The following is a 144,179-nucleotide window of genomic DNA, read 5'->3' on the forward strand; positions in this document are numbered from 1 at the left end:
TTCTATGGAAGAAAAGGTATGCACTGGTTCATTCAACTCAAATTTGGAGAAACTTCTGACCAGCTTACGCCACCAATCTATAATTCATTGCTACTCATTAAACTTTAGCAAATCTTTCTTTGAATTTCCAATTTCTAATAAACTCTTTCACTACCGTATGCGAGTCATCACCATTCTTAAAGAATGTGCGCCCAATAATTGTTTCATTGAGCAAAACAGGATCTAGTCGGAATGAGCTTCATTAGAACTGAACGGCGGATAGGGAAGAACTGACATCTGCAGCTCTGTTATATATTCTTAGGTCACCAAAGGAACTTTTGTTGACAGTACTGTGGACGACTAGTGGCATTATCATCATCAATGGCACAACAACCGATATCCGGTCTAGGCCTGCCTTAATGAGGAATTCCAGACATCCCGGTTTTGGGCCGAGGTTCACCAATTCGACATCCCTGAAAGCTGTCTAGCGTGCTGGCGTACGCCATCACCCCATCTAGGGTGGAGTCTGCCTCTGCCAAGTCTAGGTTTGCCCCCCTATATGTTCTGACATTCATCAAGGCGGGAGGTGGCGACGTTCAATCAACGTGCGGCACTGCTAATTGAATAATCCGCAGTCTGTTATCATTGGTATGCTTATGTAAGCTATGGGAGCCAACGTATCGCCTGAATACTGGCTCCGTCCCTACTTGGATTTTAAACTCTACAAGTATGATTATGACATCATACTTAGAACAAGCTTCGATAGTTCGTTCCACTGCCTCGTAGAAGGTATCCTCCGACTCTGCAGGAGCGTGAAAGTTAGTGAGGCTTATATTTCGAAATTTGCCTCGCAAGCGTAGAATGCATAGCATTTTGCCTGTTTTCCAAACTGATAGCATCAGGTTTCACTTTTTGGCTAACTAAGAAATTTAGTGCGATCACATAGTTTACTGGATGGCCCCCGACACCCGACTAGCCAATAGCCCATTTTGGTTGGCGGACCGCGAGCGAGTTCGGGACCTACCACCCGAACGCAAAGCTCCAACTGTTGCCGCTAGTTTAAAGACGGTAGCCGCGAGGGTTGCCACCGTCAGCTGCAGCTCAACAATTTGGCCTGAGGCTTCCCGCAACACTTCATTGGCCACGGCGTGCGCGTGCACCTCGTGTATTTGCTAACAAGTCTGGGACTTCGACGAACGTTCTCATGGCGTTTCGTAGTAGTGGATATCAGTAGTCTCATATTAGGCGCAGATTTTCTAGGCCACTATGGGTTGCTAGTGGATCTGCAGAATAGGTCTCTTATAGATCCCGTAACTTCGCTCAGGTTTTCAGGAAAACTTGCCACCTGCTCTACTGTCAGTCTTTCGATCAGAAAGAAGAAGAGGTACTCGACCCTCGCATTCGTGCGTTTCTTTAAAAAAACAGGAACATAACTACCGAAAGTAGTCTCTTGCAACCAGTTAAGCATAATGTACAGCATCACATCTGCACTACTGGCTCTCATATTTTCTCGAAGGGGCGTCCATTGCCATCCCAGAAACTCGCTGTTGCTAAAAAAATGTGACAGTTTTAAAGCAGGGTATTTGCAAACCATGAAATAGCAGCTGGTCTTCTCCACTATACATGATTCCAACGTCCAACGGCGATTGGAGACCGTGTGGCAATTACAGACGTATGAGTGCTCAGACCATTCCAGACCGCTATCCTATACTTCTCATCCACGACTTTGCGCATAACCTCGCTAATTGTCGTGTTTTCACGACCTTGAACTTAGCCAAGGCGTACCATCAAATCACTGTAGCTCCAGAAAATATTCCGAAAACGGCAATATGCACACCCTTCGGACTTTTCGAATTCACACGGATACCTTTTGGTTTGTGCAATGCGGTGCAAACTTTTCAGAGGTTCATCCACTCTATCCAGAGAAACCTCAACTTTTGTTCCGTGTCCTTGGATGATGTTTTAGTCGCCTCTTCTTCTGAGACTAAGCATTTGGAACATCTCGAATGCATTTTCCAACGTCTCCTAGAGGCCGGTCTTATACTTAACATTGAAAAGTGCAAATTCCTTCAATAGCAGGTAAAGTTTTAGGCCACCTGATTTTCCTTGATGGAATCCAACCGGATCCAGACAAGGTTCAGACCACTATAGACTTCTCACAACCCAAGACGGTTAAGGATCTGCGAAGGTTTTTGAGAACACAACACCAAGCGATCCTCAATGTCTACTTGTCTGGACCCACGACTAAAGAATCATGCGACCGTCCAGGCTTTTAAGCTAACCAAACGATAGTTGGCTGACGCTACACTCCTGTCGGTAGGTTCTGCCCTTCACCAAAAGGTGAATTTGAATACAGCTCAACAGAACTGAACGTGAGCTATTAGCCGCCGGCATGGCAATAAAGTACTTCCGATATTCCCTAGGTAGGCCGTTCACAGTGTTCACGGAGCACAAGCCTTTTACCTTCGCGTTTAAGCAGAAGCCCGGCAAAGTGTCTCTTCGCCAACTCCGGCATCTGAGTTTTATAATCCAGTTTACTTCGGACATCCAACATGTGCCCGGCAAGGATAGTCTAGTTATACATGCTTTGTCACACGTTTCAGAGGTTAAAATCCCTGCCACGGTCAATTTTTCGGCAATCACCGAGGTACAAAAGGATGACCCAGGGCTTCAGAGCCTCAGGAACAACTCGAAATATAAATTTCGAGAGTGTCCTTTTTTCGGCTCAACATCCGAAATAGACTGCAAAACCTCTGGAAAGCGACCTAGGCCATATATTCTGGCCGCTTTTCGTAAGGAAGTATTCCATGCAATACACGATCTTGCGCATCCAGGCATTCGGACAACGAATCAGTTTGTCAGTAGTAGCCAGATTCGCATGGCTTCAAGTATTGCCTCACAATCATTAATAGATTCATGCGGTGGCCTGAAGCAAGACCTCTGGCCGATATTTCCACACAATCACCACATAAGGCCAGACGGGAAAAGGAGGACAGGTCATTCCTCTTGGGCCCTGAAATTTGAATGAAATAAAGAAATAATAGGGAGCTCCATAGCTTTCATCCAGGAAATTCTGCAAATCTTTTTCTGGCCCTTGTATCTGCGCACATATTTGAAGAACAGTTTCAGCAAAACTATCTACGTTGACTTTTCCAATGCTCCAGGTACACTGTACATATCGGGGCGCCGGGAATATTTAGCTATCCCCAAATGCAGTGTATTGATGGTCACCGGCTATTTTGCAAGAACTTTTTGATCTTGTCTGATTGCCACTAGCAACTCTGATGCGCTATTGATTGAAAGCTAGACTGAGGTATGTTACATTTGAAGGCTCATTTTAAAGGTTTTGTGTAAAACAAAACCTTAGTAAAATCGATTCGCTCTCTGTTTGTCTGTCACGCACTTTCCTCCAAAACGTCTAAACTGATCCGAACGAAATTTGGTGGACATATGGGAACTATCAAATCCCACGCATACAGTGAGCGACATATATTTACGTGCAGTTTAAAGGAGGGCTCCCTATACATGTAAAGGGGGGATGTAAAATTTTTTTTCTTCGAATATAGTCATGTGGGGTATCAAATAAAAGGTACTTTTCGAAGCTGATATGAATTTTGACGTGAATGGCAAAGTCTACGAGTAAGGTGTCAAAATATACATACTTAAAGTGAGACAAGAAACTATTCAGCGCAAAAATCCGAAAAAAAGTCAGGAAGGTACGCTTAGATGAAATCTAGGGCTCAAAATATGTCCCATTCCGATATCTGCTCAAATAAACTTACTAATAGTATTACCTGCTTTTGGTTGGTCAGCTTCGTTTTGTATGTCTTACAACGCAGCGGTTGGAGGTGAAATGAATTCATGACTTCGATCTGATAGCGTGATATCATTCAATATCTTCTATTCTCTATGAAGAACCGCCATGTCAGGGTGTCAGGGAATGACATCCCCCATCGATGAAATCTCGCCTGACGGCATCGAAGAACGTGGGCTGATTACTCATGTTCTGCAATTTTGCTCCTACTAGATATACTAATAGTTTCAATCCTCTCGTTTTAATGTTAAATCTCCAAGCGCAGATGTGGTGGGCGTTAACATTACACCCTGCTATTACCCCCATACCTTTACCTTTGGCATATCGGAAAACTAAAACGAACGTTCCACTAAGAATTTCTTCCTCGTCATAGGTCATAGAGCACCGAAAATCTCCCTATTTTCCTGTTAACGACCATTTCTACTGACCCTGCTAGTTGAATAACCCACAGACCATTATCACTAGTAAGAAAGAACTTTCGATTACTACGTGAACCTGGAGATGAATTTAATAGCAGTTGGTTCAACAGAGGTTTCTAGGTTTTGTGCTCCATTGTGGGTAGAAATAAACGCTTTCACCACTACCTACACTATCGTTTAACTCCGTATTCGGTGTGGCTTTCAATAGATTATCATCATCAACGGTCTAGGCCTGCTTTAATAAGGAACTCCAGACACCCCGGTTTTGCGTCAAGGTCCACCAATTCGACATCCCTAAAAGCTATCTGGCGTCCTGACCTACGTCATCGCTCCATGTCAGGCAGGGTCTGCCTCGTCTTCTTTTTCTACCATAGATATTGCCCTTATAGATTGTCCGGGCGGGATCATCCTTATCCATACGGATTAAGTGATCCGCCCAATGCAAACTGTTGAGCCGGATTCCATCCACGACCAGCCGGTAGGGTTTCAAAAACTCTTCGGAGGATTCTTTTCTTGAACGCGGCCTTTTTACTAAGAAACTGAGTCTCCGAGGAATACATGAGGATTGGCAAGATCATAGTCTTGTAAAGTAAGAACTTTGACCTTGTGGTGAGATATTTCGAACGGAACAGTTTTTGTAAGCTGAAATAGGCTCTGTTGGCTGCCTCCCCCATTTACATCGGTATCGCGAATCACTTTCTTCAGGGCCAGGTTAAAAAGGAAGCATGATAGGGCATCCTTAGTCTTAGATCGTTGTTGATGTTGAATGGTCTCGAGAGTGATCCTGCTGCTTTTATCTGGCCTCGCACATTGGTCAGGGTCAGCCTAGTCAGTCTTATCAATTTCGTTGGAACACCGAACTCTCTCATGGCCGTGTATAGTTTTACCCTGGTTATGATATCATAGGCGGCCTTAAAGTCGATGAATAGATGGCGCAACTAATATCCATATCCCAACAGTTTTTTCATCACTTGCGGCAGAGAGAAAATCTGATTTGCTGCTAATTTTCCTGGAGCGAAACCTCTTTGGCCTAGTAAGATACCGGAGATTATCTTACAGATGGTACTTAGTAACGTAATAACTCTATGATTGCTGTACTGCGTGATATCCCTCTTTTTATATATGGGACAGATAATGCCCAGTTGCCAGTCGTCAGGCATTGATTCGTAGTCCCACACTTTGAGCATCAGTTGATGAATCGCTTTGTGTAATTGGTCGCCTCCATATTTAACCGATTCGGCTGTAATTCCATCTGCTGCTAGCGACTTATGGTTTTTAAGCCGACGAATTGCGCGGACTATACTTCTATACTTGGTGGTGGCAGTATTTGTCCGTCGTTTTCAGTTGGCGGGACCTCCAACTCGCTGAAATTCTGGTTGTTCAGTAGTTCATCAAAATACTCAACCCATCGCTCCAATATGCCCATTCTGTCGGAAATCGGCAGGATGGGCATCGAGGTGTATAGGGCTTGACTGCTGCTGACTTGTTGACAGATTTGTTTGTTCTCTCAGGCTTGTTTTTTCCATCTGTGAACTTTCTTCAGGTGGCTGTAAAGATCATTTATTGATGCTTCCAAGACATCTGTTGTTAACTGCGGTTATTGCGGCATCCATTTCCCACTTATAGGTGGAAAAGGAGGGCTGTGTCGTGAATGGCTTCAGTATTCACTCTCACCGCCCACAACCCTTTTTTCAATTAGGATTACCAAAACTATGAAATTAGATTTTTGTCTGCTATTGACGTTGGATACCAGCCGACTGAGCTGTGAAAGAGTATCTGAGTCAAATCAGGGTAATAATTTTGGGCGAGCGCAATGCTGACCACTTTGCCTGACAGTGTACTGTTGTATAAAGTTACGGTCTTGAATGAAGCGCTCTAACACACTTCAAGACCCTGGTCCAATTGGATTGTTGCGCCAGAGATTATTATAATATTATTATTATTTGTGGTCTAGCCCAAAATTGATAGACACGGGGTAGCTTCCTCCGAACAACAGTTTTTAGTTTTCAATGCAAATATATATTTCCGAAATACCCCGTGTCTACCAAAACTATCTTAATCACACACCCATATCTCAGTCATAAATTTTATGTTGACCTTTATTATCTTTATTGGATTTTAACTCCATTTTGCAGTCTGCATATCATAAATTTCTGATTATCTTCTCTGATTATTTACATAAAATTGGCTTATCATATCAATCCATCGATCACTTGTAACTTTAAAAATGAAGAATATGCGTATACATAGGGGGATTTTATTGTTAAAAAGAATTATTTGACAAGTAGCCATTGGTAAATGCTTATCAGCCGTTAACAAATCGTAAGTGGGCTGATAAGCTCTGACTAATTGAATTTATAGAAACTCGCTATGTATTTATATCAGTGGGTGCAGGGTAGATATTTCTTGAGTTTGATTTCTCAAGTTTGATATATTATCACATTAAATCCCGCCTTATTAGCGATAGCAAAGCACATATTATTGAGGTGATTGATGATGTTCGATAAGTGATCAGATCAGATTTATGTGAATATGTAAAATAGTTCAAATATTGACGGTTTTTTAGGAGATAAATGATTTTTTTTATTGAATTGAACATAGCTTATTGATTGATGAGATGCATACGTACACAATGTGTTATTTATTTCATTAGAGACACTTTTGGTTCTTTTATCATTTCAAATACGCCAAACTTACAACAAAACTCAATCTTAATTTCCCATAAATTGGGTAATTTGACGCGGCAACTCACTGGCAACCCTGTATGCCATGTGTTTACTTGCACCTGTCATTTTCGGCGATTTTTTTTTGTTAAAATGGTTGAGTGAATAACGGCCGGTCCATCCCCAGCTGATGAAAAGTGTCATGTAACTTTTGGCTTGCGGTTTGTAATTAACACTTAAGTGAAAAGTCAATTAGCAAGTGCCGGAGAAAGATGCATGCCTAATGTCACACCGTAAACGACATATTGCTCTTTTCGAGATTCGCTGGCCACGTACGGTCGAGAAAATGTTGATGCTCAACACGACCATTGTGACGATTTCCGTGTTCACGGCGTTGTTGCTTTTTTGCATTTGGCCGACGCGTTTCGCGAAACATTATGATTTTATCGATGGCGACAGAATATACAGTGCCTTAGTGACAGAGACTACGTTGAATATATCAAAGTTGCAGCTGGACGAATGTGAATATGAGGATATTCTTGAGGAGAACCCGTTCATGTACAAGGACGTGTACACGCAGCGAATTCACGATACGCAGGAGATCCGCCTTGGGGGCGAGTACTACCCCGGTGACTGCAAGCCACGCTATAGTGCTGCAATCATCATCCCGTATCGACAGCGCGAACAGCAGCTGAACAAATTCCTTACGTACATGCACAACTACTTACGTAAACAACGGATCCATTATCGGATTTTCCTGATTGAACAGTTTGACCGGAAACCTTTCAATCGGGCCAAGTTATTCAACATAGGATCAGTAGTTGCGGCGGAATACGGCTTCCCGTGTCTGATCCTTCACGATGTTGACCTCATGCCTCTCAATTTGGGGCAAATGTACGCCTGCACAGAGTGCCCGCGACATATGTGCTCCAGTTTGGATGAGTTCCGATTCAATTTGCCTTACGAAGGATTATTCGGTGGAGCAGTGGCGATCCGAGCTCAACAGTTTCGTTTCATCAATGGAATGTCGAACATGTTCCACGGGTGGGGCGGTGAAGACGACGATCTTTACGGGCGTATCATTGCGAAAAACCTCCAGATATGTCGCTTTGCTCCTGACTACAGTGAATACACCATGCTCAAACATACCAAAGAGGTGCCGAACGCTGACCGCCTCGCCTTCTTACGATCCGGCCCACTACGCTACCACACGGACGGACTCAATTCCCTGATATACGCTCAGAAGGACTTCAAACTGCACAACCTTTTCACGCATGTTCTAGTCGAAACTTAATGTACACAGCAAGGCCAGCGAATGGAATTCGAGGCACGCAGTCTGGAGGGACGGAGACGCAGCACGAGGTGATATTTTTTTATCTACAAACTCGAAGACGAGGTTTTTAATCTTAGGTAGGTGATAATTGCTAGACAGTAGGTGAATAAGTATAGAAGCGACCTGGTGTCGTTTGACGGCGTTGTTATCATTAGTGTTGTAAGCAAATATTTGTGTTACGGGGCTCGTTCTATGATATTGGAATGGCTCTGTCGATGCGGTACTAAGATTGCGGGCAGAATGTCCGTTGTTTACCTAATTCGTTAACAGATCATGGCAAAACAGTTCGTTAAGATAGTAAAGCACATTGGGCACAATCTTATTGTTTAGAGGTCCACATTCCTTCTCTTGCCAAGAATACAATTGGGAAATGTATTAGCAATCAGATGTATTTGAAGGTCTTACATGTTAATTGGACCAAATTTAAACGTAGTGGAGTGTTGTGATTATTGAAAAGGGGGTGATAGAGTTAAAGAAACGAAGAAGAAACTTTGATTTATATATATGCACTTTATTAGGAACTTTTCTTTATATGTACATCTATCGTGGGCAACGGTCACGGATCAACTAACATGAAAATTATTGGGAACGCAAGCAATGCGCTCCGGTGCGTGAGACAAAAGAATGAGACGCACGATATCTGTATTTCTCAACACTTCCGCCGTTTGAGTGCGTCGAGGATCCTATGCCTAAGCGGTTACATAGATGTTGGAGCTGTGTCTTTGGAAGTGTTTTGGTAAATATATCTGCTAGCTGCTGATCAGTAGGAACATATTCTACCGATATTTCCCCACTCTCCACAGTTTCGCGAAAGTAGTGATGCTTGATGTCTCTATGCGACGTGTGGAAAGTATGGAGGTCATTTGTAAGATGGTTTTTCTACTCTGGTAGTATGAATCAGGGCGTTGTCTTGTTAGTATATTTTAAGTGTAGAATTACACATCGACAACCGAACTCTGCAATTCAAATTGGCTATTCTATACGACTCGACTGCATATTTCTCCTTGGTGATTGAGAGAAGAGACCGGCTTATTTCCATGCGGTCTTTTCTGTCCCAAACAACGGCACTTTCTCACCGCTAATCCTCCACTCCCGTGGCGAGTTCTAAAAGTGGAGAGTTCCGCGCCATCTACTTGTTCGCATTCGCAACATTCGAAATAAATTTCGAATGCCGCGAATCCTGCTGCGCCACATATTCACGTAAGTGGCCCAACAATAAAAAGGTTTCCTCTATTCTGGACCTCTGAGGAAAGTACTTGATAAACAAAGAGTCGTTAGTTTTTCTCGTGAAAAATTTGTTTTTAATTTATTTTGATTGTGTTTTTCGCGTCCCATTACTTGCGTTGAATATTTTAGCGGAAATAATGGGTTTCATACCTATCTAATTATCAAACGCACCTTCGGGTTACTGAGCAAATCTGACACTTCACGTCTTTTGGAGCGTCCGCCGGCTCATCGAAGGCCTTTAGTCTCAACAAAGAGACCCACTTGGGTCCGCCCCGAAAGTCGAGCTTGAAGGAGTGCTCCCCTTGCTCCAGAACTCTAAAGGGGCCCTTGTAGGGTGGTTGGTTCATTCGACAGAATTTTAAGGAATCGAATGGTGTGCAGATTGTAGTTTTTGCAACTACTACACGGTGTCCATTTCCCGTCCCTTTTGAGCATCAAATGAAGTGGGCTGGACCACGAGCTATCTGATGGTCTGCAAATGTCTTTTCGTTTTGCACCATATAAAGAAATTCCGCTTTGGTTATTGCATATTTTTCGGGCGGTAGGCTACAAGGACGCTTCGAGATTGGATTGCCTTTAGTAGCGATTCTATGTACTATGTTGTGAGGCTGAGTCTGCGCGAAATTTGCAGAGGCCGTCAATTGTGGAAACTGTAAGAGTAGTTGGCGAGATTTGCATACAATTGGTTTGTTCAGTCTATCAAACATTTTCCTTAATGTCGACAAGCAAATTAAATTTCTGAAGAAAATATGCTCCTGTTATGGGTAGTGATACCCACGACATATTTCTGCGTAAATCAAAGTCTAAATTTATTAATTGTTCGCCGTATGCATTTATGACAAGATAGGATGCGCGCGATAATATAGTTAGCGATTATAAACATGTTACTCAGACCATGTCTTTGCTAACAGCATCTGCCGACTCCAGCGAAGAGAATCCGAACACAAAGAAGTGGCCTTGCAGTTCAAAAAAAATGCTGCGCGGCGTAAGCTGGAAATGGCTGACTGTTGCGACGCCAGGATGCCTGCCTAGTGCGACGCTAACATGATCGTAAAATGGGCCTGTGGCTGCTTGTTGCTTCGGCCCAACTCCCAGAACATAAGCGCGTTACGATGGACAAACAAATTCACTGCACGCATTGTGCGGGATATCGTTGTTGTAAGCTTATAAAAATGTCCTTTGGCATATGTGAATGAAGTTTCATTACGCCCGTGGTCCACCATGGGCCTCACGCGCGTGCTCGCAATAAAAAAGAGAAAGCAAACGTACAAAGTACAATTTATTGTAAATATCTGTGTGTGTGATTTTTGGACATTGCCCAACTCGGGTTACAAGAATATTGGCGGAGCGTCTGCTCAGGACGACTGATGAAACGAAAATAATAAATGCTCGAGCTAGAAGAGGACACGCGGCAACAACATTTGCTTGCATGCGCGACGTGAAGTTCGCAACAGTCCTGTTGATGAATTTGTGCGGTTCGGCAGGAGTGCCACAAACTCATCTCGGGTTCACCAATTTGTAGTGTTCTAGGTTTTATTATTATTCTGGGCATGAAAAATATTTCGAATTTCGTTTTTCGCTCGCTGCAAACTAAAAATAAAAAAAATCTAAACCGTTTGCTTTACTAAATATTTTTATTATTTGAAAGTATGCATATTTCGGCGACTATTTGTCGCTTTCATCAATGCATTGAGCTTTACTAAAACCCTCTAAACTCAGGTTTTTTTAAAAATCTTTCTGCAAAGTTTTTTTTCGAATTTGAGCTGCCTAGATGGAAAACAGCCTCCTGGTTCCGCCGTCAAGATGGTGACACTTTTACTGCCACGTTGGGACACTTCTTTACAATGCAAATAAATAAATTTGAGTAGAACGCTTCGGCAAAACAAAAACTTCTGCTAATGTTTTCCTTAAACTTAGAGAGGACAAAGAAAACCGGACTTAAAAACTCTTACGAAGCCGGCAAGAAGAAAGTCTATGCAGATTCTTGAGGCCTATCTGTCTTATTTTTAGCTCTTCCCAAAGATTGACAATACAGTTTATTTCGGAACTCTGAGACGACCATAATTTTTGGTTATTTTTTGGTTTCAATTGAATGCTTAACCAAAGTAGATGAATGCTTTGGACCATGATCATCTTGAACGGTCTAACGCTCCGTTAATTGTTGATGAGCACAGGGGAGCAGATTTTATCCAAAAATATGACAGTGAGGCTTGCGGTTTCGTTCAGGGCAGAGGCAACTCATCAGACACTGCCTCACCTCTGCCCTGGGAGCAGCGTGGGTCACAACCGTGAAAGCATGTTGCTTTCCAACTGGTCCGGTCTGCCATTAAGTGGATAGCGGACTTAGAAATCCCTCAATTCCTAAACAAAATTTTATGACAGTGAGTTTGGACTGTTATGACGCCCATAACTTGCATTAGGGAACTAACTTTTGGGCTTGTATATTATATTGTAATATTGTTATGTAATTACTGTACGTAGATGTTCACTTGGGTACCGAGAGTTCCGTGCTCGGACTGGGTTACGTAAAAATCTGGGACTTCCAAAGCCCCCCGATTCACACACACTAGCCCCCTGGATCCCGTATCACTTGATTGCGTAGCGCTCAACGAAAACCCGTTCTATTTTAGAGTAAATACTCTTTTCTGGGTAAATTCTCTACCTTTGCTATAGGCCGATAACGACATAAATAAGTAAATTGGGACTTTGCGTTCCACAGAGTTTCCCTGGACCGGTAGAATATTTTTGGGTCAGCGATTCTTATTTTTCTTTGCATGGAAACAAAATGTATGAAATTCCTTTAAAAAGTAAGAAACGTCGAATTTGATATGCTCAGAATTGGTTGAAGGTTTTTCTTTTGAAAAGCTGGTTTCAGGGTGCACTTTCTTTCTTATCAAGAACAGCAAAATACAGTTTGTTTATTCGTTATTACTTAAAATATTTTTATATATATTTATCAGACAAGTAAAAAATTGAAAATTCTTGATTCTTAAAGCAGAGGCGACTGCCTTCACAGTTCACTTCATATAAACTTTACTACGCGAGAGTGCGTGTGATCACACCGGCAGTTGGAGCAGTAGAGAGATGCGGTCCCTCTGTCTCCAGACAACGGGACTCCATCACCGCTGGCTCTACACTCTCGTGGCGAGTTCTAGAAAAGCCGCGGAGAGCAGCGGCGGCGTCATCCATCCGCTCGTATCAACAACACTCGAAATAAATTTCGAACATTCGAAATAAATTATTGTTAATGCTGCTGCGCCACACTATTACTTTAATGGAAACACTAACACACTAAATTATACAACTATACTGGACAAATAATTATAACTATATTGATTCAACTCGAGGCATGTTTATAACCGACGCGTTTAAGTCTACTTCAGAAACTTGATTGACTTCACAGCAGAACGCATGTTGTTGCACAATAATTTGAAAATGTGTAGGCGTGTCTGATGCGTTACGCAAATGTTTCTGAGTTCTAAACATGCGCAACGGAAAAGTTGTGTGTTGCGCTTCGTTCCGCAATATTTTTCAGTTGACGGCTGAATTATAATTTTTCCTATTGTTTGGGATCAAATTTTAAAGCTTCGTATATAAATCCAGATACCAGATATCCTAAGGTAGTAAATTACCATTGCTTAGGAGGTATCACAACTTTTAATTGTGTGTGTTGTTTATATATATGCGGTGATATCATTTGCAAAAGTTCTCCGAAAGTATTTGGGTCCATCCTCGTACAATTTTTGTAATCAAGATGGCAAGACAAATGTGATTCTTCAATTAGACTGGCTATGAGAGGCCCTTGTCTTTAGCCATGCATTTACTTAAATTTTCTGTTTTCTTTTGGTTTTCTGGTAACATCACCATCAACAAGGGCGCACACCGTAACGCTCGTTTCAGCCATATATACGGTCCCATTTGATTCAGTTTGTTTTCGGTCGAAGCCTAAAACAAAACGAATTGAATGAAGCGCTTTCACAGATATAATCCATTCGGCAAACCGCTCATTTCACCCAAATAAAACCCGACAACTTTTAACAACTCATCATTAAAGTTCACTCACTTCATTTATTTGAGCTTCATTTATCTAACCAATACATCAATTATCACAATTTGATCACCGCTCTCTATAACGAATTCTAATACAGAAATACTGATTGGAATTTGACGAGATAAAATTAACTTGGCTTTCTCTGACCGGCGGACTAGACTTGAATTTTGTGAGACAGTTGACAAAATGTCGTTATTGACATTTGTTCCCCAGTTTCATGTCAGGCCGTTAGCTTTTCTCTGCGGTCATTGAATGCAGCGGTGGAGGCGACTCCACTATGGCGCCCACGTTCACACCTCCGATGTGCTGCCTTGATTGCTTTTTGTTCCCTGCACACGAATTCATGTCATATATTGTCATCGTCTTTCCAGGATTTCTTAACATCCAATCATAACAACAATGAGTGTACAATTTTTTCAATGTACTGAAAGCACTCCGATCCGTGTGTGGCGGCAAAGACTAAACTGTTATATGATTGTGTTGACAAAACGGGAGAGCTTCAATAGAGATATGAGATTGATGATTGTCCAAAATGAGAAGCACTGGCTCTGTTGCTGCAGCCTGAGAGTGGTCAAGAAAATGTCTCAAAAAAACAAAAAATGAGAAGTAATCATCCAGCCACTCTTGCTTATCTTGCTGGTCCTTATCGAATTGGTAAAAGTTCTTGATAGTTTCCCAGATCATGAAGTTCTAATCTCTGGCTGATTAATATTGTGATGTGGATTAATATGTGGCCACTGTCAGGATTACGCTTTTCATATTGTGTTTTTTCTCTTCGATCACTTTGGCGGACACTGAATAAGGTTCGCACTGATATTCTTTCAGTACCTTCAGTTCACAGGTCACTCAGTTCCTTTCATTACATTTCCTAGCTATTCGCTGATATTCCTTCAGCGGTAAAATGAATTTTCGCTGATATTTCTTCAGCGATAACTTTATTTTCGCTGATACTTCCTCAGCGGTAAATTAAATTTTCCCTGATATTCCTTCAGCGCTAAACTAACTTTTCACTGATATTCTTTTTGCACTTCCTTTGTCTCTAAAGTCACTTAAAAAAATGTCGATGTCGATTTCACACTGATATTTCAGATTCGCGGATGATTGATTGATTTCTCTTCAAACAAAAATAACCGGAAGAATACCGACTGCGGTAGTTAACTATTCTATACTTTGGAATGCTAAACAACAACTTCCGGGATATCGGAAGCCGGGCGCTTCGGGTATAAAGGTTTTGTGTTCACCTTATGTGAGAAACTCTCTATGGACGATTTTCTATTCATACATAGCTAAGAATACAAAATAACTCGTCATATTTTGCTAAACTTCAAGATATACGTGTGTACATGGAAATCGACGCCATAGATACTGTTTTCATCCTAAATAAACAAACACTGTCTATTACCGCATGACGATGCATGCATATATTATGTGCTTATCATCTTCACGCATTTCCACTTTACTCCGTGCACAAAAGCATAGATATAAGTTAATAAAAATATCGGGTGGTTATATTAAAAAAAACAATTTATTACTTCATGCCTAACTACAATTTTTTGAAATATAAAAGAAATTAATATGATTTTGCCTAATGTGCAATCATGCGATTTCATCGATTGCACCGATGACCCCAATAGTTGCAGACGTCGCTTTTGGATGTGGTGCTGACACAGGTGTGTTTGCGCGTGCAGCATTTCCGTTCGGGTTAACTCGCCCGGCTTTAAATGCGATAGTCCCCAATCGCTAAAAGAATCGTATGTCGTTGAACCTGACCTTGGTAGTTGCTGATCGTGGATCTGATGTTGGAATTGATGTTGGCGGTTCTGGATCGGATTTCGAAGACGACGATGATGTCGGAACCGGTGATGGTAGTTCCGTCGATTGCTTAACCTTCATACGACCCTCTTTTCAACTAGCGTTGAAGGTCCTATGGTCATTTTTGACCATATGAAGAAAATGTAAAGAAATCATGAAAAAAATTCAAGAAACGATAATAATTTTTATTAGTATTCAAAACATTATATTGTTTTAACAGTCTTTGCACTTTACAATAAAGTGTCGCTTGCACACACAATTGTTACAAGTAAATGAGGTTTTTATGTCTTTAGGGCAAAATTTGCATCGTCCTCTTTTGGCAGATTCCTCTTTTGTTGTTGTAGTGTTATTGGTGTCATCAGTTAAATTTCTGCTTTTCAATACAATGTCTGCAGACGCTAAGGCTCTAGGAAGAGACTTCCTCATCTGCATATATGGATTCACCAGTGCGCGACCGAGCTGCTCCAAAAAAAGTCGCCGCCTGTAGAGTTTACTTTTGTTCCAATCCGGTTCTACCTGAGTAAACAATATAAATGCATTATAACACGATATATCAATAATGTTGCAAAAAACTGCTACTGGCCATCTTTTAGTTTTTCTTTTCGTTGAGTAGCAAGCGACAAGTTTATCCAAAGTATCTACCGCACCTTTCGACGCATTATAATCTTCGATGATAAGCGGTTTTTTATTCTCCTTATTATTTATAGAATTAGTAGTATGTAGTGTGCTCTGTAAAATAACGCTTCGATTTTTCTTTGGTACATACGTAACCAACGTCGTATCTTTGGTAAATGCGAATTTCGAACTTTGTGCAGGCCACTTCTTTGATTCCAAAAGAACTCTCGGAATCGAAGGTTTATTTTTTCGAATTGTTCCAACTGATGTAATCCCTCGTTTCAAGAGCTTTTGTGCAAGTTCATAGGATGTAAAAAAATTATCTACCGTAATGTTGTAACCTTTCAATCCAGCAGTCAGGTCTTGAACGACTTGCATTCCTTGATTTCTTTCTGGTGTATTGTTTATTCTTCCGGTGTAAGGTTGTATATTCCAGACGTAGCTTGTACCGCTGTCGCAAGCTACCCAATTCTTCATTCCATATTTAGCAGGTTTCATTGGCATATATTGCCTGAAAGGACATCTGCCCCTAAAGGGAACCAGCTGCTCGTCAATGGTAATATTCTTTTGCGGATTGTAGAGTTTTGGTAAAATATCTACCCACGAGTCCCACAGCTCGCGGATGGGTGCAAACTTGTCTGTTTCCCGGCGGCTACTCCTCGTGGACCGATCATCAAAACGAATGAATCGTGAGATCTTCTTGAACGTTTTGTTCGACATGACGGCTCGAAAAATTGGACGTCCTATTTCAGCATCCCACAAACTTTCAGTTGCTTCATTGTTAGATCGGTACACTCCTGCAAGAATCAAAAGTCCGATGTAAGCTCGCAAAGTTGGCGTATCGATATCTTCAAAAGTGGCTCCTAAGACTCTACGTCCTTCCCGATTCGTATTTCGCAAAATTATCGTTTCCAACTGCGGTGGTAGAAATAGATCGAATGATGACTGAATATCAGAGATCCTTGAAGCGGCGTAGCGTGTTATTCCGGGTTGTAGTGATGAGTTTGTACTTCTTCGTGAATGTCGGAAAGGATGTTCGTACCATTGTATAGTTTTGTCTCTAGATAAATATTCGGGTAGGTCTTCCAGAATAATTTCTTCAAGGTCGTCGTCCGAAACTTCAATTTCTTCATCGCCCGATTCATAATCTTCAATTTCGGATACTTCCTCGTCCTCGTCACTAAAACTCTCCGCTACTTCGATAAAGTCCATGCTTTTATGCAACTAAACTATACGGCAACGATTTACCAAATGATACACTTGTTCAATGACCTCGCGCTTTTATAGCCCTTCGAGGATGATGCAATACATTGCACGCTATGTGCAATAAGATGATGAAATACATTGCAACACATATAGGATGCTATACAATACAAGAAAACAATTTTCCTATTGGAATTTATCCCCAGAATTCGCAAAATTCATTCGATTGGTCGTTTTTGACCCAAGGAACTTAAACGTAACATTTTTTACTGTGCAAGAACGGAGCATTTTTTAAAAATACTCTGGTGTCTAACATGTTTAGGAAGAAAATAAATTATCAGTTACCATATTTAAAGTTCATTGAATAACAAACAGCTAATACAGAGTCAACGAAAAATCAATTTTGGTCAGAAATGACCAGAAGAACGTATGAAGGTTAACCTTTATTTCTGAAACGATATTCTTAGTTTTGAATTTTAAGCATAACTGGAAGGAAATGATGAAAGCCATAAAAACGCCAATTGTGGTAAGTGTTGAGTATGTTGTTATTCGATGGATGCTAGTTTCGGTACGCATAAGTTGAATCTCGCTGGTGTTGTTTATATGGAGATTTTTCATCATTTGTAGTGAGAGTACTTCCTGGTAAGTGTTAACTTCTGGAGATGGTTGTAATATGGCAGGTAGCACATTCATCGTTGTTATATCTCGATTGACAAAGGTCCTTCCATTTACCGTTAAGCTCGTGTTATGGATTTTAACTAAATAGGTACCGTTTAGTTTATGGGCTATCTGCTCAGCTTCGATTGTACCAGTAAATTGGTTCAGCAAAATGGTACCGGATGCAATCTCTTCAATGGTTGGTATGTGCGCATTGCTGGTTGTCTTGCATGTGGCTGTAAGGCTTTTCATCAGGTTTGGTATGCAAGAGGTGTTTGAGATATCCAAAATTTCATCCGATTTACAAATGGTTAAAGAATTTACATTTTTACAGTTTTCAATTACGCCAAATATTTGTTCATCATTTTTCAAAATTTTACTAAATTCGATGAAATTGATAATATGTTTTTTCTTTACAGCTTTAATTAATAATGTTTCATAGATAGGCTTAGTCGTCAAAGGAATATTTATAATGTACAGTAAACATGACAAATTTGTTATTATTTTTACTTCCGCGAAATCTAAAGCTTCTTCTATTGTGGAGTACGGTACAAATTCTTTATCTAAAATGTCAGTAGCTAATTTCATTTCTATTTTTGATAAAATAATTGAGTTAACGACGCCTAATTTTGCCCAATGAATTGCTAGGTTTATATTTTTCAATTCTTCTTTAATTATTGACAATCTGAATTTAACATCTAATATCATATCATAATTTGTTTTGTTGCTTTCCTTAAATAATTTCTGAATTTCGTTTGCAATTTGTGTAATATTATTGATTCTTTCAGTGTACATTTGATTGATTAGAACCTGTCTATTATTGTTTTCTAACATATTGTTAATTTTTGCTTTTATAGTGACAAAGTCCTCGTGATCTGGATTACCTGCAATCCATTTCCAAGTACTGCCGATAAAATCAAGTGACCTTTTAATTTTTCGTGGTTTTAAATTTCGAATAAATTCCTGAATTTGTTTGAGCTCGTAAGATAAATGAGATGAGAAAGAATAGTGTCTGACTTCTGGGAGATTAAGAACAGGTTCAATATCTGTTACGAAGCGCTCGTATTGATCGATGTTGATAGTGTGGATCAATTTAAAATTTCCGTCTTGTATTTTTGCTCTTCCTGTGTGAAACAAGACGATTTGGGAGTTCGAGAAGTCCAAAATCTCAATTTTGGCGTTTACCAAGTAGGGTAAGATCCTGAAAAGGGAAGACTAGTTACGTATGTGGCTTTTATGTATGATTTTTCCAGATTCAGTTAAAACGGTTGTATTATTGTTTTCTTTAACAATTTCTTGTTTGTATCGTGCTGTCAATTTTGATCCTTTTCTTTTGTTTTGTTTTACGTAGATAGTTTCTCCAGTTTCGTATTGCTTAGTGGGCTGTCTCGTCTTATTGTGGTTTTTTATGTCCGTCTGTTGTTTCTGTCTTAATTTCTCAATATTTGATAGCCGAATTCGTTCTAATTCGTCTGGGTCTATTCTTGGAGTTCGGCCGAAATGTAGCTCAACTGGTTTTTTTCCCGTAGTGGAGTGAATAGTAAGGTTGTATTCGTAAACAGCACGCTGCAAGAGATTTTCGAAGGATCTAGGTGGTCCTTCTTCCTTTAGGCATCGCATAATCTCAGTAAGCGTATTGTGCCAGCGTTCAACTTGGCCATTTATCTCACTTTTATAAGGGGGAGTCTTATAGATTCGGATTTTAAGGTCATCTTCTAATAAGGAGGTTATGGAGGCGGACCTAAGCGCTCCTTCATTGTCGATGACAACGATTTCTGGCACACAGTAAAAGAAAAGTAAGTCTGTAAGGGGTTGTTTAATATCCTCGATGGATTTTGAAGCAATTATTTTAGCCTGGGCAAATTTAGAAAATTTATCGACGGCAGTTAGAACTCTATGTCCCTCAGTGCTAAAGAGATCGATATGAATTGTATGACCTGCGTATGCGGGGATAGGAGTAGCGTTTAGTAAGGGTTTATTAGGGTGTCGGTCGTATTTATTTACTTTGCAAGTACAACATCGTTTTACTATGCTTTTTATTTTTGCCGACATTCTCGGAAAATAGAAATGCTCTAATAGCTGTAACCGATTTTCCTCGGCATTGCGGTGCGCTCGTTTATGTACCTGTAGTATTCTCTCTTCTTGCTCGGCCTCGTTAGAGACGTCCTCGACAAATTTCTGCGTATAGCGTATTCGGTAGCTACTGAAATGTTCAGGGTAAATTTCTTGGATGCGGCCCATATTCTCTTCGGCAGTTAGAAGACCATTTATGGTGTTAGGATTGAGGTAACGCTTGAAGATACTTATTAATTCATTATTTGAATATTGCGCCTTGATAAATATGTGTCTCGAATAATTTGGAAAAGGGTTTTGTAGCTGGTAGCTGTCTTCATTGCCGAATTTTAAAATAATTTGATTCCTGAATGCATTAATGGGTGACTCGACAGTAGGGATGAGGTTGTGTGACGAGCTCTCAACACTATGTTCTGTAGGGGTAAGGGAATTGATTAGGGTTGATTTAGGAGGCCGCGAAAGCGAGTCTGCGACAACGTTAGCTCTACCCGGCTTGTACTCTAGCTCGTAGTTGTATTCCTCTAGGATGGCTTTCCATCTTTTCATCTTACTGTTAGTGTTCTTATTGCTAAGAGCATAGGTAAGTGGTTGATGGTCAGTGTATATTTTAATCTTTCGAGAACCATAAAGGTAGCTTCGCAATGAGGTCAGTGCCCATATAATGGCAAGCATCTCTTTCTCATTGGTAGCATAGTTTTCTTCGGTGTTTGTTAATGTTCTGGAAAGGAAGACGATGGGTTTTTTATCCTGAGAGAGTACTGCACCAATGGCGTAGTCAGAAGCGTCTGTTGTTAAATGAAATTCCTTTTCAAAATTCGGATGAGTCAGTACTACTTCTTTAGACACAAGACAATTTTTTAGATTATTAAAAGCATTTTAGGCTTTCGAGTCGAGGTGAACGATTTTGTTTTTGGATTGATTTTTGGACACTCGTCCGTCTACCCCTCTTAAAAGAGACGTTAGGGGTTTTGCAATTTTTGCATAATCCTGAATAAAACGTCGATAATATCCTTACATTCCTAAAAATGATCGAAGATCTTTCAATGTTTTAGGTACTGCCATATTCCCAATTGCCTGGACCTTTTGAGGGTTAGTTTTGATACCATCCTTACTTACTACGAATCCTAAGAATTCTATGTCCGTTTTCATAAATTCGCATTTATCCGACTGGATTTTCATGTTGGAGGCTTCTAAGGTTTTCAACACTTTTTCAAGATTACTAAAGTGTTCTTCCTCGTTTCTTCCAAAGATGATAATATCATCAATGTAAACGTAACAGCACACCCCTATGTGCTCTAGAAGAATATCATCGAGGGTTCTCTGAAAAATGGACGGAGCATTCTTCAACCCAAACGGAAGACGGGTAAACTCGAATTTACCGTTGTTAATGGAAAAAGCCGTTTTTGGTATGTCGCGCTCCTTGAGTGGGATTTGGTGGAATCCACTCTTCAGGTCGATTATAGAGAAAAATTTGTTTTTGCCCAAATTCGCTAAAATTTCACTTATTTCGGGAATGGGGTATCTCTCTGGGATAGTAACCGTGTTGAGCTTGCGATAATCTATTACCATTCGATACTTTTTCTCACCCGATGCGTCTTGCTTTTTAGGAACGATCCAAACTGGTGAATTATAAGCGGATTTGGAGGGTCTTATTATTCCATCTTTGAGAAGCTTGTTTACTTCTTTCTCAACTTCTCCTTTCAAGGCCATTGGGTAGGGATATGACCTGGAGTATACAGGGTCGTCGGTCTTCGTACGTATCTCTCCCTTTACTGTGCTAGTATACGTTAACTTTTCGTCGGGTTCTGTGAGTAGTTTCGAGCAATTCTTAAGGATTAACTTTAACCTACTCGATTGCTCCTGGCTTAGATGTGTTGTTCTGATGTTAATGCTGTTAACAGTCTCTGAGATATGCTGTTTCAAAGGAATGTGTAAGTCAGGGTGAAGTGTCATATAGTTTTCGTCTGTGTGAATGATAGCTTTCATTTGTTTAAGGGTGTCGTTACCAATTATACCATCGAATGAAATCAAACTTGGAAGGATAAAAAATTGAATTTTCGTTGCATCAGGGCCAAATAAGTTTACAAATGCATGATGCGTAATTTCGATGCTACCTCCTACGGAGTTAGCGTAGAAAGCTCTGTTGTTTGGTATATGGTTTCGGATGTGTCTAGGCTGTATATAATTTTTGTTAGACCCTGTGTCCACAAGAAATCTGAGACGCTCTCCACTTCGTACTACATGCTCGAAATATGGGAGTGAAGAGCGTGTTAATCTAAAAAATAGATATCGTCCAGCTGTTCGGATTGGTCGATACTTGGTTCGTCACTAGTGTCCACATAGTCAGTTAGGGTCTGGTCATAATTAAGGTCCTCTTGGTTCATGTCTTGTTCGTATTGTTCCTCTGTAACATCATTGGTTTCATCAGGTTCTGTGTAGTACACTCTTTGTATCTTAGGTGGAGGGTGATGCCTCTGGGAGGTTTGTTGGGGACGTTTTGGTAGCCAACGTTGGTTTTGGGGTCTATTGGCATAATTTATGGCGTGAGACCTGATGGATTGGTCAACATCCATAGGTACTGGTCCTCGTGGTGGTTGAGGAGGAGGTAACTTATTTTGGGGAGTCTCATGTTGGGGTTGTTGGTAACCTTGTGAGTAGAATCGTGGTCTCTGTGGCACTTGAGGATTATGGACCAATTGTGGATGAAAATCGCGCCTAGGGGCTGGTATTGGTGCCTGTCTAGAAGGAATAGACATCATTCTACGTGGTGGAACAAGAGGTGGAGTATTATGGAGAACCTTCCGTGGATTGGTGCTGGAATTATTCGCGTATTGGGCACGATAATCCATGTTTTGAAGTTTGAAACACAAATGTAAGGCCTGCGGTAGGTCTGCCGGTTCGCGAATGCTAAGCAACCGTGGCAAATCACCTTTTAGTCCTCTGATAAACGTATCAAGTGCTTTTTCGCGGTACGATTGAGTCATGATATTCATCGCGTCCTGACTCATTTCAATCGACCCTAATTTGTTAAGTATAAGAGATAGGTGATTATACACTTCTTGATAGAATTGGGAAACGGTATTCGCACCTTGGACTAAGGTTGTCATCTGGTACTCTAAGGTACCAAGATCTCTTTTATCCGCGTAATGCAGATTTAAACATTTGGAGATTTTAGTCCAATTCAGAGGGGTATTGTACGATTCTAATGCTATATCTGCGTTACCTACAATTTTGTTTCTTATAACCGATAGTATACCGTAATATTTCGGCGTGCCTCTTAGATGGTCATAAATATGAAGGATTCTATCAACGCTCTTTCGCCATGAGCTGAATTCACCTGGTTCCCCAGAAAATGTCCTCAAGCTCTTAACGACGTCAGGAATTCTATCCATTTCGGACAGATTCTCATTATTACTGATATTAACTGGTACGTCTACTTCATCTCCAATGTCAGATGCGGGATTCAATAATGCACTAAACATTTGTCTCCCTTGAGTACGGAGAGTTTCCTCAACTACTCGGGAAATAGTTTGGAGCAGTTCGTAGTTCGGAGCATTATTAGACTCATTATGATTGCCATTAACCGGTGGTTCTAAAGTGGGCAAAGCATCAGCAAGGCCATCGAGATTTAATCGCGGTGGTTGAATCAAATTATGAGGATTCGACATTTTTGAATAACTAAAAGATCACCTTTCCCGATAAATTCAAAAAGATTGCAGATATTCACTATTCACTTCCTGAATTCAATCACTTTTAATTATTTCACTTTTGATTATGTCAATTCAAACGATTCGCTTTTCGAGTATTTTTCTTTTGAATTAAAATAAATTAAATATTTTTGTATATAAAAGACAATTTAGTGACAATAATGCAATAGCTTTAATAAATGAATATAAGGTAAAACAAAACATACAATTCTTAATTGAACCTTTAAAACTTTGAATTTATTCTAATTGAATCTGGTTAGCTTTTTTAGAGAAATCAATTTGGCGTAATTTTACAATAATAATTTGTAATTACTTACATTAAGAACGCTCTTGCTTTCATATCGGATGAAATTTTGTTTTGTTCGAATTTTATGGTGAACTGCTTCGGATCCTTAATCAGCGATTGTCCTTTTTGCCTCCTTTGGTTATTCAAAGGCTACTTGGGGCTAAATCAGGAAAAACACGCGTGCTTCGAAATTTTGGTTAATTCCGGTTTTATCTTTTCCACTCCGAAACTTTTCATTCGCGTTTACACGAAAACGATTACTTGGTTATCGCGTATCGTTTTAAAATTCGCGGAAACTTTGCGATAATGTAACGAAGTTACTAGAGATTCTAAGGATAAGACTGATCAAAAAAAAAATCACACGTGCGAAGCGGTCCCTGCTCGGGCGCCAGTTAATAAAAATATCGGGTAGTTATATTAAAAAAAAAACAATTTATTACTTCATGCCTGTTTGGCATTCTAATTACAACTAACTACAATTTTTTGAAATATAAAAGAAATTAATATGATTTTGCCTAATGTGCAATCATGCGATTTCATCGATTGCACCGATGACCCCAATAGTTGCAGACGTCGCTTTTGGATGTGGTGCTGACACAGGTGTGTTTGCGCGTGCAGCATTTCTGTTCGGGTTAACTTATATATACTATCTTTGCGTATCAAAATAGATCTAACGCATCTTCACGCATTTCCACTTTACTCCGTGCACAAAAGCATAGATATATATGTTACGTACGTAAATAAAAACCGCTGGTAACCAGGTACACACATGTCTTTTCTAATGTTTACTAACCGCAAGCATTATTAGCATATACATATGTTACGTGGAAGTCGAGGTCACGGTTTCCCGAATAATGTTTGCTTTCAGTTTTCTGGAGAAGTTGAGTTACTTCATAAGAGTTGTTGTGAGTGTGTACCTCGTAAGAGCTGCTATTGCGTGTACCTCGTAAGGGCTACTATTGCGTATAGATATGTGAAAAATCAATCGTAAACTGTTTTGGTTAGCGTATGTGATGAAATACAAATAACTAAAAAAAGGCCAAAAAAGAGAAACAAAAACGTCCCTATCCACTCCGCCGTTCATATAAGTTCTCTTTATATGATGATGATGCCATGCATGCCTTGGGTGCCATACATTTACCTGAAATTTTGATCTTCTATAATTTTGCTAATAATAGTCGGATTGCCTTCAAACTTTCCAAAATGAGGTCCTATATTATTGCCTATGCTGATGACATGTGATTTTGTACTCATTGGGGATCCGGTAAATTTCTAAAACATGGTAATATACTATTATTAATTTATTCGTGAAGATATCAGAATGGGATTGTATTTTGAGGCTTAGATTTCATATAGTTGAATCACTGTGATTTTTTTCAGATTTTTCGGTTGGGTAGGTTCTGAGAACGCGACCTTGTTCAAATCCACTTTTTCTCCTCCTGTCTATGCCAGGCTGTGAACAGCTGACAGTTAATGCTACGGTGGATGCAAATCCATAATGGCGCCCAGGTTCGCGCCTCCGATGCCCCGCCACAAATAAATAGTTAGCTGCGCAGGATTTCACTATATTCCATTGCAGTAATTCTGTGTATTGTCCGTGTATAATAATAATGAATGAAAATAACCCACATAGCCCTCATAGATGCACTGAGCACCTCATAACTTTCCCAAATTTCGCAGTAGCGAAAGTAATTTTTGTTCGGGTTTAGTGGTTACCAAAATGTCAGATAATAACACGATGTAAATTAAGTCAACCTAAATGTGAGTTGATACATGGAAGCAAGCAAACATTTGAATTTTTGAATTTCTTGGTGTTAACGTTCATTATGACTAACTTGGTGTTCCTGCCCTTGAATTAGAGCACTTCGAAAGTAACTTAGTATTTTAGGCACTTGGAAAAAAAACCAATTAAAAAACAAGATAAAGTAATCCATCTGGATATCAACAACTGATTTCTTTATTTTGCAAATCAACCTTAAATACTAATTTTCAAGACTAAGTATTGAGTGATCAAATAATCACGATACTGGAAGAATTTCGAAATAAAACAATACCGGTTCCAGCGTTTTCTCCTTGATCTCCTCTATTGTCTGAAACCGCTGTCCTTTCATTGGGTACTTAACTTTTGGGAAGAGCCAGAAGTCGCACGGAGCCAGGTCAGGAGAATAGGGGGATGGGAAAACTCATCAATAAGGTGTGCGGTATGACAAGGCGCGAGTTTTGGTGTTGAGCGGAGAGGAGTATTAAAAAAAATAAACACAAAAGGATCACTTTCAAATCGAACTTTATTACACACAACAGAACTTAGGACATATAATTCAACTTTACAGATTAATACTTTAACGGGCAGCGTTACCGCGTCGGTGGCGAATATAGAACAACTGGGCACGGGAAGCTACATGTACACCACATTTATGGAAACTGCAATTTTGCTGATTAAGTGATTTACCGGAAACAAATGAAAAAGATGCTGACGCAATGTCTGCACTTTGGAATGTTAATATTGACCCTTTGTTTGGTCTAGGTATAGTTTTACATCTTGAAGTATTTTCGCGTGTTTATTCGTGTTGTTGGTATATGTAATTTCCCTCTCCTCTAGATTAGAATTCTCCTGAATTCGTTGACCTATCTTAATATTATATTATAATTTTTTTCTGTCTTTATGTATACAATTATTCCAAAGGTCAAAAGTACGATAAATATGATGAAAATCGTGTTCAATCCATATGACACTGTTTTGTGGAATTCTAATTCTTGAATTTTTTCAATATTATTAAAATTATCTAATATTATTTCATCAAAAGTGATTTTGTTTGAAAAATTATAAGAATTTTCGTTTACAGGATAATAGAAACGTTGTTGGAATTTCTGTTTTCTATTTGAAAATTGATGATCTAGAATTTTAATTGAACAATTATTGAAATGAATGAGATCATTTTCTCTCAATGTTAGTTTTCGATTGTCACAGGTCTGATTAATAAGTATATCATTTGCATTTTTTATTACAATTGTTTCTTCATCGATCTGGATAATTTCAGTAAGTTCATTGGTTGTTAATTTACAATCTTGCTTGTAAATACAATGTTTACTCAGACTCAATTCGTTCAAAAATTTTGATTTTTCATATTTGTATATTTGTTCATTGTATTTAAATATGATTTCTCTGGGTGAGTCTATTTCTTTCTTGAATTTATTTGGCAAAGGTAAAATTATTCTCAAATCAACTGTAATATATTCTGTAGGTACTTTAATAACAAAAATCAGTAAATTCTTTTCGAATTGTATAATTCCCAATTTTAAATTTTCGATTTTGGTTAAATCTACTTTGTAGGTTTGTATTTCTTCATCAGTTAGGATGTTAGGGTGCATAATACCATATTTTGCGGAGGCGATGTTATCTAGTATATGATCTATTTTGTTTTTTAGTAATTGAATTTTGAAAAACTGATCATAATATAAACTATTACTTGCAACATTTTTATTTAAACTATTTATTTCTCCCAAAAATATTTTTCCGTCTTTTTCAACAATCGTCTTAAGTTTCATTAAAATGATTATTTATAGTTATCTGTTGATTTAGATTTGAAATTACATTGTGGTTATTAGTGTCAATTGTCTTCAAATGGTTTTCTAAGTCTTGTTTGGCTTGGTCGTCCATCGTACCAAAAAGCCATTTTTGTGTACTACCTACTAAGTTTATTAAACCTCTCCTTTTTCGTTTTTCATTAGGGATCATAGTTTTGACTTTATTATTTAGATGAGATAACTCATTTTGAAGAAAGTTCCTATGCTCTTCATCTAAATGAGCTATATTTTTCGAAAAGTTGTTAATCAAATCTAGAATTTCTTGAGTATTTATAATATGAGCTATTAAGCTGGTTTTGCTAACAATATCAGCCTGATTTAATTTAATATCGGCGAACCCTGACTGTTCCGTTATCGAGTAAATGTCAAGCTGTCCTTTAACTGAAGTTGTTATCAGTAGGAATGTTAACAAAATCATGATCATCTGTAGATTTAAAAAAATATTTTCTTTTTTTATAAGATATATATTTATATTAAATTGAGTTGATTGGAAACGCGGATATATTATTAGAATATTAATTTGCCCTGGACTACTTCTAATATTATTCTTTGACGAAGATAAGGCATTTGGCGTTGTGTAAATGTTGGTTGGCAATTTCGTGAAACATTTTCTGCAAAAATGCAACTAAATACTCCACAATCGCTTCCATTTTCTTGGAGTGGGGCATTTGAGATGTTTTCTTTAATGAATACCGAAGTATCGAATAGTACTTGTCGTTTGTCAAGGGATTCTTCCCTCAAGTATTCCTCTAGTTTGTATAAAATATTAGGATTTTCCTTTCTCATTGGATCATAATATTGAATTTTATTATTTCTAAAATCAATAACTGCCATACACCAGTGGACTTCATTCACATGAACTAGGATCATTATAAGATCGTAGGAAAAAATATTTATTTTTCTGGTCTATCTGCGAACTGCATTATATCCTGAACGAAAGAAACATGGAATAAAGAATGTGTTCATTACGTGAACTTTTGGCAATACTCCTGTTCCGTTTTGTTCACTACGTTCTTTCAAGAGATTTAAGTAGAAATTTATAATTTGGTCATTCAACCATTCTTCTCCGATTAATGTTTTAATATCTCTTCTTGATAAGCTGATGTTAAATTTTGATATTAGGATCACACTAAGTGGTCCGTTATTAATTGCTTTATCAATAATTGATTTTTCTTCTTCCGTGAAAGGGATTTCGAGCTCTTTAGCTTGGTCTGTAAACTTTAATTTACGTTTTATGTTCACTGGATGAACATTATGAAGTTTCACTTTTCGAAATTTGGGTAAATGTTTCTGCCTTGTAGCCTTATAATTCTTTACTAAACCTGTTGATCTGGTTTCAATGTAATCTTCCCTAGTTTGATTTCGCTTTTCAATCACTTTCTCTTTGGTAATTTGTAGATTTTTTCTGATTTTATCAAAATTTACTTTACGGTTTTGAACATCTATTGGCGTAGCTTTAATTGTTGAGTGAAATCGTTGGTTATAGTTGATGACGGCCTTTTGTATTATTCGCCTAGTCGAAATTTTAACTTTTTGATATATGAGAGTTCTAAACTTTTCTGCTAAGGTTCTATGTAAGCTTTTTACATCTGCAATACCTGTATGGCTGTGAGCTTTCGTCAAATGTAAGGAAACGTTTTCTTCTTGTAAGAAATCTTTTATCTGGACACTGTTGAATTCGTTTCCAGCGACTACTTTTTCAGGTTTGCCAATTTTTGCGAAATGATCTTCTGTTCAATGATAGTGACATGATTTCTATCAGGTAAATAACAAGCAGCGGCAAATTTAGAGAATTTGTCTATGACGGTGAGAAACGAATGTTTCATTATTATATAGATATCAATATGAACGATTTGGTTTATGTCTGTTGCCGTTTCAGTTAAATAGAATTTAGGTTTAATGGGTTTGCGGTCGTATTTGACCTCTTGACATACTTCACATTAGTTTATTACAATGTTTATTAATTCCAACAATTTAGGGTAGTAAATTTTGTTTTTGATTGCTGCAAAAGTTTCTTGAATCCCTGAGTGCAGACTTTCCCTTACATGATAAAGAGAGATTTGTTTAACAGCTTCGACTTCTGTTCGTAAATCTTGTGCTCGAAAAGAACATCTAATGAATTTGATTGTTTTATCGTTAGAAAACATTTCCCTTAGTTTTTCTTGAACAAAATTATATTTGTGATCTGAAATTTCTGAGTAGATGCCAGTTATGCCTTTTCTGATATATCGTTTGAGAATATCTTCTAACATTTCGAAGTCATATTCAGCAATATATATTATTCTTTTCTTGTGTATTACCTCCATTTCTTTTACTTTGTTATTCGTTAAAATGATTTGCGTTTTGTATTTATTGACGATTTCTTCCTTGATCGGAATATGGTCCAACAATTCCTCTTCTGCCGAGTGAACTGTGGCCATTGTAGCGTCATTATCTTCTTCGATATTAAACAAAATTCCAAAATCAGAATACGAATTGGTTTTATCAGGTAATTCACTTGAATTCTCATTAGTTTCTTTCATAAGGTCGATTCTACTTAGAAAATCAGCAACCTTGTTTTCTTTTCCTTTTAAATATTCAATTTCAAACTGATATTCCCCAAGTTTTAAGAGCCAACGTTGATGACGTGGTGATAAATCTTTGCCTTTATATTTAGCATGTAAATATTTGATAGGTTGATGGTCGGTAAAAATTTTGAATTTGTTACCATAAAGATATGGTCTGAAGTAATTTACAGACCATATTATGGCTAGAAATTCTTTGTCGGTCGCTGAATAGTTTCGCTCATGCGAATTCAGCGTCCTTGATGCATAGCAAATAGGGTGTCCCTCTTGCGACAAGGCGGCACCTATTGCGTAATTTGATGCATCGGTGGTTAAATGAAATTGTTTATTAAAGTTTGGAAAGCGTAAAATAGGATGGGAACTAATGAGTGTTTTTAATTTTTCAAATGCCTCTATATAATTCGGATCCTTAGGATTGACTTTTTTAAGAAATTTGGTAAGGGTCTAGGTCTATTAGAGCGTCTAGATTAGTGAGCAGATCTATACCTATGATGAATTCATAATTTCTTTTATTGAGTCTTTGAGCTTTCCTGCGGATCAAGGCTCCTTTTGGTAGCTTCAGTTCCTTTGGAGCTGATGTATGTACTTCATACTTTATGAAATCTTCACCTGTAATTGTGCTAAAATTCAAAGGAATTTTCTGAAAGGAAGTAAGATTTTCATTTATAATGCTAAATGACGACCCGGTATCTATTAGTGCTGTGTATTTGGTATTGTTGATTGTAATAAGAATAGTTGGAAGATCGTCCGAGGCTAGTTTATAAAAAATTTGGGGTTATTGTTATCGATATTATTATTTTGACCAGTGTTAGTGGATTGAGTTCGGGTTACGAAATTTTGTTGATGTTCGTGCGAAACCTCATTATTATTGGTTTGGCTCTGAACATTGTCAACTTCCATTGGTTCTTCTCGTTGTCTCCTAGAATCTGAATTTTGTCTAGTTTGTCTCGATGAGAAATTTCTCCTTCTAGATTGTGTGGAATTATTATTTCGAAAATTATTATTCTGATTATTGGATTGGCCAGATTGGTTAGAATTTATATTAAATGTGTAAGAGTTTCGTCTCGTCCTATGATTATTATCAGAATGTCTTCTGTATTGTTCTGTATTGTCTGTGTCATTTGTCTGTTGGTTTGTTGTAAAATTTCGTTCATTTTTCTGATAACCACTTTGTTTCCTATTTGATTTTGCATTATATTTATTAACTCTGTCAAATTTTTTGAATTCTTTCCTAATACACAAATCTTCAAAGTTTCTGCTTTGCATTATTTTAATAATTTCATCTATATCGCTTTCCTGTGAAATTTTATCGAGAAGTACACTCTGTGTAATTTCTTTCACTTTGTTAGCTAATATAATTTCAAATGTGCTTAAATCTATATGATTTTCTCCTGAATAGTACGTTAATAATTCGTCTCCTTTGATTTTTAATTTCTGAATTTCCAAAATAAGTTCGCCTACGGTGTTTGCTCTTATTGTGTGGATCCTTCGAAATATTTCTGCCGGTTCCATTTCTGGTCGGAATCGAAGTTTTAGTTTGTCCTTGATGAGGTCCCAATTGTCTGTCTCTCTAATATTGATGATGGATTCTTTTGCTTCGCCAGTTATTTTCTCGAAGAAAATTGTCCTTATTGCGGTTCTACGGGTTTCAAAGTCAGAGATTCCGTTTAGGTAATGTTCCATGGTATTGATGAATGCATTTATTTTGATTTCGCCGTTCCCCGAAAAATTGGACATATATTTTAATTCTTTTAGAACTTTTGTCCGTCCATTATAAATCTGTGCTTGATTTTGTGCATTCTGTTGTTGGCGTAACTGCTCAAACGCTGCTGCTAACTGCTCTACCTGTTCATCTTTCTGTTGCAGTTGCTGCTGTAATACCGCGATTTGTTGGTCCATATTTTCTGATTCTATTCGTCTTTCGTTATGGACACTCCTCCTTTGTAATTTCCTTCGTAGTTGCTCCACGTCTAGTAAGTTTTCAGCAAAAAATTTTATTTCTATTCAGCTTACCCCTTTTTTTTTTGGTTTTCTGCTGCTTTTAATTCGATTCGCTTTCAGCTTCTATTCACTTTCACTTAAACGTGTATTGTTTGAGTCACTCACTTTTGTTTGTTTATTGATTTATTATTATTTTTTTTTTTAATATTTTGGGTTTCTGGCAGCCTCACCAGTCATTTGAAGAACTTAAGGCCTTACTTTCGTTCTCCCAAAATTTATAATTTGAGTTAAAAAAGGATTTCGGTAATCCTTCGCGGCGTCCCGAATACGATTTATTAACTTTGGTTTAATTACCATTAACCTTCGCGATTAATAGTTTAGTTTTTTATATTCACGTTTTTCCTTCGCGGCGTTACGTGAAGTTTACCGACTGCGCCAGTTTTGGTGTTGAGCGGAGGGGAGTATTAAAAAAAATAAACACAAAAGGATCACTTTCAAATCGAACTTTATTACACACAACAGAACTTAGGACATATAATTCAACTTTACAGATTAATACTTTAACGGGCAGCGTTACCGCGTCGGTGGCGAATATAGAACAACTGGGCACGGGAAGCTACATGTACACCACATTTATGGAAACTGCAATTTTGCTGATTAAGTGATTTACCGGAAACAAATGAAAAAGATGCTGACGCAATGTCTGCACTTTGGAATGTTAATATTGACCCTTTGTTTGGTCTAGGTATAGTTTGACATCTTGAAGTATTTTCGCGTGTTTATTCGTGTTGTTGGTATATGTAACTCGCGTTGTGTGGGGTAATTATATAGTTCATCTACACTACATTTTCACTAGATACTTTTTTTTTTTTAAAAAAAGTCGTTAAATCACATATAATCGATTCAAGGTGTTTACGAACGGTTGATTGATGAAGCTCAGATCTTAGAATAAACATCAATTAAATTGATGTAACAATGAGATCCAATTTGAGAGTAGTACCACAGTTCGCAACAACTTCGCGTTATAATCAAATTACAATTCTTGCAACGTATGCACTCAAAGGGAGGAAGAGTAAATCCAGTTGGCAGAATTTGATAAGTAACCATTACCAATAAATAATTATTGTACTGTCACTTTTGAATTAACACAGTACAGGGTTGATCCACAACAGCGCCGCAGCGAGAAAAAAACGAGAAAACGTTTGAAAGGGGTATTTTGGTCTTCCGTGGATACAGTGATCCAAAAAGGCTGCGATAACAGATCATCAATCATACAAAAATGAATACCTTCACCTTCCATTGATTCAATAAAGGCATCACTTTCGATTCAACACTACTTAAAACTTCTAATCAACACTACTTTTAACTTTACATCACATGCAATCACTTGCAAATTTGTAACGTGCAAAAAACACTACTAGTTTATATTACTCTACTCTACTAATCAATGCACTACAACTCACATGCGACAGCAAATTAAATTGAAAACTTAAGCATTCATTGTTCATTTTGATCGGATTAATATACCACAACTAATTATATTGCTCCGATCGCAAATCATCGCATTGGCTCCATACAATTTATGAATTCGCGATGATTGCTCGACAATTTAATCAATTTTCTAATTTACCGTCATACAGGCAGATTTTAAAATCTGCAAAGCAAGCACGGTTCTTGTCCACGACGTTGAATTTATATCCCTGGATTTCAATCATCAACAGTCTCATGCACGGCTTCGATATTGACATCTGTACGGCTTGTTTTTGGTTGACCAGAGTGTTAGTCTCTCCAACTGATCCAGTCTCTCTGAATTTTTCAATTAATCTCTTCACAGTTGATGAAGTCACAACACTCTTCCCACCATATTTTGTATAAAACTTTCGAATTATGGCCATCAAATTTTCATTATTTTTTAGATAATGTTCAATAATAAAGACACGTTATTCTATCGTGTAGCGCTCCATTTTTACTAACCCTAAACTTTTATCTGTCAAATGTTCTTTTTAGGGTTACCAGCACTTTTTGCGTTAATTCTGGTACCATATATTCCATATACAGTCGAACCTGGATATAAGGAATTGCAAGGGAAACTCACTTAAATTCCTTATAAACAAGTTTTCCATTTATCCAGTTTTCCTTATACAGAGGCTTTCAGCAAAAAATTCCTTTTATCCAGGTTTTTAAAATCACCTGGTGTATTTAGTATTACAGCAACTTTGAGTTTTCATTTAAATACAAATAAATAATCCGCATGATAAATAAAATTAAAAAGAGTATATCAATATCAAAGATTCTTTATTTCATAAGTCGTCACTGTAATCAGTCGAATACATAAATGGAATGAGTGTCTATCTCATAGATATTAAGTTTTGAAAAAATCAAATATTTTTGTTTGTTTATCAGTGACCACATTTTCAACGTTTCTTTCAAGAGCGATAATATTTTCGAATATCTTTGGTTCGGTTTCACGCTGTTCAAAAAATTTTGTTAAAGTATGCAGTGCCTCTAACGCTTCCCTCTTCTTTACAAGTTTTATTTCAAGAGTATCGCCGTGATCTTCATCACTATCGTTTTCATTGGTGTCACACATTTGGAGGGTGCTCACAATGTCGTCGACTGTTTGCTCTCCTGTAACCTCGATATTTTCATCGACGTTTACATAATCTTCGAAGCTAGGTACCCTCTCACCGGCATTGGAAGTTAATTCAGACCACTCTTGGAATGAAGGCCGTAACTCCTCATGTGAAGAGTCCCATTCGGAATATTGGGGCTCTTGTAAACCATTTATCCTGAACCCTGCTTTCCTAAAACAGTTAGCTATAGTGGTCTGGGTTACAGATAACCATGCTTTTTTCACAAATCTCATTGCGATGAGAACGTTTATTTCCAAGCTACCGTTGCTTTCGAGATTTGTTAAAATATGGCGAACAACCTCCCGACGATAATTAATTTTAAAATTTTGAATCACTCCCTGATCTAGGGGCTGCAGCTTGCTGGTGGAGTTTGGAGGTAGGTAGACAACTTTTATGTGTTGTAGTTCATCTGAGCTGTAATGGGCAGTACAATTATCGATAAAAAGTAAAATTTTCCTATTTTCGAGGCGCATCTGAATATCGATTTTCTTAAGCCATTCCGAAAAAAGTGCTGCAGTCATCCATGCTTTGCTATTGTTTTTGTATTCAACAGGAAGAGTTATCACGCCTAAAACAGAAAAAAATCTATAGTATTTTAACTATCGACTCATAACCTTTATTCTGTTAATGTCATTTATACAGTAACAGCGAACGAAGAATCTTTTACTCACCTGCAAAACATCTGGGTTTCCTTGACTTGCCGATAAGAAAAACGGGTAATTTCTCAGTGCCAGTCATGTTCGCACATAAAAGAATAGTGACACGTTCCTTGCTGTACTTCCCACCATGACACGAAATTCCCTTAAAGGTAAAGGTCTTATCTGGCAAGCATTTAAAAAAGAGCCCTGTTTCGTCTGCATTGAAAATGTCGTTAGGAGAATAATCTCCCAGCAAAGCGGGAAGATCGTTTATCCACTGGCTACATGCGTTGATGTCTACAGCACCACTTTCACCAGAAATTTTTTTAAAAATAAGATCATTTCTTTTTTTAAAGCCATCCAACCAACCGTTGCTGGCGCAAAAACCTCCAATCGTCAACTTCCTAGCAAATTCTTCAGCTTTTTCTTTCAAAATCGGTCCATTTACAGGTACATTCTTGCTTTGGCACTGTTTCAACCACTCCACTAAACACTGTTCCAGATTCGGATATTCCGAATTACGATTTCTTTTTATTTTGCCATGTCCTTCAGAACACTCTTGTTTGATTTTGTCGCTTTCTTTTAAAATACGACACAATGTCGACAGCGGCACGAAATATTCCGCGGATATTGCATTCCGAGTTTTTCCGTTTTCAAACTCCTTTATCAATTTCAATTTCTCACTTAAACTTAAATTTTTTCTCTTGTTTTCGGACATGACAGCCTTTTATTATTAAAAGAAACAAAAGTTATAGCGGCAAAGGAACAGTAAAAGGTTTAATTTGCAAGTGAAAGAATCGTCACCACTATCACCGAGTTTCAAATTAAACTTTGAATAAACAAAAAATTTCAAAACGTGTCACAATAGAAAATTGCACGATTCTAAGAAAAAAAAAAGACCTTCCCTTTTTGTCGTTCAGGGGAAAATTCCATATATAGAGGTCATGACAACTGAATAACATAAAAATTTCCATTTATAGAGGCTCCGGAAAAAAAATGAATTCCTTATAAAGAGGTTTTCTATTCCATATATAGAAGTTCGAAAAATTGAAAAATGTTATTTTTTCTTTGAAAATTGAAGGTGCACGAAAAAATGTTCCATTTAAAGAAGTTTTCCTTATATCCAAGTTCCTTATATCCAGGTTCGACTGTACTTTCTTCTCTAAAACGCCTCCAGTTTATGTGTAATTATCAATTACCCACATAGCCTGCAGAAGATTGTCAAATATTGCAAACAATTCGACGGCATGGTTGGAAAAAGTGAATCTTCGGGGTTAAGCGTTTTTTGCGAATTGTCGGTATTTAGATGGGATCCAGATGAAACTTCTACTTAGCACTTTCGTGTTTTTATTCAATCGTTTTTATATAAGAAACGAAACTGAAAAGTTTCGCGCAATTTCTACCATTATTAACAAAGTTATAGTAGGTCAAAGTTGTCTTTTTCATTTCCACTCCCAATTAGCGCTGAATGTTACACGCAACTTTGTACCCATTTTCTTGATTAAAAGAAGCGCGTTAAAAATTTTTTTCCGCTGAAAATTGAGGTCCCTGCGATAGATAAACGATGTGTAAGTTTGCAGGGGAAATTTGAAGCTAATCAGGCCAGTGTTTTTCGAGATAGATTTTACAAAGTTGCTATCAAGATCAGAACTCCCGTCTGTAGAACGTATTTTCAGCTACAGGGCACAATTACAGGCTGAAGAGATGCAGGGAGCTGCCTATGCTTTACTGCACAATTTCGCCTTATACAGCGAGCTGTTTTTTCAGTTTCCTGCTCTTAACCCACACGGCAGCCATTTTGGTGGCTTCATTCTGGAACTGCTTTTTTTTCGGACTTTCTTATCCGACGGTAAATTTTTTACTACGGGATCGGCATTGTTAGGCCAAGTTAGTAGCAGTAAAAATAGTTAAAAAATCATTGATAATTAATTTAACATCAGAAAACGTGGACACGCTGGCGTAGAAGGCTGCGGATTATCGGGCGAATCAATTTCCGATCTGGATATAAAATTAATAATTAAAAATTGTAGAAAGGACATACGAGGAAAAATGATGTCAAAAAAGTATATAAAAAAATTTATAAACCTAATCGAAGAGATATTTTGTGGATCATTCGGTTGTTCAGAGGATCCGAACGTCTTTTTTCCTTCTCTGGTCCGAACCATGGCCTAAAAAATTCACGGCAAAGATTTTACATTAATATAAATTACGAATTAATATTATAGAAAAAGGTTAAATAATTAAATAATAATTAAATAATAAACAGCCTATTAAAACTTACCACAAACGGAAATTTCTCTAAAAAATATTGTGCTGCACGGATTTCGAAACGGCCAACGGCACAAGGTCACCCAAGAACTTCTCTAACCACTGGCATGAAACTGAAAGCTTTCGTCAAACCCTGTTCACTCTACAAACGTTTAAACGAAACTAAAGGAGGACGCGTTTGTGAGCGCTCCGTGGCTGAGTAAGGGAGGGGATCCGCACGAGCGCGCTCTCAGTGTCTCGAAATGGACTCCATGACGCGTCAGTGCGCTCGCCGTGTGGAATGGGTTAAATGACTTTATTTTTAACAGTATTGTTTACCACTTCACTGATTGATTGATTGATATTGACAGTTTCGAAAGAAGGAACTTAATTTGTGATCACTGGTGTAGAGGAGAATTAGACCTTTGCAATTATATGTGATTTGGGGGGTCTGGTTTTGGGAAAATGGCCGTAAAGTGGGGGAATCTTTTGGAACATTTTAAACGCTCGTATCTCTGTTAATATTGAGAATTTCGAAAAGGGAGTTTCATACGAGATCACTTGTGTCAGAGGAGAATTAGATCTTTGCAATTGTATACGGGCTGGGGGTCTAGGTGCTGCCAAAGTGGCCGTAAAGTGGAGGAATCTGTTAATATTGGGAATTTCGAGAAAAGGAGCTTCATTCGTGATAACTCGTGTTGAGAAGAATTAGCCTTTTGGACCCTTCATTCCAAAATGAATCTGTTATGGTGATTTTTGTCTCTTTTATCTCACGAAGGGGGGTTTGGTAAACACTTCACTTATTGAAACGGGGATATTAAACCTTCGCTCCGACCAACGGTACTAGTGGAGAAAATGAACAGTGCCTTTGTGGAAGCTGTTATGGGTGATGGGGACCCAACAGCGATTTGTCGCTCTGCTCCAACATAAACATCTTCGTTGAAAAGCTAATTTCTCATTTCGACACTATACTTTTGTCGTAGCTCGAATTGTTTATCACCTATTTTTTTTTAGAATTACGGGGTCCTAAGTCCGAATCAACTTAATACCAGTCCGGACCAAATGGGGAGCAACTTACTCCCTCTTTTTTGGTCCACCTCTGCCCTGGGAGCAGTGTGACCGAAGTGGCTGGCAGATGTTAAATGCTTCTTTATATAATACGCAGAACACAATATGACTACGAATTATATTAAGCGCAAATCTACTATATACTATACTATTGACCGAAGCTTGGCCAGAGCTGAAAATATTTTTTTTGAGAACTGCGGAGTCCTAAGTCCGCATCAACTTGATGCTAGACCGGACCAAATGGGGAGTATGTATGGGCGGATTTGCGCTTAATATATAATATTTATAGGAATTTGAGCCGAAGATAGGAAACTCCTTGAATTTATATTTGGAATTTTCCTTCAGGCTCTGAAGGGCTGCGACGTCTTTTTGTGCCTCGGCAATTGCCGTATAATCGATCTAGGCCTTTAGGTATCTAGGTATCTTTACCAGATACATGTTGAATATCAAAAGTAAACTGGCTAATGTAACTGAAGTGCCTAAGTTGGCGAAGGGACGCTTCGTCGGGCTTTTGTCTAAGCGCGAATGTAAGGGGCTTGTGGTCCTTGAGCATAGTGAACGGCCTGCCCTCAAGGAAGAAAGTATTTTATAGCGAGGTACATGTCGAGGAGTTCACGATCGTAGGCGCTATAGTTGCGTTGAGCAGGCTTGAGCTGTTTTGAAAAGAAGCTCAACGGTTGCCAAATTTGTTTCACCCGTTGGTGGAGAGCGGCACCTACCGCAGTATCTGAGGTATCGACGAACACAGCTAGGGGAGCATTTGCCTGAGGAAATGACAGCAGTGTTGCCTCAACAAGCTGTTGTTTGGTTGTCTCAAACGCATGGACGGCATCAGCAGACCACGGAACCTCGTGGGAGTCTTTAGTTTTGGGCCCAGACAAGGAGGCGTTCAGGATCGCTTAAGGATGAGCGGCTCTGGGCAAGAAACTACCATAGAAATTTAACATGCGCAAGAACCTTCGCGGATTCTTCACCCTGGGGTCTGTCTGGGTCAGGTTGGATATCGTCAGGGGCAACTAAGTGCCCGAGAAATTTCCCCTGCTTCTGTAGAAATCTGCATTTTTGAACGTTTAAGGCAAGTCCGGCCTCAAGGAGACGTTGAAAAATGCACTCGAGATGCTCTAAGTGTTCAGATTCGGAAGCGGAAGCGACGAAAACATCATCCACGTATACGAAACAAAAGTTTAAGTTTCGTAAAACAGAGTGGAAAGTCTGCGCAGCGTTACACAAGCCGAAAGTCACCCTAGTGAACTCGAAGAGTCCGAAAGATGTGCAAATAGCCGTCTTCGGATTGTCTTCGGGGGCTACAGGGATTCGGTGGTATGCCTTGGTTAGTCGTAAAAACACGGGAATTCGTTAATGAGTGCGCGAAATCATGGATGAGTGGTATGGGATATCAGTCTAGAACTATCTGAGCATTTAGATGCCTATAATCTCCGCATGGCCTTCATTCGCCGTTTGGCTTAGGGACCATATGTAGCGGAGAGGACCAACAGCTATTGGATAGTCTGTAGATACCCTGTTTCTTCAAGTCTTCTAACTCTTTCTTCGCAACAGCAAGCTCCTGGGTTGAAAGAGGACGCACCGACCAGAAAATTGGAGAGCCGGCAGTATTGATATGGTGCTGCACATCGTGCTTCGCCGGCTTGGAGAAACTACTTTCCGTAATGATGTTGCGAATCCTTCGGAGGAGTGCACGAATGCGATGATCGGCAACCTTCTCGGAAATTATTGAGATAGTGTCATCTTGACAGGTAGAAATCTTCCCTGCCGTCTGTAACGAGGCTGCGGAGTCTATTAATGTCCTGTTCTGCAAGTTAACGAGTAGCCCATAGTGACACAGGAAGTCTGCGCCTAATATGGGGAAGGTGATGTCCGCTAAATTGAAGTGTCACAACAACATTTGGCGGAGTTCGAGACTCACGTCCACCTGCCTATAGTCATAGGTGCTGGTGGGAGATGAGTTCGCGGCCGCTAAACGCAGGTTTTGCGGAATAAGGGTGTTCGGATGGGGTACAGGGAGAACCGACATCTCAGCGCCTGTGTCGACTCGGAAGCAACGCCTCCTTTCGTGGTCGAAGAGTGTAAGGCGGCGTGGTACTGCGCTTCGGGTAATCGTCGCCGAGGCCCCCAGCGAGCCTAGTTTCTTACTGCGCTAAACGTACATCTGATGGTATATTAAGTCGCTTGAGCTCCATATTTCCGAGGTTACCAGCAAACGGTCGAGGCTGATGACGGTCTCGGCGTACAACTACGCGAACTTTAGCGACATCGAAATTTTTATCGAAAATGTGACATTCCAGCTAAAGGCCATTTCGTTAAAACACACGAAAATCGTTAAATCAATCCACCACATTGAATAGAAATCATAATCCGAAACGGAAGACGAAAAAATATATTTATTCAGTTTCTATAACAATATTCTCTACAAGAAAATTTAAGCTTTATGATGACAAACGATTACAGCCAAATTTATGACAAAAACATGAATTAAGATACATTTCATTGGGGCGCAAAAATTGTTGTTTATTGCACGGTACTTTTCTTTTTCGTATGCAATTGTCTCTTTTGGAAAAAAGACTGTTCTGATCGAACGTCGGGGTCATCACTTTAGCGACATCGAAATTTGAACACTTCTCTTATTGTTACAAAACTGTCACTATAATATATTCAACAAATTCTCAACTACATTCTTATGTTAGCGATTTCGTTTTTACTGGGGTCGGCGGACGTGACTCCACTTTTTCGTTGTTGACACAAAAACTGTCATTTTATTCGTCCCAGTCTCATGTCAAATCGTCAGCTGTTTCTGCGGCCATTGGATGCAGTGGTGGAGTCGAATTCATGTTGGCGCCTAGGTTCGCGCTTCCGATGTGCCGCCAAAGAAGTTTAACATGCCCAAGAACTTTCGCAGATACTTCACTGTGGTTGGTAGGGGAAAGTTCCGGCAGCCGGTAGCAGGTGCCATCTGGCTCAGCACGTGCTACTACGGACGTTCAGGTATAACTGCTGTAATTTCGTTAATTTTTTGAATTTCGATCTAAAATTTTTACAGTATACTTTGAATATGTAATAAATCGATTTTTAAACTCAAGTTACTAGACTACTACTACGTTATACGCTTTTGCACCGTCTCCACTGTGTAAAACAAAACCTTATTCGGTCAGTTATCTGCCTCTGTTGGCCATATGCGCTTTTGGGAAACTATTTTCCCCCTACAATGAGAAACGCGTCGTTCCTACTATATAAATTTTATTAGTGTCAAATTTATTACGTTTGGTTACTTTCTTTCATTCTTTGGAAATTTATTAGAGATGGTTCTTAGTTGGCCGATGGACAAGATTAGAGTGTCCGGAAATGAGAAAAATCTCCACACCCACCTCTTTTATATTTTATTCGTTTATTTCTAATCTATATAGGTTAGACACAGTTTTTACAAAACACAACTTCCTTTTCTTTTTATCTGCTTGCGATGGCGGTCTAGACGAGAGCGAGCGTCAGGTTGACATTTCTTGGCCTCGGTCTCTTGCCAGGCCGTCAGCTGTTTCCACGACTGATCAATGCATCGGCAGGAATCGTCCCATCACTAATAAAGTTATAACAGGTCAAAAGTGTCATTTTCATGTGAATTTACTGCACTCTAAGAGATCGTAGGACGTCAGTATCAAATTAAAGAGAGATTCTGGCGTACAGGCACGATAATGCATATATGATGAGAATATTTTTGCTATCTGTAAACTGTTGGACGATGATTTTACGTAGGGCCGACTCCAGTAAAAATTCATTTATTAAGCAATTTGGAAATTATCAATTACAATTTCACTCATGACATTATACTATGGGGGGCGACATTTTAGACTTGCTTACATTTTTTGTGAACGTTACTTCTCGAGAGATTCCGCTTAACTGGCAGAGTCCCGCTTCTTCATCTATCTCATGACCGCTCGTGTCCTTTTCCGATTGTCGGCTCGCCGGACGAGCATGGTTACTTCATTAAAAATTACTAAAGGAGCCTAGTTAGCTGGCTTATATTAATAAATTGATTTTCAGATTTGAAACTTGTAACTCTAATTAACCAAGTTGGACGACTGGTTAAGCGTTCAAAGGAGTGATTCGTTTTTGAATGGGGAATGCGAGGAAATTCCACTTTATTTGTTATCTTCTTTAGTTCATTGTAAAACAGATTCATAATATAGGACCCGACACTTCAAGGAAATCCTGCGGTTATTTTAAATTTGTTGCATCCAAAACCATCATAGAATGTCAATATCACATTAAAGTGAAATTTAATTATAAAATTATTGCTAGTTGTAAGTTACTGGACATGCACAATAGCAGTATTTTACTTCTGAGATAACATTTCTTCAGGATTTTAACGAAATATTTTAGAAAATAGTATTCGAAAGTGCACCATATCAACATTTTCTAGCCTTTACATGGAAAATACCAAAATGCCTGCACCGTGCTTGCTCGCATCATTTCGTGTGGTGCAATTAACTTTTAGTTGATTTGATTATCGTGTGCAGGCGCCCTTAAAAATTGTGAACTTTTAGCTTTAGCTGTCTCTGATCCCTTTATCCAGCGTCAGCTGTTTTGGTTCTGGACGGAGCCCAATGCGAATTGTCCTGTACACGGAGCAACTCCCAAACATCCGCAGGCGAAGCACTCAACTTTTTCAGTTGCACACTTCCGAGGGTGAAAAAACTAAGCTAATCTTTTCACTTTTAATTTCTGCTGAATTCTGTGCGCGAAACTCTTTCAATAGTCTCCCTCAAATCACATCGAATGTTCCCCAATCACCAGAGTTCAACCTCACGATTCGGTGATCCACAATTTGCTTTACTCCCTCTAAAGGCAACTTCATTGTCTGATAATCGCAATTTTCTAAAAGACGCACACTCTTTCTTTAAAGAAACTACTTTAATGTGAATTTACTATATATTTTAATTTAATAATTTATTTAATACAGTTGAGCCCGTGTGCGCTCGCCGATGGCTGGAACAGAAGAGACCGGTTCTTCTCCATGCGGTCCTCCTGTTCCCAACCAACGGCATATTCTCACCGCTAGCTCTCCACTCCCGTGGCGAGTTCTAAAAAAACGTGGAGAGTTCCGGTGCGCCATCTATCCGCTCGTATTCGCAACATTCGAAATAAACTTCGAATGCCGCGAATCCTGTCGCGCCACATCACTCCGCCCCCAGATGAAACCTAGGGGGTTTCAGCGACCGAACCCGGAACTGCGTCCTCTATCAGTCCGCGAAGCTTCGGGGCGCACACGGGTTTCAGCCTGGACAGGGAGACCGCCTTTTTGCGTTCCTCGATCTCGATAGAAATGTCCTTTAACATGTGCGAATGAAGTTTCATTACGCCCGAGGTCCTCCATGAGCCTCGCGCGCGTGCTCACAAGAGAAAAAGTAAACGTTTTCTAGAAAGTACAATTTATTGTAAATATCTGTGTGTGTGATTTTTGGAGATTGTCCGGCTCGGGCTACAAGAATATAAGCGGGGCGTCCGCTCAGGACGACTGATGAAACGAGAAGAAGAAATGCTCGAGTTAGAAGACGGCACATGGCAACAACATTTTCTTGTTTGCGCGATGTGAAGTTCGCTGCATATCTGTTGACGCGTGTGTGTGGTTCGGGAGCCACAGCCAGTCTTCCTCTAGAAGTTGCCTGATCTGAAGGCAACCCAAGAACATTATCATCTGGTTGGATATTTATAATATTCGGCTCTTGCAGGTCGAAATGGGTCACACACGTATGCTTACCGTTGGCCTCCTGCTGTTGTGAAAGGGTTTCGGCCGCGACATAACCTGCTATTGGCAAACTTGTTGGTTTGCCGTCGATGTTGATGATATACCGACTATCGTCTAGCCTCCGAATCACATTATGTGGTCCTGTATATGGAGGAGTTAATGGCGATTTGACAGCTACAACGAGTTTGAAGACATATGTGCAGATGCGCAGATTTTGATGCAGGAGGATCTTCGATTTAATGTAGTGCGAGTTTTGGTCTTGAGCGGAGGGGAGTATTTACAAAAATAAAACACAAAAGGTTCACTTTCAAATCGAACTTTATTACACACTACAGAACTTAGGAAATATAACTTAACTTTACCGATTAATATTTCAACGGGCAGCGTTACCGCGTCGGTGGCGAATATAGAAAAACTGGGCGCGGGAAGCTGCATGTACACCACATTTATGGAAACTGCAATTTTGCTGATTAAGTGATTTACCGGAAACAAATGAAAAAGATGCTGACGCAATGTCTGCACTTTGGAATGTTAATGTTGACCCTTTGTTTGGTCTAGGTATAGTTTTACATGTTGAAATATTTTCGCGTGTTTATTCGTGTTGTTGGTATATATAACTTGCGTTGTAGGTCATTGTTGTAGGGCTCGAAAGTGGCTTCACAGATGATCTAGAAGAGAAACGGGCGAAGTCGGTAAGTCCTCTGAACCGGAAAATTTTCCTGGCACTCTTATGCAGGTTTCCAGTAAGAGTTCTGATGGAGAAGCTTTGATGTCCTCTTTGTACGCAGTTCTGAGTCCCAATAGGAAGGTTGGCAGAATCTCGGTCCAGAGCGAGAGTTTAGTAACCGAGTTGTACAGTTTCAAAAAAAAAAAGTGGTGAACTCTTTGTTCCACTTGTTTGCCTGATCTAAGAATATTGTCTAGACAGGTATCGTGTTACTTGATAATCTAAGACGATTGTTTATATCATTTCGCAAGCTCCCCCTATCTCTATCCTTCGGCTTCCGTGTTCTTGATCGATTGATGTGCGGACCACCATAGTAACTGTTACTGTTGCCTGAACCGGGATCACCACGCAAAGGCTGGAGAAGTTGGAATCCTTCTAAGCAATTACAAGATTCTGCTTCTTCACGTACGACAGCTAGTATCCCGATCACCACCTCACTTGTTGAAAGGATTTTACCAAGTCGTGAATAGCAAAGCCGCTCTGAGGCCGCGCGAGCCAGAATCCAAATAAGACTTTAGAGTAGCAATTATTTCCAAGAAGTACAGACAAGTGTAATCAAATAGTTTAGAAGTGAAACCAGAGGTGGTTTTTATTGTAACCAGGAGATCCTACATTCTCTAATGGGTTTCCAGCAGTGTTTCCCAGGGAGGGTCAGGAGCCCACGGACAAATCCATTGTTGGTCCAAATCGCCAGCTTGTGCAGGAGTGCGAGTAGAAATGTAATGACAAAATGAGATTGTCGATTGTCGAAAGACGATACTGAATGGCCGGAGACAACCAAGAGGGGGGAGCTATATCACACAAACCTAAAAAGATGGCGAAGTTGACCGTGAAGATCTGCCCGCAAATTTTAAAGTTCCACCGAAGTGCTCCGTCGACACGTTCTTGCGCGCCTCTATCCTAGCAGGCTCAGGAATGTGGTGGGTGGGGGGAACACTTAGATCCCTCATGTGTCATTTCACAAAAATGCACGTGGCTTTTTTGGTACGTGGGTCCGCACTGCGTCCTAAAAGTATCATAAATTAAACGCGGGGATTCGCGTGCAACTAATTTTCCTGGCTTCTAGGCTACTTATCCTGAAGTTGTGCTCCATGGACTTAATGTGTTTTCTGATTGGTGATTTTTCGTCCACTATGCATTCTCCAAGCGATTTTTGACATCTTCATTCTATTACCCATATAAGCTTACACGGTGGGCATCTGACAGTGGCTGTGCAGTTCCATGCCTGCACTTTTGGTATTTTATCCTTTGGGCAGACGATTTGGTTCTGTTAACTGTTCATAGGAACTTAGTCTTATGTTTTTGTTCTTACTTTTGATTATCTATTTAATAGTATCGCTTCTTTTGTCTAGGTATGGAAGGCGTGCCTAGGCTCTATGTTTGTTGTTGGCATCACATTTCTCGCTACCTGTTTTCTTCTTCTTCTTCTTGATTATATTGTCTCTTTCTATTTCTTCTGGGCTGTGATTGTTTATACTGTTCCATATTACCAAATGTCTTATTTTAAAAATAGTCAAAAATGATGATCGGGATATTCACCAAGCAAGGTGTATGTTCTACAGTCTTTGCCCCCATCTGAGATTTAGAAATTTTTTAATGCTTTTATGATTGATACATTCGATTAACTACACCATTAAAAAGCTCGACTGGAAAATTGAGAAAAAATCGTAAATCTGGGGGTTTTGGTCAATAATGGGTTAACAGGGCATCCAGAACGTTCAGCGTCACTTGTGCCCATATGGCCATTCCAAAAATTTTGAAACCACTTGTAAACTGTTCTAATCGAAGGTACAGAGTCATCATAATCGTTATCTAGATTCTCTTTTGTTTCTTGAGGCGTTTTGCCTTTCATAAAGTAATGTTTTATTAACACACGAAATTCTTTTTTGTCCATTTTTTGAAATTCACTCGACTTCTTCGATCCAAACAAATGCCAAACACAGAGAAATAAATTGATCTGGCAAAAACTACGTGTGTGTTCTTCCAAGATATGCGACTAACTTAAGTTGACCTCGATATATAGGGGCTATTATTAATAACAGTATGTTTTTAAATAAGTATCGGTTTATTAACAGAACACGGAACGGAACACTTCGCTGAGTCACGATGGAAGAAGATGTCATGTAACTGTCAAACTCTAATACAAAAATGCGATCCAAATCAATATCATTTCGTTGGTCGCTGTCAAGTCGCTTTAGTTCCACTGCCGATACATAATAATATTATTTTATTGATTGCTGTCATGTCGCTAGAGATACGCGACAGTAGTGTCATCTCTCTGACTTTGCACGGACTTTTTTGGCGAATATGGTATTTGATAAGACCGAGATTCACATTAGAAAAATAAAGATATATGAAGGCGAATATGAAAAATAATAGCTTGCGAGTCTGACTTGGTATTCAACTTTTATTAGCTTTTTATTTTCAAATGACAGAAAAACTATTATTGGATATTCAAAAGAAAAATGAACACAATTTCTTTTTTTGGTTAAAAAAAATTGAACAAAGTGTCAGCAGTACAAAAAACGAGGGCTCATAAAAAATGGGAGTGGACATTTTTAAAAAAAAAAAAAACTTAAAAATTATCGTATTTAAGTAAAAAAAAAACATAAATTATGCTTAATATTTACTTGTATGATCTTCATTTTTAATAACGGTCTTACACCGATCGGTCACTGAGTCAACAAGTCGTTGACAACGGTCCACGGGAATGGCACACCACGATTCTTGTACCGGGCGCCAAAGCCCGTTGGTGTTGTAAGGTTTTGCAATACTAACGGCATTCTTACATCAGCACATAAATTCCCAATAGGGTTGAGGTCTGGCGATTGCACTGGGCACTTCAACACCTCCACCCTGTTGTCCGGGAACCACTTTTTTGCTTTTCTCCTCGTGTGTTTTGGCTCGTTGTCTTCCTCAAAGACCCATTTTATCAGCTTTTCGTCAGTGGCGCAAGATAATATGATGTTTTCCAGTATGTAGACATAAACATTTTGGTCCATCGTTGATTTTATCCAATATATTGGGCCTACACCAAAGAATGAAAAACAAGCCCTCACCATAATGCTTGAACTGCCGTGCTTAACTGTTTTTACAGTATATTTGGGGTTAAAGACGAAATGAGGTGGGCATCTTACGTAGCTACGGGACCCTTTGCCACCATACAGAATAATCTTGGACTCATCAGACTATAAAATGTTTCTTAATTTCTCGATCTCCTAACTTAAATAGGTTTTGACGAAATGAAAACGTGCCGTTAAATGTCTTTTATTGCACAGAGAAACTTATATATTATAATATATTTTGTGGGCTAAATGTAATATTTAAACCGCAGAAAACCCTTAGCACTCTATGATGGTCTTTTCGCCCGCGAAATCAAACGTAACCATTTAAAACGCCTAGTAACCGTTTGATTGATTGCTTATACTTTTCAGATGTGCACAAAGTGTCTAACTTGATATACATAGTATATATATAGCCATAAGTTCTGTCAGTCAAACAAATCTTTATTTCTCATGAAGTAATAAACCAAATCAATCGAAAAGTACACCATTAGAAAAGGGAAATATAGAGCTTTCAAACGAAGCTAGCATAATTAATCGTTGGAAACACCACATAATTTCATTCAGAGAAGTTAGCAGCTATACAGGCCCGAAGTCTTTGAGGTCATGCATCGATCGCTTCACGCACGGTATGAAGCGGCTTTCAAACACTCCAAATCGGTGTAAGTTCGATCGCAGGCAGTCTCCTTTAACTTAGCCCGGAACATTCGCCACTAACCACTGCTGAATTATCTTGGCTTTGTGAGCGGGGGCCGAGTCCTGCTGGAAACACCACAGCTTTCCAGCGAATAGAGATTCACTCAATGATTCCACTACATCCTCTAACATCCTTTCGTACACGCTCGCATTGGTTTTGACGTCAGCCTCGCAGAAATGAATATCAGTTACTCCGTGATATGAGACGCCCGTCCATACCATGACAGAAGTCGGATGGTGACGACGTTGGTTCGCGGAGCATTTTCTTTAGCTTCGTAACAATTGTGAGCATACACTCGATCATTTTGTCGGTTGAATTTTTCTTCGATGGTAAAAATTTTTTCATTAGAAAATAGAATTTTGCGATATTTTTTACCGGGAAATCGTTGCACAAGAGTAGCACACCGAGTTCGCCGTATTTGCTTCAGTTTTGGCGTTAACATATGGCTAATGCACCGCCGTTACGCACTGAGACCGAGATCTTCTCGAAAAATACGACTCGTACTTCGAGTTGGAACGTCCATTTCCGCCGACATTGATTTCTGCTTGCGGAGAGGATGGCGACAAATACACTCACGCATAGCATGCCCGACATTCGGGCGACGTACTCGGCGCGGGCACCCTCTCGCGACCTGTCAACCACATCAGCTGTTTTTCGATATCGAGTTAATGTGCTAAAAACGGATTGTTCGTTTACCGACAGCCTTTTTAACAAACTATGAATCTTTTGCGGCGTATTTCAACATTGGTGGATCGCAATAATCGCGATTCTTTTTTTGTAGTTACCGAACTTCATCTGGGTTATGGCTAGGTACTCTCCTTGTGCAGTTACCAATTTCGGCGGCCTAACATTTTTCGCTATACGCATCGACTGACAGAACTTATGGCTATACTATGTATTTTTGGAATCAAAAATAAATACTTAGTAGTAAAAATATTACAATTAACCTTCCGCTAGTAACATGATTTTTGTAACCGGGGTAGGTAATATGGGGTAATGCCTCACCCCAAGGAGGTTATTAAGTAAATAAAACTTTCTTTTTTTGTTTATACGTTTATTTACAGTTAAATCATCATTTAAATTATGAAAACATGGTTAATACGTGTTGTTTAAGTAAAACTTTTAATTGCTGAAGCAGTTTGTTCAACCCTCTTTGCGATGATCACTGCACCCAGGTTTCCGGCATTTTGTGCAGGCAGTTTTGACTTTTCTATCTTGATTTCTGGTACAAGTGTGGCATCTGGACTGTTTTTGCAATTTCGCAGGGAAGTTCTGCGTTTCTGTTTTTTCTAGTGGCCTTTTCTTCCCGAGATACTGCGTAATATCTTCAGTGAGTTTACGTGGCAAGTTCTTGTTGAGACGTCGTACAATATGAAGTTTGAAAAGCTCCTGAGCTAAACTTTTCAAAAAATTCTTCCTTGTAATGTTTTCCCCAGGATTCGCAAGCTTGTTCATGATTAAGGCATTTATGCCTGCCTGATCAAAAATACCGTACAACATGTGAAGAGGCCAGCGCCTAGTACATCATGAAACACGATATGTATGAACCATTTTGTCTAAAGTATCTACACCAGCTTTGATAGAATTGTAAAAGTCAATTATCTCTGGTTTCTTGGTGACCTCATTTACATCTTTCTGGTCATACATTGTAGAGAGACAATGGTAGCCTTCCCATCAAAAACGAATTGAGATGACAGGACTGGTTTATTTGTGTTCGGAAGAAAAGAAGGTGGAATTTCTCGCTTATTTTTGCGCATTGTTCCAAAAAGCGTCAACCAATTTTTTGTAGCATTTCTTCTGCCAAGGGAACCGAAGTGAACCAGTTGTCACAAGTTATATTCCGGTTGCTTCCACGCACAGTTTCTGCTAGGGTGTTTACATAGTATGAAGGAAGACTATCCGATGTGCTGCTATTTCCCTTACCAATGTATGGAATGGCAATGGAATCAATCATGTAGAATTTTATTTCTTTCTTTTCGTTTTTATTATTTTCGACAAACATACGTATCTTCCGATACGTCAAATACAACTGGCGAGCTGACCATCTTGCATGACATTTTATAGAAGGTCAGGCTAGTATTTCGATCCTTACATTTACATTTCGAACTTATCATTACTTACATACACATGACTCATAGGAGTCGATGACTACTTCTTATCATTATGCATTTCTTATCCTATCTTATGACAAACAGATGTGAATGTTCATGTTAATGTTCATCCGTTTGTCTTACAGTCGGTCTTATCAGAGGATAGTCATTATGCATATGTAACTCCCCCCTCCTTAAGTTTTTTCGTCCCCGAAAAATTTAGAAATTCGAACTTTTAATAGGATTATCCATAGGTGGAGAAACAACTCGTTTAAATGAATTTGGGGTAGGAGTTCTTTTAAAAGCTGTGGGGTGATATTCAACGCTAGGCTCGGTCTTAACTATAATTTTCGTTTTATTCTTTTGACATTTTACATACATGTACCAGAATGTTATTATGCATATTGCAATTATAATCGTAATTGTGGAAAAATTGAGTCGTGAGTTAATTTGGTTTTGTAACTTAATTTCCTTAATTTCATTAATATGTTCGACTATTTGTTTTTTTCAAATCTATCTCTACAAATTGGATTTCAGTCGTCATATTATTATTTTGAGTGTGAATCATGAAATTTTATAATGAGGAATTCCTTCAAACTTAAAATCACTAATCTCTACAGTACAATTAAAAAATTTGATTACTTTACTTCCTAAAATGTTTTCTTTGTATCTATTGTTACAGTTATGATAAATTTTGGTAGCTTGTAAATTTTGGGTTATTATCATGATTGATTCTATAAGTCTGTTAGAGCTTTTTACGAAACTGCACGTTCCATTCACATTTTTCAATATACTTAAAATACAGTCATCTTTGACATCTACTAAATCTGTCTCTTTGTTTGTTACATGGAAAATTTCTTTATTTCTAACTAAATATTGGCTTGGAGTTATAGGGTCTACAAATAAGTTCTGTCGGTTTTCACAATACATAGATGGCGTAGCTTGTTTTTTATTCCATTGAACCACATTTCCAAACATTCATCGGAAAGCTACTGTCAATAGGCACAAACGTCAGTATAAATTATTTAATTGAAGTGTAAACAACAATACTTTTTTCATCAACGAAAATGGCCAATTTTGTACCAAATAATGTGTTTTTGCGGGGAGTTCTACTTCATGAAGAAAAAAGCAACCGAAAGTTATCGCATTTTGGTGGAAGTTTATGGTGACCATGCTCTATCTGAGCGAACGTGTCAGAGGTGGTTTGGACGGTTTAAAAGTGGCGATTTTGACTTGGAAGATAAAGAGCGCGCCGGACGGCCAACAATTTTTGAAGATGAAGAATTAGAGGCATTGCTCGACCAAGATCCATCGCAAATGCAAGAAGAACTTGGAAAAACACTTGGAGTCACTCAGCAAGCCATTTCCCACCGTTTAAAAGCAATGGGAATGATCCGAAAGGTCGGAAATTGGGTTCCGTATGAACTGAAGCCAAGAGATGTCGAACGCCGTTTTTTCACGTGCGAACAACTGCTCCAACGACAAGAGAGGAAGAGTTTTCTGCATCGAATAGTTACTGGCGATGAAAAGTGGATCCATTACGATAATGCCAAGCGTCGGGCAACGTGGGGATACCCCGGCCATGCCTCATCATCGACGGCCAAAGCGAATTTCATGATGACAAGATCATGCTGTGTATATGGTGGGGCCAGCTGGGTGTGGTATACTATGAGCTGCTAAAACCGAACGAAACGGTCACGGGCAACCTCTACCGACGTCAAATGATGCGTTTGAGCCGCGAACTCAAGAAAAAACGACCGCAATACCAGCAAAGGCATGATAAAGTTATTTTGCAACATGACAATGCTCGTCCACATGTTGCACAGCCCGTTAAAACATATCTAGAAACGTTGAAATGGGAAGTCCTACCCCACCCGCTGTACTCTCCAGACATTGCTCCTTCTGATTACCATTTGTTCCGGTCGATGCAGCATGGCTTGGCTGACCAGCACTTCTCCAATTACGACGAACTCAAAAAATGACTCGATGAGTGGATAGCGGCCAAGCAGGCCAATTTTTGGTGGGATGGTATCTATGAATTGTCTGAAAGACGGAAGAAAGTTGTGGCTAGCGATGGGCAATACTTTGAACAATGAATGTACAACCAATTTTTCACAATAAAGCTTCAAATTTAACAAAAAAACCGACAGAACTTATTTGTAGGCCCTATATATTAAGTTTAATGTTTTCATTATTACATATAGGTATAATGTTTAAAATAAAATATTTTTTTTTCTGAATATATGGGGATTTGAATGATATAATGAATAATATTTTCTTTTAAAAATGTACCTACTTTAATATTCGTGAATTGTTTTAAGTTTATTTCGGATTCGGAAATTAGTCTACTGTCTGGTATTCCTTGTTTTGAAAAGATAATGGCTTGTTTTAATTCGGTTACATGATTTTCAATTTCGATAAGGTGCTGCAGGAAATCATTTCGCATAATCATTTCGTTAAAAGAATCTAATTTGGAATTGGTTGTTCGGACTATATCTTTCAAATTCCTGTTTTGAGTATTTAGTGCGTTTGTTATGTTTATAATCTCATTATTTAATATGTCGGATATTCTGCTAAATTTATTACTTTAATTATATTTTTCTGGTTTTCATATAAGTTATCTATTTCTGACATTATTTTAATTCTATCATCGTCGTCTAAGGTACCATATAAGTATTTAAGTCCTTTTCCTACAATATTGATTAGCCCTCTTTTACTTCTATTATTTAAATGCGTGATCATATTTTCTAGCTTGAGTAATTTTTTGTAAGCAAATTGATTTTGATAGTGACTATTGTTATTGTATAGTTCTTTCAAAGTATTAATATTTACCAGATAATCAGTAATATTGAACATGTATATTTTCTGTTCATACGCCTTTATTAATTCTTGGTTTTCCCCTTGGGTCACTATATATCCTGGTCCATTATCCATGTCTACGATTTCGATAACTTGTCCATCTACTTGGCTTAATAAGGCAATTATGATGAATACTTTCGTCAATTTCGACGTCTTTTCTATTTTCCTTGTTATTTCTGTACTCTACCCATTTACTTTTGTTCACTTTATTCTTTGTTTCTTTTTCGTCTTGTAGGTGTAAGTCAATTGGTCTTTGTCCTGTAGTACTATGAAGGGTATGATTATAATGTTTGAGTGCTTCAACAACTTCATCGATATTCTCTTTGTCTTCTTTTATTCTCAAAATTCGAATATGTTCGTTCATTGTCCCATGAAATCGTTCTATGTCTGCTAAACCTGTCTTTGAACTAACGATATGCACTTTTACTTTTTCTTTAGTTAAAAAATTCTTAAAGCATTCGGCCGTAAGACATGCGTCTTGGTCAACAATGAGCTTTTTTGGTTTCCCCATTATATTTATAACTTAGAACATCGCTTCCTTCGCTGATAACCATGATCTGTCTTTAATTTTAATAAGAGTAGCGTATTTGCTGAATCTGTCAATACATGATACATAGTTAACACCCGTAGTAGGCATCCAAATGTCCATACTAAAAATTTCTCTCGGTCCATTACATGTTTCTGTTTCTTTAAATGGCAGTTTAACTGGATTTCGTTCATACTTAGCCAGTTTACAAGTTTCGCATTGGTTTATAGTTTCAGTGATCAGATGTTCTAAATTCGGTATGTAAAACTTTCTTTTCATCGTTTGGTAAACACAACTGATTCCGCGGTGATTATTCTTCAAGTGCTCTTTTAAAATTTTTTTCTGCATCTCGGTTCCTGATCTTACATCTTCTAATAAAGTATTGCATTTTAATAATTTTACTTTTAAATCTTGATTAATAAATGTTAAATACGTATTCTGAAACATGTTCCAGTCGTCTATATTATCAATTTTCACTCCTATGATACTTTCACTATGAATCCTCTTGAGTATCTCTTTACTTTTTTCTTCAGTTAATTTATCTTTCACTACCCACGTATGTCGTTTTTAAGGTTTTGTGTGAAACAAAACCTTATTAGAATCGAGACGGTGTCTGTCTGTCCGTCTGTCCGTCTGTCTGTCTGTCTGTCTGTCTGTCTGTCTGTCACACCCAATTTATTCGGAAACGGCTTTTTTTTTTTTTTTTCACAGAATGTAGCTATGTAGGATATCAAATGAAAGGTCTCAATTAGTACTTTTCGAATCTGGTTCAATATTTGATATTAGATGAAACATAGAGGAGTGAGGGTTCAAAATATGACCCACAAAAAGTGTAACAGGTCTCGTTCTCAGAACCTATCCAACCGAAAAATCTGAAAAAAATCACAGTGGTGCATCTCTACGAAATCTAGGCCTCAAAATATATCCGGTTCCGATATCTGCACACATAAAGTTAATAATAGTATATTTCCACATTTTAGAAATTTACCCGGCACCCCCCTTATGTTCATCCCAGAAGTACAAAATTTGGCATGCGTGTAATGAAGAACATAGTGCATAGTTTGGTCAAGTTTGAAGAAAATTCAACTATTATTAACAAAGTTATAGGGGGTGAAACTTTACAATTTTTTGTGAATTTCGTGCACTCTACAACCTGCATGACGTCATCATCAAATATCAATTCGTCAATACCACAACGAAATGAGTTCTTATGAATTGGGCCGCAGAGAATTATTGTTTTAGTTGTTTGTCAGCCAGACATGTGTGTATGTAGGTATATAATAGATGCGTGCTAATGAACTTTGCGGGTAGTGCCTAATTCAAATAGGTATAAGAAGTAAATCGGAAATATGGGTACGGTCAATTTATATACGTGCATATATGTGTACAGTATTCGGTAATAGACAGTTTGTTTGTTTAGGGTGAGCGTGATATCTATGGCTGTAATATGTACGTATGTCTCGTAGTTTGGAAAAATATGAAGGAATATGGTGGATTTGTAGCTATATACGGACAGAAAAATGTGCGTTGAAGTTTCTCACATAAGATGAACACAAAACCTTTATACCCGAAGCGCGAGCTTCCGGTATTCCGACTTGTTTGGTATTAAATAGTTTTTCAAATATGTGAGTTCCTATTCTTCCCCTTTTTATAATCCATTGTGTCCCATATATATTAATAGGTTTTTCTGAGATTTCTATGTAGTTTCTATTGTCTTCCTCGGCACTATGTTGAGTGGCTGAACTTTCATTTTCATCTTGTTGTTTCTGTTGTTCTACATGCATATTAGTTTCTTTAATTCTAGATAAAGCATCTGCGACATGATTTTCCTTCCCTTCAAGATATTCTACTTTATAGTCAAATTCGGATAGTCTAACTTTCCATCGGACAAATTTACTATTTGATTCGTCTAGACTATTGATCCATTGAAGCGGACGATGATCACTTTTTATTGTGAATCTTCTTCCATATAAATATGGCCGGAAATATTTTGTTGCCCATACAATCGCCAAGAATTCTTTCTCAATTACACTATAGTTGGTTTCATGCTGATTTAGAGTTCGGCTGGGAAAGCAAATTGGATAACCTTGTTGAGATAAAACTGCTCCTATGGCGTAATTACTAGCATCAGTAGTTAATGTGAATTCTTTTGAAAAGTCTGGATATTTTAGAATTGGATCATTTACCAATAAAGTTTTAAATTTGTTATATGCACTGATAGACTCGATATCTGTAATATTTATTTTATTTCCCTTTTTCAAATATTTGGTCATTGGTTTTGCGATTTTTGCAAAATCCTGGATGAACTTCCTATAATAGCCTACTAAGCCTAAAAACGATTTTATTTCCCTTTCAGTTTTTGGTAGAGGGTACTTTTGAATTGCTTCAATCTTTTTCGGATTTGGTTTAATGCCGTCTGTTGTAATAATATGCCCTAGGTACTCCGTTTCTCTCTTCATAAATTCACATTTGTCAAGTGATAATTTCAAACTGGCTTTTCTCAGAGTTTCGAATATTTTGTTAAGTGCAACTAAGTGTTCTTCCAATGATGTGCTGAATATAATTATGTCGTCGAGATAAACGAAACATAATTTACCTATATATTCTTTTAATACGCTATTCATTAATCGTTGAAAAGTTGCAGGTGCATTTTTCAACCCAAGTGGCATCCTTAAGAATTCATAGTGACCGCTAGAAGTAGAGAAAGCAGTTTTCTCTATATCTTTTTCTTCTATTTCGATTTGGTGAAACCCTTTCGCCAAATCCAATGTCGTGAAATATTGACATCTTTCCAATTTATCCAATATATCCTCGATATTAGGTATAGGATATTTATCCTCTATTGTTTCATTATTAATCTTGCGGTAGTCTATTACTACTCGCCATTTTTCCTTACCACTTGCATCCATTTTCTTGGGTACAGCCCAAACTTGAGCATTGTATGGTGATTCGGAATGCCTAATTATGCCTGATTCTAGATATTCTTCAATTGTTTTGTCTATTACTTCTTTATGTTTTCCTGTAGTGCGATATACCCCTGTATATATTGGTTCATTTGTTTTAGTACGAATATGGTGTTTAATATGATGAGTGAAGCTCAAATTGTCAGTTTCCTCATTAAACATTAGGTCGTTATATTTACCTAATATTTTCCCTAAGCTGTCTTTTTCTTCCTTATTCAAGTGGTCTAATCTAAATCTGACAACTTTTTCCTCAACTAAATTACATATTTCCTCTATTTCTAATTGTGACGGTTCGGATAATTCCCTACCCAGGTATTATTCATTTATGGAGTCTACCATTGAAGGTGATTTCTTGTGTTTCATAATTAATAGTTGTTTTAAGTTTCTCTAACATGTCTGAACCCAATAATATATCAAATGTATCCGAAAAATTATGTACGAAAAATGAAAATTTTTTCTTTGAATTGAATTCTTCGAATGCGTCCCTAGTTATAATTGTGTCTAAAACGGTCCCACCGTTCATTGTATTAACTATCCTTTTGTCAACTTTAATGTATCCTCTTGGGTCTGTTATTTTAGTATTAGTGAATGATATTGTAGAACCTGTGTCTATCATGGCTTTTATGTTCCTCAATGGGTGATACAGCTCTATGTAAGGTAATCTAATCTTGAGGCTGTTAGCCGAAAATTTTGCTCACTGATCATGTTAGTATCCATGGGAGTGTGTTCCCTTCTGGTTTGAACACTATTATTGCTCTCATTGTAGGGGTTTTTAAATGTATTATGATTTCCCCAATTTCTATTTTGCCCCCAATTTTGTACAGTTGGTGCAGAGTTTTGTCTGTTTTGTCCCCAATTCTGTCTGGTTTGTGTAGAATTTTGCCTGTTCTGTCTTGAATTTTGTCCCCAAGTCCGATTTTGTTGTGAAAAATTTTGTCTAGATATTCCTGAATTATTACCCCAGTTATGGTTTTGTTGTGTATGATTTTGTCTATTTTCATGATTCTGGTGTTGTTGAGTATAATTTGAACTTCGGTATTGATTCCTAAAATTGTTTTGCCTAAAATTTTCATTCTTGGGTCTATTATAAAAATTGTTTCTACGTTCAGCGGTATAGTTCTATCTCGTGTCTTCATCATTATCCCAATAATTCTCTTCTTTCATTTCATGTATCAAATCCTCTAAGGTTTTAGGTTTTATTGATTTTAATACTCCAATAATACTGCTATCCTGTTTTTGAATTGCTATTTTAATTACTTTCGCTTCATAGTGTTTTTTTGTTTCGTCTTGCCTAGTTGTTTCTCTGATGTCTATCATAAGTTTGATTTCATTTAATTTATCTCTAAGGGTATCGAAGTATTCAGATGTCTTTCTAACATTTATTAATTTAATATCATCTAACATGGTATCATACGATTTGCCATTGTCTAGTTCTTCTTCCGCTTTTTGTTTAATTACGTCCCATTTTAACGATGAATCGTAGCGAATTCGCAAAATATTAATTTTATGTAACATTGTTATTAAAACTGGAGCTTGTTCCACAGTTGGAAGAAATTGTGCCAAATAGCTTATTTGATCGCCCTTGTCTCTAAACTCATAATATTCCTTACTTGTAATGACCGTCGGGAGTTGGTCAATTAATCCTCGAATTGCTGATCTTATTGATGATAGATCCACGATGGTGTTTGAATTTGTAGCCATTTCGTTTCTGTGTTCGCTTTCTTCGTTTGATTCCTGCTTTTTGTGCTGTTGGCATATTCCTCTGTGTTGAAATTTAATCTGCTTCTCTGGATGATCGCAGGTGTCCACATTTATTTCGTGTTTTTCACTATAACCATTTAATAAACAGTGGTTTACTGTTTCGAATTTCTACTTCAAGTAGAACGCGGTGACTATTTGACAAACAGTAGTCTACTGTTTCACAAAATTTTCAAGTTTCACGAAATAACTTTAAGGAAAATCTGTGTCCTGAGTATGTATTTGTGTCGAATTTTAATATAACTTTAAAATGTCCACTTATTACGTATAAGCTACTGAGTTGCAGTTAAAGTGATATACGTTCACTTTTACTGAGTCATTTAAGGACGAACCACTGCCCTTTTATTTAATAAAAAGTTTTTTTTTTTATTTGATGTACACTCACTTTATTAAAACTTTTTTATTAAAACTTGTGAAAATTATTTTAATAAATTCACTTTTGGGTAACAATCCTACCGACTGCGCCAATTTTATTTCTTTCTTTTCGTTTTTATTATTTTCGACAAACATACGTATCTTCCGATACGTCAAATACAACTGGCGAGCTGACCATCTTGCATGACATTTTATAGAAGGTCAGGCTCGTACTTTGATCCTTACATTTACATTTCGAACTTATCACTACTTACATACACATGACTCATGAGTGATAGGAGTCGATGACTACTTCTTATCATTATGCATTTCTTATCCTATCTTATGACAAACAGATGTGAATGTTCATGTTAATGTTCATCTGTTTGTCTTACAGTCGGTCTTATCAGAGGATAGTCATTATGCATATGTAACTGTAGAACATTCTAGCGTCGCATATTGTTACAATTATGTTACATGTGTATTTCTGTCATTAAAATTGAAACAAAAGAACCAAAAATTTAAATCTCATTTCGCTCATAACAAGTTTATTTATATTCAGAGGATCCTGACCACATTTCTTCAGTGCTTAGATGACCATTTCTGATTCCAGCTAAGTACAATATTCCAATAAGAGCCTTTATTTCAATTTCATCTGTTTCATGAACGAATCGTTGGCCAGAATATTTTGCAGCCCGAATACTTATTTCAATGTTTGTGTACTGAACAATTATTTCAATTATGGTTTGGCCAATAAGCAAGCTTACAAAACTGAGTTTGGATGAAGCATTCAAAGTGGTCTTGGCTTTTGGTATTTTTGCAAGGTGGGGAGCTTGTGTTCCGGATCGTTAAGGTGGTAATAGTGACCATTTATGGCTATTCTTAAGTTTCACAATATTCGAAGCATATTCCGTTTCATCCTCATCATTAGAAGACTCCTCCCCTTCAATTTCGTCTGAAGCTTAACTATCTGTCATTACTATATCCTCTTCATCACTTGGCGAATGTTCATCAGAGGGTTCATTTTCGTCATCATCAAAACAACTTCTCACATAATTCGCGAATTCCGGGTCATCAACATTGATAGAATACATTGTAAACAAAAGAAATCAGGCAAACGTCAATAGTAACAGGGGTGATGTGCCACCCCAAAGAGAATGATTAATATATTATAATAGGACTGGGAGGTCGCGCACCCCAGTCAAGGTTATAAACAAACTACAGCTGATCTAATAAAAGATTAGCATCCGCCACGTGAGTTTCAAGTCAGGCGTACCAACACGAGCACAAAGTTTACCCGGAAGGGGTGACGCATCGCCCCAGTTACCAGCGCGAGGTTAAAATTCACGTTTAGCCTATACTGCTATTTTTAAAATATCGGGCGTGAAATTCTAGAAAGAAACTAGAGATTAAAAATTTTGAAATTACATTATCAATTGTAATAGAATGGTTTGAATTTAAATTCAAAAGATAAAAAAAGGAGGAAATATCTCTAGGATAAAGAAAACTTCTTTTATCAAATATCTTTCTTTTAATACTCCCAAAATTCATAAAATTGTGCTTGACCTTCAATCTGATAATAAAATAACTTCGAGAATTATTGCTTCGATATATTTTTTTTTAAAATCTTGTTCCCAATGTGCGTATATTAATTAAAACTTTTTTGTCGTGGTCTTCTTCGCGGCCGAGACTGTTATTTGATATATATATGCTCAATAAATCAAATACAAGATAATTCAATTCGTAGATGCACATGAATATTTGTATTTGCGATAGGTGCATTCCACGTAGACCTAATAACCATATCAATCATCAACTATAATTGATTTATCAAATTAACATAATTTTTGATAGTCAAAGTTTATTAAATAAATTATTGATTTTGGTAATTTCATAATTGAAGTGTTTTCGGCTTTAATTGAAATTTAATGAAATATTTGCATTAATATATTATTTTTGGAAAAGTATTCAATCAGATCCCTAGCCGATTTTCAATGAAAACAGAATATATATCTGTCTATCTTTTTGTAGGTATTATAAATGGGATTATGATCTCATAAACGAGTTACGATTATTTGTTTAATGGTTTTGGATAAGAAGTGAATTTGAATGTTAAGAATAATTTTTATTTTTGAAGTATCTTATTTTGGCTCATATTTGCGAATTAAAAAGAATTGAAATTCGTCCATTTCTTTTTGTCATGGAAATTACTCACCTGCACAGAGTACTTCATCGATTTCTTATATAAGACAATTAAATTTACGGCATAAAATTTTGCGTTACTATTGTTGGCATAAAATTTTGCGTTACTATTATGAGTTCCTCGTATTGCTACCCCCGTCTAACCTTTGATTGGTCATTTTTACAATATATATAAGGTTACTATGTTGGTTTTTCTAATTACATTTCCAAACATGAAATTTAAATATTAGGGGACGAAAAAACAAAAGATTCATCGGGTGCTACCTTTTTATGATGCTGAGCATAACATCCTAGCTTGGCATAATGTATGTTTACGAGTACTACGTGTAACGTGAGTACATTCCACGGCATTTTCATGCATATTATGTAATATAATAAAAGTAGGCTCTACTTGTCCTTAGCTTGATATATTTGGAATATATGTAGATTCCATTTCTTTGTATTTCACTATGTGGTTGAAAAAACATGTAATATGATCGACTTCTAGAGAAGTCTACGGAGAAACTTAATCTTGCACCTAAGTAGAATGAAAATTATGCTGAATCTCAAAGAAAGTTATCGCTGCAAAATCTAGTATCAATTGTAGCTCGAAACTTGAACTAAATGCCTTAATATGTAGTCTAAAGTTAAGAAAGTTGAAAGAAGAAATATCACTGAAGATATCAAATTATAATATAAAAAGAAACTTTAGATTATAAAACTATGCTAGATCATAAGTATTGTAATATGGGATGGAATCTCAGTATTGAAAGTGGCCATAAAGTAAAAATGTATATACATAATTATTTATTTATTATTTACAAAATGTTTCTTATTTATTTGGTCAAATTATTATATATGTAAAAGTTTGGTCTCGAGGGAATTGTGCTGAAAAATTATTTAAGACTTATTTAAATAACTATTTATGCTGTGTTCTAGAACGATTTCCAATAATTAATTGTTCTTTGATTAGTGAATTTTATTGTTTAAATAAAATTTTAATGAACAAAAATGACTGGACTTATTTCTAACTCCAATTTTTTTTTATAAAGATTCACTTAATTTCGGGATAGCAGGACAATTATTAGATTGTCGAAGGTTTGTATGTAGTTTGTGTGTGTGTTTATTTAAGGTGGGGGGAGGTGAAGCCTCCGAGCACTCAGACCTTAGTGGTCCATTGTACTCGATTCCCACGCCTAACGGAATATCTCGGATTCGTTTATGTATCGCAAGATTTCCGTTAGTGGATGTGATGCTACCCGCTGCAGTTGGGGCACTCAACTAGTGAATTATGGCCAGTAAAAATGCCCACAATACTTGTGCAAGTTTTCCTGCTTTTCGACAGGATAAACTTTGTAATACTTTTGTCTGGTTCTGACAGTCTGTCTAGCAGCATTAAGGCTTCGCCACCTGTCATTATGGGAAGTTTAGTTTAGTTTACTGGGACGAGCCGCAGCTCCGAGCCCTCAGGCCATTGTTAGGCCCTTTGTACTATCCCCGTAAATCGCCTATTCAATGGCTTCCCGCTTTCGGCGTTAAGCCAGGCTTTAGCGAATCTGAGAACATTCTCCAGAGGCAGAAAGTGTGCAGATTCTTCATTGAAGAAAACCTCGCCAAGGTGTCGTCGTATACAATCTTAGGAGGCTGGGCAGCTGCATAAAAAGTGCAGGGCCGTCTCTTCCTCCTCACATTGGCTGCACATAGCCGAAAACACTACCCCAATCTTTTCCATATGGTAGTTTAAAGAGCAATGCCCCGTTAAGGGGGTCATCCCGTGTGTCGGGTTTGAGAAATCGATTTTTTTTTTGCATGAATTGTATCTATATATAGTGGAGAATATGTGGGCAAAAGGATTTTCCGATATTCCGAGTCCTTCAGAAATTACAGGGTTAAACAGGTAAGGAGTTTGCAGCCGCGGCTAGAGTACTCGATGAGAAAGAGCATCGAATCTTTTTTTACCTGGTAGTTTTTTACCTGAGCCTTATAAATTTGAACACAGGTATAAATATAAAAAGATGAAAAACCAATCAATCGTCTAAATTTATTTGCTGTTTAGAATAAAAAGGATAATCCAGTCTAGAGTGAGCACTAAAAGGCGTTCAAGTTATACTCAGTTATATTTTGTTGTAACTATTGCGCTGTTTTTGTGTTCAGTGATTTTTTTAAATGAATCGTACGAAGGGAGATCCCTTTAACGTTCAACGTCATGCTCGCACTAAAAAACGAGTATTTCATGGGAATCGATAGTTATCAGAGAAGAAAAAGGACTTCGCATCAATATCAGCAAAGAAACTTTTAGCAAGCATGAACATGGATGTTCCAATTCCGACAAGTTTTGTATATTGTATATTGGATTTTGCTGGAGTTTTCTCCGGTATTTCTGCAAATTTCTGTAAATAATAAAATATACGTAGTAGTAAAAAAGGAATGCGTAAGACATGTCGAGAAAAGAATGGGAACGCGGCTTAGAAATGCAAAGAAGAATCACAAAGGCATTGGTGGAAAAGGGGCTGGAAAACTTACTGATAAGGACCGCACTACATTTTCTGGGCTAGCTATTCGTCGACACGCAAATTCGATAGAAGGAATGAAGCAAGAAATTTGAGAAACTTTCTTCCATAAACATTCTACAGACGAAAATCCTCAGCATCAAATTGTCCAGCAAGCGAGGAGAGTTGATGCAAATGGCGCAAAGCGGATGCTGAAGGAGAACTGGATAGTTTTCACCACGAGAAGGCACCTTTGACTGAAGGAGTTCAAACAGTCATCAAACCAATCTATGAAGATTTGTCATGAGATGATCTCTTGAATAGATGTTTACGAGCAGAGACCCAGAATAACAATGAGTCGTTAAATGCATTGACCTGGATTTTCGCTCCTAAACACTTTCATTCTGGGACCAAGGTCGGAGAAATAGCCACTTTTCTGGCTGTAATTATTTTCAATGAAGGATTCAATGGCATTCTCAAAATCCTAGTGACAATGGGATGTCAAGTTGGTCATATATGTCAGGTTTATGCCAACCGCCGAAATGAAGCGCGAATTTGGCGGTCCGAACGACCATCGACTGACCTCGCTAAAAGAGCCACAATTGACACCAGAGAGCAACAATCGACCTTACAAGACTTTTTTGAAGAAACGGAGGGTGCTCTCTATGGACCAGGTATAGCAGATTAATGGTAGGCTAAAATTTTACTGTTGATAATCACATTTAAATTTTCAAATGCGTTTTTCTCGAAACTGCATCTTGAAAATCGGCTGCCACCATAGCTCAAAATCTATCCAACCAAATTCTTTGAAATTTTCACGGCTTCTTTAGTACATATTTCTACGGTCCGCAAACTAGGATAATTGCAATCGGATGGGTAGTTTTTTTTTTATTCATAAAAAAAGCCGTAAAAAAACACCAAAATCCAAAAAATTAAGTTTAAAAGCCCACCAAAAATTTACCTTTTAATATTTTCCAATTATCCTAGTTTGCGGACCGTGGAATATTGTCCACATTAGAATGCCGTTTAGTTTTTTTTCCTCAGATGAACACAGCGCCCTCCAGCGTGGCAGCAGAAAAACACCTTTTTTTGGAGATGGGTGCATAAATTAAGACCTATTCCGAAAATTAGCTACGAAATCAAGCTGAAAAACTTATCACATATACTAGAGATATCAGTAAACATATGGTGAAAAAATCACGTTCCTATCTTTATCCAGTCCTTCAAAATAATTTTTCAAAAAAGGGCAAAAAAAACGGCCTTCACACGGGATGACCCCCTTAAAAGCCCTACTAGGGTTTCCATGTCCTGCCGCTCTAGTGGCCCTAGGCTCTTTCACAAGAATTTTCAGCAGTACCTTTTAGCATATTGCAACACCAGGCCCGCAGATGCAGAGACTTCGAAGAGAGACGCTAAGTCTCAAGACGAACACAAGAAGCTATACTACTTAGGAAAGGATAGTAAACTGTACAAGGTATAATCGGGCAATGAGGCTTAGAAACACTTGCTTCTAAGGAAAAAGCGTGCAATCCACAGTTTGAAAAACGAAATCAAGTTTACGGAGTGCCTAGCTCTATCTGACACACCAAAATGTAGTTTTCACAGGTTCGCTGGTAAGAAACCTAGCAAATGAGAGCCCCACGTTGGGCACCAGAAACTACTGGATTGAAAGTGTTCAAAAGGACTCCCCCCAACACAGGGGCTTGCAAGCACGTGTCGTGCGTTCAGTGATATTTCGATATTTGCCGGTAGACCTTCATGGTCAATTTCGGTAACTTTTTAGGTTTTTGGAAAAAAACTCCCCCTTTTGACCTCGGCCAACGAGAATGGTCTTTTGGCCACTACCAATTTATACAGAATTGGTTCTTATAGATCCCAGTTTCAGTAATTAATATTACTTAACTTAGTGGATTACACGAAGATTCGTACGTACTTTATATGCTACTTACCACAAAAACTGCCATCGCGTGCCACAATAGTCGAGAGTGGGTTGATATCTTACTTACAGTGTCGCACAAGTGTGAAGTAAGATCTTGAGGCAAAAGTTGGAAGACTAGTATATGGGTCGTCACACGAATTCCCTTAATTAAAATATGCACCAAGATTCGAAATTATTTTTTTCAAGAATTTCAGGAACACAGGAAGAGGATTCATGAAACACCGACAAGTCGTCACGACATTCGTCAACAAGTTTTTTTTTAAGAAAAGGTGGACTGACGGTTTCATCCAAATCAGGGGAAACTCATTAGATGCAGCCTCAACTTTGCCCGGGGAGCAGCGTGACCTAATGTGGTGGCAAGTGATAATCGTTCCATCGTCAAGTGGATGCCGACTCAGGACTGCCTGCATCCTCAAGGAAAAATGCATTCCGGTCTAGTTTAGGTCTGAGCATATGACGGATTTTACTTCAATATAATTGGTACTCATGTCGAGTATGCAATTGTATATAAATAGAGCTATTAGCACTGTCGCCACTTTCGGTTTCGCTGCTCCTAGGGCAGAATTTAGGCAGCATCTGATGAGTTAACTCCGTACTGGACGAAACCGTCGGTCAACCTGTTTTTATCTATATGAAGGACCGTACAAAGCTTTTAAACGATTTTCATTGTTTTTGACATCTTCCTAGGGAACAAACCTCGCAGAAACTGCGTTAAATACCTATTTGGAATTGAAGAAATTTACTAGTTAGGCTTTATAGTTTGGTTTCAAACCGCTCCAAAGAAAGTTGTGGGTATCTTGGTCGATGCAAGACCGGTTACATTGTAAGATAAGAACGGTTATCTTGGAGCATCAACTGTCTCAGAGCGCACATTCGACATGCTGCTCAAACGGAGGCACTGCTAAACGATCATCTTAAAGGTGTGAAATAGCACGAAAAAGGAAAGAGTCCAAATTTCTCCACTCGGCCGCGAGAATTCTTGCAATTTCACCCTTCAGAGTAGACTTGACAATAGATGATCGGATTCTAAGAGCTGGATCTGGCCCCACCATTGTGGATCCAGACCCTAGGCGAGCCAGTCTGTCAGCCTTTTCATTACCAGCGATGTTAGAGTGCTCCGGCATCCACATCAGGGATGTTTGTTCAGTCGGCCAAGTTTCAGTAGCACCTCATGACAATTCCATACCGACTGGCTTGATATGTCGTGGCTGTTTAGTGCTGATAATGCTGCCCAACTGTCGGAACAAATTCGAAAGGTTCGACCCCTCCATTTTTGTCGCAGACATTCTTCTGCTGCCAATGAAATGGCAGATATCTCCGCCTGGAATATGGCCGTCATTTTCTGAGGGGTCGGGCCAGTTTTATAATTGGATTCTCCGAGAACACCCCGGCGCCCCGATCCGCCCTCCATGACTGACTCGTCGGTGAAAATTATTAAGTCCGTCATCTGAAAAGACTCATGACCATTTGTCGACCCCTCTTCTCTTTCGGTGATTACGACAGTGTATGGCTTTTCGAAGACGAATCTGGAAACCATATGATCAGTCGCCATCAGGGCTACCGGATGTTTGTCAAAGAATTTCCAGATAGACGCATGACCGTGCGATTGGCCGCCTTTCCACCCCCCAATGGTAATGAGTCTATATGCGTTATTGGCCGCTTTTCATTTCACCTTCAAGTGAATGGGGGGCAAATTTAGGATAATTTCAAGTGCCGTATTCGGCGTAATACTCATTACTCCAGTAATAATTAGGCAACAAAGTCTCTGAATCTGCGTTAGCAGTTTCCTGCTGTTAGCAAAGTTCAGTCTTGGCCACCAGACGATCCATGCATACATCAAAATGGATTTTATTATGGATGTATACATCCAGTATATCCGTTTTGGTAAAAGTCCCCAGGTCTTACTTATCGCATTTCTACAGTACCAGAGCAACCTGCAGGATTTCTGATATTGTTCCTAGATATGGTGCTTCCACGTTAACTTGGAGTCGAAATGTACTGGTAAGTACTTGACTGTTTGTGCCAGCTGGATTTCCACCCCTGCTAAGGTGGGTAGAGTATAGCTGCCCCACCTGACGTTCCAAGTGAACATAACTAGTCCAGTCTTTCTAGCGTTCACCGTGAGTCCATTGCGGAGGCACCAGCTGTGGATTTCATGCAGAGTTGCATTCAAGCGGTCAAATACGGTGTCTGCAAATTTGCCGGTAACTATTACGGCTAGGTCGTCCGCAAATGCCTTCGCGAAGACTTTTTTGTTTTCCAGGAGCCACATCGGGGTATCCATCACCAGGAGCCATAGCAGTGGAAAGAGAAACCCTCCCTGTGGGCAGCCCCCCGTGGGTCGGCCGATATGTGAATTTTTCTCCACTCTAGCATGTGAAGAATCCAACTTATTAGCAGCGGTTTGATTTCATGCTGTCTTTCCTCATCACAAATTGCCGCGAATGAGGCATAATTGAAGGCACCTTCGATGTCCATGAAACCGCCTAAGGCGTTTTCTTTTTCGAACATCGTTTTTTCAATTTTTGGTCGTCAGTTCATGGAGTGCTGTCTCCGTGGATTTGCCTTTCTGTTAGGAGTGTTGCCTATAGTGAAGTGGCCACTTAGGAATGTTTGTATCCCTTATGAACCGATCTACTAGTCTTTCTAGTCCTTTTAGTATAAAAGACGTTAGACTGATCGGTCGGAAGCTTTTTGCGTCTGTGTAGGTGGGTTTCCCTGGTTTGGGAATGAATAACACCTTCACATCACGCCATTTAATTGGAATATAAGTGTGTGCTAGCCAAGTGCGATATATATTCCAAATATATAGACCCAGGCCATCCATTCCCTCTATTCCTAGCGCAGGAATGATGTCAGACTTATCTATGGAACGAGTTAAATGCCTACTCTACTGTGAATGCCAGATTCCAGTCTCTCGGTTGAGGGCTGTATGCATCTGTTGGCTCCGAGATTAGATTTTGGATGCTGCTTAAGAAGTGCACTTCAAGCAAATGGTTTGCCGTTTCTTCATCGCTTTCTGTGTACCCGTTCTGTAAATGTAAATAACCCAGCTTGTGGCTACGTTCTTTAACCAGAATCGGCTTCAGCTTTGAGGTTGCCTCAAGAGAGTTAGTCTCTTCCCAAAAGCGTCTCCATGATGATCATTTAGCCGAGCTTATGCTCTTCTTTAGAACCTTCTGTACTTCTTTATAGTGATTCAAGCTAGCGGCTGAATCACACTTCAGAGCACGGTTGAGGAGCATCCTTGTCGTTCTCCTCTGTTTTGCCAAATCCGAGTTCCACCATGGTGTTTTACCCTTCTTTGGCATCTTCAATGGACAGCTTTTTTCGAAAGCTTCTCTCATTACGAAATCAATGCATCTGTGATCCGAAAGTGGGATATCGTTTAATATTCTCCACTCTCCGACCAGAGCTGTGATGTCAGGGGATGCCACCGGGATGTTGATGACCTCTCGCCTGACCACGTTGAAAAAAGTGGGTTCATTACCCAAATTAAGGATCCGCAAATCGGTTCCTACTAGATACTCCAGTAGTCTCGATCCTCTTGCATTGAGGTTGGAACTTCCCTACCATATGTGGTGAGTGTTGACATCACATCCTGCTATTATTCCCTTGCCTCTACTCTTGACTTATTGGATAGCTCTGATGAATGTTCCACTGGGAATCTCTTCTGCGTCATAGGGGAAATATGCAGAGCACCATAGTACCTCTTTATCTCCCTGTTGAATTTTTATGGTTAGTTTAGCCGATGTGGTGTCGACATCACATAGGTCGTTAATCAAAGTAGCCTGGAAGTCTTTTGAAACTACCATGCAGTAGCGGGGTCGATCACTTCCATTGGCATAAAACAGGTCAGCATGTTGGAAGTTTAGGCCCCTGACTACCTCACCAACAACCCACGGTTCTTGGATGAGGTAAGGCGTTTTAATGAAAGCCGCCGCAGCGGAATATGTTTGCGTGTTGTCTGTGACGACTTCCTCGAATTCATGATCTTTTTTTATTAAAAGGGCGGCGCCGATGTTGTTGTCGTTCCGGATGGTACTATTCGCATTATGTCTGCTTTTAAGGTGAGTCTCCGAAATACAGTAAATGTCTGCTTTCAGAGAGTCAACCAACTCCTGGACAGTGGCATGCAAGGGACGATATTTATCTTCATAGGGTAAGGATGAACTTGATGGCGGCGACTTGTCGTTGCTCATTTGTGGTGCTGAAGAAACAGCTCAAACCAATTCATGGAACGCAGTCGGCTGTTTTGGGAGTGACGGTATTGTTGGAGGTGGTGGTGGAGGAGCCACTCGGGTCAGAGGATTTTTCGTGGCTTGGACGTAGAAGACGCTTGGTTTGGTCAAACTTCGAAACAGTTGTGCTACTGCCTGTTTGGTCTCGTTAATTTCCTCTTCCGGGTCAGCATATCTTTGTATGCCGGGCAACCCCGGTAGCTGGCGGGATGTCCGACCTTGACGCAGTTGCAGCATGGCGGCACCTCCGTTGTGGGGCGTGGACAGTCGCCACGCGGATGTTCTTCTTGCATTCGACGCACCAGTGGATGATCGTGCAATTTTAAGCTACGTGCCCAAAATTCTGACAGTTGAAACACTGTATTTCTTCCAATGGCCTGATCTTCTCAAGTGTAGCTTTCTGGTGAAGTATGTACTTCACCTTGAAGGCATCGTTAAGTTCGAAGGCCACTATGAATAGTCCCGATTGTGACTTAATTGGGAGCGTAGGATCCTCCTTATGGAGAGTTTTATCCTGTTTGGTCAGGAATTTGGCCCTTGACCTGATCTTCAATTCCAGATGCTCTGCTTTGAGCACCTCAAGGATTTCTGCAGCATCGGTTTCTCGATGAAGTCCTCGAATGATGAGGGACTGCATTCTCAGGGATTGAAAGGGCGCTGGTTGTGACGCTGAATCCTTGCTCTTTGATAAGAGGGAAGATCTCGCCGTGATCTTCGATGGATTCGGCGAAGATGAGGATCTTATCCGCCCTCGTATTTTTCGGAGTTGCTTTGATCCCTTTTGACTTAAGGGACTTTAATAATTGGGCGACGTTTAGCGAGTAATTAGTATCACCTGCGGAGTGTTTACAGAAATCTTAACATTATTAGGACTAACCTTAGCTCTTTGTTATCCGCAAGCAAGCAACATTTTCACTATTTTTTCATCCCTAGTTTATTATAAAATCAAGGGGCCAGGAGTTTTCTTAAAAAAAGAAAACAAATCAACAAGCTTTGAACAGAATATCATGCACTCATATTTACTAATCTTATCAGGAATATTATCCAATCATATGCATATTATCGGTGATTATAGTGTTATCTTTCGATAATCTCTCGTTTCTATGTATTTGCCGATTACAATCGTTGTCCGTGCTTGCAAGTCAGAAAAAAGAACAATTACTTGTTTAACTTCCACTCGAACAAAGCCATTTGCAAATATTTGAGTTACACTTCAGTCCTTTGTGGGCAACAAAAACTTCTATTTGTCCATCAGTTAGTGGTAGACAGCTATTTATTTACACAACAAATTTGTTTGCTTGTGTACTGATTGACGTTAATTTTATTTAATTTTCGAATATACGCAACCAAAAGGAAAAACGAGTCGCTAGCAAACTCTGGGTGCAGATGGGAAACTGTTCAGTATTTATCTAGGTGCGAAAAATTTTATTGCAGTAAAAGTGAGTGTTTTGTTGTGGGCATATTGTAACAGTCATTTCCTTCGATTGCGGCATGGATAGGGACAATAATAATAATGGTATCAAGGGAGATTACACTGCGTCCTAAATAGCTTTTGTGTTTTTTGATAGTTATAGTGTACCTGGGGACTATAGTATGCCAGTATCATTCTTACAACCGACGGAAATTTAAGGATGTTTTCTCTTTTTAGGCGCTTTAGCACTGAGTCTTGTATTAGCTATTCTCCTGGGTGTATTATCTTACTTGGCACAAGTGCCGGATATTGCCCCTGAATCCTTCCCACAGCATCTGCGGACAGTCTTTTTATTGGTGAGGTTTAAGCAATCTTGTTAGCGCTTGGGGTCATATTTCCTTATGCGCACTCAGGACGAGTTCAGGTAAGTTCTCCGAGTATAGTTCATAAAAGCTTTTCCCAGTCCTAGACAAGGGTTCTTGTCCATTTAGTGGCGTTTCTGCCCCGTTTCTGGTCAGCTTATTTGCTGTGACTTTGCCTGGAACCTAGAGTATCATGACCACATAGTACGAGCCAAGCGGATTCAATTTATTATTTCAAATTTCTTGTAGAAATGAAACCTCGATGCTATGCTATCCCTTTGCATCAGTATCGGAATTACATCTAGAAAGAATATTATTTTTCTATCGATTAGGCGGTTCTCCACTTCGTTGATAACACTGGGCATTCTGAGGATTGCCCTTCTTGGTTGCATCTGTAATTGAAGATGAGGAGGAGTCAATTCCATGACTTCCAGTGATGCGCTTTGGGTGCGATTTCATCGGGCCAGTACTACAAGTCATGCTACTGGTGTACAGGGTTTAATTCTATCTGCCCAGATTACCGTACCATAGGCTTCACTGTACCTATCTTGATATTTTGATATTCCAGATCAGGTTGGCGAAATCGATGACGACGAGCTGATCTCGGTTGTGAACGGGACTGAAGAAAAAGAAGAAGAAGGTGTACATGGTTCCATCTGCTGTCTTCAGGTAGTCAGGTGGATTTGGTCTGTCCTTTATGTTCTTATATAGTTTGGATACTTCTCTCTTCACCAAATTTCCTGCAGTTATTTCGCTTTACTTTTCTGACCGTGCTGTTATGCATTTTGCTTCCTCTGGTTGAGGAGTTTTTGGAATTCTATGCTCATTTTGGCACGGTAAGTGTTAACTTAAGACCGAGCATATGGACTGCATTGTTTGGTCACTATTCCCTGCGCACCCGTATGAGACGATGACGTCGGCGCAGAGAACGCGGTGGACTGTCCACTTTTTTCTATAAAAGAGTCAGAAGAGGCAGTCCTCTCTATGAAAACCAAGAAGGCGCCAGAACCCGATGGTATTCTAGTAGAGGTATACAAATTGGTATTCCAATACCGGCCAGACCTAATGCTCAGTGCATTCAACGCTTGCCTGAAAGAGGACACTTTCCCTGCTTGTTGAAAGGTTGCAAGGCTTGCGTTGATCAGCAAAGGGAAAAGCGACCTCTAGTTGCCATCTTCATACCACCCACTATGTATGCTTGACACTGCTGGAAAAGTGCTTGAAAAGCTCATCAGAAGTAGACTCGCTGAAGCGATCCGCACTGCCAGAGATTTATCTCCACAGCAGTTCGGTTTTAGAGCAAGAAGATTCACAGATGATACTGTCATGCAAGCTGTGGATGCCATTCGACGAGCGGAGGCACACAGCCGCCGAATTCGACGGGCGGTGCTCCTCGTAACGCTAGACGTCAGAAACGCCTTTAATTCCGTAAGATGGAAAGACATTCTAGGCACACTAGGAAAGACTTTCCACGTGCCGAAATATTTCTTACGGATATTGAGGGAGTGTCTGAAGAATTGTTCCCTGCTGTATGAAACACTAGAGGGTCATAGGAAGATGGAGGTCACGTCGGGGATAGCACAGGGATACATCCTAAGGCCGGACCTCTGGAACGCTACCTATGATAGTCTACTTAAACTCGACGAAAAGTCGCACCTGGTCGGTTATGCAGATGATACCGCACTGTCGAACAGGCGCAAAGCAGACTCGCCATATTGACGCGACGGGTACGCGGCTGAATGACTACTCATGGTTTCAACTGGAAAAAACCGAAGTAGTCATCCTGACTAAAAAGAGAATTCCGACCCTGCGTCCCATATCGTTCAGCGAGTCGATAATCGAGTCAAAACCAGCGGTGAAGTACTTTGGGCTGACTCTTGACTCAAAGATGAGATTTTTTGAGCAAATCAAAAAAGCAGCGAATAAGGCTCCAACTGGAGTTTCGGCGTTAAGTAGGCTAATGGCAATCATTGGGGGTCCTACGTCTAGCAGGCAACGTCTCCTGATGAGTTCGACGCAGATTGTCATGCTTTACCACGCAGAGGTACGGGCTCACGCTCTTGTCAAAAAAGTATTTCGTAAGCATCTCGTTCAAATATAAAGACGGGGAGCTTTGCGGGTGGCGTCTGCGTACCCCACTGTGTCTGAACCGGCCGTGATTGTGATAGCGGGAGTGATCCCCGTTGCCCTTCTTGCTAAGAGCGTCAAGCCATACACAAGCGGAAGGGAGAAGTGCCAAGGGAGGTGGTTGCTCGCGAAGAACGGTTTTTGTTTTTGACAGCAGCATCAGCCAATGATACCGACACCACAATTGCCGGTTGCTAAGGCATCGGAGATTTCATTTCCTTCTTCACCACAATAACCAGGTACCCAGAGTAAATCTACCGTATTGAACCTAGAAACAGAATTTAATCGGTTTCTATATTTTTGAATGATTTTTGAAGTGATCAAAGTACTACTCGACGCCCTCAATGAAGCTTGATTATAGCTACAGATTGCGATGCGTCTACCCTTCAACTGCTCGTCAATCATTCAGGTTGCCATGCTTAGGATCACAAACACTTCAACCTGAAAGACCGTTGTATGTTGTCCCAAAGCGAAGCCCACTTCTCATTTTTATTCGAGAGGCAGACTCCTGCTCTAGAACCCTGTTTTGTTTTTGAACCATCGGTGTGGAAAACGTCGGTATCCCCTGTTAGCATTGTTCAGGTTCGTCTCAGTTTTCTCTTCGATTCAAGATAACATGATATCTTCGACCAAATAGAGGTGTGGGGATCCGAAAATCAGGAGGCATTGCGAAAACTGGATTCAGTTCTCTGAATTACTCTTCCAATGCTCTGTGCCCCCCACGCCCATTGGTTGCTCATAGATCCAATCGAATTAGTCTATGAGCTACTCTGATTGCAGGACTCTGAATAAACAAATCCAAAGGTTGTAAATTGAGTAATGCATTCAGAGCTACGCCGAATGTCGTCCTCATGGCACCGGTAATGCCCAGACACACAGTCCTTTGCAGTTATGAGTTTACAGCGAAAACTCTTCTGTTTCACCTTAATCCACCACACTACGGATGCATAAGCGAAAATCGGCCTAATAGTAGCAACATATATCCACATTACTACCTGAGGCCTAAGTCCCTATGTCGAGGCAAAAGTCAGCCTATACAACCCATAAACTGTGAGAGCTCGTTTCATCTTTATCTCTACATGTTTGTTCCAAAGAAGCTTCTTACCTAGAATAACTCCATATATTTCACTTTTTCGGAGAATTGGAAGATTGCACCATCTCTCTCATCTCTGAAAGGCAAAGACCATTCAGTTTCCTCCTTTTTGAACATAACACCATAGTGGTTTTATTTGGATTTACTGAAAGTCCATGCCTGAGACACCAACTGTCAATCATATCAACGGCGCGTTGTGTATTTCTACACACCAGTCCGAGATTTCGACCAACAGCCAGCACAGCCACGTCATCCGCATAAGCTTGAACGTGTATTGGCAGATTTTGCAGTTCGCATGGTAATGAGTTGATCAGCATACTCCACAGAGGTGGCGATAGCACATTTCCTTGAGGGCAGCCTTTCGTCGCTTCCGTTGTTAGGTAGCGATCAACATCCACTTTAGCACATAGCAATTGCTGCGTTAACATAGCGTAGATCCTCTTTATTAGAGTTTCGTCAACACCATGCTCTCTGGCGGCATCATAGAGTTTTTGGAAGGGCACGCAATCAAAAGCCCCTTCAATGTCCACGAACACCTCAGTTGCGTACTCACCCTTCAGAGTTGCATCCTCTATCTTTGAAACCAAAGAATGAAGTGTAGACTGGCAGGACTTTCCACGCTGGTAAGCATGTTGGTTTTCATTTAGTGGGTGCAACTTTAGCGCCTCACGAATGTGACGCTCAACCAGTCTCTCCAGACATTTCAGGGAAAATGATGTTTAGTTGATTTGCCTGAAGTTTTTCGGATTAGAATTGTCATTTTTCCCAGGCTTTGGTATGGACTACCTTCACCTTCTTTATAAATAAACAAATAAAGAAATAAGAGGAAGGCATGTAGTCTAGAGCAAGATATCCTCGAAAAATATTCCTTAGAAGTTGTTCTAAGTGCTCTATACCCACCTTTAGCAACGCTGGATAGATTCCATCCATAGCAGGTTCTTTGGAGTGTTCAAATGATAGTATAGCAACTTTTGCCTTTTCATTGGTAACAACCGGTCTCACAGTGTCCCAATTTCCCTGGCCACACCGCCGTGTTGAAGGGTTTGCTGAAACCGCCAATTCTCTTTTTCCCAATTTTGACACTTATTCTCTCGGGTGCTGTACTTCCAAGAGAGTCTGTATAGACTCAACTCTGGAGTTCGTGAAACTACCATCCGGTGTTCTAAGAGAGTCCAACTTGGCGACTCATCCTTATTAAGGACTCTGCACAACCCAGAAGTCCCCCTTTCACCTTCCAGTTCCTCACAGTATGCTTTAAAATAGTCTCGTTTCGAATGTTTTACGATCCTCTTATATTCACGTTATGAGTTCCGAAAGTTTAGCCAGTTTTCATCTTTATTGCTTTTGCAAGCACGATTTAGAAGTCGTCTGATTGATTTCCTGAGTCTCTGCAGTTCTCGGTTCCACCATGGAACCGTTTTACCACTTTGGCCTCGGGAAATAAGACAACCCTCTTCAAAGCACTCTAAAAGTGTGCGATTTAGAGTTTTCAATTGATCTTCTATCGCCAAAGGAGTCCTTAGTCGCCTAGGGACCTCAACTTTGTTGCCAAGAAGTTTATCGAACTTCGTCCTATCTGTTTTCCTAGGATTTCGTCTTTGTTTTACAGGCTGTTCGCCTGTAATGGTTAGACTAAATTATAAGTAACGGTGATGTGTGAGTTCATTTAGCACTCGTCAGTTTCTAATCAACTCTAACAACTTTGAAGTGCAGATTGTTAGATCAATTACATCATTTCTTCTTGGCCTCACGAACGTAGGGGCGCACCCTACGTTCGCGGTCATCAGACCACATGAGGTGATAAAATCAAACAGCTTCTCTCCTCTAGGATTGCATTTGCTACTGCCTCGACAAATATGCTGAGCGTTCGCATCACAACCTATTAAAAGTTCAAGGCCACTTGATTCTGCATACACTACCAGATCCCCCAGATATTGTAAATTAACCGCAATAAGGCCCAGGGAACAGAATTATCTCAGCACGATTGCCTCTAACAATTTTGGCATCAGAACGCAAGCCTTCGATCTTGAGAATCTTTCATCAAAGAAGTTCCTAGTCCCCTTAATTGATCCAATACTACAGATTCTGTTAAAACGAACCCATGGCTTTGGAACCAGAAATATATAAGGACAGTCCTGCAACTTTGCCAGCTTAGCCGCTAGTAAATAGTAAGGAGCTTTGGCATGCTGCAGGTTGATTTGACTAACTCCTTTGTTTGTATGTATGTGCTGTGCAGTTTAATATGAAAACCGCCCCTAACTGAAAAGTCTGCTGCGTTCAGTGTGGATTTTACCGGGGTTACAAGCTTGTCCTCAGTTTCCGCCGAAAGTTCCGTTTTCTTGGGTCCGATTTCTCCGGATATCGCCACACTTGGTGGTGTAGCAACGTCTGTGTCCTCATTCCCAAGAAACTTCGCCTTCTTTCTTCTTCTTCTTTAGTACACGGTGTAAGTTTTCCACTGAAGTGGAGAGCCTGTCTTCTACAGACTTCTCCGTGGGGGAACATGAATTAGGTGAGGCCTCCAAAATCCGTGCCTTGGGTACGACCTGATTTCTTAGAGTCGCGGGTGGATTCGAAGTTTGTAACTTTTTACCACTTGGAGAGTTACAATCCTTTGTTTCCATCTTCATGTGTTTTTGGACACCCTTAGTGTAATAGTAAACTACCACAAGCTCCCCCACCACGCCAAGGTGGCGTCCGAGGGGGAGTGTAGTATCAATGAAGAGGCGGACCAGAGGACCATTAAGTAGGAATCTAATTCACGCTTACTTCCAGTTATAAGCAGAATATAAGAATACAATGCGGGAAGAAGAGTGCTCCCCAGAGTTGAAATCGGGGAAAGCGATTTTGGGGAGCCTTAGTTTCGTCGAAGTGCATTGTTGACCGCTGTATTGGTTGGTTATATTCCTGAAATTTGGTTGTCAGAACTCTCATTGTGTGTACGTATGTATATTTTATGGTAAATACGTTTAAGCACCATTTTGTCCCATATTGCTAAATCCTCTTATACAATTATCTTATCCAGAATTATGTCTTCTCCGGCATGCAATTAACACTTTCCTCATTTCCACTGAAAATCGTATAGGATTCGGCCGTTCAAAGCAAATTAAGCTCAGTAGCAAGACAGGTGGATTGACAGATACAACCGCAAACACGAAGGAGTCTGTTGGACTACGAAATACCTAGCATCCTTCCGCAGTGAATTATTTATATCAGTTTCTGACAAATATTCGTCCTTCGGATTACCTAAACTTCTGACAAATGCTGAGGAAAAAGAAAGAATGACGGGAGGATTGGGGATGAAGTAAATTGAAGATAGGACAACTTTGTGAAACTAGGATTTCGCACTCTTGTTTCTATCTATGTATCTATACTACAACTTGATTTTTTTCTTATATTCCACTCAATAAACTGGAGCTTCTTCAAATAATTTAAAATTCATCTAACTGAGCTTAGAGAGAAAGCAAAAAGAAATATTTGGAAGTTGGGGTTACTTTTAGGAAATCCGATTATCATCCTTGTTTGACTTGTTCAATTTTTCAAGGATCGGGGACGGTGTTCGCTCTGAGGATATGATTTAGAGAGCTCATTCTGAAGTACTTCATATGCTCTAATGAAAAATTGTAACATTATTGAGGGGGAGTTTTATGGAAGAATCATGTGGTGGTTTTTCTATAGCATAATTCAGGACATCAACTTAATTGTTGCACAAACCCAAACCAGGAAACTTCGCCTATTGATTTACATGTAACATAAAGTTAAGAGTCACCCCGAAAATTTGCATATTATTTCCCTCCAGATTGAAATATGTTTGAAAGTGGGCCAATAAATTTCCCTCGAATTGATTCAATTTTAATAACGTTCTAGGCAGAATAGCGATAAGAAGAATTAAGGTACAAACGGGGAATACCTAGTAAAATTTGCATGCGGAAACTTCGTAGAATGTTTCTGTTGAAAGGAACTTTTAATGGGCAATTAAAAATTATTCAATAACGTGCGCCGGGATCTAACGTGGTACTTCCATGGATGCTCCTGCAGTTTCAGGTACCACTGCTGAGGAACGCGATTAGCGAATATTTAAAATAGTATGCAGCCGGGGGTAGTAATTTGAAATTGCTGCAACACATTGCTGCAAACCATAATGTGGAAGCACAGGCTCACTACTGCAGGCATATCATTTTTTATGCCCAATTGCTGAACAGATGGTGAATGGATTCATATCTTGATTAAGGTTTGAAAAAAGGGAGCCACTTTTCCAGCAAAATCAAAATCTTATCGAATCATCAGTGTATCTGTCAAACCGTCACTAACTCAAATGTTGTGTTGTATGGCATGTTAACATTCGACGTTCCCCAGGAGGCCACTTTGTGCAACTCTTCAGAATTTCATGAATTTTAAGTGCGACAGAAACATTGTCCAATTTGTAGCGTAACAACTGAATGATTGTTATCTCAGCTGCACACTACTCGTACTACAGTGGTTGAACTACAACCGTGCAACCATGATGAACACGTGATTATGTAAATTAGGCGTTTTTATGGCCACAACTGAAAGGCATGGAAAATGTGCATGTGCCCTGCAAAAACACAAACATCCTACCATGCTATAGACGTCACTTTATTTCTCCCCAGTGTGCGATTTGCAATAAATATTTTCCTTTCCTTTTCACTAGCGCTTTGAAATTCATAATAATATCTGAGGAGGAAAATGATCCGCACGTCCAAGACGTTCATGGAGGTTGTCGTTGCACAAAGTCTCACAATCAGTCAAGCAGGATGGATATCCATTATTCATGTTGCGGTGATTTAGATCTGTAGCTTTACCGACTGTCAATGGAATGGTTCTCAGGTTCAGTTCTAAGTCGGTTCTGTTACTGCAAAAAATATAGGTATCTTCTAGGTATCAGCAAGTACTTCGTTCAGGAGGATCTTGTTAGGTTTTATTGGGAGCACAACCATTTTTCTGGGGAAGAGGTTTCTACCTATAATAGACATCTTGGGATCGATGACTTTCTGGATTGAACCAAATATGAATTTGAATGCATATTTTATGACTTTACATATGTATTAGCTTATTGCATATCTTTTGCCAATAAGACTCCACCATTTCTTACTAAATTTCCATAGGGGTACTTTTATGGAATACACATAAGGATGGGACTATGCTGTGCTTTCAAATTAGGGATTAAATGTTACTATGAAAGTTCTGAACGAGTGAAATCTTTATCTATATCTACTGGCTTGGGGAAAAAGAAATGTCGTATTTGTTATCGAAATTTGACACTTTATTCAACATAGAATTATCCGATTTAAGTCAAATATACGCCGTTTTGTTCGCAAACTTGTTGCCATTTAGAAGGCAACTTCATTATCCCCCCTTATAAAACCTCCCCTTCTTATTTGGAAAAAAAATCACACAGCCAGTTTTATCAAGCCTCTTTTGAGGCCAATTTAGAAGCACCAAGAACGTTTTGCATGGACCCGAAGAGATGGTAATCACTTGGTGCCAGGTTCCCATCCCATCCCATCCGAGCTCCCGTAGCTTCTGGCGGGTCATCAAAGATGTGTAAGGCCGAGCGTTGTCCTGGTGGAACACAACACCATTCCTATTGACCAATTCTGGCCGCTTCTGGTCAATCGCCTGCTTCAAACGGTCAAGTTGCTCAATTGAGGATCTGGCCATATTTGAGCAGCTCATAGTGGATGATTCCCTTCCAATCCCACCAAACACCCAGCAAAACCTTCCTGGCTGTCAATCTGGGCTTGGCGATGGTTTGGGCCGGCTCGCCGCGTTTTGACCACCATCTTTTTCGCTTGAGGTTATCGTACGTGATCCACTTTTCATCATCAGCCACCATCCGCTTCAAAAATGGGACGAATTCGTTCCGTTTCAGCAGTGCAACGCAGGCGTTGATTCGGTCTAAGAGATTTTTTTGCGTCAACTTGTGTGACACCCAAGCATCCAGCTTTTTTTGGAATCTAATCTTCTGCAAATGGTTTTATGGTCTATACCCAGTTCCTGGCCAATCGAGCGAATGCTCACATTCCGGTCTATTTAGATGATTTCGACGATGTTATCGGTTTCTACGACGGTTGGCCTACCAGTACGAGGTATATCTTCGACATCCACTACACCAGAACGACATCGATCGAACCAACGCTGTGCTGTGCGAATCGTTACAGTATCGGGCCCATAGACTTCACAAATTTTTTCGGCCGCCTTCGTTGCATTTTCACCTCTCAGGTAGTAAAACATTTTACGTTTTTACGAATTTCTTGCTTGGTGGACTCCATCTTTGACGCGCCATAACTTGAGACTGAAACATACGATCGCAACACTGTCAAAGAGACACTTATAGCGCAGATTGTCGCCTTCACAAGATATGTTTAAGTGTCACCATCCATTGACAAAATAAGACATTTCTTTTTCCTCAACCCAATATAACAAATCGGGAAACCGGTAGCTGGATGCTTCAGGTATGAAAGGTTTTGTGTATTTCCTTTATAAAGAAATTTGAGTATGAATTTGTCCCATTAGTACGTAACACTTAATATACCCATAGACTATGTGAGAATATCCACTTTCGGGTGATATTGACATTCAAAATCTTGAGTTTCCAAAGAAATGACAACTTTGACCTATTATAACTTTGTTAGTAATAGTGCAATTTCTATCAAACTTGATAAGATCAAGCTCTAAATTATAGCCTACATTTCGTGGTGCCAGGATGAACTTAAGGGGGATTTTGCAGCCAATTACCGAAAATTATAGTAATATACTATTACTAACTTTATTTGAAGGGATATCGGTATGGAAGGTATTTCGGAGCCTAGGCGCTATATAGTGGCAGCCTTTTGATTTTTTTTCAGATTTTTCGGTTGGGCAGTTTCTGAGAATGGCCCTGCTAAATAAATGGTTACTTTCGACCCCCCGGACTCCTGCCTTTCCAGCAAATGTCAAAACTAAGTCCAGCTTTGGAAAGTACTAACCGAGACTTTTCATTTGACACCCTATACTATATTTGATGAAAAAAAATTTACACCCCCCTTTTTGCATGTATTACGACCTCCCTTTAAATTCGACGTAACAGGATGTAACTTACTATAGGTGTGAGCGTTCGCAGTTCCCACCTTTCCACCAAATTTGGTGTCAATCGCTGCTACAGTCTCCGAGAAAAATGCGTGTGACAGACAGACAGACAGACGGACAGATGATTTTTATCAACACCTTAATTCTTGGTTTTTGTTTGTATAGTGCTGCGTATAACTTACGCCGGCACTCATCCTCGCGAATCGATTTCCACCCCGTGTTTGAATCCCACTCCCGTCAAAAATTACAGCTTGTTATTTTCACAAGCACCATGGAATGCAGTACAACGGTAGGTAACTAGCTTGATTTGATTAGCAGTAGATTATTTGAATAAAAAATGGAAGGTGAATATAATCAACCCGGAGAAGAGACATCCGTCCGGACGTCGGATGGTAACACAACATCCAGCCTGGTTTCCACTAGGAAGAGTGTCGGCGTGAAGACGCCACTGGTAAATATTGGAAGCGACCCATTTAAGAGAAGCAGTAAAGTAATGCGATCCCTGACAGCAAAGCCTGATAATGCACATAAAATTAACCAACGCACCTCAGTGAAGGATGCGAGTAGTGAGCCTGAGGGGATAACTAAGCCAGGGACGATGAGTATGTCAATGCTTGACATAATGTCCATCACGTAATTAAAGACCAGGTGCGTGCTATTAGAGCTGCGTATTTTGAAGTACGAGAGGGACTAAAAGAAAATAGTGAAGGTAAGAAACAGGAAGAAACTACAGCACTGCAGTCAACGCCTAGAGTGCTTCCATTTAGGGGCAGCCCCTTCACTATTAAGAATGCACAACGTATACTGAGCACAAAGGAAACTTCGAAGCTCCGTAAAAGACTAAGAGAGTCTAATGGGGAAGCGGAATCTCCTTAGCGCTGCCAAAAACGCAAAGTGGAGAAACCGCCTCCACGGCAAATTCACAAAAGACTACCAGACCCTACGGCAAAAGACGATAACTGCAATGAAGGTTCTACTTGGACTAAGGTGAAAAAGAAGAAAAAGTTGCAGAAAAGAAGCTGGCCCGATGCGCTGATAATAACAAAGAAAAAGTGAACTTACGTACGCTGATATTCTGCGCAAGGTCAAAACAGACATCTCGTTAATAGAGCTAGGAGAAAGTCTGAACCGCATAAGGAGAACGCAGAAGGGCAACCTATTGCTGGAATTTAAATCGGGCGAAAATAAGTCAGAAGACCTGCACCTGGATGAGGCAGCAGAAGTGAAGCTAAGTAAAAATCGCGTAGTTATTGAATGTAAGGACTTGGATGAGATTACAACGAAGGAGGAAGGACGCTTTACGATTCCAGCCACTAACTGCGCCCAGAAGTCTAACACTCGAAGCGGCCAAAAGAGCTCTCACTGCCAGTAAAGTTCGGATTGGTTGGGTTGTCTGTCGACTACGAGAGCAGATAATTTTGAAAAGATGCTTCAGTTGTCTGGATAGGTTCGACCTGTGCCATTGCAAAAGTCTGCAAAATTGTCTCTTCTGCAGGCAAATAAATGACATTGACAGCGCCCATATCACAGGCAGCAGCGCATGTCCGGTGTTTAGGAAGGCGATCGACACTTTGTGCAAATGAGGTTCCTACAGCTAAACGTAAAGCACTGCCATGTGGCTCAGGACCTGCTCTCCCAGATGGTACTGGAAAGCAAAATAGACGTTGCTATTGTCTGCGAATAGTACAAAAAATCTAGATAGTTAAGTTTGGGTCGCGGATAAGAGCGGAAAAGCAGCGAAGTGGACATGCGGAAATCGAGCCATAGAAGCAAGCATGAAGATTCTCGAGATTTCACTAAAGCAAAAATTGACAGAATATTTGTTTACAGCTGCTATGCGTTACCAAGCCTTACGAGAGAGGAGTTCCATTCTTTTGTGGAGAGGTTAGCAATGGATGGAAATGACCATAGCCTTAACATTGCAGCTGGCGATTTCAACGCATGGACTGAAGAATGGGGCAGCCGAGAAACGAACGCAGGAGGATGTATATTGCTCGAAGCTCTTTCTCATTTGAATCTTGTAGTTGCTAACACTGGATGCGTGAACACTTTTTGAAAGAGAGAAATGGGGTCCGTGATAGATGTCACATTTGTTAGCGATGTTTTAGCTAAAGATCTCCACTGGTACGTCAGTGAAGAATATACTTATAGCGACTATATGCATCATTTTGGAAATCATACATGGTATACGATTGAAGCGATCCCGGACGAGAGCTGAAAGGTGGGCTGTCAATAAATTTGACAAGGAGATTTTCAAAGAAGTTCTGTGCTTGAAGGAAACGCAGAAGATAAAGCTTTACAGATCTGCGGAAAGTTACGGCGAGCATGTGATGCCTCCTTTCCAAGGTGTGTTGTATCCCAGAAATGAGTTCCCAACTTTTAATGGAACTCTGAAATCGGAGTATGCCGCAAGGCCTGCCTAAACTCTAAAAGGCGCAGTCAGCAAAATGGAAACCGATCTGGATACGAGCAGTTACATGAAGAATACAAAAATGCTCGGAAGAAATTATATGTAGTAATAATAAAAAGTAAGAGTGAACATTTTAAGCTACGCAGCTGACACGGGCCCCTGGGGTGGCGTCTATAAGACAATAATATCGAAAGTCAAAGGCAAACGCTCTCCCCGTAAGGAATCTTTTCCCACTGAATGTGAATACCGCTAACTTTCCCACTGTCGAGATAGACACCGCCGAAGTTCCCATGGTAAGGGAAAAGGAGATCCTCGGAGCTGCGGGAAAAATAGTTGGAAATAAAACACCTGGCTTGGATAGCATCCCCAAAACAGCTCGCAAGGCAGCAGTGGAAATAGCGCCAGATACGTTTGCCGAGTCATCCACCACACGCCTTTCTACACAATGGAAAAACATAAATTAATACTAGTCCGCAAGGAAAACAAACCTTTGCGTGAAGCTTCGTCCTGTAGGCCGGTATGCCTTCCAAATAATACTGACAAACCATCCGAGCGAGTGATCTATAACAGATTACATTCCATTGCCGAAAAGGACGGCGGTCTCTCTGAGAATCAGTTCGGTTTTCGAAGGGAAGGTCTACAACGCATGCGGTTGCCCTGGTGACTAACACAGCTAAGACCGCACTTCACGAGGACAAATGTTGTGCAGCGATCACAGTCGATGTGAAGAACGCCCTCAATTCCGTTGGATGGGACAAAATACTTGAGTCCCTAATCAACTTAGCCGTACCGACTTCCTAATCGATAGGGTTCTGTGCTGTTAATCAGATGAAGGAATGAAATTATACCAAACGACATGTGGAGATCCACAAGGGTCCGCCCTAGGGCCATTTTTATGGATTTTTATGTATAACAGAATAGTGCCGCAAGCCCTTTCAGCTGGTGTGGCCTCCATTGGTTTCGCGGACGATAATGGTGTGAGGGTTGCTGCACGCCTTCTCGAAGAAGTCGAGCTTTATGCAAATGAAGCAGTCTATGACATTAAGTTCTGGTTAGAGAATACTGGTCCACAGCTCGTAGAACATAAGACGGAAGTAGAACTTATTATCAAGTGCAGAAAGTGCACGTCCATGAAGATGAAAGTTGGAACACAAACAATTCATTCCAAACTTGCGCTCAAGTTTTTAGGCGTAATGATTGACCAGAGGCTCAACTTCAGATTGCATGTGGAGGGTGTAGCAACCAAGGCATATAAAAGGGAGAATGGTTTCAAATATAGGTGGCGCAAGGCCGAGCTCTCAACTAGTTATTTCGAAGGTGGCCGGTTCGATCTTAGTGTATGCAGTCCCAGTATGGGCTACTGCACTGGAAAATACAGCAAATAAGAGAAAGATTGAAGCTGTGTATCGCATAAGTGCGCTTCGAACGTATTACGTTTACAGAACAATATCTAATGGAGCAGCTTGCGTGATAGTAGGAATGGTCCCGATTGATATGCTGGCGAAAAAAAGACAACGGTTTTATGATCAAGCGTATCTCATCGGGGAATCTCCTGCCCGTCGGCGACAGTTCACACGAACTGAAACTATTGCGGAATAGCAGGAGAAGTGGGACGAGTCAGAAAAAGGCTGAACTCACAGAATTATATGGGATACCCGGAAATAGATCGAACGATCCCACGGCGAAGTAGGTTTCGACCTAACTCAACTCTTGAGCGGACACGGAGGCTATCGACAATATCTGTGTCGATTTGGGCATTATGATTCGCCATATTGCCCAAAGTACTCGAATAATGCAGAAGATGCAGAACACGTTTATTTTCATTGCCCGAGATTCGCAGCCCAATGGGCTGCATTGGAAGCTACAATCAGGGAGCACTTTACACCCGACAATTAAATGGAACACATTGTGAAAGCAAAGTGGATATGCACTGAAGTCGCCTGGTTGATTTTCTGAGTTTTTGCAAGTTCACGGATCCGTTTTAGCGCTCTGGCCTCGGAAAGTGAGACAAGTCTCTTCGTAGCACTATAAAAATGTGTTATTCACAGTTTTGAGTTGACCTTCTAGCCTGAAAGATGATTGCAGCCATCGCTAAGAAGTTTAGGCCGGAAGAAGTCAGCTGGAAGAATGAACGCGAGAGAGACAAGAACGTTAACACGAGCGCAGAATAAATTCTGATCCAGCCCCGCGACATAATACCAAATCAGAGTCCTGCGGGCAAAGTGGAATTAGAAGGAGGTAGTTTTAGTGGGTAAGAGTCCTACATAATCGTGTGACAGGAGCCAGCGGTAGCTTTTGAAGCTTTCCACCTTCCATCGGCAAAAAAAGATAGACAGACATCGAACCGATTTTAATAAGGTTTTGTTCTGCAACCAAAACCTTACAAAGACTAACGGTTTCGTCCAGGACAGAAGCAACTCATCACACGCTGTCTGACCTCTGCCCTGGAGCAGGGTGACCGAAAGTAGCAACAGGTGGAAAACGCTCCTTTATAGCTGAGTTCCGTTCGCGAGTCTCGCAAGGCGTACCTTTTGAGATTAGTGTCTAATCGCGAGTTTAATGTCAGTTTTTGACTGCCTTCGTGTGGTGACTTAAAAACATTCCGACCAAATGTTAAATCAGCTGAGGAACAAACAAAATATTCTAATTAATTACATTGCATAAAATACATACGATTGATTGATGACAGGTAAACGATCACAAGGCAAAGGGAACGACTTTCATCGCGCTCGTCGTCCGTGCACACCCCGAGGCTCGCGAGTGCTATCGGAACACAGCTCATATAATCGCAAAAACACGACAGGAGTGCAAATTATATCCAAGTTGAAACCGCCATAAGTTTGAGCCTAAGCTAGGCTAAAGCTAGATTTTTGTTTGACATATGAGGGATCCTAAGTCCACATCTACTTGATGTTGGGCCGGACCATTTGTTCTTTTTCTACGCTTGCGTGTTATGCCCCAAACAGGGGGTTCGTGGACCAAAAAACGTGGGAGTAAGTTGCTCTCCATTTGATCTGGTCCAACATCATATCCCAAACAAAAAAAAGCACAACAATATTGAAAAATTGACCAGCATAAAATATGGCTTTCCACAGAATGAAGCTTATATCACAGCACAGGCATTCTCTAAGAATGTTCAGCTACGGAAAATCTGAGAAAGATTTTGTTTTGACCCTTTGATTTTAAATGTACAGAAGAGTTTCACAAAAATTTATCTAAGTTATTTTGTAAGTTTTAGATTTGGACCCATCCCTCGTTGACCATCAATCTGATGACATTCTTCAAGACTATGAATTTTTTTTGCGGCACGTATAGATACAAGATGCAAAAAGTGAATTTTAGTGGAATGCGGTATCCAGCGAATCTTTTATTATAACATACCTGCATCAGGACGAACTTCGATGACGTTCTGGTAAACGTTCTCATGGAATTGATAACCAAAAATCTCGATACTTCCATAGTTGTAAATTATCCCGGAATTTACCACAAAGAGCTTCATGATATATTTATCAAAAAGTTAAGTGCTCCACCCTTGTTAGATTATTAAACCGCGATTTTCATTAGCCTCATCAGCTTTTTATCCTTCTGCATCATCGTCTTAGCCTACAGGGTGCTTTTCGTCGTCCTTGTGGAGATAACTCAGTTACAATGCCGCTACACCCTCCTATCACATTCCGCACTGAATATCCTACTTCTTGTAACTTTAATCTTTAAACGGGAGTCGAGAGGATAATTCCGAACCTTTCTTCACTTACTAATTAAGGTGCACATTGTTGTGCTTAAGAACTTCTCCCGCGCCCTCATAACAACTGAGCTCCCTAACTCCAATTGAGCTTTGGAGCTGAACTCATTGGATTATGCATACAGTCGGCATCCCGACTATTTTCCTATTTCCTTGTGACGAGGAAGAAAGTTTTCCTTGGCAGCGGATTTTTAAAGGAGTTAATTAAGCAACTTAATCTCGTTGCAAGTATCACTTAAATTCTATTGTCGTAGAACTGCGAAGTTTTGGAAGTTTTTGGTAGGAGTGAACCGGCACCCCTACAATGTTTCAGAATTTTATAGAAGCAACGAGGGAGGAATATTTGAATATTTCGACCAGTTCATCTCCATGCAAATGGAGGACACTGAAACTGTCCGTGCCTATCTTTTTCGTTGATTAGTTCAAACACTAAAGTGACTGGTGGCATCTAATTTATATGAGGTGATTGGCTCGCGACATCTGTATTATAAGTAAAAGTTTCTTTAATTAGAAATCTAATAGTAAGAAAGAGTGGGAAAAAGGATATTTCGTGGGAAGAAGATTAGCGACTTTTTTGGAGTTGAATCATAATAAATTTAAAATATATCGAAGACGTATTTTGCCCCATATGTGAGAATTGAATGGACAGTCTTAATATTATCTTTTAGTAGGCTTTCTCAGGATCCTGGCGATATACAAAGTAAATTATTTTCTGCAAGGTTTGACGAATTCCTGGGTCCGCATCAACTTGATTTCTTCAGCACGCCTGTAAAATGTGTTTAAAGTGGGGGAGAGGCTAAACCCCTGAGCACTCAGACCATAGTGGCCCATTGTTCTTAATTGTCCTCCGCTTAAGGGAATATCCCTAACTCGCCAGTGGTAGTGATCCCACCCACTTCACCTGGAGCAACTCAGCTCCAAAAATCTGATGTTTGGTAGGTGCATAGGCGGGGCACTCACGAAAAAATGTTCCATGAACTCCACTTCCTCATTACAGGCTTAAGAATACATTCAAAGTCTTCCCTGCTTGCCGTAAGAACCTTCCAAAGGGGATAGAAATTTGCAGGCTAGTAGACTGATAATTTTAAAATTTTGTTGCTACCAAAACATCAACAACGCCTCAGATAGGGACCGACCTCACGGCTATGACTTTTGGCTATCGACTATAATTAGTTTGTGGAATATGGGCATGCTCTTCGACAACGGTAGTGAGGGTCCTTAGAATGCCCTCTTTCTCCAGAGTGAGCGGGAATACCAACAATATAAGCTGGACATTCTGAGAATAAGCGAAATATGATGGTGGAACTCTGCGGATAACTCTTATCCCTTTGGTGGACAATAGGTTTTTGTTCTTGTTGTCGGGTTGCTTCTGGCGGCCACTGCAAGGCGCGCTCTCTTGTCCTGGGAGCCGGTTTTTGACTGCAAGATTCCGGTATAGGTTAGAGAACATCACAATCGTACAATGCTCCAACGGAGACTTTCGATATAGTGAAAAAGGATGCTTTCTACAAGCAATTAAAAGCAGTTCAGGGGAGACGTCCTAAGGGATTTGAAAACACCGTGATCGGACACGTGATGGGGAAACACGCTCTTGGCGACGTAACGTTAATGGCGGGAGATTCGTGCATTTCTGCAACTTTCACTACATTGTCATTAGTGATACATTGTTCGAGCGCAGACCCTGCCGTAAGGCCAATTGGGTTCCAACTGACCAACACCGCACGAGCAATCAGATCGATCATTTCCTGATCATGAGGGTTGTGTCTTAGATGTATCTAGCAATAGAGGCGCTGACATCGACCTGGAAAGGGATCACCATCTGATGGTACTTTACGTTCATTTACGTGTTGCGTCCTCCACTTTTCGCAGGATTGGGTAGCTGCAATCCCCTAAGTTCAACATAGACTCCTATCGCTCGACAGTCAGAGAGCTATATTGCTGATCGGACGGCAGATATATTGAGTAACCCGCCTGTGTGCTCTTTTCTCGGGTACTACCCAGGTCGTCGGCCACGTCCGAAGGGGCGTCAAAAGATCTGGCTGACTGCGGGATCGTGGAACCGGATCGTTGAACGCAACGGGTTGAAAGTTCTACTACCCGCTGAGAGCGATGGCGGGCGTAACGCGCTCGAACTCCGATACCGAACGAAATCACCGAGAAGTTCAGTGTATTGGACGCTATGACAAGAGAGAATTTGCTCTTGCGGAAGATGTCACAGATCGCAACGATTTCGGAAATGTATACCACATCACGAAAGAGCTTGCATGTGGTCGCAAGTGTTTCGATGGTCCTGTGAAGGACGTCAAGGGTCGACTTCTCGGTCACGATGATTAATACATGAAGAGGTGGAAAGAAAACTTCGTCATGGCTCTCAACCGCATCACATCCGGTGAGGTTTCTCCACTTGTGGATGAAATGTCTAGCCACCGTAACATGCGGATACGGACTGTTCCTCCAAGCAGAAGAGAAATAATTTTGCCATTAATACGCTCAAACGGAGTAAAGTCATTTGAAATAATAAGAACTTGCTTTTCCTATTCTCCAGTGTTAATTTAGCCAATACAAAAAGCAAGTTTTTAGTATTTCGATTAACTTAATCGCTAGAAATACCGCGTAATGACACTCAGAAGTAAAGTCACTGGGCTTAACGGTCTCCTCCTGCAGTTACTGCAAATCTGCTACTTCCACTCGTACGGAAATCTTTTGAATCCAAGACCTTTCCCATAGAGTGAAAAAAGGGAATGATCGATGAGATCCTAAGGAAGGTCGCAAAGATAATAGTTAAAATAATCTTGGAACGTGTCAAATAACATCTCGAAAGTTTTATCGACAGAGAGCAGGCTGGTTTTCGTTCCAGTCCCTCCTGTATTGATCACATCAAAAACCTACGGACCATTTTGGAACGGTACGCAGAACTTAGATCTAGGAAGGGGTATTCCGGAGAAACCAATAGCTATTACCAGAGTGACATATGATGGCGCAAAATGTCACGTCCTGCACCGTGCTAAAATCTTGGAGGATTTTGGGGTCCAAAGCGGAGTCTACCAGAGTTGCATCCTATCTCCGATATTATTGTTTCTTGTTATTGGTGACGTTCTTCATACTGCCTTGTTCGGAGGACGTGGAGGAATTCAATGGATGATGATACTTTTCTTAAACACCCTCGAGTAAGCTGATGACATCTGTTTTTGCTCTCTCAACGGGTCATTGATCTTGACCTAATGGTTCTGGATTTGGAAAAAGAGGCAAGTAGAGTTGAACTGAAAATCAACACCAACAAAAGCAAGGTCTTCGGTTTGACGGGTCATCTAACTCTCCCTATCTGCATTAATAAGCAGAGTATCGAAGGCGTCGATCAATTTGTATATTTAGGAATCGTAGTTTCTGCTAACGGTGGCACGTAACTAATTGTTGCACGACCCATTAACAGCAGTAGATCCACCTCTGTTTTGCCGCTCAAAAATCAAGAAATGCAGTTATGTCAACACCAAGATCATGTTGAGACTGTTCTGCGCCAATGTTCTTTCTGTGTTGCTATATTGGGGTAGCACATGAAAAGTAAACTCCACTGTTGCCCAAAAGCGCCAAGCTTTCGCCAATGCTAATTTGCGTCGTATCATTGGAGTACGCTGGCCAGACCGTATCTCAAACGAAGAACTTGGTCGACACTCATACACACTGTGATCGGAATACCAAAGTGCCAGTAGGTAAGTTGTACATTAAGAGGGGCGGCAATTGCTTTGCTGGCTGTGCCAGGTAGTGGAATACACTCTCTCGAGATGGCACTTAGCGCAAAACAGCAGAGGACCAGTGTAAGCGTCTAATTTTAGATAGCGGGGATCGATAGCGCGTTGGTTCCGGTCTTGGCATGCGGGAAATTGAACCCTCTTTCCCTAAGGCATCCGAGATTTCATTTTACTCGGCACCATAGTGAGTAGATCTAGAGTAGTTCCACCGCACTAAATTTTGAAATAGAGTTCGATCAGTTTATACATCCCTGAACGATTTTGAGGTGATCAAGGGAATGCTCAACGCCATCACTTTAGCTTGATTATTGCTATAGACTGCGATGCGGCTCTCCTTTAACTACGCTACGCCATCTGTATAAGCTTGCGCGTACAGTAGCGATAGCACACCTCCTGCTCTAGGTGGTCTGTACCCTCCATGTGTTCTAATTCCCCTTGCAAGTCTTTGGTGCTGATAATTTCAGGGAAGCTCCCTTCCATTTCTGCCACCTGTGCTCTCGGAGAGCGCAGCTCCAAGAAAGTCGCAGCTCAAGTGAAAATCAAGTTGTGAGAGTTCTATCAGGTTTTCTAAGGGACTCCAATTTTGACTATTCCTCCTTTTCTAGTCTAGAAGTCTCTCATTCGCCTTCTAGTTATTCTGAAAGAAGAAGAAGAAGTTATTTTCAGTATGCTCTAAAGGAGTATTGCTTCTAAAGTTTTACTAAAGTTTATTCAGTCTTCATTCCTATTGCTTATCCAAACACGATATAGAAGTCATTTGATTGACTGCACTCTAAAAGTGTACAATTCAGAGTTTCCAGTTGATCATCTATCGCCGCATGATCCCAAGTTGCCTAGAGCACTGCAGTTTTTTGCAAGGAGGTTGATTGCACTTTGCCTAATGTGTCTAATCTGTTTGTCTGGAATAGCCAGACTAAAGTCTAAGTAACGGGGGTTTGACAGTGAGAGTTCGTCTAGCACCGCCAGTCTCCAAAAACTCTAATATGTCTGAAGTCTGGAGCCGCTTCTTCTAGGCTCTACGAACATAACCCTACGATCGCATCACAACCTATTAAGAGCCTAAGACCCCTTGAATCTGCATACAGTTCCATATTCTTGGGTGGGCGGAGGAGAAAGAATCATTGGGTAAGTAAGCAGATTCCCTTACATATTACCATTAATCTGACATTGTAAGTTGACCGCAACTGAGTCCTTGGAGCAGAATTGTCTCAGTATGTATATCTCTAGCAATTTTGATCTTAGGGCGCAGGTTCTCGGTTTAGAGAAATCTCTCATCAAATAGGGTCCTAGTCTTGTTTACAGATTCAATATCGCCGATTTTGTTAAACGCTGAATCCATGTCTTTTGTACCAGAAATATATAGGAGTGGTCGTGACATTTTGCCCGCCTTGCTGCCAGCAGATAGGAAAAGGCTTCGGCATGTTACAAATTAATTTGAGTAAGCGTTATATTTGTGAAAGTAAGTGTAGTCTAATGTAAAAGTCGTTACAAATTGTAGAGTCTGTTGCGTCTGGTGTGGGTCTCGCTGGAGTTTCATCAAATTTCACCAAAAGTTCCGCTTTATTGTGTGATTTATCTGGATATTAATATAGTGGTGCACTAACACCCATGTCCTAATTTTTCACGAGGCTGTACCTTCCACTGTTGGCCTTTAGTTGCAATCAGGGCAGCACTGACTCCGGGTCAAGGGGTCGCAGAGAGTAACTTTTTGTTGACTCTGTAACTGTAGGACAAGCAAAAGAGGTCACGTCGGTGGCAGTGGAACGCTTTCTACGATAGTCTGCTAAGATTCGATATGCCAGAAGAGTTGCGCCGCTTAGGCAGATGATATTGTGACTCTTGCTGCTGGGCGCATTGTCGAACAGGCGCAAAGCAGACTTGGTTTATTGATGTGAATGGTAAGCGGAAGTTCACTCCAAGATGAGCTTTTCGAGCAAATCAAAGCAGCAGCGGACAAGGTTGCAGCTGGAGTTTCGTCCTTCAGTCGGCTAATGGCAAATATTCGGGGTCCGGTGATGGTGATCACCGGAGTGATTCCCATTGTCTTCTTGGTGAGACTGACTATTTCCTTACCCAGCTCTAAAGTGGTCTTACTTGCACAAGATTGGGAAGGCACGTTCAACCGGTTTTTGTGTTTTGCTAAAGGGTTGTGGTCGACGCCCATTACACTTTTTTCTTTGTGGACGGTGGAATGGGATTCGTGAACAACTTTAGTACCTTTGCGGGAGTGGAACACTCTGTACGTAAACGTATTCAACCACCCTACCCAGAAAAAAGATCACCGAAGGCAACTATGGCCTTGGGTAGACGAGATTCTTTGTGAGGCTCGGAAAGAAATACGGATAGTCCCCGCATTGAAGCAATTGCTTTTGGTGAAGAAGGCAGTGGAGAAAACCAGCCAGAGGGAGTTTGACGCTGGAATTAACTCGATCCAGTGAAGTCTGTAAATAGTTTCGGTGGCAAAGAGGGGAAGAAGGGAAGAGGAAACAAGTGAAAGAAAGGACTTAGACATGGTCATTTGCAGTGAGATATTTTTGCGCTGCGTTGAAAAGGCAAGTCAATCTTAGTGATATAGGATAGGGTGCCTTCAAAAGGATCAGCAAGGTATGCGGTGGTGTACAAACTACTGCTATTAGTTTACCGGTGAAAGCAGCAGTTAAATTGATAACCGCGAGCAAAATAAAAATAGGTTGGGGCATGTGCAGACCCAGGGAGCAGGTATCTTCAGAAGATGCTTCGGATATCTTGATTTTGGTCACTTGCAGCAGCGTGCGCTAGTCAATGCGGGCGAAAAAGGGAGTCCTTTCCTGCGCCGCCAAGGCCAATTTTCTTTCCAATGTTGGACGTACTAACTTCAGACATATTCTGTTTGCTGTAGGCCCTTCTACAAACTATCCAATGAACATGATTGGCATAGTACCCTGGATTGGGAGAGGTATTTTTCGTAGTGTATTGTTAAACGTAGGGTCATCTGGTACACGTTGTGATTTATTACCACGCGCTACCAGTCCTAGTAGGCAAGAGTCTTTAGTTTCTGGAGAGTTATATGCGCCTTCTATCTTGTCGTCAACTGCTTGATCCTACGATAATATCTTTGTACTTGATATGATGAACACTGGAACTGATATTCCTGTTTGTTTACATTATTGTAGGGGGTATACTCCCTATTCTGAATGTCCTGATTTGAGTATTTTAGTATTTAAAATAAAAAACTTATAGCAGAAATTGGTAGCTCTTCCGTTATACGTATTACTCTGAATCAAAAATAATGATGCCGGTTGTAAATCCACAACGCGTGGACATCTCGGTGTCCGTAAAACGCAGATAACGATTAGGAAGCTTTTGAAATTAATTTCTTATGAGAACCCACATAATATCTTCGTTATGAGATGGTATCAGCCAAATGATGACAAAGAATGAACAAAATGGAGCGTCCTAACAAAAGGGAAGACAAGCTATGAATTAGCATATTTTAATATGCCTCCCGCAACGTCCTCGGATATCAACTGTTCATGGATGCTATACGTGAGTCGTTGCCATCATTCTGGAGTATCCTTGCCACAAACGTTTAGTGGCTTTTATGTTGGCTGTGAACGCCAGCAACAAACAGGCAACGAATAAAAGGCGGTTTCAGTAAAACAAGCAATAAATCAAATCGCTCAATGAATAAGAGATCCTTAATGTATGTCAAACGCTCGTCAGCGTAGAAAGTCAAAGTGGGATCGTTGTTGAGCGAAAATCAATTAATTTATTGAGATTTCGCGGAGTAGGCAACTGTTCGAGGACGATAAGATAATTTATTGATTTCACTTGTTCTGACGGTTTTTATATGTAGATGAAATTGACCCCGATTTGGGGGCGTGTGGTGTATTAGAAAATGTCCCGGTTGCTATCGAGGACAATATTGAATAAATTTCGTGTCGCTGAAAGAAAATATTTGTTGGCCACTTTATGACCTGAATTTGTTAATGATGTCATCTCAAGTGATGCATGTTCTCGTATTATAAAGATTTCCAGACTTGTTCGTGAGGTTTAGGAAGTTGCAAGCAGATCATAAATAACAAGCACGTGAAAATTATTCCATAATGAATTAAAACATTTTCTTTTTCTAGTGCCATCCAGCTTCGATCCATATCCAGAAGTGCATAGTTAAATAGGCTCTATTCTTGGATTTGCTTATTTTAGTAAGCAGTTACTAGGCCAAAGTCAGTAGAGAATTGGTTTTTGCTTTTTACGTAGAAATTAACACTTTCTGCTGCTCTTTAATTCTGCATCATTTTTGATTTAAGGGTTTTAAATGTCTAAATACATAGTCTCAGTAAGGAGTACTCTCGGGTAAACCAGCGATGACTCTTGAAGCTAAGTGGTAATCAAAACCCCAAGAGACTATCGTGCCGAGGGCTGAATGGTCACCGGGGTTAAGATGTTGCCTGGGACAGTGAACTCTTGGTATCAGGCGACCCCCAGTTTCAACTAACCTTCATCATCATTATCATCGACGCAACAAATTATGGAATCGTCAACCCTAATGAAGGGGGTCGAAAATTCCTCGGAGAGTTCTTCTCTAAAACGTGGGCAAAAGATTGCAATTTTTTTGCATAAGACGCCAAGTCTCCGAGGAAGACATGAGGAAAATTTAAGTTTTATATAGTAAGACTTTGACCCTATGGTGAGATGTTTCAACTACTGTCGTCAGCGCAAAAAGGGCTCTGCTTAGATCGACTTATTTTCCCGCGGTAAAACAAAAGTCATGGAAGTCAACTATGAAAAAAATTAAAACCTAAAGCACAAAACAAAACAACAGCGCTTTGATCACGACAATCCAACCCTGGGCGAAAGGCCAGCCTTGAGCTGATCGATGGAGAACCTGAGTCTAGATTCAGATTCTCCACTTATTCAAGTGGGAACCCACCCGGTTAGGGCCCAGTCCTTAACGGACGAGTCGAAGCAGTCCCCCTCTGCCAGCATTCTTAGCTCCAGGTTCCAATCGGTGCCACCTGCTGAAAATAAAAGCTTGCCTACGGGTAAGCATCTGTGTTTGGGCAGCAAACATCCTCCGGGAAAACGATCTTCGAATAAAACAATACCTCTGGACAAAAAGTCCTTGGTCTCTGGGCAAGTCACCTCTGTGCAAATTGCCTCGGGCTAAACACGACCCCCGGGTTGTGCCAATGTTGAAGGGAAAGGATTGTGCCGGCATCTACGACTAAGGGCAAACCAAAGTGGTAGCGGTCTTTTGACAATCCCAACTCTTTGGCTCAAATCGCTGCAAAGAGTCCGCGGTCAGCCACGGCCAAGTCTTTATTTCCAGCCAAGGCTATCGAAGTCGATGGATGGGTCTTGTATGACGACACCAATCCATCCGGTTACAATATCGAGCAGTGTGAGCAGCTTAAGAGGAAACTCATCCTAGTTTTAAGGATTGCATCTTCGCGAGGGATTGTACTACGCTTTGAGTCGGTAGGTGTATATCGTAAAATATTATGGACAAATTTTGCCCACGAAAGCACGAATGACTGACTGAGACAGTACTGCTTCTTCTTCGACGATGTGCGGAAGGGTGCGCGATTGACCCTGAAGAGGACCCGAGCTACCATCATTTATAATGTGCTTTCTCTAGCTTCTAAAAGAGGAGCGTAACCGTGCTGAGGTCCTGGGACAACTTCTAGTCTAGAATAACCTCAACAACTCAATTTGGATGCTATTAGGCAGCAAAGTAAGATGAAAAGCCGATAGGTCGAGAACTTTCCTTACTATCGGCGTTCCTGAACGGAATATTAAAAAAATTCTGGAGCAAACAGACTGCCGGCTCTATCACGGGCTTAGGACGTCACTTTACAAGTGTCGGCTCTTAAAACCATGGAAAGGGAACCCCCCCCCCCCCTCATCTTCACCTGAATCGTAGAACCATAGGTTGTTAGTGGGGAAATTAGGGGTCCAAACTTCCGACATGCTGACTGGTTGTCCGCAATGAGAGTGATAGACTCCATTCCTGAATGACGGTTTCAAAAGACCTCCAAGTAATTTTATTTAACGACCTATGTGATGGCGACACCATAATGATCACATTGACCATCAAAAGCCAACAGGGAGGTTCTGTGGCGCTTTATTTATTTCCCTTATGATGTTGACGAAGTTCCTAGTGGAATAAACATCAGAGCTAAGCAATATGCCAAAAGTAAAGGCATGAGGTTAATAGCAGAATGTGATCTTAACGCCCACTATATATGCTTGGGAAGTTCGAACATCAACGTGAGAAGATCGAGGCTACTGGTGTGTCTGGTAGAAATCGAATTGCAGATTTTCAATTTGGATGATGAACTCACCTTCTTCAACGTGGTCATGCAAGATGTCATCGACATCACGGTGTCATCCCCTGACATTGGGGTTCTTGTCGGAGAGCGGAGAGTATCAAACGATATCACGCCCTTGGATCACAGGCGCATTGACTTCGTAATGAGCATAGATTCGGCTTCGCGCTGGTCGTTTCAGAATCCACGGAAGACAGATTGGGTGCCACACAAAATAGAACTGATCGCCCGAGTTACGACCTTTGGGAGATGCATCAAATCTATTGCTGGCAACCCAGATGTTCACAACTACTTTGTAAGAAGCTTTCAAAGGCAGCTGTCCACTCAGGAAGCCAACGAAATGTAAAACACCATGAAAGAACTCGGATACTCTAATATGACAAAACAGACGAGAACGGCAAGGGTGCACCCTCAATCGTGGTCTGAAGCCTGATTTAGCCGCTGGTTGGAATCGAAATGGAGAAGTACAGAAAACTCAAAAGAAGAGCATAACGTCGGCCAAACGATCATTATGGAGATGCTTTTGCGAACAGAGCAACTCTCTTGAACCAACTACGAACTTAAGCGGATCCTTGTCAAACAACGTAGCCAGCAACTGGGTTATCTACGTTTACAGAGCGAAAGGTACACAGAAAGCGATGAAGAAACAGCAAACCATTTACTTGAAATGCACTTCCCACGTAGCATCCAAATTCTCATCTCGGGGCCAACAGAAGCATATAGCCCTCAACCGAAAGATTGGACTCTGGCATGCAAACTCGTTCCATAGAGACAAGTATGCGGGTGCTGATGGGATTATTCCTGCGCTAGTAATAAAGGGAAAAGATGCTCACATTCGGAATACATACCGTGCTTGCCTAGCACATGCTTTTACTCCAACTAACTGGTGTGAAGTTAAGCTAATATTTATTCCCAAACCAGGAAAACCCTGCTGCCAATCAGTTGGATCTGTCTCATACTAGATTTGGAGAAAGATCCAAATATTGGTCGGATAGAAGTCTGTTGAGGCTGGATATCTTAGGGGTTGCCCACAGGAAGGGGTTGCCTCTCCACAGTTAAGACTCCTTGTTATGGACATCGACGTGTCAGTCATGGAAGACGGATGGGGCGCAAGGGTGTTCGCGGGAAATCCTAGTAGGGAACTGGCTCGGGCTCTTGGAAAAATGACGACCATAGGCGGAGATACTAGGTTGTTCAATAAATTTTGCGGTTCGATAAGAGAGGGGGGGGGGGGTGTTGCTACTAGTCTAATTTTTTTCGTTAAGATGGTACGCTCTTTATATAAGTTTGTGAAGTTTCATTCTAATCTGTCAATTCATTCTTTGTTTGCAAACCATTTGGTATCGACTGGCCTCAGTATTAAATCGTCGAGAAAATCCAGGATATCGTATTGGAAAATCGTAGAGTGACTGATAGAAATTTAGTAGAAGCCCTAGGCATCTCATTGGCAGTGTAAGCAATATTTTGTCTGAAGTATTGGCTTTCAGAAAGCTGTACGCGGTGGATTCGCTAATAATGGAAGAAAAACACATTCGAATGCGACTTTCTCACCAACATTTAGAGCGTTTTCGAAAGGATAAAGTGAATTTCGAGTGGAGTCGATTTATCACTATGGATGAAATTTCGGTCAATCACCAAAAGAGGCAAAGAGTGAAGTGAACCTGGTTCTTCGACTCCGAAATGAGCTCGCGTCTAGAAATCGGCCAACAAGGTATTACCTTTTAGAACAGTTGAAGAAAAAAATTCGTGAAAAAAGACTAGGCTTGCAGAAGAAAAAAATTATTTTTCATCAGGACAGTGCACTGTGTCATAAAAGCATTTTAACAATGGCCAAAATTCAAGAATTCAAGTTCGAATTGTTGGAGCATCCACCGTATTCTCCAGATTTGGTCCTTAGCGATTTCCATCTACTTCCAGACCTAAAAAAATCATGCGTGGAAAGGAAACTGTTATAACCTCATCAAATGATGAGGTCATAACAGCTGTGGAAGCATATTTTTCAACTCTTCCAGATTCATACTTCATGGATGGAATTCATAAATTGGAATCTCGTTGTGACAAGCGTATTGATGTTCACGCAGACTATATTGAGTAATAAATATATCTGAGTGTAATTATGCGGTGTTTCCGACGATTAATTATCTGAAATAATAAAAACCTTTCGTCTCTTTTTCGTTGGCATGGATATTTATTCTTGCAAATACCGACATTTCGGGAACCACTTGTTCCCTTCATCAGTGCTAACAAGTTTCAAACCATAAAATTGTGTTTTTCTTATCGAACCGCAAAAACTTATTGAACAACTTGGTATATGCCTTTTAATTGGCAGAAGAACAATGTTTGCGGCAAAAATGGAGGGGTCGCATCATTTGAATCTGCTCGGACAGTCGGGCATTATTATCAGCCCTAAATAGCAACGACATATCAAATGTGGAGTTGTCATCCGGTGCTGCTGAAACTTGCCCTACTGAACGAAATATTCCCGAGTTGGTGCTAGGGCACCCAAACATCGCTGGTAATGAGGAAGCTTACAGACTGTCTCGCGAAGATTTTGTATCCACAATAGTATGGCCAGAACCAGCCGACTCTAAAGGGGAAAATTGGAAGGATTCACGCAGTCGAATGGAGAAATTTTAACCTCAGCTGAAAGGCGAAAAAATTTGTGAGGGAACTTTGTTGTTTTTGCTTAAGGAGTGGGACATGAAAATCTGGGGCTTTTAACGGAACACTGCTCCTTAAACTTCCCTATGGAAAAAGTTGGTGCGGTGATCTCGGCAGTATGCAGCTTATGGGAGGAGGAGCAACAGACGGCACCACTTCGTATGCAGCTGCATGACCTTCTCAGACCTCAGACGAAAATACCGTGGTAAGATTTGCTTCAACGAAGAATCTGCGCATTCTCGGCCTCTGGAGAATGTTGTTAGATTCGCGAAAGCCTGCGAACGCCATGAGAGGCCATTGAATAGACGATTTCCGGGGATAGTACAATGGACCTGACAAAGGTCTGAGTGCTTAGATCTGCTACTCTCTCTATTAAACTAGTGGTCTAATGTCGTAAAATTTCATGGCAGAGAATAGTGGAGCTAATATCTGCATCATTACTTTTAAAATTTGAAGGTGTATCATCAAATTTGTTTAGGTTGAAGAAAAATCTCGCTGAGAAGAATGGTACAACTGGTTCCTGAAATTAGCCTTTAGCCAAAAACTAACCCTTTTTCGAGTCATTTTCAATTTTTAAGAAAGTGGCCAATAAATCTATCCCATACATCAAACTTGATAAATGCTTTTATTTTCGTTATAGTTTGAATATATTGCCTGCCGAGATATATGTAAATGTGATCCGCAGCTATCCGTATTCAAGATGTTTCTCATATCCGTTACTAGCGTCTATGCATCATAATGCTTTTGATTAGATTTACGGGTTATTTAACAAGGCTAGAAAATTTAATGGGTTCATGCCGCGACCCAAGCCTATGACCTTAGGCTTAAAAAATTCAAAGGACGTTGTTACTGAACCGAAACCTCTGTTGAAAGCTTGATTGTGTATCGAATGTTTTGTCTGGTTATAAATTTTTATTTACATTTCCTTCTGAAGATTTGCTACATGCTTCCCAAGCTAACGTTCCTTTGTTCCCCGCATAGCCGAACCCATAAAAATCGATGCTATAAATTTCATATCCTTTTTGTTGTAAAGTATCTTCGCGAGCATATACGAGCGCGACACAACAACCCTTGCCAAGGAAGAGAAAGTCATTTTGAGAATCTTGGAACAACGGCCAATAAACTTCAATTTTCAAAATTTATGTTAAGTATGTTCTAATGTTTGTATTTACTTGAGCCTCCTTTATAACAGTAATAAAACAATGGCGTGCCGTTTTTAATATTACCACTCTGACGTTTATTAAAAATCATCCCTGCCAAATGGCATAATTTGCATAAATCAAAATCTTTGCGAGGAGAAATCATTTACTTCTACTTTGAACAATGTCTAACGCTAGTAACGACATGCGACATCTTGATAACTGCCTCCATAAAAGGAAACTCTGGAGGCTCCTTTAAGACCATCAAGACGTTGGGGTATTGAAAATTGCGACAGTCACAGAAGATGAAAGGAACAATTTAAAGATTTGTTTTCTGACTTTTATGAACGAAATGGCCGGAACATGGACATTTCTTCTTGTTCCACGGTAATAATTACAAATGCCTCGGGTCATGGAAAAGTTGTACAATGTTCTGTGCAGTCATAACATGGTATTACCTAGAAGTTTCATGAGAATTAACTAGAAGTTCATTTTCAGTTGGAAACTTTTAGATGGATAAATTCGGTTTGGATTTTTGGGTCAATTTGATCAAGGAAATTATCAAACTGATGAAGGCTTCATTCGCTTAATTTGAGTTGCTGGGAGCATTAAGGTAAATACATTGATTAGAAGATAATGGCATTATGTGTAATAATTTATGTACCTTCCTAGGTATAATATGGGGTTAAGCAGTGTTTGCAGGATAAATTGACGCGGAATATAGCCAACCTATCTGTCTTTGAGGGTGAACTGTCTCTCCTCTAGGGCGATGTGTGGCTTTCCAGGGGCCAAGCCTCCCATCTACCAAGACCGTTAGTGAGTGCTGATACCCACACCTTGTATGAGGTGACCCTACTATTAACAAAACGCTATGCTGGGGCATCGAAAAACACCTCGCCCAATCCAGGGTGTCTTGCGAACAGTGCTCATCGGATAGTTTGCAGTCGGGGGTAACTGACTGTATAAGTGAGGCTCCGTTCGACCTCACTTATACCTAGTCGCCTCAGTGAGTAAGTTAGACCTTACCATGCTACGGGAGGCTATGGCACGGCTATGGGCTCCTAGCCCCCTTATTCTTGTGAATCAAATGAGTAATGTTGCATAAATAAAGGAAATAAAAAAACTACAAAAAGCAGGACCCCGTACCGCATACATGGTTAACCAGGCGGAGATACATCTCCGAAATACTGAGAGCCAGGTGATTATACCCAAGAAGGGAGAAAGCACGTCAAGCAGTAGATCCAAGGTCAAACTCGTTAAACTGCGAGGATAACAACCAACAAACAAAACTGCTCAAAGAGCAGGGATTAACAAAAGCACGTCTGAGATAAATATATCAGACGTCAGGAAGGAGACGGGAAGTAGACCTGATATCCAGTGAAGAGCTGAAGCTGGCCGAATTAGACCAAGGACTTCTAGGGCTTAGGCTGGACAGTGATGTGCAGGAAAGCGCCATGTCGGAGGAGGAGGGCGATACTCCGACTGTGGGAAAGAGCTCCAAACAATAACGGAGCCAGCACTAAGATAGCCCAGGTAAACCTCCACCACGCGGAAGCTGCATCTGCGGTAATTGCAAGGGCAAGTTCCATGGAGAACATTGGAATAGTGCTGGTTCAGGAGTCCTGGGTGTACCGGGGGTGGATTCGCGGTCTGCAAGGAGGAAGTATGCGGCTAATTTAAGACTCCTCTCGTGAAAAACCAAGAGTTTGCATAATTTTTAAAAGTAATTTACAATATATAACTTTTTTAGAATACCTGACCGGGGACCTTGTGGCTATCCAAGTCTCACTGAAAGCCGGGAGGAGCACTCGAGATGCAGTCGTGGCATCAGGATACTTGCCAGGAGAGGACATCTGGGTTCCGCTGGAACAAGTCGCTAAACTGGTGAACTACTGTGAGAAGAGGGCGTTAGGGCGTTACCACTTCTCTTTGGCTGCAATGTCAACGCCATCACGAATTCTGGCGAAGCCTCAATCGAAGAGGTGAGTACCTTCTTCAATTTATTCTTAGCAATAAGTCAGAAATATATAACTTAGGGAACACTCCAACATTTGTGACCAGCATTATTCAGGAGGTACGAACCATAACTCATGGAAATACTCTAATGAACCGGCTCGTCAGGAATTGGAGGGTGTAGGATGAGTCCTCTATCACTGAATAATCAGAGTCGACATTGAGGGTAACTCCGAAATAAAAAGAATAATAAGGAATCCCAGGAGAACGGATTGGGAATCCTATGCAACGCACCGGAGCAACAATATGGCTCATCTTCAAGGAAGCGGTGACATCAGGAGCGAACTGGAGCTAGAAACAATGATGGAAAACCTCAACACAAACTAAAACATCGTCATCGAGTCATGGAATTCTCCCTATCTGCATTAATGGGCAGAGCATCGAATGCTTCGATCAGTTTGTATATCTAGTAAGCGTGGCTTCTGTGGACGGCTGCACCGAACTAGATATTGGCCGACGCATTAATAGTGCTTCATCTGCTTTTCCTGCCTTGACTAAAATCTGGAAATACAAGTATCTCAACATTAAGTTCTGGGTAATACTGTTCTGTGCTATTATTGTTTCTGTGTTGCTATATGGGAGTCGCACATGAAAAATTAATTCCACTGTTATCTAAAAGCTCCAAACCTACGATAACACCTGCTTGCATCGTATCATCCGAGTACGCTGGGTTAATATTATTTCAAACAACGAACTGGATTGGCACACTGACCTGTTACTCGTATGCGATAACTCACAATTGCATTGTAGGCTATGCACTCCAGTGGAATCCATTCTCCTAAGATGATCGTCGGGTGGGCGGCTCCAAGGGCACTTGGCAATCTTGGGAAATCCGGGGTGAGCTGAAGTGTATTGTATTTGCCCACAAAACCTTCAATTGTTGACTAACTATAACACATGGCGCAGAACAGCGGAGAAGAATGCAAGCTTCTTGGGAAGGCCTGGATGGATTTAAACCAACTGCCCTACAGATCGAAAACCAATGATGCCACTTAAATATATTTGATGCGCTAACCCTACGCAGGGATCGAAGGCAACTAAGTATATTGGGGCCACCTGGAGACCTGAAAATAAAAAAAGTGGACCAAATTTATATCGGACAAACGTTGAGGTTGGCGGCCATCAGAATCAAAAAAAAAAAAGATTTGAAAGAGGCACAAACAGCAGTAGGAAAAACACAGCAAATAAAGGAGGGAGTCAGATCATCGTTAGCCAGCTTGGCCAACAAGAACAAACGTCAACACAAAACAACCACAAAATACTGCTCATAGTATGAAGGAAGACGGACGTTGAACATCCTTTCCAGAATATCTGAAAATACAGGAAACAACAGCAAGGTTGGAAATACTACTAATAACTAAATTAGCCAATAATATGAACATTCTCTCTCTCCTAATATAAATAGAGGTAATTGACTCTTTCAAGTAGATGGCAAATGCACTAAATAATGGGGCCCCTGGACGATATCTATTATTCTCTCTTTGTTGTTGGTTGTGAGTCCGGATAGCTCAGTGGTTAGAGCACAAGACTGTCGTACGGAAGTCTCGGTTCAAATGTCACTGGTGGCACTGGGATTTGTATCGTGACTTGACGTTGCATACCAGTCGACTCAGCTGTGAATAAGTACCTGCGTCAAATCAGGGTAATTTATTCCTGATTTAGAAGACGGAGGCCTTACCCTACCTTCATTGTTGGTTTTCTGCTTGGCGCGGCTCTTTCGTCGATTTACTTGACTTCTGTGAAAAGGGAGATGCTAGCAACCTGTATTGCTACATCTTTAGTCGCCACTAAATGACGTCCAAGGGACGATTAATAAATTCCTCTCACCGGTTTCGCAACTGGTTTGGGCCTATCGATTTTCCTTTTGAATACCCGTTTGTGTCTACATCGGTGCAGACACTCCTTTGGCCGAATTGAACGCTTTCTCAAGCTCAACATTAGAATCACGAAATATTTGCTAGTACTAACCTTTCTGTAAATCGCGTTCTTGGGAAAGCTAGAACTCAACCTGGCTTTACCTCCGTGTTTAGTGTCTAGAAGGCATATTGACCTGCAGGATGGTAGCTAGTTTGGAGTTTTGCCAGTCTTAGGAAGCAGTGTCGACTTTTGTCGTTTTCGGGCTGCAAGAAATATATTTCGGACATTCCCACTTCGAACAACTAAGCGAACATGTCCGATATAGATTTCAAGGCGAACTTAAGGGTCTTATTCGGTACTCTGTCCAGGCCCCAGGTCGATATTTTACTACAGATCTCCACCAACTCGTCTTCGGTTACTGAAGGAATTGCGGTGACATTCATGGATCTCCGGAATGTGTCAGCGCCCCGCTTTTGCTAGGGAAATAGCCATTGTTTAAGTTGCAACAAGACGGTAGGGCATGTAATGTGTGGGCATCACTGCCTTCTGAGTTGTCTCACGACAATTCTATAGGCCCTCCCTTCGTTTACATCCGCCTCCGAGCGGAGTTTCTTGATACATTCCCTTCTATTCCGTTAGACAGCCAGGCTGAGGTTTTTGCGAATTTACTCGAACACATGTTCCCTTTGTACCTGATCAGCCTCACCTACCGCCCTCTTCGCCTAGCTTGCTGATCGAATGTTCATTCCTGGAGTAGTTGGGTTTTCTACCGCGGAATGTGCACCTCCTAGTCATGCACGCTTCATACTTTGGCGTATGTGAAGGCACCTGCTTTAATGGTTCACACTTTTATGGAGGTTTGCTTATCCAATGCCTTTATAAACCAGTGTGATGTCCTTCTCGTATGCTGTTGTCGGACCATGTGGATCTTTCCATGAATGTCTGGTTATCGCTGTGGATGTAGTCGTCGCTAACTTATTAGGGCATATCGAGCACCACTGTCCACTGTCCACAATGTCCGGTATTCTACCAAACCTGATACCCCCTTTCTGAAAGCCTCTGACCGGCTGACTCCTGGTATTGCCGGCCGGCCACATGCATTCAGCCTCGCTTCACCAACCGAATCTATGACCAATACACTAGCGTTACGATTTCTGTAAAGTTCATTTATAGTAGCAATTTCCATTTCTGATTCGTATATGGCCCGCTCGAGCAAATCCTGAGCCACCCTGTAATGATTGAGATCTATTTTAATAAACTTTTATTAATGTAGTTAAGGCCTTCCTAAATTACGGGCTTTACCACTGCTGGTAATGATGGCCGATGAGGGGGTCGCCTCAGGGCATTTGGCGCAGAACAGTGGAGGAGGAGTTTGATCGTATCGGAAAGTTGTGGGTGGAGCTGAAGCGCATTTCAGGCAACCGGGAGCGATGGTGCGTAGGTGTGGTTGTTGTTTTTATCCCCATCAAGGGCAACCATATAATTCCACTTGTAGTCGTATTGTGGCCGTTTAAGTACTACCACAAACTCACAATGGAGTCTTTTCCAAGCTCTTTGAACTTGAATTGTTTTTTTTTCAACGAAGAGTAGATTTCTTCTCTGGATGTCATTTCGTCGACGTCCTTGGACTGTAGATAGATTTCAAGTTTTTGGGTACGTACTGTGACATTCTCTCAGTGAGTGCTTCCTTAACTTGGTTATACAAACCGTTAGTTTTGCCTAAGTTGGATTTTCCGCTCAAACACGAGATCGGATTTCTTGGTCCCCCAGATTTTGGTGACATTGCCGCTTAGATTCTTTACGTCACGTGGTGGTAATAGATTATATTGTATCTCGTTTCAGGACAGCTGCAGAAGTCATCTTTAGATTCTTCATCTTTTTTTCAGTGCATGCATGTTAACTAGTTGAATTCGAAAAACTTTGTCCTTTCAATAGGGCTCCCTATGCATGCATGGATTTTATCAACAAAGGATACCATCGCAAATTTTCCCTTTCCCGTAGATTTCCAACCTTCAAAGATTGTGTTGGATTTAATTTGGTTTCCTGGATTGCTATGATATTCAGATTTTACTGTGCGCTCTGTTTCAAGAGGCGGGCTGGTCTGATTGTGCTTCAGGTTAAAGCTGCATAATTCAGCAAGTCCTTACACGACCTCCTCGTGGTGGCCGCTGGAAACCGTCTTCGGACGAGCGAAGAGTGTGTATGGCCGGGCTGGGAGTAAGCTCATTCAACTGACTTGGATCTACTTGTCTGCTGGTCATGTGTTAGGGGCAAGTAGATCTGGTGGGGGGATGGATCGAAGCAACAGCCCGGGGATCGTCCTCCCTGCACCGGAGAAGGTGTTGATAGGACCCCAAGCCAAGGTGGAGCAGCATACGCCGAGGGCTGCGTGGCCTTGGTTTTTAGTATGCGAACTTTGAATACTTTGGGCACCTTCAGTTTCAAATAACATCCTTACCCTGGTGGCCGGGCCAGCCAGGTTGGACATTCTTCCCGGACTACTCGTGGGACCAAGATATGGACTCAATTTTTAAGAAACAAAAAACGATGATAGAAGGAGAGGCGGTGATGCCAGGAGACAGTAGCCGTCGAGAGCAGTACACTCGGTGCCAGCCTTAGCACGGCTGTGCTAAAACCAACCGCAGGGACCTCCCGGAGCGAGGGGGCAGACGGACTAGTGGCTTCCAGCCTGGAAACCACTACCATCAAACTGGGAGTACCAGCGAGTACCAGACATAGTACTCCCAACCTGAAATCCTCAACGTCGGGAGATCCCTCGAAAGTGAAAACCGACAAGAACGAAGGTCGCCGGAAACCGGCTAAGAAGCGAAGGTCCATTGATATCCTGCTCAAGAGCCAGTACCAGAAGGTCATGCATATTCTCAGCAAGATTGCTAATAATAAGGAGGCTGGTACTGTCGACGAGCGGGCTGAAAAAGACCTCGCTAAATACCAAGTGATTGTTGATGAATACAATAGCAAACGCCTGGCAGACGAGTAGAAGGCGAAGCCCATCGCTCTGGAAAGCAATCGATCTCGAGACGAGGCCGAACAAGATAAGAAGCGGAGCAGAGTGGGCAAGAGCTCAAACGCTAAGCAACATCCGACAAAAATTACGCAGCAACAGTCAGCCGAGGGGGCACGAACTCCGAAACCCTTCAGCGAAGTGGCCAGGAGCCACTTACGTGTGGCGCTGGCGGATGGTAATTCTGCTAGTGGCAAGCTAGCGTCTGAGGTGTGGACACCTAAGGCAAACGCGGGACTAGTCCCCTGCTTTGATTCCTCTCAGGTGGTCCGTGGGTTCCACGCTATAGCTTGCGTGAACCAGTTCTCTGGCGACTTTTCGGTTCGTGCGTTGCTAAGATCAGCGACGCCTGGGAGGGCGTAAAGCTCAATGTCATCCCTTACGACGAGATTCCCAGGAGACCGGTTGCTCGCATCTGGTTCCCGAAGATCCGCATGGATAAGGATCCTTCCTCTTAGAGGAATACATCGACATCACACCAATACAGGAGTCTTGGGTCGGAGGCGGCCGTACCATTAAAGGGCTCCAAAGCAAATATTTTAATTTATTCCACAGCGCAGGAGACGCTGATCTGGATAGACCTAGAGCATGTATTCTCGCCTGGAAAAGTCTGCACGCTTTTCTGTGGACTTGAGTTGCAGTGACTTAGTCGTGGTCAAGCCAAAGCAGCCGGGGGCAGAGAACGTGTATATTTTCTCGGCCTACATGGCTCACGACCGATCAGTTCCGCTAGAAGAACTACAACATCTGACGAACACCATAGCATCCTTCTCTGATTACAGTGTAGATCTCGCCGCGGAGTCTCCAAACCCTTAAGAGACCCCAGGAGGATCAACTGGAGAAAGTTTGGTCAAGTAATTAAGAAGAAAGTCTCCGGTGGGAAATTGGTAAGATTGGCACGACAGACGAACTGGAGTCAAAGGTCGGGGCTCTGGAAAATGCATTCGATACCGCCTTTATAGTCTCGTGCCCTACTTAGTACAGCAAAAAGGCACTGTTACCGTGGTGGAATGAAGATCTCTCCAGCCTGAGGCAACATCTGCTACAGGCAAAAATATTGACAGTCATACAAGGACTGCCTGAAGAAGTACAATTCGGCCATCAGGACCGCCAAGAGTCGGACTATTGTCAGAACATCGAAAGCACCAGTGAATCCGCAAGGCTCAGTAAGATTCTGTCCAAGGAACATAAGAGCCCATCCTTTCTTGTCGGCTGAACTACCACCTAGGGAAGCTGGGGATATCTACGGACACTGTCTGCAGGTTTTGTGAGGAGGAGGACGAAACCTCTATGCACGTCCTGGGACAGTGTCCGCCACTTGTGCAAAGTAGGTCGATACATCTGGGAGAACACTTAATACCAGATGCAAAGCTGAAACATCTGGAAGTGGGGAACATACTAAAGTTCCTAACGGTTACAGGCCTGCTTGAGATACTATGATCAACAGGTACACTGCAACCAGTAAAAGGGGCACAATAGTTCTTCAAGGACGCGGTGCGACTTTCCCTTAACAGAATAATAATAATAATCCTTTCTTAAAAAGTCGGAAGGCTCCTGGACGGAATCTTCTAGCGAAACCTTTGAGCTGCTGGTTCAAACGCACTTTCCCGCCAGCGGTGAGGACTGTGAGTCAGAACCTTGTTTGGAGGGTTTGCGGCCACCAGTTGTGCGAGACTATCAAATCGATTATTACCGAGCTGGGCTATAAACAGTTTCTTCCCATAAAAATCTCGAGGCCCAAATGGCATAACGCCAGTCATGCTACAGGAGCAGCAGGAAAGGGTTGTGCAGTGGATTGTTGAGATTTATCCGAGCTGCATCTCTATAGGATACGTACCACAGTCCTGGAGGCGCGCACAAGTGGTTTTCATACCGAAAGCGGGCAGGCGCGGTGCTCTGGTTAATAGTAATGGACGAAATTTTACGTACATTAGTCAGCAGCGGGGTACAGGTGGTGGCGTATGCCAACAACTTGGTGATATTAGTATCAGAGATATGTTTGTCCATGATGAGCGACATCATGGAAGGAGCCTTGCGAAAGGGGTGCTGCGGAGAAGGTAGGGAAACCCTCACGCACTTTCTCTGCGATTGCCCACCTCCAGCTAGAGTCAGGCTACGGACACCGTGTAAAACATTCCTTAGGGACCACAGAAAGATTTTTAGCTGGAGGGTGGGAGAGCTGCTTTCCTTCCTGAATGCTACGGGCTGGCTCTGAAAATCCGAACCGGCTAGGCTTTGCTTCCCTTCTCCGATCGGAGCGGCTACTGATACCTACCTACCTACTTAGATAGATGATGACTAGCAAACAGGTACACTAGTAGCATTTCCAGAGCAGCCTTGAGGTTATTTTTGCCTAGTTCTTCGGAAAAATAAGAATGGCGCCAAGATAATGAACCCAACATTTTATTCTCTTCCATTACTTTATTCCCAAATAAAAATGTTACTGCTTACCATCATTGGGCACCAAATTGCATGCCATTTGCGTTCTACTCTCCTATCCAAGTGCAGTCATCCCTTTATTGGAAAACGTAGAAATCAAAAATCCCATTAACTTCTGTCGGTTAACTTGAAGGATCGTGGAATAATATGGAGAGCCATAAAAATGTTTAGTAGCTTCCCAGTGATGGTATCATTTCAATGTTGTGGTTCCCATTTTGTTTTCTCTATTTTAAGATGAATTTCTTGATAGGATAATAAATGTGAAATTAAATCCTTTGATTGCAGTTGTATATTTGTTAATTAATTGCCAAGAGCAGACACATTTACTGTCCAAGGAGCAAATTGTGTGAAGGGATTCAACAAGTGATTTTTTAAGATGAAAGATAGGATTTCAGTACGGCATTAGCTTTTTCTTAAGGCGCAGGATCCTAGGAAGTTTCACCTACCATATAGTCACCACACTGAGGGGTATCGTATCCTTTCTCCATCCTGAAAGTTATATAGCTTTTTCCCCTGCATACGTTTTCAACCCCTTTTCGATTCAGACATTCAACTTCTGGGCAAACTTCGCCGTCTTGCTTAGAAATTTATGGAATGGAGGCAGTGTAAAAGTGTCGACGTATCCTTTGAGAGTGTACTTTAAGACCTTTTATTATACATAATACAAATCCCTTGGCGGCACTACTCTCAATTTGCGTGGATGTTGTTTGATGTGCCTCGTAAATCACGTGCTGCTCTGATTATGAGAAACACCCTTTCCGTCAAGGTGATGTCTGCCAGGAGACGTGTGATATTATTTGTCTTTTCCATTCCTCTATAAATATTCATTTCTGGTGACGTTACTTGGCGCGAAGAACGAGACGCTGTCTATCAGAGGTGTTAAGAAGGGTTGGATACGAATATAAAGGAGCGTAGGAGAATAGGCTTTTGTGTCTTCTGCACCTTTTTGAAATATCGGTTTTGTTGTTACGAAATGTTGCGTTAAGATGACCTACAGCTATTCTCGCCGTTCAAGAGCACCTAACGCCTTCTAAGAACAAAAAGTTGCCCTCAAGGCTCCCTTCAAGGTTTCATACGCCTACAACACGGGTTTAAACCCTCAGTGAAAAGTCTTTTAGTCTGCTTTGTTTATCACATGCAAATAAGCGAAAGGTTGAGCCTTGGGTCACAAAATAATGTAGGATTTATGACATAAGCAGTAGACGCTTCGATTTCATGAATGGAGTTCGTTATTCATGAATTGTATGTTTTTATCCTGATACATTGGGAGTATGAGGTATCTTTTTCAAGGTATTTCCACTGTCAACAATGTTATGATTTGTTTTTCAATCTTTGTAAAAATATGCTTCGATAAGTACATGATGTTAACCTTGTGGACTAATCAGTAGACAAGGTAAATATTGCAAGACGGAATATTTTATATTTTTCAGAGAAGGTTAGTCGAAATGTGTTTCAGCTCTTTCCAGATCCTCCAGAAAAGCCTCCTCCACTGTTCTGCGTCATGTGTTTCTGAAGTGGTGGCCCGTTGGCTCCTCTGGGATAGTGGACTTCCACTATCTACTGCCACTTCAGCGTTTTACCTGGCCCGTACACTGATGTAATTGTGCGTTCGAGATTTTGTCAGGTCGTAGTGCCCCGAAGAGATGGTGATGACAGGTAGCCTTGAACTCTGGAGGAACATATGACAGCATAGAGAGTACGTTGACTTAGATTCAAGATTGGCTTTGAGGTGTCTGTCCCTTTAAATTTGATAAAGAACAACGAAGGCGGCAGAATGCGGTCCTGCTGTGGACTTAACATCCCTTCGGAATTTTACTTCAATTTAGATGATAGCTGTTAGTTTCCTTGAATGTTTCTCCTGCTTGGGATACTCCAGACACATTAATTATTAGCGTTGTCCACCCAACCCAACTACTGGCCTATGCTGACGATACCGATACCATAGGAAGAACCACCCGAGACGTACAAACTGCCGTCATTCAGATCGACCAGGTGGCGCGGGATCTTGGGCTGCACATCAATGAAGGCAAGACAAAATATATGGTGGGAACGTCAGCACCGAAAACGAACAAACCAATAACATCAAACCGCACTGGTCAAATAGGAAGAATAAGGATAGGAGAATACAACTTTGAGGCCGTTGACGTCTCCTATTTAGGATCGAAAATCACAATCGATAACAGCTATGATGATGAAACCCGCGCACGGTTGTTGTCAGCCAACAGAGCCTATTTCAGCTTACAAAGACTATTCCGCTCGAAACGTCTCACCATAGGGTCAAAGCTCTTACTGTACAAGACTATGATCTTGCCAGTCCTCATGTATTCCTCGGAAACTTGGGTTCTTAGCAAGAAAAATTGCGAACTCTTGGCCGCGTTCTCAAGAAGAATCCTCCGAAAAATGTTCAGCCCCTTACATGTGGATGGACGATTCCATAGCCTACACAATGACGAAATTTATGAGCGATACCATAACCGTCCGGTTGTAGATAAAATCCGGCTGAATAGGTTACGGTGGTCGGGTCACTTAATCCGTATGGATGAGGATGATCCAGGTAGGAAAGTCTATACGGGCAATATCTACGCTAGAAAATGGAGACGAGGCAGACCCTGCCTGAGATGGAGCGATGGAATAGGCCAGGACGCCAGACAGCTTTTAGGGATATTGAATTGGTGGACCTCGGCGCAAAACCGGGATGTCGGGAGTTCCTTATTGAGGCAAGTCTAGATACCGGATACCGGTTGTTGCGCCGGATACCGGTTGTTGCGCCGTTGATGATGATGATGATGGTTGTCGAAAACCTTCGCGAAATCAATGAAAAACGCTGCACTATTTTAAAATAACCCGAAGAATATTGATGTGGCCAGCACAGGAGGGTCCCGAACGGACACAACCCTGCTCTATTTCAATCAAGTTTCCAAGTTATTCCTTGATGCGTGTCAGGAATATTTTAGTCAGTCAGGAGTATGTAGCCCTCCAAGTACCGCACACAAAACCGATTCCTTTTATCGGAATCTTGACGACCAACGAATTAGCAGCTTTGCAAAAATAGCAAAGGGACAGTTTCTTGGGGAGGCATTTTTGTTTGAAGGAACAGTCCATACTCCTCATGCTACTACTACTTGCCATGTCATCCGCAAGAGGAGCATCGAATGTTATGTGGTTGAGATTTGTAATGTTATGTGGTTGAGATTTGTAAGTGCTCCTTCCACCTCTTAATCTTTTTTGCCATCGTGGGTGAGAAAACTATCATCCTTGATTGGACCATCGAAAGAGTTACGGCCACCTGCAAGCTCTTTCGTGACGCAGTATACGGTATTGAAGTGATTATTATTTGTACTTCCCGTTGTTGTGGTACTGGCAATAAGAGCCTTCCTTATATTCTCGATATACTTCTCCTTATCCACCTCTTCGATACCTAGCCTGATTTGCACCAGAGAGAAGAGTACTTCAGATGGTGGCCCAATACTCATCAATATTTTTCGACGAGCTGTCGAAGATGTCTTTTTCTGAGGAAGGGGAATCTACAAAAGACACTGGCCTGGGCATGCAAGTGTGTGAAATTTTTACCCACTAAAACCACACCCGAGTCCGCACGCCCGTCCCTTGTCCCGTGGAACTACTACAAGGTATTACATCGTGGGGCGGAGTCAGCTCACTCTAGCTTCTCTTCGTGGCCTTCGTAACCGCGCTTTTCACATTTCCTCTGCCTTGCGCAGTTTGCTCTGGATAGATGCAATTGTGGAGTTGATCGCATTCCAATCCTCTTGACGTGCTACTATTCTCGGCATCAGATTTTCTGGTACCAGTACCTCTCCTAGATTGTTCTCTAGTTTCCTTCTTTGTTCCACAAATTTTGGACAGTAGAAGAATGCATGTTCTGGGGTCTCTAGGACGTCATCGCAGTTTGGTCAATAGGGTTAGGTATCTAATTTAAACCTATACAGGTACTAGTGAGGAGGAGTGAGGAACTGGGTAAGATTATAATTGATTTCACCGTGTCGTCCCTCCAACCAATCCTTGATGGCAGGGATGAGCCTGTGGGTCCACCGACTCTTTCCCTAAAGTTCCCAAGGCTCTTGCCATCTATTTACAGATCTCTGTATTGCGGCGTCCTTCGGCTGTGATAAGGGTGAGATTGGCTTTACATTGTATATGTTCGTCATCTCATCTGTTAAGATGTCAATCGGCATCATTCTTGAAGTGACGAATTTAGCATCATCAGTCCTGAAGGCAGAGCACACCCTTGGGACTATCCTCCTGTGGACCATGCTCAGTTTATGAGCGTTAACTGACATCTGCAATGCCTCTCCCCAAACTGGGGTAGCATAGAGCACGATCGAGCTTACCACCCTGGCTACAAGCAACCGAGAGGAATGCTATGCCTCCCGCCCCCCGTGTTCTGCGTCATTCTTGCCAGGGCCATGCTTACAGTCGATGCTTTGAAGCAAAAATATTGCACGTGTTGCCTATAACTAAGCTTCCCGTCTATCATCAGTCTCATTTGATGGCTGGCTTGGAAGTGAAGATGTGATTTCCAATTCGAATTCAGGCATAATTGCTTTTTAGGCGCTTGGGAATGAAGGTCGCTTCCGTATTTTCTTCCGCAAGTATCAGACCGGAACTCTTGAGCCAACCTTTAATAGCACTGATTGCTTCGTCTGAGTATAACTGAACATCGTCGAGATGCTTTGCGACCATAACCAGAGCTATGTCTTCGATGTAACCTATCACTGTGACTTCTTCTGAAAGGGGACATGGTGTTCCAGAACAGTGGGTCTAGCACTGAGCCCTGTGGAACACCTGCGGAGACAATATACTCTTGCAATCCGTTATCTATGTTATAGTAGGGCCTCCGTTGTTGTAAATAGCTTCGAGATAGGTGGCACTACCAATATTCGCGAGAGATTCCCGAATTAGGTGCCAATTAGTCGAATTGAATGCATTTTTCACGTCCTGGGTCACCACAACAGCAATATTTATTGGTACTACCCTCTGCGTGAATTGCATCCTCGTAAAAACCAGTAACCAATTTGACGGCATTGATGGTTAATCCGGCTTTACGGAACCCATCCTGCCGATCTGAGAGGCCTTCTTAGCTCCAGCATTTTTCCCACAGTGCCTAAAAGACATATAGGTCTGTAAGAGTTTGGCTTACCTGGAGGTTTACTGGCCTTAGGCAGTAGTATTAACTTTTGCTGCTTCCATGCTGTAGGAAATATCCCCTCGGACGTGCAGGCTCCAAAAGTGTCAACGAATATGTTCGGTCTGGATTTCACAGCAAGCTTAAACTGCTATTCGGCATCATATCCAGACCCGCAGCTTTGTTGCCTCGTATTCTACCGAAGATCTCCAGCAGCTCAACTCTGGTGACTGGTGGTAATATTCTCAAATTCAAAGGTCGCTTGAAGCTTACAGTGCCCTTCTCTTGCTGGGGGAATAACCCCTGGATTATTTTTAACAAGAGATGAACGGCCTCTGAATCGCCCCATCACGATTTAATAGGCGCTCTCCAACGTGTTCATGTCCGCTTCCAAACACAGCTCCCTAAAACATTCCCTGTTGCTCCGTCGGATGGCTAGATTGAGTGTTTTGCGGGATTATATATGGGCGCGTATTTTTACCCTTGCTCGATTCTGCCTATCGCACTCTGAGCCGCTCTTTTGGCTACTCTACCAGTAGTTCGGTCCTCTACTGCGGAAGGAGCACCTTCGAGGCATGGACGCGTCAAATGCTTTAGCCATGCATTAGACCACATGGATAGCCCTTTCTGTAAAGGCCCCTGCTTTATCAGGTTGGTCTAACCACACCTCTATAAAGGACCGGCCAGAAATCTTTATTGCTTCCGGGCATAATGCTTTTCTGTTCTGTGGCTCGCTAATCAGAACCTACCAGCCGCAAGCGCAGGGCTGACAAAGGTTAGGTCTATAACTGAACTAGACATCCGTCCCCCATTGGCCAGAACTATAATATATTCAACTGCGCAAAAGCTCTTAATAAACTGCTTAAATTTGCTTCCCTGCTACCCCACTCAAGAGCTTAAGCGTTGAAGTTACCGGCAATAATCTCCGGACTTCGTCGGTTTGTTTTGAACGCAAGATTGTCGAGTTCAAATGTAAAATTTGCTGGGGCGTAGCCGCTGTATTCATCTACACCACTTATTTTCGCCTACAAAAAGCTACTGGCTGTTCGACTCGCCGCCGTACATTGAATGGCTTGTCGACAGCAAATATCGCCGCTCCACCTGTTGAATCTGTGACTCACATGGCATCATGACGATATCTATGCTGTTCACTAATGATGGCAATTTCGGTCTCAGACTTGTAGGTGATCTGCTCAAGTAAGTCCTGAGCTTTTTTGTTGGTGACTTTAGTTCATCCACTGTTTTCTTTCGCCTTGGACTCCTTTACTTTTTTATTCGCCTGTAATTGGGTGGAAGTACGGTTAGCCGTCATTTGGTTCGCTTGTGACACTGTTCAGATAGCAAGTTTCGGCATCTCCTTTGAATTCTTTTCCTTGTCCTGCTATCTGTTATAAGGGATGCTTCTGAATGTGTCGCTTTCTTAGTCTTGGAGTATCCCCTGCTATTGCCCCTCTTCAACACCATTCTTCTCGGTAAGGTGGTACTATGCTTGGGCACCTCCTTTTCTAAATCTAAGCCACTTACAACATTATATGCGAGTGGCCCGCCACCGAAGCACTGCGGCCGATTGATATCGACGACCGGGAGCCCCCTTGCTCACTCCCAGAAGTTGCTGGTTCTGTATTGTAACTTTCCTCCTCCTCATGTCTTCTATGGTGGTTTTATGTTCTGGGTATCCTTCTCATAATGACTTTAGTCCACGCACCAGAGATTAGCAAATACTAGCCCATGCACAGTCTGAAAAAACATATATTCACACATCAATTGGTATGCCCCTATTCACCACCTGGGGTTGCGCCTGATGGGAGATCTGGCAACTCCCCACAGGTGTCCAGGATGTCTGTTGTTCGGCCAGACAGGTTTCGCTCCCTCAGCGAGACGAGAGTCAAATCATGAAAGGAAACCGTATTGAGGTTGGCAGGCCGAAGGTCTCCACTCCTGCAGGCAGACATAGATGAAGTACGCAAGAGACGGCAATGAATGTCCGAGGCCGATGTTAGTGTTCTCTTGTTACGTAATAAAATAAACATCTTAAGTCCGGTCCATCTGATTGGATGTTCTTTGCTGGTCGCTTGAAATGCAAGCAATTCGCTGGAATAATATGCCACCAACTATAAAGCAGTAGAAGCTGTCATAAGCCACAAACCTCTTGGAATTTTCACTATTATCCCCAAGACCGTGTTTCCTTATCATATGCCCGGAGTCTAAATAATAATCTACGCAACTAAGCGCGCTGCAGGCCAGAAGACCCTTCAAAAACATAAGCATGGCAGAGATACATGCCGAAAGTTCCAACGGCGACAATCAGCCGACTAATCAAAGCTGAGGGTCAGGGCATAGTACTGATCCAGGAACTTTGACTGCTAGACTGCCGGGATGGGAAATGTAGGAAGTAATCTGGTGTATGACTTGCCATCTAGTAATCCCAGCACATGCATATTCTTATAATACGAAACGCGGGTTATGGTCACGGGATCAAAGAGGAATATGCGGGATTGCTTACTGACAATTTCGCGCCACTGAGGAAGGATCTGAAGTGTCTGGTCAACTATTGCGAGGCACACAACCTAATGGCAGTTGTTGTTTTCGGCGCAAACGCACACCATGAAGACGAGTATCCTTACGGATATATTATTAGGCATTTGTTAATTTAATAATAAGATCTGCTTTTCGAAATGTCAGAGGTCTCATTGGGTAGAATGCTGGGCTAACGTAGCGGAAGGTGGCGATTCAAATCTCACCAGAGGGATCTGCATTGTGACTGGATGTCAGATACCAGTCGACTCAGTAGAGTCAAATCAGTTTAATAATCATGGGCGAGCGCAATAGTGACCACATTGCTTCCAACCGTGTACTAAAGTGTACTGTTTTGGTCTTGAATGAACGCTTCGAGGTCCTGATTTTATTACGTTGTTGCGCCAACGATTGTTATTAACAAATATCGAGTCTGTTTTCTCTATGGCCTTTCCTTACTTCATGCGTAGCCTCTAGTGAGTAGGACTCCCTATACCTTCCACCTCATTGGGGTAGTTTTTCGCAGTATTTGATTTTCACTTGCTGCTGGCTCCAGCTTTTGAGAAACTTTCTTTGCACGAATCATTGACCATGATTCCTCCGTAATCAATTGCGCAGAATTCATGGGTAATGAGCGACCTCTTTTTCATTCACAACCTTGTTGAAGGTTAGGAATCTCGGGACCAAGTACACCGCCTTTTCAATATCTGGATTTTATTTGATATACGAGATGACACGGCATGATAGTACAAAGTTTTCCCGCTTTTTGGTAGCAGATTCTTTTTCACTGGCATGACAGGCCAAATCGGCTCTTGGCCCCCAGGATAGGTTTCGTCCAGCCATCTCAATTCTCCGATCGCGTCCACCAGTTGGAAAATGTCAGCGGTTTATTACTGGCCTCGTCCATTGAGTCTTCTCACCGTTTGCGTGGCTTTCCCACGTCCTTCCAGTATGCTTTTAGAATACTCCGTCCATCCGTTCTTCGTGGCCAGTACACTGCAATTTTCGTAGTTTTACCACCAGCGATGCTGCTGGGTTATCATAGAGCTGGTACAACTCATGACTGTATCTTATTTTTCCAGTCAGCTCTATCTTTTGCCGGTCCAAGTATTCGATGTTAAACTTTACGTTCGAATGTGTCGATAGACTTCTCTGCCTGTCATTTGTACCAGTTTTTTTGGTAGGCGACATCTGCGCATGATACAGTATAGTACTTCTCGTTTGATGCTATCATACGCTTGAAGGAAGTCGACAAGGAGCTGAGCACCATTCCCGTTGATGTTTGACCGAAAAAATGTGGTCCATCGTGAATCGGCCTTTTCGAAAGCCACATTGGTATTCACCAATTAATTTGTCTGTATATGGCTCCAACCTAACTTGGACGATTTTCGTCAGGATCTTGTAGGACGTGCATAACAATGAAATGCTTCCATAATTGTCACAGGTAAGTTTGTCTCCTTTTTTGTGTATAGAAAAAATTAGGCTCTTGCGCCAGGTAATTTTTCATTCGCCCAAATTTTTAAAATAAGTTTATTGAGGAGATTGTCCCAGGGCATTGTTCAATTTTTGGTCGCGCAGCGATGCTTTCACCTCTTTAATAGACAAAGGTTCCGCTGGTGTGTTGTTTATAATTTTCGTGTTCGTCAAAGCTGTACTTCTCGCTGGCGCTTCCACTCGGTTGAGAAACTTTTTAAAGTATTTCATCCATCATCCTAGGGTTACCTAGGATGCTTCGTTGACTATCCTAACAGAGACTTGTCTGCGGCCTATAGCCTCGTGCGGGTACCGCTGTACTATTGAAGTAGTTTGGCAGCTCTTCAGTGTATGCAGCCGTTATTTGCCTGTATCCAAGATTATCAAGGTCGAATTTCTGCCACCTGCTCTGGTTCGTATGCTACTAACACTAACATGTGGTCAGAATCATAATTGGCTCCCGTAGTGACCTTACATCCGTAATGCTGGCTGCAGCCCGTTTTTTGTTAAGGAAATGGTCAATTCCTGCCGATACCCGTGTCCTTTTGTGAATGTCACGATGTGGGAAGCAGGTAGAGCTTATCGTCATGTTTTTACTGTTAGCGAAATCAATAAGACGCTGCCCATTGTCATTCGTGCCAACATGGGGGCTGCGCCTTCCAGTTGTTCTTCGATGAGAATCCTCTCGTCCAACCTGGGCGTTGAAATCTCCGGACACTATTATGGAAACCGTCCATGACAGCGTCTTTTTCTTCCGTTGTTGCGTGGCAGTTCACTAATCATACGATGAAACGGACACAGTCGTTTATTTATTGCTTTAAAGTCAGCAAACCGTTCTTTGAATTTGTTGTCAACGAGAGAATGGGACCAATAGTCTAACCGGACTGAACCGGAGGAAGCAAGGTTGTTACGTCTGAATCTTTAATTTTTTATTTTTCAACGTGGATTTGAACATCGTTTGATTTTTATTTTAAATATCGCTCTGAACCTCCCATCTTTTTAAAGTCTTTCTTTGGGATACAGTCGAGTTAAATGGATTCAGAATCTGTCAGCAGACAGGTATCATTAAACTCTCCAAATTACAGAATACTTAAAGGAGCTACAAGATTTTGTGAGCTTTGTATCCTTTCTTACTTCGGAAAAGAAGTTTTTGATGACATCAAGCACATCCTTTACGGTAGATTTCTTTAAAAATGCATTTCACAAGCCAATTACAGCACAACAGATGACTGTCATACGAGATAGCAATCGTCCTTTTTGTACTTGAAAAGAGGAGGATCCTTGCCATCTGATTTTGGAGTCCTTTCTAGCTTAGCAGGAAATCGATATATAGAAAGAGAATTGCATCTGGCTGAGACTGCTTTATTCTCCTTGAAATGAAATTGTGGACTTTTATATATACGTGTTTCTTAAAATACTCCAGCAATCTCCACAATTCATTTATATCTATTGTTATAGGGTATCTTTTCTACCATTTTATGTCCAGTTCGTATTTTAGTTTCAACTTCATATTATTAAATTTTAATTAAATTATTTCCGGGTGACGCTAGTTTCGAGTGTTTGGAGTGCTTAATAACCGTTTTGTCCTTCGCTTCATCTTTCAGTTTCAGTTGTTGCAAGCTAACTTTGGGGATATTTCCGCTTTTTCAAAATATGAGATACGAGTAGATACTGCATAAAAGATGTTCGTAGCAGTCTTTCTTTCCTTCAAAGTAGCTGAAGTAGGAGAAATACACTATCTGTGTCTACTATCATCCACCCGTTGTTGAGTTAAGTAGTTGAGCTTCTTAAAGCCATCACCTTTTGGGGGTCTGAACCCCTCAATGTAAATTTTGAGTTTCCGATGATATCACTCATAAGTCCTCAAGACAAAGTAAAGGAAAACTGAATGGGAAATATCCCATTGGACAAGTGTCTATTTTCCAACATCCTTAAAAGCAAGGGGGTTGAAAAGTTGTAGAGAACTTTAAAATTTTAAATTAGCATGAGAATATCTAGGGACAGATGATTTGATTTATGGCCAGTTCTGGAATGTTGCATCGCGAATGTTGCCGGAGGGTGATACAATTCGTGTTATTTTTTCTGACCAGTTTCAAATTAAGCTTTTAGAAATAAAAAGTTTCCGAATGATAGTGTTTCCATTGGTGGAAGCGTAAATGAACTATGAAATAGTGGAGACAACGTGCACAGGTTTTTTTTTTGAGCTTGTGGGGGGCAAAAGGGAGGAGTAAAAGGAGAATGCCAAATGGACATGAATATATCGCTGTAAATATGGAGGAAATGTAGATAAATATTTGCCCTAGAATAGGTTAGCGACGTCATGGATATATTTGTGCATGTCAGATATCCGTGGCACAAATATGAAATAGTTTGAAACTGTAAGTGTTTTTACATGGACTTGAGAATGTCGGCAAACCGTATGTGGCTAGGTTAGCAAATGATATTTCGACACTAGCTACTACATGCATGAAGAACTTCTTACAATCAAGCCGCCTATATAGTGACACCATAATCTTCAAAGAAGTTTTTACGTGATAAAAGATACGGAGAGAATGATTACACACAAAACCACAAAACTACTTAAATTGGCGATTGCCGAGAATAAGAAGTTTGATTCTCATTGGGTCCACGACTATTCCTTGTGAAAAGCAGTTAAGAAGGTTAATAGATCAAGATTCAAGAAGTCTCCTGTAGAGTCTGCGGCTTCATAGCAGTTGCATAATTTCGTTTACTTTTTCCTATGACGAACTGAGGAGAAATTTACATATTTGTTAATATGCAGCTTTTTTCTCTCTCTCTCTTTAGCTTCTCCATTTCTCTCCTTCCAGACATTCACTTATTTTAAAATGTTAATTTATAAATGATCATCAAATTTCTAGAAACTCTAAAATTTATTTAAATATGTCTAATAATAACAAAAAAATTTCAAAATATTTAAAAAATGATCATTAACCTTTTTAAAGTTTTCTGAACTTGACATGGGTATATATACCATAACGAAAAAAAGGGGTGCAATATTTTTTTTTCACTGAATTTAACCATGTGATGTATCAGAGGAAAGGCCTCGATTAGTACTTTCCGTAGTAGCTTTTAGTTTTGATATTGGTTGCAAAGGGGAAGAATGCGGGGCAAAAGGTCAATTACTTTCCTTTACGACTACGCTGATCCCTGTACATGCCATTTAGGCCTCGAAATACTGTCCGTTACGATATCTGCTGACTTTCTCAAACTTGAGGGGGAATTCCAACAGTATAAGCTTGATATTCTGGGTCTAAGCGAAGTAAGATGGGGAGACAGAATAGTCCTCTCCCTCTTGCCACACTAATTGCGATGCGCTTTTGTACTCTGGATAGGATTGGTAGTAGATGTAAATTCGGTGTCGACTTGGTGCGACGTGCTCTCTTTACCTGGAAGTCGATTTCTAAAAGACGTCTGACTGCGAGATGTCCAGGTTAAGGAGCATCACAATCATATAGTATTATGCAAGAACGGAAACTACCGATATAGTTGAGAAGGCTGCTTTTTTACAAGCAATTCCACGCAGTTCTGAAGAGGCTTCCTAAAGGTGACATTGTGATCGTAAAGGGTGCGAATGCGAAAGTGGGTTCTGACAATAACTTGCTCGGACATGTGTTCCATGTGTGTGAACACCGTCTGCTAAATGGTCAGTTGGGTTTCAACTGACCGACACAGTACGAGCAATTAAAGCGACCAGTTTGCGATCCGCGGTAGATTTGGGCCTTTGGGCCTAACAAGAGATGCGCTGACATTGGCCTCGAAAGGGATCACCACCTGACTATCGCTTCCGTTCGCTTGCGTTTTGCATCCGCCACTTCGCGCAGGGTTGGAGAGCTGCCACCCCTTAAGTTCAGCATCGACCGGTTGTATTGACCCAGCTGTCAGCCGATAGTGGGAGAGATTTCTTGCTGATCGGACGGTATTGGATGAGTAACCCACCTTAGAGTATCGATGCGTATGGGCTGCCATAAAAAATGTTCTTTTCTCGAGTGCTACACTGGTCGTCGGCCAGGTTCCGAAGGGGCGCCATAAGGTCTGGCTTACTGCGGAATCGATGAACGGAATAGGCTGAAGGCTCTACTGACCTTGCGAGTAAGAGGTGATCGTTAAAATCCCGAAGAAAGGAACGTATTTTGAATGCGACAATTGGAGGGGTATCTGCATGCTCCCTGACGTCGCAAAGATAATTACTAAAATAAGCCTGGAACGCATCAAAGACAATCTCGAAAGCTTAACCGACAGAGAGCAGGCAGGTTTCCGCTCCGGATCCTCCTGCATTTACCACATCAACACCCTACGGATCATTTTGAAACAGTGCGCGGAGTTTAGATCTTTGCTGTATCTAGTCCTCGTCGATTTTGAGAAATAGATAATAAATAGTATAAAAAGGGGATGTATCTGGAATGGTCTCCGCAGAAGAGCATTTCATAGAAACTAATAGCTATTATCAGAGCGACGTATGATGGCGCAAAATGTCACGCGCACTGAGGTAAAATCACGGAGGATTTTGAGGTCCAAAGTGGTGTCCGCCAGGGTTTGACACCATTATTTCTTCTTGTTATTGGTGGCGTTCTTCACGCTGCTTTGTCCGGAGAACGTGAAGGATTTCTCAAACATCACGACTACGCTCATGATATCTTTTTGCTCTCCCACCTTTCGGACCGAGTTAGGGAGATTGCAGTAATGGCTCTGGAGTTTTAAAGAGAGGCGGGTAGAGTTGAACTGAAGATAAACACCATCAAAACCAAGCTTCCCATGGGTCATCGAAATTTTCCTCTCTTCATTAGAGAGCAGAGCATCGAAACCGTTGATATATATCTAAGAAGCGTGATTTCTGTCGACGGTGGCACCGAACTGGATCATGAGCGATGCATTAACAACGCTAGATCAGCTTTGGCTGTCCTGTCTCAAATCTGGAAATGCACTTATCCGACCACGAAGATCAAGTTGAGACTGTTCTATGCTGGTGTTCTTTCTGTGTTGTTATATGGGAGTAGCACATGGAACTCCACTGTTAATAAAATGTTCTTAGCTGGCGTTAATACCTGTCTGCGCTCCTTCGTCGGAGTACGCTGGCCTGACACTATTTCAAACAATGTGATCGGAAGGTAAAAGTGGCAGCGGATAGACCACACATTAAGGAGGGGCGACAATTGCATTACTGGCTACGCCATGCAGTTGAATCCACTCTCCCAAGATGGCCGACGAGTGGGTCGGCTCAAGAATACTTGCTGCAAACAGTAGAGGAAGCATACGAGCGTGTCGGGAAGTCGCCGGGGGAGCTGAAAGCCATTTCAGGTAACCGCGGAGGATGATGTGTAAGTGCGGTTGACACGTTATACCCCATCAAGGGATGAAGAGCAACCGTATATATATAGTGCATTTTGAAAATTCGCTGTAAACCTCCCTAAGTGGATGCCAGATCCATACAATTTTCCAAAAATGGAGGCTTTAGAAATCCTACCATCATTAAAAAAATTATATTGGGTAAAATTGATTGTTACTACTCCTTAAGAGATAAAATGTTGATACCACGGACATTAGGCAGCTGAGCGAGTGTGAGTCGGCAAGTCAGCTGACTAGGGGACTTTATTCGGGGCTGTAGTTGGAGTAGGCCTTTTTGATTTCTAAGTTTTTCAAATCTTAAACTAAAGTAGAGAAAGAAGTCTTTGTTATCGGTTGCTAAAGTAGTATCGTCTTTGGTGATTCCGGAATTTGATAGATCTGCACTTAAATGAAAAAAGGAAGAATTTCTATCTTAAATTTGCTTTCAACTGAAGTTGCTAAAAGCAATTCTCAAGAATTCTAGGTACTGATTCTGATGAGAAGGAATTTAATTTGCATGACTAAAGTGTGAAAAATGGAAGAAAACTAAAGTGGTTTAAATAAAAAATGAAATGCAGTGAGGGGCATCTTTCATTTTTACGGTCTGAGAACGCTGAGGCAGGGTTGGAACATTACAGGCAGAAGGCGCTTTAATCAATTGATATGTCTTGGATCTCCCCTCTTGATCACAGCACCACGCTCACTACCGGATCGACTCATTGGTTTAAAAGCACGTGAAGTTTTGTAGAATGACACATGAGGGACTAAAATGTTCAAAAGGAGCCCCCCTATTCCTGAGCTTGAACTACTCAGATGTCCAATCAATGACAATCCAAGTATTCTGCGACCATCACTATGGAAAAAAAATCAACCCTAATAAGGCTCCAGGGTATGATTTGATCACTTTTGTCGCTGAAATACCCGAAAAACGTTGGCAATTTTGGCATACCAAAAGATACCAGATCACCAATTCGTATTTAGGAAGCAGCACCGTACGATAGAGCAATATTATACTCCAACGCTAATTATCTGAGGATATGCCTCGATAGATGAACCAATTGGATTCAACTGGAAGTGACACATGGAAATGAAGAATCAGCCACTCAAAGTTAACTTTTGCGGATGCGTCACAAAAAGTTATCGCTTTCTTTAAATTGTAAAATATCGATGTAGAAATCGGTGTTTATGCTTACATCGGGTTTGCCAAATCATCCAACATTTGCACAATTTGTTACAGCGGTCTCGGTCCAAAGTTCTCAGATATGTATTACCAACACTACTAGTGTTTTTGTAACGTTGACCTTTGTAAAAATTTTAAAACTAGAAGCCTTGTCGACTACTCACTGAGGAAGCTGTCACAACGATTGCGAATTAGGTATAAAATGCAAATCCATTAGATGAGGAAAAGAAGAAATCTGAGGTCCGATGCGGAAAACTGGCAGGAGTAGTTTTATTTGGTGACTGGGTTGGGTTCTTGCAATGGACAGCACGGCGTCGAAACCGCTAATCGTGGGGGGTTCAACGTTTGGGCGCCACAATTGTTAGGAGCATGGCTCCACCTGTTGCAGCTATTTTTTCACAATCTATGGCGACCGCTTTAGCAGGTTCGCAAAAGCAGCAGATGAAGTGGACTGAGGATACGAACTTCTTAATCATCCGCTCCCAATACGAGATAACAACGGCGGGGGCAGGTACAACATCTCATCGTTACACGAGAGATTCGTCGAGCATTTCCTCCATACGAGAGTCGCAGACCGCTACCGCCTTACTCGAAACGACATAATCCTGGTCGTCATCAAGGAGTGTGTTTGATTTGAACTTATCGCTGAATGGATCCTTTGCATAGAGTAGGAATTCCCAGGCTCTATGCATTTCTAGCAACTCCGACAATTCCGATAATTCTATCTCTATCTCAACTGTATACTGATATGATGCTACAGCAACTACCGTCACTGGTGTATTGTGGTGCAGTAGCGGGTGCTAGACTGCAAGCCAAAATTTAGCTGAGTTGCAGTAACAGATCTGCATAAATTTAGAATTGCAACTTTGGAGACCACTTTGCCACTTGCTTTGCGTCGCATATGAAATTTTGCTTTTTGTTTTTATCAAAATAGCGTCGAACCTCGGCTTTCTGCTTTTGTTCACCACTCGTTTCAAGGCCACTTTTCTTGACACTCTTTCTTTATCTCGTTTCAATGTCTGACTTGTGACTTTTGTTTACCTTGCAGTCTCCTCCGTTCTTGGCTTCATTGTCACTTCCTGCAACGTTTTGGAATGGAGTCCTTATTCGAGGCATGCCTACACCTCACCTTGGAGGTATTCCATCTGCGCGTTTGTGAGGACTTATTTTTTGGAATCGCAGTCTTGGTCTTCTTATCGCGCCATTCGTTGTACACTATTTTTGATGGAACTTTAATGCTCTCAATTGTATCCCTCAACGTTGATGAATGACACGTTCCCTTTTCGTCCTCCAGAATCGCTACCAATTTGATAATCTGCTCCCCAGGATAGTTGGGCTCTCACTGATCGGCGTAATGATTCGGGGGTCTAATTACTGAGTGATCCCATAGTTTTTCTACCCAAGCAGTAAGCATTAAGTTCTATCTGATCTGATCTGATTAACGAAAGCTGTTCTTCACTTCTCAATTAATTAACTATGAATTTCGACATTCTTGTATCCTATTGATTCAGTTGCAGGCTGTGTGTATTCCTATAAGACCTTTATAAGCCATCAAAGGAAGAAGATAATCTTTCCTAGTTGAAGCCTTACGACATTGGTAGTAGCTCTTCTAGGGCTGCCTGCAGGATACTTTGTGCGCTTTATTTCATGGTAAATTTCTAATCTTGTTACAATTGCTTTGAGTGTTTGCTAATGAAAATTTGTGAGATCTGATAGTCCTCCTCTAGAATTAGATTTAATTCTGCGATGAATTAATTTATCATATTTTCATATTTTAACATTGAAAGTATCCCCGCCGAAGAACATAATTGATATTTGCTTTTAAAATTAGGTAAGGCTGTTCATGCTTCTTCGGTGCTTACCACAAAGCAGCCTCTCTATCTATTTTAGTTAAAGATGCCATCCGCTTTTCTTCCGCAAAATGGATTAGATACTTTCCATTCCTTGCTTTAACAAAAGTGTTGCTACAACACTGATACTCGGTTTACTTGCTTTCGCCATCTTCTACATCGTACTCCTTCCCAAAGGATTTTCAACATTAATTTCAAATTTAGAAAAAGTTAGGGAGAGGGAAATTTCCTCGTTCGGATGTCGGTTGCCTCGAGGAAATTTTATTCAGCCTCCTGCGGCGTATTGCCTTGTTACCATATTTTAAGCTTTAAAAAGACTTTTTTTGCATAATTAAATCAGAGAGTGTTCATATGTTTTCGAGCTCTTCAAGTTTTAGGCAGGGTATTGTGCGCTTTTCATTTCTGCCTTCAGCTTCCTTTCGTAGATGAAACACTTTCAGCTGGGGAATACCGTATTGAAAGTTTCCCTCCTTCATTCAGAAAATAGCTGAATTTTTTTGTTCGAGGCAATTCACTACGTTTCTCCACTTTCTGGGTTATCTGACTCCAGGGAATCCTGGGTATGTACATAAAATGGGAGTTGTAAATTTAAATAAAATCTTCATGAAAGAAATATGTCGGCTTGATTATTAGAAATGTGCTAATGAGTCTTTAACTTGGGAAAGGTTGCTTTGGTAATTCATAGTATTCGGACGAGGTGTTTATTACGCCATGCAAAATCAGAATAAGTGGTTGCGTGATATGTAAATCTGGAGATCAATTTGCATGTTCAGGAGAAATGTTTCCGAAATTTTTGGGTACTATGTAAATTTCAGTTTTATCTATTTTGCTGATTCCTGATTAAAGTTCTGATTAGAGTTTGTCTCCCACTGTGGTCTGCACAAATTACAGGAGATATTATCACGGCATGATGAGATTTCCTAGTCAGAGAACACCAATTTTGTTATGAAGCCTAAACTGATTAGCGAAGAAGTTCTGGACAGTTAATGGATACTTCTCCGTGTTCTTCTGACATCTATACAGTTTATCTGAAATTAGTTAGACAGTGGAATGTCTATTCAGTGACTTAACTGACACGTCATGCGGTTGTGCGGACTAATGGGAGTTTTGATTCTATTTGGAGAAAAAAACGTCATGTCCAAATTGAGCCAAGTTCTAGAGAGAGAACAGAAAAGTTCGAAACATTTAAAAAGTATTTGTTGAAAACTTTCAGTACAAACACGCATATCGCACAGGGTCAGTATCCAGTAAACGGGGACTAGTCAGAAGAAGGATTCGATGACTTTTGCTCAGAAGGAGCATGGAAGTAGGTACACAGCCTGTAAAGAAATGGAAATCCTCTGCTGGTGAATATTCACGAGCTGATGAAAGTCGAAAGATTTAATATATCTACCGCGTTAGCATAGCTCTTTCATTTCTTTACATAGATTCTGTCAAAGTAACTAAAGCCTCATAAGGTAAGCCCTCACTGATCTAAGTTGAAGAGAGGTCCAGCATTTATTTAACATCGCCATTGTTACTGAAACATTTTTTAAGTGGAAGGCACAGTTGCACGCGTTGGACTCGGATGGAAGGGTAGCTGCCTGTCATACGAACGTCAGATGCAATTATCATGAAACTCTCTTAAATAAATTAATTGTAAATAACTGAGATGAAGGCAATGCCGCTGAGACGCAAAGCTTTCCTATGATATGCTTTCTTGCTTTCTATTTTATTTTGGTGATGCAGGTCCTGATCGATAATGACGGTAATAGGCAACATTTTTCATAGTCTTCACTGGAACAGTCAGATTCATTAGTGAAGGTACACCTTCAAGTGTATAACCAGTATCACTGGTAAAGTTAAAACATTGTTTGCTTATCAAACGAGCGCTCACAAATGAGTAGAATATGCTTCTAGCCATTATGACCGAACAATGCTTTTTCACGAATATCACGAATCCTAAAACTTTGGGAGGATGTGATGGCTAAGGTATATTTGAACGGCATCAACTAGTTATAGGTCATAATATATAAGGACTGACAAGATCATTGCCTTGTATAGTAAAAGCTATGACCCAATGATGAGACGTTTCAAACGGATCAGTTTTTGTAAGCTGAAATAGGCTCTGTTCGGTCAATCATCGCCTGCTCGATCTGGATGAAGGGGTTATTCTTCCCACTATGTCAATATCATTAAAATAGGCCAGTAGTTGGGTAGACTTAAGGAGGATAATGTCCAAGCATTTACATCAGTATCATGATCTCTTTTTCCCAGGACTGGGTTGAAAAGGATGCATCAAAAGAAATCCCCTTTTCTTAGACCGGTGCTAATGGTGAATGGTAATACTAATAGTATTACGCTTTACATCATAGCTAACAAAGCGAAAAGAGGTTGAAGTCCACGGTTTTGTCTAAATTTGCTGCAGTCAAAGTCTTTGAATGTCTGCTTCACACTGAATTTAATTGTCTGACATATTAAATGCATAAATATAACGAGTTAGGTATCAATGTCCGCTCATAAATATAATTAATACACTAAACCTTTCATACCAAAGCGACCAGCTTCCAGTTTCTCGACTGATTTTTATTTAAGGATAATAAAGAAAGGACATTATCGCCCATCAGGTATATTATTCACTGACCCTAACCTAAACCCATGATGGAGCTTTGGGTGTAGTCGGTCGTTTTTAGTTGGCGGGACTTCTAATCGCCGGAATTGTACTTGCTGAGAAATTCATCATACTGCACCTATTGCTCCAATATGCACATACAGCTGCAAAGCGGAGTTCTCTCTTTATCTCGGAAGGATGAGTATCGAATTGTATTTAGTTTCATCCTGCTGACTTGCTGGTAAAATTTTTGTGCCTGTATATCCTGTGCTTCTGGAGATCACTGTTGATTCTCGCAGGGTTCCTTTTGCTGCCTATCAAGTCGCCCTCTCCAACTATTCCGAAAATTCCAGCGATACAAGCTAGATATTTAGGGCTTAAGCGAATTGAGATGGTAGGACTCTGGACAGTACTCTTCCCCATTTTACAGCACTGTGCTTTTGTACTTTGGAAAGCCAAGTGGTAGCAGGTGCGGATCCGGTGTCGAATTGTTACTGACGACTATAGGCTATGAGTGATTACACATAGTTCAGAGGATACCTACTAAAGATGACATTGTGATCATGATGGGTGAGCTGAATCCTAAGGTAGATTCTATAAACACTTTGCTCGGACATGTGATGGGAAAATATTTTTTTGGCGACCGTCACGATAATGGTGGAAGGTTTGTGAATTTTTTCAGGTTGCGGCGACTTGCTATTGTTGGCACATTGTTTGAGCAGCAGCAAGTTTTTCAGAAGGGCGGTTGGGTTTCAACCGACCGACACTGTATGAGCAATCAGATCGACCACTTTGTGATCAGCAGAAGAATTGGGAGTAATATTGTGGAAGGGGGTAGTAAAAATGGCGCTGACATCGGCCTCGAAAAGGATCACTTATAGTTTCTTACGTTCGCTTGCGCGATGAGTCTACCAATTCTCGCAAGGTTGAAGAGCTGCAATCTCTCAAGTTCAACATTGACCGCTTATAAGATCCAGTGGTTGCTCATCGGTGGGAGAAGTATCTTGCTAGTGGGACGGCCGATACCTTGAGAAACCTGCCTGAGAATGTCGATGAGCATTGGGTGGACATTTAAGCGGGTCGATAAGCCTTAAAAAATGAAGGCTCTATTATCGAGCGTGATGCTGCAAATTCGCGAGAACTCCAATGAGTGCCTTGATAAAGGGAATTTGCTATTGGTTAGGTAAGCAGAAGCTGCGGCAGATCGCAATATTTTCATAAGTGCATACTGCATCACGAAAGAAGTTGCAAGTGGTTGCAAATCTTTCATTGATCCGGTGAAAGACTCTTCATACACGACGACGAGCAGCTGCAGAGAATGAAAGGGATACTTTACCACGGTTCTTAACCAATATCATATCCGCAGCAAAGGCACTTAACAGCCTCTACGTGGAAGTATTCATCGCTGTTTTTGGAGTTTTGCAGATTGGTTTCTCCACTTTTAAGGAAATCTAAAGACCTCGCGACTTTTTCCACTGAGTGGATGAGGGAGGCTATCGTTAAGATTTTGAAAAAGAGCACCCGTTTTGTATGCGACAAATAGAGGGATATCTGGATGTTCGCTGTAGTCGCTCTAGGGCTTAGCAACATAGTTCCCATTGAGGATGCATCTGCATTGGCCACATCTCAACCAGTATACGGAGTTCGGAAGCTTTTGACGGCAAGAACAAAGAAAGTAATAGTAGTAGCTGTGGCGGTACTATTTCTTCTTGTTATTGGACGTATTCTCCGTGGTGGCTTCTCCAGAAAATTTGGTGGACTTCAATGGACCATGCCCTCTTCTTTCAACGTCTCGAATACGCTGATGATCTGTCTGTTTTCACCCGGTCTTCAAAATGTCACCTGGAAACGAGGCAAGCAGAGTTTGACTGAAGATAAATACCGACTTGCCATTGCACTCTTGCTATCTACTTTAGTGGACAGAGCTTCGATCGATTCGTCTATATTGGCAGCGTGGTTTCTGCGAACGGTGGGACCTAGTTTGATGTGACCAACACCAGTTGTTCCGCGTCAATGATCTGTCTGTGTTGTTGCACGGAAGCAGCACATGAAAAGTAATCATCAATGTTACTATTTCCATCCGTTTTTCAGCCCAGAGTACACCGTATTATCGCAAGCGTTGAGCATAGTGGGTGCACGGGCCAGTTGTAGGTAGATATGTTGATTAGAAGGCGGAAATGGTAGTGAATAGGTCACACTAAATAAAATGAGTTGAAATCGATTTTGAACAACAAACATTGAGGTGCTTAGTGTACCGGTTTCGGGTGGCGAGATTGTGAACCTTGCTCCGGAGGGGAACTTTTAAAAGTATTTACCTCGAAATAGTCTCCACATCATCTCGCAGGGAGATGAAGTTACAAAAGGTGAGGGTGGATATTGACACGAATTCATCGCATACTTCTGTATGTCTTCGTTATATTGGGAATTATGCTATTGATTGTATCATTTGATAATTTCGGGTTTTGACGGACACGATTTTCGGAGGAGAATCTTTTCTAAGTCACCAGTTGGCCTTCCTAAGGTTGGCTGCTAAAGCTTGATGTCGAGTTACACAATTTGGGGGTTAGGTGCCCAGGATGATGACAAGGATTCCAAACAAAAGGGAAGGTTAATTTTCTTGCTTATTAGAAAGTGTTTAAGATGTGAATGGTTGCTCCTTACATTGAAAACGGCGGGCTGAAGTGGGAGATGATGCGTGGGGTGCTATTAACCAGTGATGCAGTTGGTGATCATTATTATTGACCTAAGTGCCCAACTATGAACTATGTATGTAGGTATGCCTGGGGTTGTGGTATCGAAACAAAGTGAGGGAGTACAGTTTGTCATCTTTGTGGGGCTTGTTGGCCCTAAAGAATTTGATGTTAAAGAGGTTGTTTGGGTTAAAAAATTTGCAGGGCAATAAATATGATTTATACGACCCTGAAAATGATAGAATCCTCAAATGATGTGTGCATTACTTGGACTGTCAGCGATATCATCAAAAAGGAAACTCTTCGGCATAAACTTCGGCAATATTCCGGTATTTCAATGATCCTGTTGGGGAAATCATTCGGTATGTGTGTTTTGCAGTTTAGCTTCTACTGCTAGTGACGTAGCGGTGATGAATTATAGGAAATTCTATTTGCGTTGTCACCACCATTTTTCCTACATCTGTCGTCGAAATAATATGGGCAAGGCAAAATGACGGCGACCAATAAGGCGTTATAAGTCGTTTAATGACGAGAAAAAAATAATTTTGAAGGACTTGTAATGCATACTTACAATTAGATTGAAGAGATTTTTCAATTATCGTTGTTTTTCTAAGGGATGACTTTCTATCAGGCCGATATGCCATAGAGGGTAGAATATTGACATTTTCGCCTCCATATTTTGAATGGAAAGGAGTAGCCCTGAACCTGGAATTTAACCTGTGCTACCGTATCTTCTTTTCTTTCAGCCTTTGCCCCGTAGTGATCGGTTGCGACATTTTGTTTCATCAAAACCCTGATCAATCGCGATGCTTTCAAATCCCTATCCAGCGTATCAAGCTACCGTTGTTTTGGCCGGTCTTTAAAGCGCCTACTATCTACTTCGATGTTCAGACCAATCTAGGCCAATACACTCTCGTTAGCACGAATTTCGTAACCATACCATTGGAGTACGGCACCCGTTTTGAACCATAACACTACATTTGAGGTCCCAAGGTCTCTTGTTCGTAACCAACAACCTCGATGAAGCTCCTACAAAAGGCCACAAGGCGACAACGTAATATCACGAACATCCTTTTTCATTACCCTAATCGTACATGTGATTCTATACCACCAACATAAAATGTTACCACTAGGTAGTTATCATTAAGCAATTGCATTTTCTATTGCTTTGCTCGGTATTGCCAAGAACTCGTATAGTTAAAGGACACAAATCCGAAATCATTTTTATTTGCCAGCGAAGTGAGAAGAAGGAATTATAAGACTAATAAATCAGCAAGCGTTCTTCGGCATCGTGTTACCTTACTTATTATAACAGTAACATCATCATTACTTTTCTGCTAGGAGGTGATGCAGTGATGTGCTGTTAATTGGTCTTGTGACCCACCAGGTGGTGGTAATGTGATGTTACACTTTAAGGTGATATCACTTTCGTGGTATTGTATATCACTTAGCCATCTCTATCATAAATATTAAGTGGAAGGCTAAGGACTGGCGAGAAACCGTGGCAAGGATGGAGCAATCGACATTGGACAATTTCTTATGGGGAATGTCAAAATTGGATTCTCGCGTCATTTATTTTTATGATGCCTTACGCCTATCATCGCTATTGCAGCGTTACGACTTTTTAACCAATTCGCTGTCACTGAATCCTGCTAAGACCGCTAAGCTGTCAATTATGATAATTGGACCATGGTATGGAAAATTCTGCCCCTTTCTAATATTCAATGGTTTCAAGATAAATTGGATCCTACTTTTCAATGACTTGCAGTTTCTTCTATCGAGAGGGAGTTAATCATTCTAATTACATCAATAGAAGAAAATCCTCTCTGGCATTGTCTCCCAATTTGATAATATTCAATGATTGAAAAAGAAAGTATCAATTTCCACCGGCATTTTTCAATAGAATCTCTTCCGTATATTTTTCAAGTTACGTTGAACTGGTTTGACTTTTCCGGTATCCTTCTCAGGATGCCAGATTTTGAACTAAAATTGAAAAATTTGAAATTCAAATTGTGTATCAATCCTAGGGAGGATTCGCCCTAGTCTATAGAACGCGTATTGAATTACAATATTTCCCAGGAAACCAATTTTATGATTGAGAGTGTAAAACTGCTATCTAGATCGTTTTCCAGAAGCTGGCTGGGAGTAGGTTCGTTGAATTTTGTTCAAAATGGAACTGACAGAAAGAGTTTAGGTTCGCAATGGGGATTCTCGCTAATATGGTTGAGTTTCCTATGAACGCACAGGTGAATATGCATCATATTCGGCACCCGGACTCATAGTCAATTTAACTTGAATATCATAATACTACTGGTCCAGAAAATATGCCTGCGATGAATTGAAATTCAAATTATAAGGAAAATCCTTTGGCCTTTTAACCAGACTATTAAATGGAGCACCAAAAGCGTTTTTTTTCCTTTTCCCAACCTTTTTTCCGCCACATCATTAGTGTTCGTGTTGAAGCTAAAAAAGTTGGCAATTCGTCGTTTTACTTTGGAACATAGCCAAACTGGCAGCTTGCAAATTTTCGCTGAGGGAGTTCCTTTGGTCGGTGCATCATTAACAGGCTGATGAATATGAATTTTGCATTTGCTTCATTTGTGCCGCCATTGTATGCAGAAAAGGAAAAATAGATTTTAATATGGAATTTTATGGGATTTTTCAAGTACAAAAAGAACGTCTGGCGCCATCACAGAATAGAATATATACTTCTAATGGACTTCTTGGGGTGGGTCCATATAAGGAGGGTAAATTATAATGTGTATGAGTGTAAATCTTCCTTTACTCTTTACCCATAAGGACCGCCAGAAATAAAATTATATTTTTTTTTTAAATTTATCAACCTCGTAATCGAAACTGTCATCCTACTCAATATTTCTCATAAGAAGCAAAATTTCACGAACATTTATCATTTAAAGGAAAGGACCTACTTCAACCCGCATTGAGTGCAAAAAATTTGGTGTTTATTTGTTCCTCCGTAGATGGAGGCAAGTGCCAAGCATCAATATTTTCTGGAAAGACTCGAATATGGTTGCAGTGGAATGCTTAACGGCACTATATATCTAATCGAGATTTGAATGGAAAGCCATCGCAATAAATCCTTTGATCAGAAAATTAGTTTTACCCGCATTGCATGGATTCGAGTTCTTTACGAGATAAAAACGATAACCCTATGTTTAGGGATGGAAAATGGGTTCTCGAATATCGGATATATTTTATTTCCGGTTAATACGTACCTATGTATCAGATCGTAACGCTTAATGATAATCTTAATTCAGTTTCGAAAGCCACCTTTGGAATATAAGTGTATTCAAAATATTTTCCATTGGAAATATATGGTTGTCGTAAACCCCAACGTCAATCACACTTACCCATCATTGCTGTTTGTGCCTGGCGACATCCTTCGACTCTAGTCACGATTTTCTGAGAAGTTTGCACTCTTCCTCCGATGTTGTACGTAACGGTAAGGCGACCCTGTCATCACCATCCTGGAGTAGTTGTCTCTCTTTCTTAATATGTGACCTATCGGCTGTTACTCGTATTTCATTAACGTACCACGGGTATCTGGCCCGTACGAGACGAAGTCCTTTAACAGTTGTTAGGCCAGGGTGGATGAAACCTTGAAGCTTCTGAATAACAATGGTGGTCACTTTCCATGCATTTCCAGATGTATTCGCTGTTCATGTTTTTGAAAGCTTTCTCAAAATCTATGAAGAGCAAGTGAAGCCCGGTTTTGCGCCGAGGTCTACCAATTCGATATCCCTCAAAGCTGTCTGGCGTCCTGACCTACGCCATCGTTCCATCTCAGGCAGGGTTTGCCTCGTCTTCTTTTTCTACCATAGATATAGCTCCGCTCCTACTTGACTGTTGAAATCTTCAAGTATGATACTTATATACTTGGGACAGGTTTCGAGGGTCCGGCCAGCTGCCTCGTAGAAAGTATCCTTCTCTGACTCTGCAGTCTCCTCTGTGGGGGCGTGAGCGTTTATGAAGCTTATCTTTCTAAACTTGCCTCGAAACGCAGAGTGCATAGCCTTTCGCTTATATTTTCAAAGCCGATAACAGCAGGTTTCATTTTTTGGCTGACTAAGAAACCTACTCCGAGCACATGGTTTACTGGATGGTCACTATATAATATATAGTGTAGTGGTTCTTCTCCAGGAAACCGGTCCCTTTCCATGGCATCTCTTGCAAACGCTATTACATCAGCCTTATATTGGGACAGGTTATCGGCTAGCTGCTCAGCAGCATTCAGTGTGTAGAGGGAGCGCACGTTCCATAAGAAAATGCCCAAATCGTTATTCTGTTGTCGTTGCCGGGTTCATCGTTTTGAAATCCATCTTGTCTGAGGCTTCTTCCGTGGCTTCGTAACATCGGTTTTCCATGTAGGGTTGTCAGCCCTACCCAACCCCCAACCTGGAGGACTAGTTGGTACATTTTGTCCCGTTTTTAGGCGCGGGAGGCTCGTCTTCATCTTTCTCCGTTTGCAATTTTTCATAAAGAAAGAACTCCCAGAGATCACCCAGGAAGTGGAGATAAGGTTTGGTAGTAGAGCTGCTTGTGTTGGTTCAGCAGGCATTTCCCAGGTTGTGTGCTCTATCGTAGGTACCAATCCACATTTCAGGTTGGGACCTATACTACCCTTCTCCCACTCATTAGTAGGGATCAAAGATTCACAGAAGTTACGAATTAGTGGAAGTATCAATTTTGCAATAGCCGGACGGACAAGTTCCACAGGGATACCATGAAGGCCGGTGGATTTATTTCGCTTGAGCACGCTGGAAACAAAGATTACTTCACTTCTATTGGAGGGGCATTATTGAGAATGGTAGCGCTCCTCATAGGATCAGCAAAAGTCCTACGAACTCATTCATGGGTGTGCTATACGATAGCGAACTTGATCTCATTTGTGGTTGGTCCTGCTTCCCTAACCAAAGCAGTGGTGGAATCCATTTTATCACGCTGCTCTCATAGTTTCCTATGATAACGTAACTTCACTGCATAGTGCTCACTCGTAACAATTAACAGAATTCTACATTTCGGCAGATCTTGCGAGGTTCTTTTGAAACGTGACCTACATCGTGGTTCGCGCAGATATAAAGGAGCTCTGGTGGCCCAGTGGTAAGTTTTCCCATTGCTGGACGGCAATGCAATCGCGAAAAAACCCATATTGAAGTTGAGTGGCTGACGGTCTGATACTATGCGAGCAGATATAGTAGAAAAACTCGATCAAAGGGAAGCGACCTTCAGATAACGGTCCTTTTCGAGCCCGATATCAGCATCTCTTTTCTTGCTGATCGCGATAAGGTCAAGCTAATTAGATGTTCGTTGGTGGACAGTCGAAAGCCAACTGATCATGTGGCAGGCCTGCATTTGAGCACTGTGGTGACGTTGGCAAGGCGTTTTCGGTACGGTTGCTGAGGCCATACCTCTCCGTCATATGTACAAGCAAGCTTTTGGCAGGGACCGCTTCAGTATTCAGATTATCCATTGCCATTTCAATGTCATCCTTCAGAAACCTCTCTGTGCCTGCTTCTCTTATATGTCGCAGCTCTCCGCCTACCAGAAATCGTCCCCCAGGTCACGAAAGCGCAGGCAGCGTTAAATAAAGTTCCGACAGCGTATTTAAGTCTACTTCCACTAGGCTGTCCAGCACAATGCTGTTAAGGAGGGAGAAATACTCTTTAGAGTCCCACTTCACTTCGGTTGGATCCGGAATGGTTGAAATTCTAAAAAATCTTCCTGGAAGCCTCGTATGCGCAAATTTAGATTAAAGTTTCTTCCCTTTCCGCTGCGACGAAGATGGGAATTTTGAACAAGAGGTCTAGAAATGGGACCTTCATGTGGTGTCAAATGAGGAAGAGAATGTCGACTCAAATAACAACAGTAGTTCTTCTCAAATCCGAATTTTTTCTGACTAGAAATCTAGTAATCAACAATAAGACGAATTACTATACCTGTATAAATGGGCAGCAAATAGAGTATCGGGCCAATCGTATATCAAGCAGATTATGTAGGGTGACCGAGGGATGCATGATTGAAGTTCCTGGAATTAGTTCGCAGGGATGTATGTTAGTCAGGCTACATTGAAATTATTGGTGGTGGTGGGCTTTAAATATCTTCATAAAATAGGTGGATCATATACCTATTACTTGCAACGTCAATTATTTAGAAATTTGCCATTCATCTTTACGTGAGGTATAGCGCGCTCACCACTCCTATGTGTTATCATACCCGATCCGCCGAAACACGCTTTAGCTCCCCCAGGACTTCCCAAGACGCACACTGGAGTTGACCCACTGTGTGGGTTGCACTCCATGTTGTAGCCAGCAAGGCAATTATCGTTCCTTCTTAATGTGTGGCCTAGCCACTGCCACTTTTGCCGTCCCATCACATCGCGTATGAGTCTCAGGCTTTTGCGGCGACCAAGTTTCCTATTTGATAAGTATACAAATATGATAGATCGGCGTTATCGATGGCTTGCCAATTAGTGCAGATAGGAAAGATACGAAGTCCATACAGACTGTAAACCTTGATTTTATTGATGCTTACCTTCCATCCAACTGTATCTGCCCCTTTTCCCAAATCCAAATCCATTTGGTCAAGGTCTACCCGTTGAGAAAGTGTACAGATATCATCAGCGTAGTCGAAGAGTTTAAAGATAGGATGTCATTGTCGGACACCGCTTCGAGCCACGAATTTCTTTGAGATTTTAAATCGATCCAACATGTGGCAATTTGCATCATCATACGTCGCTTTGATAATGTGAATGCCCCTCCTGCGTAGACCACTCCAGGTACACTTACTGTCCACGCTGTTAGAAGGTTTTTCCAAATCGATGAAGAGCAGGTGAAGCGAAGATCTAAGTTACGCGAACTGTTCCAAAATGATCCACAGAATGCTGATGTGGTCATTGCAGTAGGATCCGGAGTGGAAGTCAGCATGCCTTTGCGACGGCAGGGGGTACATAGATGGTCCTCCGATTGTTACACTCACAGCGGGTACCCTTCCTTGGTATCTTAGCCATCATCCCTTTCTCCACTCTCTGGGAAAGGTTTCGGATTGCAAAGACTTCCATCACATCGTACACATAGGTACAAAATGCCCTGAGCCGCAAGGGAGTGGGAAGCACCTGGACTTTCTGGATGAGCAAAATGCTAGAGAGTAGGCAAATAGAAATATCGACAGGTAGAAATTCTATTGCCACGAAATACTACTCAAGGTTACTCACAGGGCGGGGTACTATCGCCACTTATGTGGAGTATGGTAGTGGACGAACTCCTGGTCGTGTTAACAAATACTGGAATACAGGTCCTGGGTTACTTGGACGACATTGTTTTAATCTGTAGGTGGCAAATATGGTGATACCCTATGTGATAGTATCCAAACTGGACTAAGGGTAGTGCCTGGTGCAGGTGGATTGAGTCAAAACCACCATAGTACTATTCACTAGGAAACGTTAACTTGATTATCTGAGAACCGTAAGGTTAAATGACATGAAGGTGAAATGAGAAGCAGAGGTCAAATATGTGGGAATTAAGCTAGACCAAAAATTACTTTCAGAAAGCTACGACGGCTCTGGTGATTTGCAGGTCTATAGCAAGAAGAAGATGGGGTTGCGGCTCGAAGTTACTACTTTAGATATATATTGCAATAGTAACGCCAATGATTACCTATGGGGTGGTAATGCGGGTAGAAAGAAATGAACTCAGCACGCAGGTCAGGGAGCTACCCAAACTTCAAAGATTGATTAACCTTTCTCCACTTGTACATACAGATGCAGGCAAGGAGGGCAATATTTAGGATGGCCGGGAGTATTAGTGAGGCGGGGAGCTGCCTAAATCGAAGGAAGATTGATGTTCTTTCTAGGCGGTATCCCAAATTATTGATACCAATGGACAACGAGGTTTCACCTCGATAAGAAGTTTGAAACACGTTGAAACACGTTAACAAGGCAAACTGGGAGAGCGTGGTTGTGCATACGGCTTAAACCAGCAATTGATTATTTGGTAAACTGACGGATCCCTCATAGTAGGGTCATTGGTCCAAGGAAAATGTACTTGGAGCATGTTCCAGGCGCAAATATATGCCATAGACAGATGTGCGCTTAGGTCCAACCAGGAGAACACTAAACTGGTGTGGTAATGCCTTGAAAGACTGAATGCACTTGGCTCGTTCAACAAGGTCTGGATACTCTGGGTTCCAGGCCATGTTGGGTTGGAAGGTAATGGGGCAGCGGACGAACTAGCCAAGGAGGGAGCAACGACGCCTTTACTCGGGCCAGAACCCTTCTGTGGAGTCGGAAACGGGTTCATGGCTATGACATTAAAAAATGGAGAGGAACGGTTGAGGGAACTATACCGGGATTGGAGCAGTTCAGGGTGCTTATTGGGGGATACGAAGCCGAGCGTACAATGGGTTGCTTAAACCTCACCAAAAAGAACTTCCGAATCATAGTGGGAATTCGCACTGGCTACTGCCGGTTAAACTATTACCTAGGGAAGCTACAGATATCTACGGACACTGCCCGCAAGTTCTGTGCGGAGTGTGATGAAACCTCTATACATACCGGCACTTGTGTGACATACTATGATTAGTAGTTACACTATACTCAGTAAAAGGAGCACAATAGTTCTTCAAGCTCTTTCCCATAACAGAATAATGATAATAGTACCATAGTCTGGCGAAGGCGAAGGCTTACGAGCTTTGCCAAGTCAAGGAGAATTTGGCCCGCTTATAACATGGCCCGATCCTCAGAGCTCCTATGCTAGACGCGTCCAAATGCATTCAAGATTACGGTGGTCTACACGGGGCACTGGCCCATATGGGACCATGCCGCTAGGCTCGGCATACCCTACAACTCGCATTGCCGAAGCTGCGGAGAAGGAAGAGAAACCCACATGCACTTTCTCTGCGATTGCCCAGCTCTGGCTAGAGTCAGGCTGCGGACACTGGGCAAACCATTCTTTGGGGACCTCAGAGCGATTTCTAGCTGCAGGGTTGGCGAGCTGCTTTCCTTCGTGAATGCTACGAGTTGGCTCTGAAGATCCGAGCCGGCTGGACTCTGTCTCCCTGCTCCCATAACAACAGTCACGGTCTTAGGAGTTTGTGGCATCAAAATGGCGCACCAAAGCGCTAATTGGGCTCCTCGGAGCGGCCACTGATACTTACCTACCCTACCATAGTTTGAAGAGTTAGAATTGCAGATTTCCAAACCAGCCAGCATCAAAGATTATACCATTCTATATCCGCTCCTGATTTCGTTGGACACTGGTTCGACATGCGAAATAGGCAAGAGAAGATCCTTTAATCAAGCGCACATAAGATAGAAGGCCCTCATTTTCCTGAAGCATTCCCGTAAGTGTAAACCTCTATTCACGTGGAATTCCGCGAGTGGAGCAGGCCAACATTTTTATTTAAATTTTCAGCTAGGTATCTGTGATTCACATATCCTCCTGTAACTGCATACTACGACTATATATATATATATATCGATGAATATTTCTAGTATCGTTTGCTAAGGGTTGGTTCTTCTAAATTCTGCCTGTCCACAGCCTCTGCATCACCATCCATTGCAAAAATAAAGTCCTTTCTTCTCTTCCCATGCCTGCTGAAATTGGAATCTCTCGACATTCCCTGGAACTACCATCACATTGGCTGCGGCGCAAGGATATTACGTTTCGTTACGTTAACGTCTTTGCATCGTTTCTGTCGCGAAACGCTAAGCCTACATATATTGGACGAATCAGTAAATTGATGTTGTGGTATTCTCTTGGCAAGTGGAAATGTAGTGAAGGATGTTATTGAATTTTAAA

General features: G+C 40.9%; 2 protein-coding genes across 2 annotated transcripts; one reads left to right on the top strand and one right to left on the bottom strand.

The window, feature by feature from the left end:
• The first annotated feature begins 6,964 nt into the window (after positions 1 to 6,964).
• On the top strand, positions 6,965 to 61,419 carry LOC119654025 (beta-1,4-galactosyltransferase 6). Its single transcript, XM_038059191.1, has 2 exons — positions 6,965 to 8,285; positions 61,338 to 61,419. The coding sequence occupies exon 1, from the start codon at positions 7,159 to 7,161 to the stop codon at positions 8,167 to 8,169; it is 1,011 nt and encodes a 336-aa protein (XP_037915119.1). The 5' UTR covers positions 6,965 to 7,158; the 3' UTR covers positions 8,170 to 8,285; positions 61,338 to 61,419.
• On the bottom strand, positions 15,512 to 17,125 carry LOC119647040 (piggyBac transposable element-derived protein 4-like). Its single transcript, XM_038047799.1, has 2 exons — positions 17,078 to 17,125; positions 15,512 to 16,828 (listed from the first exon to the last, which is right to left on the bottom strand). The coding sequence occupies exons 1-2, from the start codon at positions 17,123 to 17,125 to the stop codon at positions 15,512 to 15,514; spliced, it is 1,365 nt and encodes a 454-aa protein (XP_037903727.1).
• Positions 61,420 to 144,179: the final 82,760 nt, after the last annotated feature.

Source organism: Hermetia illucens, chromosome 1 (assembly GCF_905115235.1).
Source record: "Hermetia illucens chromosome 1, iHerIll2.2.curated.20191125, whole genome shotgun sequence".
In the NCBI taxonomy this organism is placed as follows: Eukaryota; Metazoa; Arthropoda; class Insecta; order Diptera; family Stratiomyidae; genus Hermetia; species Hermetia illucens.

What these genes read in the sequence shown, in the direction of transcription:
- LOC119654025 (XM_038059191.1), top strand. Translation starts at nt 7,159, where the DNA reads ATGTCACACCGTAAACGACATATTGCTCTTTTCGAGATTCGCTGGCCA.
- LOC119647040 (XM_038047799.1), bottom strand. Translation starts at nt 17,125, where the DNA reads ATGGACTTTATCGAAGTAGCGGAGAGTTTTAGTGACGAGGACGAGGAA. An exon ending in TTAGTGACGAGGACGAGGAA is followed by an intron (nt 16,829 to 17,077) that starts GTATCCGAAATT and finishes CTACCACCGCAG; the next exon opens with TTGGAAACGATAATTTTGCG.